The following is a 144,179-nucleotide window of genomic DNA, read 5'->3' on the forward strand; positions in this document are numbered from 1 at the left end:
AGCTTTCTCCAGTTATTGCCTCATCTCCCTCCTACCATTCCTCTCTAAACTCCTTGAGCTAGTTATCTACACCCATTCTCTCAAATTCCTCTCCTCCAATTCTCTCCTTGACCCCCTCCAGTCTGGCTTCTGTCCCCTTCACTCCACAGAAACTGCCCTCTCAAAAGTCACCAATGATCTCTTTCTTGACAAATCCAATGGCCTTTATTCCATCCTAATCCTCCTTGACCACTCAGGTGCCTTTGACACTGTGGACCACCCCCTTATCTTGGAAATGTTATCCAACCTTGGCTTCACTGACTCTGTCCTCCCCTAGTTCTCTTGTCTCTCTGGCCATTCATTCTTAGGCTCCTTCGTGGGCTCTTCCTCTGCCTCCCATGCCCTAACTGTGGGTGTCCCTCAAGGTTCATTTCTGGGTCCCCTTCCATTCTCCATCTACACCCAATCCCTTGGAGAACTCATTTGCTCCCATGGCTTCAACTACCACCTCTATGCAGATGATACCAAAATCCACATCTCTGGCCCTGATCTCTCTCCCTCTCTGTGGTCTCACATTTCCTCCTGCCTTCAAGACCTCTTTTCCTAGATGTCCTTCTGTCACCTCAAACTTAAACATGTCTAAAACTGAACTTCTTGTTTTCCCACCCAAACCCTGTCTTTCCCTTGACTTTCCCATCACTGTAGATGGCACCACTATCCTTCCTGTCTCACAAGCCCATTACCTTGGTGTTATCCTTGACTCCTCTTTCCCATTCAACACATATATTCAATCCATTACTAAATTCTGTCGATTCCACCTCCATAACATCACTAAAATCCAGTCTCTTCTCTCCATCCAAACTGCTACCACATTAATCCAATCCCTTATCCTACCCCACGTTGATTACTGTATAATAATAATAATGATGGCATTTGTTAAGTGCCTATTATGTGCCAAGCACTGTTCTAAGTGCTGGGATAGATACAAGGTAATCAGGTTGTCCCACGTGGGTCTCACAGTCTAAAGCAGCATGGCTTAGTGGAAAGAGCATGGGCTTGGGAGTCAGAGGTCATGGGTTTGAATCCCACTCTGCCACTTGTCAGCTGTGTGACTGTGGGCAAGTCACTTCACTTCTCTGTGCCTCAGTTACTTCATCTGTAAAATGGGGATTAAGACCGTGAGCCTCACGTGGGACAACCCGATTACCCTGTATCTACCCCAGCGCTTAGAATAGTGCTCTGCACATAGTAAGTGCTTAACAAATACCAACATTGTTATTATTATTAATCCCCATTTTACAGATGAGGTAACTGAGGCCCAGATAAGTTGAGTGACTTGCCCCAAACCACATAGGTGACAAGTGGCAGAGCCAGGATTAGAACCCACAACTTCTGTCTGACTTCCAAGCCCTTGCTCTTTCCACTGAGCCACGCTGCTTCTCATATCAGCCTCCTTGCTGACCTCCCTGCCTCCTGTCTCTCCCCTCTCCAAGTCCATATTTCACTCTGCTGCCTGGATCATTTTTCTACAAAAACTTTCAGGTCATGTTTCCCCTCTCCTCAAGAAACTACAGTGGTTGCTCATCTACCTCCACATCAAACAGAAACTCCTTACCATCGGCTTTAAAGCACTCAATCATCTTGCCCCTTCCTACCTCACCTTGCTACTCTCCTATTACAACTCAGCCCACACACTTTGCTCCTCTAGTGCAAATTTTCTCACTGTTCCTTAGTCTCATCTATCTCAACACTGATCACTCGCCCATGCCCTACCTCTGGCCTGCAATGCCCTCCCTCCTCAGATCTGACAGACAGTTACTTTCTTCTCCTTCAAAACCTTTTTGAAGGTAAATCTCCAAGAGGCTTTTCCTGATTAAGACCTCCTTCCCTCTGTCTCTCTTCCTTCTGCGTCTCCCTGACTTGCTCCTTTCATTCATCCCCCTCTCCCAGCTCCACAGCACTTATGTGCACATTTTTAATTTATTTATTTATATTAATGTCAGTCTCCCCCTCTAGACTGTAAGCTCACTGGGGTCAGGGATTGTGTCTATTTACCTGTTATATTGTACTCTCCCAAGGGTTTACTACCATTAGACTGTAAGATGCTTAAGGATAGGGATCATGCCTTCCATTTCTGTTGCATTGCTGACCCCCAAGAATTTAGAATAGTGCCATGCACAAAGTAAAGACTCTCTAGAAAATTCCCTTCCTTGGAAACTTCTAACTCTGCCCCTGACCACACACTGCGGTAGAGTGCAGAAAAGTACAGAACATTATAGAGTCATATAGTACAGTATGCTAATGTAGTTCAGCCACTTAATTGAAAATAATAACTTGAGCTCCACAGGGATCAATCGGGAAGGGGCAAGCTGATTCCCTAAGTCAACAGGTTGGTGAAGGTTGGCCGCCTCCTCTCCTTCATGAGGCAGGAGATGGACTCTGGCCCTTTCAATAGTATTTATTTAATAGTATTTATTAAATTTAATTTATTAAATTAAAGCGCTTGGAATGAACAAGTTGGCAGCAAATAGAGACAGTCCCTGCCATTTGACGGGCTTACAGTCTAATTGGGGGAGACGGACAGACAAGAACAATGGCAATAAATAGAGTCGAAGGGAAGAACATCTCGTAAAAACAACTAAATAGAATTGAGGCGATGTACATTTCATTAACAAAATAAATAGGGTAATGAAAATATATACAGTTGAGCGGACGAGTACAGTGCTGAGGGGATGGGAAGGGAGAGGGGGAGGAGCAGAGGAAAATGGGGGGAAAAGAGGGTTAAGCTGCGGAGAGGTGAAGGGGGGTGGTAGAGGGAGTAGAGGGAGAAGAGGAGCTCAGTCTGGCAAGGCCTCTTGGAGGAGGTGAGCTTTCAGTAGGGTTTTGAAGAGGGGAAGAGAATCAGTTTGGCAGAGGTAAGGAGGGAGGGCGTTCCAAGACCGTGGGAGGATGTGGCCCGGGGGTCGAAGGCGGGATAGGCGAGACCGAGGGACGGTGAGGAGGTGGGTGGCGGAGAAGCGGAGCGTGTGGGGTGGGCGGTAGAAAGAGAGAAGGGAGGAGAGGTAGGAAGGGGCAAGGTGATGTAGAGCCTTGAAGCCTAGAGTGAGGAGTTTTTGTTTGGAGCGGAGGTCGATAGGCAACCACTGGAGTTGTTTAAGAAGGGGAGTGACATGCCCAGATCGTTTCTGCAGGAAGATGAGCCGGGCAGCGGAGTGAAGAATAGACTGGAGCAGGGCGAGAGAGGAGGAAGGGAGGTCAGAGAGGTCAGAGAGGAGGAGGGAGGTCATCGCCTTTCTGGGCGATGAAGCGGTGTGGCTGGCGTCAGAGGGAGATAGGGATAGAAAAAAGCACAAGAAGAAGAAGGAGGAGGAGGACGAAGGAAGGGAAGGGGAAGGGGTCCTGGAAGCTGGAGAAGGAAGGGAGGAGGGCGGCATGACCCTCCCTGCCCCGGTTCTGGGAGCGCCATCCTGGTGGAGCGGGTTGAGGGTCAGGTTCTCCAGGGCAAAGGAATCCCGGCTCCACCATTTATTAGCTATGTGACTTTGGGCAAGTTGCTTAACTTCTCTGTGCCTCAGTTACCTCATCTGTAAAATGGGGATTAATAAATATAATATTAATGATGATGGTATTTGTTAAGCTCTTACTATGTGCCAAGCACTGTTCTAAGCACTGGGGTAGATACAAGATGATCAGGTGCTCCCACGTGGGGCTCACGGTCTTCATCGTCATTTTACAGATGAGGTGACTGAGGCACAGAGAAGTGAAGTGACTTGCCCAAAGTCACACAGCTGATAATTGAGACTGCGAGCCCCACATGGGACAGGGACTGTGTCCAACCCTATTTGCTTGTATCAACCAGTGCTTAGTATAGTGCCTGGAACATAGTAAAGCACCTAACAGATACCATCATCATCATCATCAAATGGTGGACCCGGGATTAGAACCCTCAACCTCTGACTCCCCACCCGAGGCTCTTTCCCTGTGAGCCCCCCGTGGGTCAACTTGATTACCTTGTATGCATCTCAGCGCTTAGAACAGTGCTTAACAGATACCATTATTATTATGTTATGATTAAAGGCTCACGCCCGTGTGCGATCCAGAGATGTGTTGGTGGTGCAGAGGGCTGTGGGCATGGGCTGGCAGCCCCTTGGTGAGCCGGTGGGGTGGCGGTGGGCGCTGTGCCCGCTGGCAGAGAGGGAGCAGGGACTCGGGGGGTCGGGGAGAGAGAGAGGAGGGATAAGGGAAGAGGCTCTCCCACTTCTCTGCTCTGGGACCTTGGAGACCTTGGACAAGTCACTTCTCTGTGCCTCCGTTCTCTCATCCCCTTCCCCCGGGACAATCTGATTACTTTGCATCTACCTCAGCGTTTAGAACAGTGCTTAGGACAGTATGCTGCACAGAGTAAACGCTCAATAAATACGACTGAATGAATAAACAGTGCTTGGCATAGAGTAAGCGCTTAACAAATACTGCTAGAGAAGCAGCGTGGCTCAGTTGAAAGAGACCGGGCTTGGGAGTCAGAGGCCATGGGTTCTAATCCCGGATCTGCCACTTCTCAGCTGTGTGGCTTTGGGCAAGTCCTTTCACTTCTCTGGGCCGCAGTTCCCTCATCTGTCAAGTGGGGATGAAGACTGTGAGCCCCCCGTGAGGCAACCTGATGACCTTGTATCTCCCCCAGTGCTTAGAACAGTTTTGGGACGTAGTAAGTGCTTAAGAAATGCCATCATTATTATTAAAAGAAAGATAAGAGGAGAGCGTTGGGAGGAGGGCGAAGGAGAGAGTAAGAAAAGAGAAGGGGAGGAAGGACGGAAGGGAGGAGGGGAGAAGAAAGAGGAGTGGGGAGGAGGGAGGGATGAGGAGGAGGAGGGGAGGAAGACAGGAGGGGAGGAGGAGAAGGGAGGGAGGAAGGAGGGAGGAGGAGAAGGGAGGGAGGAAGGAAGGAGGGAGGAGGAGGAAGAGGGCAGGAGGAGTGGGGAGGGAAGTAAGAGGAGGAGGGGGGAGGGGGAGAGGGGAGGGAGAGGAGGGAGGAGGAGAGGAGAAGGAGGAGGAGAGGAGGAGGAAGGAGGGAGGGGGAGGAGGAAGGAGGGAGGGAGGGGGAGACGAGGGGAGGGCGGTGTGTCGTGGTTGGGGCCATTATTGGGCCGATCGCTGGGCGGCCCGGAGCGATGGGTGCCCGCCACTTGGAGCCCATGTTGGAGCGAGTGGGACAGTTGGGCAGGTACCGGGACCGGGCGAGGGAGAGCTGCCGCGCCGTCTGCCTCTCCCCTCCTCGTGGGGGCCGGGGGCCGGGGGCCGGGGATCGGGGGCCGGGGGCCTGGGGCCAGGGGCCGGGGGGAGTCCGGGGGACCCCGCCTGTCCTCCCCTCCCCAGCCCTGAGCCCGCTGCCCCCTCTGCGCCCGGGCACAGGGGCCGGGCCGACCCCCAAATAGGGTGGGCGGAGGGGGGTAGGCCGGCCGAGGAGGGGACCGCCGCCTCCCTGCCTCCTGCCCCCCTCCTTAATCATTCAGGCTCATAAGGATGGCGTTTCTTAAGCGCTCACTAGGTGCCGAGCACTGTTCTAAGCGCTGAGGGAGATAGGAGCTAATCAGGTTGTCCCACGGGGGGCTCACAGTCTTGTCCCCATTTCACAGATGAGGGGGACTGAGGCCCAAAGAAGTGAAGCGGCTTGCCCCAGGTCACACAGCAGAGAAGGGGCGAAGCCGGGTTTAGAACCCAGATCAAACTAACTTCCCCTTTTCAAAGCCCTACCGACAGCTCACCTCCTCCAGGAGGCCTTCCCAGACTGAACCCCCCTTTCCCTCTTTTCCTCCTCCCCTCCCCATTTTCCCTTCTCCTCCCCACAGCACTTGTGTGTATTTGTACATATTTATTGTTCTATTTATTTTATTAATGATGTGCATTTATCTATGGTTCTATTTATTTATTTTGATGGTATTGATGCCGCCTACCTGTTTTTTGTTGTCTGTCTCCCCACTTCTAGACTGCCAGCAAGTTGTTGGGCAGGGATTGACTCTATCTGTTGCCGAATTGTACTTTCCAAGCGCTTAGTACAGTGCTCTGCACACAGTAAGCGCTCAATAAATACGATTGATGAATGAATGAATGAATGAATGTCCTCTGACTCCCAAGCCCGGGCTTTTGCCACCAAGCCAGGCTCCTTCCCGGCTGATCCTAGTCCTGGTCCTGGCCCTGACCCTGGCCCTCCGCCTTCCCACGCCCTGGAGAGGGAATCGTTTTATAGCAAACAGGGCTGGGGAGGTTGGGGCGCAGAGGAGAGAGAGAACTGGTGCTCTCCCTTCCCAGGCACTGGGGGAACACAGTAAAAGTTGGGCAGGGAACTAGCAGGGAAGCAGAGGTCACTTTGGCAAAGGAGACTTGCCCAGGAAAGGTCCAGTGGGCCTGTAATAATGAAGGTATTTGTTGAGTGCTTACAATGTGCCAAGGACTGTGCTGAGCGCAAGTTTTCAACCCCCTTCCCCTCCTCTAAACACCCTTTCCTTTCCTCCCTCTTCCCACACCGGTACCCCCTTCCCTCCAGCCCTTGCACAGTGCTTTGCACACAGTAAGTGTGCCATAAATACAGTTGAATGAAGTCGACCCCAAACCAGGAGCTTGCACGTCCACTGAAGCAGTTATCCACAGTGGGGAGGAGGAGGCTGCTGGACAGCTGTGGGCGGCAGGGACAGGCCAATCCCTATCTTTTTAGGACAGGCCACCATCCCTGGGGGTGGGAAATGAGGAAGAGCAAGAGACATTCATTCATTCAGTCATATTTAGTGAGTGCCGACTGTGTGCAGACCACTGTACTAAGCCCTTGGGAAGGTACAATGTAGCAATAAAGAGTGACGATCCCCACGAGCTCACAGTCCACATCATCTGTAGCGATATCATACTTCTAAGAGAGGAGCGTGTTGTTTAATGCCCATGCTTCTGCAGACTCCCTAGACCCAGGGCAGCTTTCTAGAGGCTGTTGAAGATGTCTTTGTAAATGGAAGATTAAAATCTTTCTCGTTATAAAAGATGCGGAATTCTGGGGAGCGTATATGCGTTGGATAGTTTTACCCAGCGGAGCTCACGTGTTGTTGAATTGAGATGTGGTGACTGTCTGATATTGGAAATAAGGGAATTCAACAAATAAACGTGTGTTGATATTGTTTGGGTTGAAATCAATTATTGGAATAAAAAGCAATTTCTTCCCACCCACTGGGGTTGCAAACTCTCATGAACTCCTTTTGTTTGGTATATTTTTGTTGCTTTGCTCCCTTTATACTTGCCCATGTTCAATCTTTCGTTCCATTACCTTCTACCTTCTGCTGTTTAATTATTTGGCCCTTTCCCTTGCAACTGAGCTGGCCATATTGGATTAAATTTGTTATACATTTTTCTCTAGGAAGGATGGGATGGGATGATAATAATAATGATAATGATGTTATTTGTTAAGTGCTTACTATGTGCCAGGCACTGTGTTAAGCTTTGGAGTGGATACAAGCACATCGGGTTGGACATAGTCCCTGTCCCTTGTGGGACTCACAGCCTCAATCCCCGTTTTACAGATGAGGTAACTGAGGCACAGAGAAGTGAAGTGACTGGCCCACAGTTAGCAGACAAGTGGTGGAGCTGGGATTAGAACGAATGAACTTTTAACTCCCAGGCCCATGCTCTATCCATTGTGCCGTAAAATAGAAAGTGGGAGATAGAAGACCTCGATACAGAAAAGTAAATCACTGCAAAGAATCTCCACATAAATATGAAGAGGTTTCAGAGGAGAACCACCAAGATGATTATAGGATCTATGAAAAATGGCTAAAGAAACCGGCAATTATCTAACCTGGAGAAGACTTCTCCAGCTGAGCGATAGCACTAAAACAAAGATCCTAAAATGGAGATTGCACGATTAGGCCTTTCCCACCCATTGTGAGCAGATTCCTAGGTGAACAGTGCAGGGCTTAAAAATGGTGTACTACTAATGATAATTGTGTTTGTTAAGCATCTACCTAATTGTTAAGTGGCTATCTATACCTAATTGTGGTATAGTGTCAAGTATTGTACTCAGCTCTGAGGTAAGTACAAATAATCAAGTCCCACATGGGGTTCACAGTCTAAGTAGGAGAGAAGCAGCGTGGCTCAGTGGAAAGAGCATGGGCTTGGGAGTCAGAGGTCATGGGTTCTAATCCCGGTTCTGCCACATGTCAGCTGTGTGACTTTGGGCAAGTCACTTAACTTCTCTGTGCCTCAGTTTCCTCATCTGCAAAATGGGGATTGAGACTGTGAGCCCCACGTGGGACAACCTGATTACCTTGTATCTCCCCCCGGTGCTTAGAACAGTGCTTAGCATATACTAAGCGCATAAATACCACAATTATTATTATTATTATTGAATCCCCATTTTACAGATGAGGGAACTGAGGTACAGAGAAGTTGTGACTTCAATCAATCAACCATTTTTATTGAGCACTTACTAAATGCAGAGCACAGTTCTTAGTGCTTGGGGAGTACAATATAAGTAGTAAACACATTCCCTGCCCATAATGAGATTATAGTCTAGCAGGGGAGACAGACATTAATATGAATAAATAAGTAATTTACAATAAATAATTTAAAGATATGTACCTAAGGGCTGTAGGGTTGGAGTAGGGCAATTATCAAATGTCAAATTACGTTAATCATTTACAATCATTTTCAATCTGCTAGATACTAACACCTGAGAGCAGGAATCATATTTACTTAATGCACTGCACTCTCCCAACTGCTTAGGATAGCAATGTATTCATGGTAAGCAGTCAAGTACCTCTACCTGATTGACAGCAGCAGGATAGCAAGGAAAAGGGATATATATAAGTATATGTATATAATGGCATTTGTTAAGGTCTTATTATGTGCCAGGTACTGTACTCTACACTGGCATGGATAGAAGCTAATCAGGTTGGCCACAGTCCACGTCCCATGCGGGTTTTATAGTCTTAATCTCCATTTTCCTCAGATGAGGTACCTGAGGTCCAGAGAAGTACAGTGACTTGCCCAAGGTCACACGGGCAGACAAGAAGGGGAGTTGGGATTAGAACCCAGGTTGTTTGACTCCCAGGCCCATGCTCTTCACACTAGGCCGTGCTTCTTGATTAGGCCACAATGCTTCTTCTTCTGAGCTCCTGAGCTCTTCACTGAGCTTTGAAAACCTTGGTTCCTCTGAAAATTTCCCTGAGTATTAGAGCATACTCAGAATCATGAGATGACATTAATCTACTGTCACCAAAGACCCAAGAGGAAACGGGGGAGTGCCAAAAGTGGGTGTGAAAGAAAGAAGCTAGGCCTTTGATATCCTATAGCATATTTGACAGGGAGAACAGAGTGTAGCCTTTGCTACTAAACTTTAGTATTGTAAAAGCCCCTTGAGCAGGGGAAAAGTGAACCCATGACTACTTTTGAAGAGCTGAAGTTCCATTCCTAGATCTCTAGCGGATATCCTGGGGATCTGGATCTTGCAGGGGGAAGCAGAGGATGATTACATCTTTGCACCCCATTACAAAGGTTGAGGGAAGAGTATCACAGTTTTCCTGGTCTAGAGGCAAAACTAGGTAGGCTCTGTTAGGAAGACACAATATGAAAAATAAATGTGAAGAGAGATTTGGACAAATCATTTATAGAAGTCTTGCAAAAAGTGTGGATGCAATTTATACTGGGTCAGCTGTAAAGAAATATTGATTTCATTATTTTACAACATTTTAGACTATTAAATAAAAGCCTAGTACTTCTTTTTTGAAATTTTTACATGGACGATCCAAGGAATAGAGAATTATCATTGTATTAGATTTTGCAGGACTAGGGAATCAAAATAAGCTTAAAATTTTGGGTATGCCAAATATTTAAAATAAAAAATTAATTTTTAGTTTTAGTAGAGCACATTCAATACTTCTATGTGTTATTTACTATTTAAAAAGTTTAAAGGAAGTGATGGTAATCTTTCCTGTGAACCTGTTATCAGTTCATGTAGGAACTGGATCCCGAAAAGCCTTGCCATTTTACTGGTTTTCCCAATTATATCCAGCTGTTCTAACATTCTTGGATTCCCACAGACCTGGCTAACATAATGATCAACTATTTTCCATCTGTAAAGTTCTGTCTTTGCCACATGTCTGCTATGTAACCTTGGGAGCCAAAATTGGAACCCAGGTCCTCTGACTCCCAGGTCCATGCTCTTTTCACTGGGCCAAACAGTTTCTCTACATCCCCAACCCTACCAGAGTTATGCCAATGACCTAAAATGCCTAAACATGGCTCAACTCTCACAGTCGTCTTTTCTCCCCTCTTCCTAGCTCATTACCATCAAATAAATTTGTTATGGTATTTATTAAGCATTTATTATGAACTGAATGTAGAGATAAATATAAGATAATTAGCCCAGAAATGGGACTCCATCCCACAAAAGGCTTGTAAACTACTATGAATACAGAAGACAGTATTTTGGCAACTTCATTAAATGATTTTTGAAAAATTTAATAAAAATAGCTTTTTTGAAAGTTTGTTCCCTATGGTAAAGACGGTGGGTTTTAGAAAATAAATATTGTCACATTCAAAAAACAAAGTTTTAAGGTGATGCATAAATGGTATTTACAGAGCAGCTATTTCCATGGTACTTGATTATATCAGAATATACCTTTATTTCATTTTCTTAAGGAGAAAGCAAAGGGAAGAGATTTATGTAACATGCTCAAAGACATACTTAAGCAAACCTAGCCCCAGGCTTCACTACAGAGCTCTTTAAATTATGTTGCCTCCCTGTTAGAAAATAGCTATAGAGTAAATTGATCTGGGGTAAATTTAATATGGGAATCTGCTGCTGGCAACAGTTTTAGTGGTGTCACATTGCTCGGTTTCGAAACACAATTTTCATAATTGGAAATGCATTGAGGTCTCACCTCCTTCAGGAGGCCTTCCCAGACTGAGGCCCCCTTTTCTTCTGCTCCTCCTCCTCTCCCCACCGCCCTACTCCCTCCCTCTGCTGTACCCCCCTCTCCGCCCCACAGCACTTGTGTTAGTATGTACATATTCATTACTCTATTTTGTTAATGATGTGTATATATCTATTATTCTATTTATTTATACTGATGCTATTGATGCCTGTCTACTTGTTTTGTTGTCTGTTTTTCCACTTCTAGACTGTGAGCCCGTTGTTGGGTAGGGTTTGTCTCTGTTGCCAAATTGTACTTTCCAAATGCTTAGTACAGTGCTCTGCACACAGTAAGCGCTCAATAAATATGATTGAATGAATGAAAGACCAGATCATCCCCTGGTATAATTCATAAAACTAAGAGTTAGATGAGTGTCTGAGTCTTCTTTTTCCTCATTAAACAAAAGGAGCATATTTCCCCAAAATTATTTCAATGTCAATCCCCCTGAAAACTAAGCTCCTTGTGGTCAGAGATCGTGTCTACCACCTCTATTGTATTGTACTCTCCCAAGTGCTCAGTACAGTGCTCTGAAATCTGTAAGCACTCAATAAGTACTATTGATTTTTGAATAATTCATCCAGGCAAGGCTAATTCTGAATCTAAATGTTTATATTTATTTGCGGTTCGTAAAAAAAAAGCCCAAAATATGGACTATTCACTAGTCCAAGTTAATAAAAGAAAGGCAATGCCCAATACAAAATATTACAGGAAAAGATCAATTTGGAAAGGCAGGAAATGAGGATACTTATCACCTGGAAAAATGTTTGCTCAAAGTGAAATGTTTTTTATCAAAAAAATACATGGATTTAATACTTTGAAACTGAGAAGATCTACAGTCAGCATGAATTTAACCTTTGGTATGTTCATGCATGCCTGCTCACTTGGGTAGCTCTCAGCATCATGTCTTTATTGTTGTTTTTTAGCTTATTTTAGCTTTTTATTGTTCTCTCTCTCTCTATCTCTGTCTCAGTCTCTGTCTCTGTTTCTCTCTTCCTTTCTCTTTTTCTACTTTCCCTCTCCTTCCTACCCTCCTTAAATTATGAGCACCAGAGGGCCAGGGATGTACCTGAAACTATCCTTCATGTGTTGCAGAGCTATGCATATTGTGAGTGTTTTAAAATGGTATTATTAGTAGTAGTATGGTGTTAAGGGCTTACTATGTGCCAGACATTGTTCTAAGCACTGAGGTAGATACAAGGCATTGAGGTAGATACAAGCAAATCTGGGGGGACACAGTCCCAGTCCCAGTCCCAAGTTGGGTTCACAGTCTCATTCTCCATTTTACGGATGAGGTAACTGAGTCATAAAGTCACACAGCTGACAAGAGGCAGAGCCAAACCCATGATTATTAATTAATAATTATTGGTTAATTATTGAATGATTGTTGACTTAGAGTGGAGGACCTAAAGTAATGCATTCCTTACTCAGAAGGATCTTACCTGCTAATGGGGGAGATAGACATAAAAGTATTTAAAAATAGAGTGAAAAAAATTTGAGTGTACAATAAATCTAGAGACGACTGATGGGTAAATATTACTTTGGGGGTTGGGAAAGGATAGTAAACATGGAGAGGAAATGAAATATTGAGAGAGAATGGTAGGATCTAGAGAAAAAATGTAGAAAGTAAATGGTAAAAAGATAGAAATTCTAGAAATTGTGGTCACGTTGACAGTGTTGAGAAAGTAAGGAAGAAGAGATGGTTTAGTTGGAAGATGTGGAGACAAATTTTCAACACTTGAGTTTGGTTATCCGCATAGAGATTCTCTTGCCTCTAGGCAGATTCCAAATTGTAAAACAGGTGAGATGACAAGATTGGCATCTCAAACTCATCCTCTTTTGCTTTATCTCTACCCTCCCCTTTTCCCAGAAACAATACTTCTCTTTCCTTATAGTGTCTAGACTGTAGGCTCAATCTGGGCAGGGAACATGTGTGCTAATTCAATTGTATTGTACTCTGTGCTTAGAACAGTGATCTGCACATAGTAAGAGCTCAAAAAATACCACTGATTGATTGATTGACTGATTTACATATTGACTCCCATGCCCATTGCCTGTACCAACTGTTTACAACTTTTACTTCTCTCCTCAAGCCCCCATCCTCTGCCCTTCCAATCTCTTTACCCTAGTGACCTTACCCCTATTACATGGATCAAATTGTAATCCTATGGCATAGTCTCCCTAAAATCTCTCCTGTACCTCTCCACTCCCACAGTCTTCCTGCCCCCTTCTGTACTATCCCATCATTTCCAGCAGTATCTCAGAGGAAGACCTCCCATCTCCTTTCAAAATCTATCCTCACCACTTGCACCTCTGACCTCATTGCTTAGCACCTTATAATAACGGCATTCATTAAGAGCTTACTATGTGTCAAGAACTGTTCTAAGGATTGGGATAGATACAAGGTAATCAGGTTGAACTTAGTCCCTGTCCCAAAGAGGGCTCACAGATGAGGAATTGGAGGCTGTTTGACTTATCCAAGGTCACACAGCAGGAAAGTGGTGTAGCTGGGATTAGAACCCAGGTTTTCTGACTCCCAGACCCATGCTTTTTCCGCTAGACCTTACTACTTTTCAGTGATGTGAATGATTCCCAGCCCCAACCTCTCTCCTTCTCAACAGTGTCACATCTTTTCCCACCTTCTCCCACTGACACCTCAAACTTAATGAGTCCAAAACAGAATTCGTCATCTTCTCACCCAATCCCTGCCCTCCCCGCTGACTTTCCCATTACTGTAGACAACCTCTGTGTCTCACATTCCAGCAACTGTCTCACATTCCAGCAACCTTGGCATTATCCTCAGCATCTTTCTCATTCAACCCACGTATTCAGTCTGTTACCAAATCCTGTTGGTCCTATTTTCACAACATTTCTAGAGTTCTCCCTTTCCTCTCTATTCAAATGGCTACCATGGTGACCCAAGCTCTTATCATATCACACCTTGACCACTGCATCAGACTCCTTACTGACCTCCCTGACTCCTATCTCTCCCTTCTACAGTCCGTACTTCACTCTACCGCCCAGATCACTTTTCTAAAAAAAAAACTTTCAGTCCACCTCTTCCCACTCCTCAGAAACCTCCAATGGTTGGTCATCCACCTCCACATCTAACAGAATCTCCTTACCATCAGTTTCAAGGCACTCAATCAGCTTTCCCCCTCCTACCTTACTTTGCTGATCTTCTGTTTATGGTATTTACAGGTTAAGTTCTTTCTATGGGTCAAGTACTGTTCTAAGGAGGAAGAACAAGGAAGATACAAGTTCATTTCTCTGATGCCAGTCTGCTCACTGTATCTGCTCTGTCTTGCCTCCCACCCCTTGCTCAGGTTTTCCCTCAGGCCTGGAACTCACTCCCCCGATTATATCTGACAGTCCACTGCTTTCCCCATCTTCAAAATCTACTAAAATCATTCTTCTAAGAGGCCTTCCCTAAGTCCTGATTTTTCGTATTCGCCCTCCCTTATCCTCCACCTATGCACTTGGATCTGTGCCCTTTAGGCCCTTGATATCCATCCCACCCCAGCCCCACAGCAAAAATATATATTCTTACATTCTTCCATTCCCCTATGAGTAATTTATTTTAATGTCTCTTTCCTGCTTCTAGACTGTGAGTTTCTTGTAGGCAGTAATGTGCTACCAATTCAACTGCATTTTTCTCTCCCAAGGGCCTAGTGCTGTGCTCATTATATGGTGGATGCTCAATAATACCTCTGATTGATTGACAGAGGTTTTACCTGAAAGAGTATGAGTATGAGTTTTCCAAGATAATAAATGTAGAGGATCCAAAATGGAATCTTGATAATAATAATAGTATTAATGTTGTTAATTGGAATTATTATTAGTGGGTAATAATAGTAATAGTAATTATTATAATTGTGGTATGTTAACCAATTAATCCGAGCCCTTATCCTATCCCTCCATGATTACTGTATCAGCCTCTTTGCTGACCTCCCTGCCTCCTGTTTCTCCCCACTCTAGTTCATACTTCACTCTCCTGCCCGCATCATTTTTCTACAAGTTTAGTCCATGTCTCCCCACTCCTCAAGAGCTTCCAGTGGTTGCCCTTCCACATCCTCATCAGACAGAAACTACTTACCATGGACTTTAAAGCACTCAACCACACTGTCCAATCCTATCTTACTTCACCACTTTCCTACCACATCCCAGCCCGCGCACTTTGACATTATAATGCCAACCCACTAACTGTATCTCAATCTCATCTATCTTGCTGCCGACCTCTCACCCACATCCCGCTTCTTGCCTAGAATGCTTTCCCTCTTCATATCCAACAATTACTATCCCCATCTTAAAAGCCTTATTGAAGGCACATCTCCTCCAAAAGGCCTTCCCTGACTAAGGTGTCTTTTCCTTTTCTTCCACTCCCTTCTGTATCCCCCTGACTTGCTCCCTTTATTCATCCCCTCTCCCAGCACCACAGCACTTATGTACATATCTGTAATTTATTTATTAATATTTATGTCTGTCTCCCCCTCTAGACAGTAAGCTCATTCTGAGCAGGGAATATGTCTGTTATATTGTTATATTGTACTCTCCCCAGCACTTAGGACAGTGCAGAGCTGTGCTCTCAATAAGGACTCAATAAATACAATGGCGTAGTGGGTGTCAGAAGGTCATGGGCTCTAATTCTGGCTCTGCCATTTAATAATAATGTTGGTATTTGTTAAGCGCTTACTATGTGCAGAGCACTGTTCTAAGCGCTGGGGTAGACACAGGGGAATCAGGTTGTCCCACGTGGGGCTCACAGTATTAATCCCTATTTTACAGATGAGGTAACTGAGGCACAGAGAAGTTGTGACTTGCCCATAGTCACACAGCTGACAAGTGGCAGAGCGGGGATTTGAACCCATGACCTCTGACTCCAAAGCCCGTGCTCTTTCCACTGAGCCACACTGCTTCTCACTTGTCTGCTGTGTGATCTGGGGCAAGTCACTTTACTTCTCTGTGCTTCAGTTACCTCATCTGTATAATAGAGATTGAAACTGTGAACTCCAAGTGGGACTGGGACTGTGTCCAATCCAATTTGGTTGTATTCACCCCAGTGCTTAATACAGTACCTTGCACATAGTAAGTGCTTAACAAATATCACAATTATTAGTATTATTACTATTACAATAGATTAATTGATCGATTTATTGTTAAGCCCTTACAGTATGCTAAGGACTGTACTAAGGGCTGGGGTAGATACCTGATAACTAGGGCAGGTACAGTCTCTGCCCCTCATGGGGCTCACAGTCTAAATAGAAGACCAGATATTAAATCCTTATTTTATACATGAGGAAATTGAGGCACAGAAAATTCAAGTGACTTACTCAAGATCTTACAGCAGGCAAGAAGTAGGATTAGAACCCAGGTTCTCGTTTCCCCGGGCTTTGTTCTTTTCCACTAGGCCATACTGCTTCTTGGGACTTTGCCTACAATTAAAGGTGAGTAGAGGAAGAAGAGCCAGAAAAGGAATTAAGAAGAGAAGTAGGAATACTGTTTTGGTAAAACTAAGGTCAGAAAGAGGAGAAGGATAGGCAGATGGTGTTTAGGAAGAGGGTTATCAGGGATCAAGGGGATTTGTCTGTCTCCCCCATTGGATTGTAAATTAATGGGGAGCTATCTTGTCATTTACTTTCATGTTACTCTCCCAAGAGCCTAGCGCAATATTCTCCCCACGGTAGGCATGCCAACATTGATGATTGACTCTATCAGTGAATCAATTAATGGTATTTATTGAGTACTTATTGTGTACAGACCACTGTACTTACAGCTTGAGAGAGTACAGTACAACATAATTGGTACACATATTCCCTGCCCACAGAGAAACAGCATGGACAAGTGGGAAGAGCATGGATCTGGGAGAAAGAGGACCTGGGTTTCAATCCTGCTGATGCCACTTGTCTGCTCTGTGACCTTGGGCAACTAACTTAACTTTTCTGTGCCTCAGTTACTTCATCTGTAAAATGGAATTAAAACTATGAGCCCCATGTGGGAAATGGACTATGTCCAACCTGATTAACTTGTATAATAATAATAATTTTGGTGTTAAGTGCTTTTATTTTATTTTTAGGGTATTTGTTAAGTGCTTAATATATGCCAGGCACTGTTACTGGGATAGATTCAAGCAAATTGGATTGGACATAATCCCTGTCCCACTTGGGGCTTAATGTCTCAATCATTTTGCAGATGAGGTAACCGAGGCACAGAAAAGTTAAGTGATTTGCTCAAAGTCACACAGCAGACAAGTGGCAGAGCTGGGATTAGAACCCATGATCTTCTGACTCCCAGTCCCATGCTCTAACCATTATGCCATGCTGCTTCCCATATCTACCCCAGTGTTTAGTAAAGTACCTGGCACATAGTAAGTACTTAACAATTACCCTAAAAATAAAATGAAAAGAGTTTACAGTCTAGAAGGGAAGACAAACACTAAAATAAATTATGGATATTGTACATAATGCTGTCAGGCTTAAGTTATCAAGTTAAGTTATTAAGTTATCAAGAATATCAAGTGCTTAAGAGTACCGTTCTAAGGGCATAGGTGAAGCAGAAGGGAAAGGGAGCACAGAAAAATGAAGGTTTAGTCAGGTAAGGACTTTTGAAGGAGATGAGATTTTAAGAAGCCTTTGAAGGTGGGGAGAGTGGTGGTCTGTGGTGTTTGAAGGGGGAGGGAGTTCCAGGTCAGAGTCAAGATGTGGGCAAGGGATCGACAGCAAGATAGAAGACACTGAAGTACAGTGAGTAGGTAGGTGTTAGAGGAGTGAAGTGAATATGCTGAGTTATTGTAGAAATCAACAAAATAGATAGTAGCAGCAAGGGGATTGAGTGCTTTAAAGCTATGGTAAGCAGGATATGCTAAATGCTCAGATCAGCATAATAGCTTTTTGGATAGAGAGGAAAGGAAGGATTTTAGCACTGTTGTGAAGGTAGAAATGATAGGCATTGAAGGTGGGGAGAGTGGTGTTGTATATAATAATAATAATAATGTTGGTATTTGTTAAGTGCTTCCTATGTACAGAGCACTGTTCTAAGTGCTGGGGTAGATACAGGATAATCAGGTTGTCCCATGTGAGGCTCACAGTCTTAATCCCCATTTTACAGATGAGGTAACTGAGGCCCAGAGAAGTGAAGTGACTTGCCCACAGTCAACAGCTGACAAGTGGTGGATGCAGGATTCGAACCCATGACCTATGCCTCCCAAGCCCGGGCTCTTTCCACTGAGCCACGCTGCTTCTCATATGAAGGGGGAGGGAGTTCCAAGCCAGAGAGAGTAGATAGATAAGATTGAGGCATTGAAATAAGTGAGATCAACAAACAGTGAGTAGATGCAGATGCAGAGGTGGGTGGGCAACCACTGGAGATTCTTAAGGAGTGGGGAGAAATGGCCTGAATTTTTTTTAGAAAAATGATGAGGGAAGCAGAGTGAAGCAAGCACTTGAGTGGGGCAAAAGGGAAGGTCAGCAAGGAGGCTGATGTGTAATCAAGGTGGGATAAAATGAGTGCTTGGATCAATATAGTTGTGAGTTTGGATGAAGAGGAAAGGGCATATTTTAGTGATGGTCTGAAGGTAGAAACGACTGGATTTGGTGAAGATTGAATATGTGGGTTGAATGAGAGAGATGAGTCGAGATTAATGCCAAGGTTAGAGGCCTTCCCAGGCTAAGCCCCCTTTTTCCTCAGCTCCCTCTCCCTTTCGCATCACCTCAACTTGCTCCCTTGGCTCTTTCCCCCCCGACCCCACAGCACTTATGAATATATGTATACATCTATAATTTTATTTATTTATATTGATGTCTGTTTACTTGTTTTGAAATCTGTCTTCCCCCTTCTAGACTTTAAGCCCAATGTGGGCAGGGGTTGTCTCTCTTTATTGCTGAACTGAACTTTCCAGTTCTCTGCACACAGTAAGCTCTCAATAAATACGATTGAATTGAATTTAACTGAATTGAAGGTTACAGTCTTGTGAGACAGTGAAGATGATGGTGCTGGTGCTGATCCTGTTTCTCTTTTTATCTCTCTGGCAGCTCATTCTCAGTCTCTTTTACAGGCTCCGCCTTTGCCTCTCCCCTTCTAAATATAGGAGTTTCTCAAGGCTCAGTTCTGGGGCCTCTTCTAGTCTCCATCTACACCTGCTCCCTTGGAGAACTCTTTCGCTCCCCTAGCTTTGACTACCATCTCAATGTGGATGTTTCCCAAATCTGTATCTCCAACTCTGATCTCTTTCCTTTTCTGCTGTTTTATATTTACTCCTGCCTTCAGTATATCTCTACTTGGATGTCCCACCAACACTTCACACATAACATGTCCAAAACAGAACTCCTTTTATTCCCTCCCAAACCCTGTCCTCCCCGATTTTCCCATCATTATGTCTTTCTCTCTAAGCTGTAAGCTTGTTTGGGCAGGGAAAGTGTCTACCAATTTCATTATATTGTATTCTCCCAAGTGCTTAGTACAGTAAGCCCTCAAAAAATACGATTGATTGACTGGTTCTGAGGAGAAAGTCATGAGGAGGTCAAGGTTTAGGTGGGAATTTAAGGAGTTCTGTTTTGGATGTGTTAAGCTTTAGCTGTTAGTGGGCATCCAAGTAGAGATGTCCTGAAGGCAGGAGGAAATATGGGACTGCAGAGAAAGAAAGCGATCAAGTTTGGAGATGTACATTTGAGGATCATCTGCATAGAAATGGTAGTTGAGCCATGGGAGCAAGTAAGTTCTCTGAGGGAGTTAGGTGTAGATGGAGAATATAAGGAGACCCAGAACTGAACCTCGAGAGACTCTCAGAGTTAGGGGGTGGGAGGCAGAGGAGGGGCCAACAAAAGACACTGAGAAGATCCACCAGAGAGGTAGGAGGTGAACCTGGAAAGAACAATGTCAGTGAAACCAAAGTTGGATAATGTTTCTAGGAGAAGGGCATGGTAGACAGTGTTGAAGGCAGATGAGAGGTTGAGGAGGATTAGGATGGAGTAGAGGACATTGAATTTGGCAAAAAGGAGACCATTAGTTTCCTTAGAGAGGGCCGATGCCATGGAATGAAGGGAACAGAAGCCAGATTGGAGGGGGCTCAAGGAGAATATTGGAGGAGAGGAAGTGGAGTTTGCAGGTGTAGACAACTTGCTCAAGAAGTTTAGAGAGGAATGATAGGAGTGAGGTGCAGCGTGGCTCAGTGGAAAGAGCCCAGGCTTGGAAGTCGGAGGTCATGGGTTCGAATCCCAGCTCTGCCACTTGTCAGCTGTGTGACTGTGGGCAAGTCACTTAACTTCTCTGTGCCTCAGTTACCTCATCTGTTAAAAAATGGGGATTAACTGTGAGCCTCATGTGGGACAACGTGATTACCCTGTATCTACCCCAGCGCTTAGAACAGTGCTCTGCACATAGTAAGCACTTAACAAATACCAACATCAATCAATCAATCCATCAATTGGAGGGAGCCATGAGGTCTAGGAAGGGTTTTTATAGGATAGAGGAGACAAGAGCATGTTTGAAAGCAGTGGGGAAGTAGCCATTGTAGAGTAAACAGTTCAAGATGGTGGTCAGGGAGGGGAATAAGGGAGAGAGCAAAAGTTTTGATTAGGTGCATAGGGTTGGGGTCACAGGTGCAGATGGAAGGGGTGGATTTTGAAAGGTATACTGCTGGGAAAGATGGAAGAGTTGAAGAAGGGGCAGGAGGAAGGAGGGACTGGATAGGAGCAGGGGAGATTTAAGGCAAGGCATGAGCTGTTGGGGACACAGGAGAATTGAGGGGAGCATTAAATGTTTGCAACATTTGGAGGAGATAATGGACATGGAAGTCAATAAGGATGGGGAAAAAATGTTGCCAGGAAACAGACAGGACAGAATTAAAGTAGGTGAGACTGAACTTGAGAAGGATGAGGTTGGCCTGATATCTGGATTCCTGCCAGTAGTGCTCCATAGTTTGTGCACAGGAAAATAGTAAGCATACTGTGGAGGTGATCCAGGGCTGCACCTTAGTGGTATAGGATCAGTGGAGGAATAAGGAAGCACAGGAGTTGAATTCAGTGGCGACCCTAGTGTTGAGAGTGTGGATCTGTGCAACAGGAGAAGGTAATTTGGAAATGGAGATTGTTCAGTGTCCAGAGATGATGATATTGAGCGTGTGAGGGTGAGGCGGGTTGTAGCAAGAGGTCACTGGAGATGAGGAGTGAGAAGAAGGGGGCAGCAGATAGGTTGTTGGGAACATCTGCAAGAATATTGAGTTCCACAAGAATCAATGTAGGAATGGAGAAAGAGAGAAAAAAATGTACAAAAGGATCAAAATAGTCCAGAAAGTTGGAGGAGGGGCCTGAGGGGGGAAGGGGTGGTACTTGACTGTGACTAATAACTGGAATGTTTGGTGGAGGTGGATGATGTGGGGCTTCAAGGGAAGAAAAAGAGAGAAATGGGGGAGGATGGTAAATGGCTCATATCTCCTGCTTACATCCCCCCACAACTGCCACTTCGGCACTTCTGTACTACCTAAGCCCTTGGATATTCATACATCTCACTGTGGCACTTACGTTTATGTCTTTATATTGCTTCCTCCTACCTTTAATTTTTATTTTATTGTCTGCCTCCCCTGCAAGACTGTAAGCTCCTGGAGTGCTAGGCTCATTATCTACTAACTCAATTGTATTCTTCCAAGCACTTGGGGAATGCTCCCTGCAGAATAACACTTAGTAAATACAATGGGGGGATTAATTGATTGATTGACCTTTATTCCCAGAGTGGTAGTCCAGGCCATGTAATGCTAGGTCTTCAAGGCTGGAGCCCAGAGTCTTGAGCTCAGTAGGGGATGGGGAAGCCTCCAGTGAAAGCCACTCATATGACTCACTGTGACTGGATTGAAGATGCTTTCCCTTAAAAGACAGGGCTGGGTTCAATACCTGTCCCAAGGCTAACTGTGATAGAGTTCATCATGGTCACAACCTCAGTTCCCCCTTTTGGCCCACCTTCAATTCCCAGCCGTGCAAATGGAGGGAGGGACAAATGCAGAATGAGGGCAGCTACTGCTGTGGGCACAGTTGTCAGTGTTGTTGCTTCGTCCTCCTCTTCCTCTTTCCAGTCCCCTTTCTGACTGGGGATTAGGGTTAGGAATAGGGTTGGGGAGGACATGGGTGCACTTCTCCTGACCCTGTGGCAGGAACTGGGAAAGGGCTTAGTCTTTCTCCCGCCGGTCAGCCGAGGACACCCACTATCCCCCTCCTGCTCCCTAATCTCCATGACCTCCCCACACCTAATAATAATAATGGTATTTGTTAAGCGCTTACTATGTGCCAAGCACTCTTCTAAGCACTGGGGTAGATGCAAGTAATCAGGTTGTCCCACGTGGGGCTCACAGTCTTAATCCCCATTTTGCAGATGAGGAAACTGAGGCACAGAGCAATTAAGTGGCTTGCCCAGGGTCATACAGCAGACAAGTGGCAAAGCCGGGATTAGAGCCCACATCCTCTGACTCCCCAAGCCTGTGCTCTTTCCACCAAGCCATGCTGCTTCTCCTCTAAGCTGTGCTGCTTCTCCTCTGAATCATGAGTTTATATGAACTCTGTGACCCTGTGTCAGTGCTGAAAACTTGGAAACTTCACACCCCACGTCTGCTCTTACTCTTCAGCCAGCCAATTGTTTCCACCTACAGTTTTGTCCCCATTCTGCTCAGCGACATAGGATGGGTTAGATGAGAGATCAGGGTTAGAAAGGGAGATCTGTGAGTTGTCTGTATAGAGGAGGTAGCTGAAATTACGTTCAACTCTACTGTACTCTCCTAAGTGCTTAATACAGTGCTTTTCTCACAGTATGTGCTCAATAAATACCATTGATTGAGTAATGGGTGTGGATGAGCTCCCTGAAAAAGTGGGTATAGAGCAAGAAGTATAGGGGACCCAGAACAGAATCTGGTGGGACACTGACAATTTAAGGGCTAAAAAGCTGAAGAGGAGTCAGTGAATGGAAGTGAAATCATGTTCTGTTAAAGTTTATTTATGAAGATGCAGAAATTGGGGCAGAGTTGATGTCCTGGGGGTGGGGTATCTGCTACTCTGCTGCCCCATGGCTACTGTAGAGCTGCTGAGTGGAGGAGAGATTTGGCTCTTTGTGGGCAGGGAATGTGTCTATTATATTGATGTGTTGTATTCTCCCAAACACTTAGTACAGTATCCTGCATACAGTGAAGGTTCAATAAACATGATCAACTGATTGACTGAGGTGAGGATAGTGGGGAAGAATGAACAACAGAGAGGTAATAGCTGAATCTGCTGGTGCCCTCATTTGTTCCCTGTGCTATAAGAAAACTGGGAAAAAACACCTTGTGTGGATTATTGTTATCTTTTGAGGCACATGAGATAAGAAGCAGCATGTCCTAATGGCTAAAAGCACAAGATCTGGAGTTAGGTGATCCATGTTGTAATTTCAACCCCACCACTTGCCTGCTGTTTGGCTTGGCGCAAGTCACTTAACTTCTCTGTGCTTCAGCTTTCTTCATCTGTAAAATAGGGATTAAATTCCTATTCTCCCACCCGCTTAGTACCTGTCCTACATGGGGTTTACAGTCTATGTGCAATCTGATTATTTTGTATCTTGGCAATATTAAGTACTTTCTTAGTACAGTTATTTTGACATGCAGTGTATTTGATATCATGGCCATTTCTGATCCTTTCTTGAACTATGGACTTAGGCCATTAGATCAAAGATTCTTTGTGCTGGGGTTAATTATTTCTATTGATGTTTCTCATACATCTCTCACTCTAGTCTATTCAAACGAGCAATGAATTACTAGCAGAGGGAGACTTACATGTAAGGCTTAGAACTCTATTTGTAATAAGATGAAAAGAATGAATTGGTGAGATATATTATCAGGGGTAAAAGTAGAAATCCAATCTTTACAGAATGCCAAGTATTTTAAAAAAACACTCCAACCACTATTTGGTGATAATTAGAACATCCAAGCACGATTGTTGAGTTCCCCTCAGGTAAGGGCTGTAAATAGCTGAAACAGTTCAGTTAGAAGAGCATGAGACTAAACATTTAAAGATCCCTGATAAAGGCATTATGGTCACGTGCTGTGTAGAGCAACGCTTAGAATAGTGCTCCATATATAGTAAGTGCTTAACGAATACCATAATTATTATTATAATACCTACTATTCACATTTTTTCAAAACTTTGCTTTCACACAGATCTGTCTCTAGTTCTCTGAGCAGAGTAAATATTGAGGCTCCTCTGCATTTAGCCTTGTTATCCTTACTTGCATATTAGGCTACTGGATGTTATAACCAATTAGTTTATCCTGGTGGAAACTTTAGGAAAGAAAGAAATACATCCCCTGCACAGAGCATGATCCAGTTTAGTAGTGGGGGAGCCTTAAACTGGAGCTGACATCTGCTCTAGACTGTAAGGTCCTAGTGGGCAGGGAACGTGTCTACCAACTTTATTGTATTGTACTTTCCGCAAAGCTTAGTCCCTCTAGGCTATAAACTCATTGTGAGCAGTGAATATATCTGTTCAGTGTTATATTGTACTCTCCCACGTGCTTAGTACAGTGCTCTGAACAGTGCTCAATAAAAATGATTGAATGAATGAATAGTATGTTGCTCTGTACACAAAGAGCCCTCAGTAAATTCCATTTGATTGATTGATTGATTGATTGATTCTTTGCACTGCTGTCTGCTGCTCAGCAGCTACAGTGGAAGATTAGGGCAGTCAAGCCCAAAGAGCAGGGAGGATAGGAGAGGGGGAAGGGTATGAGGAAAAAAGGTTGACCCAGTTCAAGAAGAGGGCTGGAGATCTAGTATCCATGGAGCTGAAAGAAGCTAACAAGTCTCAGAACTCTTGGCATGACAGAAGCAGAAGTTCAAGCCAGAACCCTGGCAGCCTCTTAACCCCAAGTGCCTCCCAGACATCTGAGGCAATTCCTATCCCTTTCCTGGATCTATTCGTACCATGTTCTTTTCTGCAGAAGGTCTGGGATCCTGGGGACAGGAGTTTCCAGCAACAAGAATCCATCCGACACAGGAGAGTTTACTAGATCCTCAGCTAAGGGCTATCTTGGTGGATCTGTTAAGGGACTGGCTGGACTTCATGGTGTGGATTTGTTTTTTCAGCCGCATTTTGTGGAACACAGTGGTGCTCTCTGAAGATGAAACACATAAGCAGAATTCCCACAGTAGTAATTGTTGTTATTTAAGTGGTAGAAGTAGTAACTAATAGCATTTATTGAGTGCTAATTCATTTTACATTCACTGAGTGGTTGGGAAATGTAAAACAGTCAAGTGAAACATTCTCAAGTGAACCATAAGGAACTTACAATCTAATAGGGAAAACAAACATAAAAGTATGTACTAACTGAGTATTCAAAATAAATAATTCAGTATACAATTGAAAAAGTGTAGATAATAGAAGAGTTGCAGATGGGTGTATGTAAGCATATAACTAGTGATGACTAATGGGTTTATATGATATAAACCTAGAATGTAAGCTCACTGTGGGTAGGGACATGTCTACCAACTCTGTTGTATTCTTCCAAGCACTTAGTACATAATAAGTACTCAGTAAATACCACTGATTGATTGATAGAGGATTCTGGGAGGGGGTGGGCTTTCAGGAGGACTTTAATATGGGGAGGGCTGTGGTGTGTCAGATTTGGGGTGGGTGGGTATTCCAAACCAGGGGAATAGCATGAATGAAAGTATAGAGATGGGAATCAAGAAGAGGTACATTTATAAGGTTTGCTTGGAAGAGCAAGGAGGGTGGGTTACAGAATAATGGGTGAAGAAAACATATAGGTAAGGTGAATGAGTTGGTGGAGAGTCTTGAAGCCAGCTGCGGGGGGTTTTTGCTTGATATGGGGGGAAACAAGCCACTGGAAAGTTTGAGGAGTTGAGAGATGTAGGCTAAGCAATGCTTCTTCCGGAAGATGATGGTGTAAAATGATAGAGTAAGATGAAGATGATAGAGTACGGGCCTGGGAGTCAAAAGGTCATGGGTTCTAATCCCAGCTCTGCCACTTGTCTGCTGTGTGACCTCTGGCGAGTCACTTCACTTCCCTGTGCCTCAGTTAGCTCATCTGTAAAGTAGGGATTGAGACTATGAGCCCCACATGGGACAGGGACTCTGTCCAACCTGATATCCACCCCAGTGTTTAGCATTGTGCCTGACACAAAGTAAGTGCTTAACAAACACCATCATTGTTATTATTATTATTGTTATTATTGCTATTATCATTATTGTCATTACTATTTTTAGTATTATTTATAATGGTGTGTAATATAGATTGGAGAGGTGAGCTGCTGGAGGCAGAGAGACCACTGAGGAGACATATTATAGACTAGCCGTGATGTGACCAGCTCTTTTACCAAAATATTAGCAATTTGGTTAGAGAGGCAGGGGAAGATCTGAGAGTGGCTGTACAGGAATTGAATGTGAGATTTGAAGGAGAATGAAGAGACAAGGTTGACACTGAGAGTGTGGGCTTCTGAAAGACGGGGGATGGTAGTGCTATTGGCTGAGATAAGAAAATTAGGAGGAATAGATTTAGTAGAAAAGATGAGTAGTTCAGTTTGACTGCCTCTCATTTTAATTGCAGCCTTGCATTTCCTCTTGTCTTCAAGTCTATCTAATAAATAAATAATTAATGATGGCATTTGTTAAGCGCTTACTATGTGCAAAGCATCGTTGTAAGTGCTGGGGGGATACAAGGTGATTAGGTTGTCCCACGTGGGGCTCACAGTCTTAATCTCCATTTTCCAGATGAGGTAACTGAGGCCCAGAGAAGTGAAGTGACTTGCCCAAAGTCACACATCTGACAAGTGGCGGAGCCGGAATTAGAACCCACGACCTCTGACTCCCAAGCCTGGGCTCTTTCCACTGAGCCACACTACCTGGATGTCCCACTGGCATGTCAAACTTAAAATGCCTCAATCAGCTGCAATACACTCATTCAACTTTCTCTCTTCTTCATCTACTTCAACCCAGACTGCACACTTAGCTCCTTTAGTGTTAATCAACTTACTTGTTTCTCTTGCTGCCGACTCCTTGCTCACATCCTCCCACCCTCATTGTCTGGAAACCCCTCCCCTTTAAAGAAGACCACTACTCTCCCCATCTTTAAAGCCCTACTAAAATCACATCTCCTCCAGGAAACCTTCCCAGGAAATGTTTTTTATGCTTCTGTCGTACTTACTCAAGTGCTTACTACAGTGTACTCCATATAGTAGATGCTCAAAAACTACTGTTATTTTTAATGTTATCTGAGTTTTTCAGTGAATATTTTAAAAACATTTTAATTAACATTTAATGAGTAATGAATATTTAAAAATAAATCTAAAAATCAAAATTCAGTCAAGGCAATAAGGAAAAATGAATTGTTTTTCATCTATACTGTATTTTATAGTTTTTTATTCTCTCTAATCAGTTTACGGCATAAACAGTGTGAAATTTGTCATACATATGTTACATATGTATATATATATATATCTATTTGATGATATTCATTACAGTCATGGACACTATCAAAATTTTTTTTAGGGGACATTCGGTTATTATTCATTCAATAGTATTTATTGAGCGCTTACTATGTGCAGAGCACTGTACTAAGTGCTGGGAATGAACAAGTCGGCAACAGATAGAGACAGTCCCTGCCGTTTGACGGGCTTACAGTCTAATCGGGGGAGACGGACAGACAAGAACAATGGCAATAAATAGAGTCAAGGGGAAGAACATCTCTTAAAAACAATGGCAACTAAATAGAATCAAGGCGATGTACATTTCATTAACAAAATAAATAGGGTAATGGAAATATATACAGTTGAGCGGACGAGTACAGTGCTGTGGGGATGGGAAGGGAGAGGTGGAGGAGCAGAGGGAAAAGGGGAAAAAGAGGGTTTAGCTGCGGAGAGGTGAAGGGGGGGTGGTAGAGGGAGTAGAGGGAGAAGAGGAGCTCAGTCTGGGAAGGCCTCTTGGAGGAGGTGAGTTTTAAGTAGGGTTTTGAAGAGGGAAAGAGAATCAGTTTGGCGGAGGTGAGGAGGGAGGGCGTTCCAGGACCGCAGGAGGACGTGGCCCAGGGGTCGACGGCGGGATCGGCGAGACCAAGGGACGGTGAGGAGGTGGGCAGCGGAGGAGCGGAGCGTGCGGGGTGGGCGGTGGAAAGAGAGAAGGGAGGTGAGGTAGGAAGGGGCAAGGTGATGTAGAGCCTTGAAGCCTAGAGTGAGGAGTTTTTGTTTGGAGCGGAGGTTGATAGGCAACCACTGGAGTTGTTTAAGAAGGGGAGTGACATGCCCAGATCGTTTCTGCAGGAAGATGAGCCGGGCAGCGGAGTGAAGAATAGACTGGAGCGGGGCGAGAGAGGAGGAAGGAAGGTCAGAGAGAAGGCTGACACGGTAGTCTAGCCGGGACTATTAGGTTATTAGGTTATTAGGGAGCTACAGATCTGCAGAACACTATAGAAATCTTTGGAATGAGTTCAGCTTACAGAGATCCTTCCAGGCTGGTGGTTCTTCTGGGGAAGGTCCAGAGAGTAGGAGTTCTTGAGAGCCAGTTCAACAAAAATCAGACTGGTCTCACACCCACTGACTTTCAGGCTCATGCTTTTTCCCCTATGGCAGCTTTCGTCTCTAATTTGAAAATTGTTTTAAGAAACTGAAAATTAGGTAAGCAATTTCAGTTGTTGGCAGAACATAAATGAAATTAATTTAAATGTTAGTGCTTTGTATTTACGCATAAATATAGCTCAGATTTCCAAAATAATTTTTGTGGATGACAGCTGTCACCTTTCCTGTAGTTAGCATATGTAGTTTAAAGTAATGTAATTTGATTTTATTGATGGAGTTATCTGGCGTGTACGCTCATAAACCTACTCAATAGGCAGCAATAATGGAATGAGCATTCGTACTATAGTGAGGCACATATTGTTAGGAGTAAATGAAGAGGGATATAACCTGCTTGATTGTACGTAAGAATCGAATAGTGAAAAGAAGCAGGATTTTATCATAAAACTGGAAGGGGTTGTGTGAGAAGCCATCAAATCCACCCCCTTCTAGGTTGGACTGTGTTCATAAACCAACATTTTCATTCTCATCAATAAACATTTATTAGGTGTCTTCTTTGACCACTCACTATACGACTACTACTATAGAAGATTTAGAGAATACAATATAATCAGTTCTCCTAGCATGTGGCAAAACCCACATTAAGGAAAACTTGCCATATGCTACTTGATCAACACCACAGAGTATTTCATGTACTTGAGGACTGAAGCTGAATTCCATCTAAGACTTCTCTCCTCAAAAAAAACCCCAACCTAGGATATCTAGAGTTGTCCTTTGTTTCAAACACTATGCTGTTGATTGAATCCATGGGAGTGTATGTCACCCTGAGAATGTCTAGCAGGCTTGCTTTTAGCCTTTCTTCACGGACACTATTTTTTTAACGTTTTGATCACTCCTCTTTGAGTTTATTGAAGGACAGAGGGCCAGAGACTTAAAAGGGAAAACTGGATTATTGGAAAGGGGATGTGAAGGAGGAAAGGAAGTGCGCTGCACCCAGTGGATGCTCAATGGTTAGAATTTTGGTTCCTTTCTTGCAATTACTTCTTGTGCTATCACTATGAAGTCACAGTTTGCTTTTGAGAGGCTTAACGTATCGTTCTATTCATTTGTAATTAAGATAGACCACTTCCTATTTGCCAGTTTTCCAAGTGTGATGAGTAGCCATCGAAAGAGTTATAAGATCTGCAAGATCAAGTATGACTTAAAGATGTTTGTAATCATAGACTCCATTAGGTGATTCAGAACCATAATTCCAGGCCCCAGATTCACTTAAGCAGGAATCCAGCCCATTAACATTTCTGGAATAGAATCATATTAGAATGAATTAGTACGAATGAACTAGTCTTGAGATGTGTGTGTGTGTGTGTGTGTGTGTGTGTATACATATATATAGTGTGTGTGTATATATATTATATTATATATATATAATTCAGACTAGTCTAGTTCTTCATTTCATTTTGCATACTTTCCTAGAAATATGGGTGGCTTTGATCCGTGAGGCAGATGTTTGATAATACAGTCATACCTGGATTATAACCATGTTTTGACCACCCCAGGGATATAACCTCTATTGTATGCTGACATTCAGATTGAATGCTCCAGTTTCCCTGTTTAGTTACTGTGAAGCCCACTCACATGCTCTTTTCATCAACCCTGGACAATAATCAACCTTCCCTGCTATTTCAGTGCTTCTGAAAAATGTAAAAGTGTCTCATTACATTAAGAGAAACTCTTCTACAGTTAGTCTTTGAGCTGCTGACATACTTATACTTGTTCTGGTAGATTTCATATGTGCTAGGCTTTATGTACAAACCAAAACATTTTAGCTCCTGTTTAAACATTTCCAGTTATTAGCTTGCAAGTTGCATGGTTCATTGGAAAGAGCACGGGCTTTGGAGTCAGGGCTCATGACTTCGAATCCCAGCTCTGCCACTTGTCAGCTGTGTGACTGTGGGCAAGTCACTTAACTTCTCTGTGCCTCAGTTACCTCATCTGTAAAATGGGGATTAAGACTGTGAGCCCCACGTGGGACAACCTGATTCCCCTGTGTCTACCCCAGCGCTTAGAACAGTGCTCGGCACATAGTAAGCGCTTAACAAATACCAACATTATTATTATTATTATTATGGTCTCATGATTGCAGGAAAAGAAACAACAAGCTATTTGGCTTTGCTGTTTCCAGTGCCATCAGGTAACTTTAGCTGAAGAGGTATGGGGTAGTTTGTGTGGGAAATGAAAAGAAAGCAGATCCCATGTTCTTGGAAATCTGTAGTTTTCCCTTTCTTCTTTCAAAGGGGAAGACAACCTTTTCTCTCGTTCTTATCAATCTTACAATTCATAAAAGTTTGCTCTAATTTAATGACCTCTCGCAGAAATTTAGATCAATTATCAAGTGAAGCTCAGACTCTATCCTCCGTCAGCATTTCGCCAACACAACAAAATCCCCTCTCCAGTCTATGCTTATTTCTGCTACTTAGATCATTTTTCTAAATTGTCATTTTGCTCAGATATCTCCTCTCAAAAGCATTGAACAGATGCTCTTGCCATTGTATTTAAGGCACTAAATCAGCTCTCTTCCTCTGTCAGATCCACCCTCTCTTTTCACTACATTCCAGCTTGCACTTTTCATTCCTCTCAAGCTAACCTACTGATTGTACCTCGTTCTTGTCTCTCCTGTTGCTGACCTCCTGCTTATGCCCTTCCCACTGCTTGAAACTCCCTTTCCTCCAAATCCAGCTCTCCTCATCTTACTACAGAGATCACATCTTCTCCAAGAGGCCTTTCCCGATTAGTGTTTCCTCTCAACAGGTCACACCCCCAACTGTGGGAAGCAGCATGGCCTAGTGTATAGAGTACAGGCCTGGGAGTCAGAAAGACCAGGTTCTAATCCTGGCTCTTCCACTTGTCTGCTGTGTGACCTTGGACAAATCACTTAACTTCTCTGTGCCTCAGTTACCTCACCTGTAAAATGGGGATTAAGGCTGTAAGTCCCATGAGGGACAGTGGACCGTTGCCCAAATTGATTAACTTGTGCCTACCCCAGTTCTTAGCACAAAACCTGGCACATAGTAATCACTTAGCAAATACCATATAATATCACATGAGCACCCTGGCACAAATTGCACACTTAAGGACTCACACTCACCCATAGCATTCCTGTACCTATCCATTTACATGTAATAATAATAGTAATAATACTACTACTAATGGCATTTGTTAAGCAATTACTATGTGCCAAGCACTGTGCTCAGTGCAGGGGTGGATACAAGCAAATCGGGTTGGACACAATCCCTGTCCCATTTGGGTCTCACAGTCTCTATCCCCATTTTATAGATTAGCTAATGGAGGCAGAGAGAAGTGAAGTCAGTTGCCCAAGGTCAAACAGCAGACAAGTGGCAGAGCTAGAATTAGAACCCATGACCTTCTGACTCCCTAGCCCAGGTTCTATCCACTATGCCATGCTGGGTCTCACTGTTATTCAAGGACTAATCTATGTTTATATCCATTTTTCCACCTTCTTCCTATCTGCAATATATTCAATGTCTGTCCTCCCTACTAGATTGTAGGGTTCTTGAGAAGAGAGATTGGGTCTTCGAACACTATTCTATAAGTCAATCGATGGTATTTACTGAGTGCTCACAGTATGCAAAGCACTGTGCAATGCACTTTGGAGAGTACAGTGCAAAGGAGTAGGTAGACACATTCCCTGCACACAATGACTAAGCATTTAGTTTACTGCTCTGCACACAGCAGACCCTCAGTAAATGGTATTGGTTTATTAATTGACTGAAATTAATTATTTTACATGTGTATATGTTACCTTTTAAAATGGATGAATCTTCTTTTGTTCCTGGACATATGTTCATTTGTGTATTAAATGAGAAGATATTCATTCATTCATTCATTCATTCATTCATTCAATAGTATTTATTGACCACTTACTATGTGCAGAGCACTGTACTAAGCACGAGATATATTATTTTGTAAACCTTTTGGAACTTTGATGGCATTTAGCAAAATGTCATTATTATCAGGTGCCCATACAAAGAAAAAACATTCTTTTACACTACTCTGGAGTATTTCAAAGGTAGACCACAGGCAGGGACAGGACAATAGTGATAAAATTATTTCATCATTTTCAGCTGCATGTTTTTTATTTTTTTAAATGTTTCATTCTATTGGTTCTTGACCCCTTTTCACCTATCACCAGAAAGTCTTCAGGGACACATAGAATGGATAATTAAATAATAATAATAATTGTGTTATTTGTTAAGTACTTATTATGTGTCAGGTACTATACTAAGCTATATTGCATCAATATAACAGAGCTGGTAGATATGTTCCCCGCCCACAATGAGCTTACAGTCTGGGGGGCAGACAGGCATTAATATAAGCAATAAATTATAGATATGTACACAAGTGTTGTGGGACTGAGGGAGGGGTGAATAAGGGTGCAAATCCAAGTGCAACGGTGATCCAGAAGGGAGTGCAAGAGGAAATGAGGGCTTAGTCAGAGAAGGCCTTTTGGAGATGTACTATTAATAAGTTTTTGAAGGTGGGAAGAGGGATAGTTTGTCAGCTATGAAGAGGGAGGGTGTCCAAGCCAGAGGCAGGACGTGGGCGAGAGGTCAGCAGAAAGATAGATGAAACTGAGGTAGAGTGAGTAAATTGGCATTACAGGAGAGAAGTGTTTGGGCTGGGTTGTAGTAGGAAAGGGGTGAGGTAAGATAGGAAGGGGCAATGTGATTGAGTGCTTTAAAGCCTCTGGTAAGGAGCTTCTTGTTGATGCAGAGTTGGAAGAGCAACCACTGGAGGTTCTTGAAGAGTGGGGAAACATGGACTGAATGGTTTTGTAGAAAAATGATCTGGGCAGAAGAATGAAGTATTGACTGAAATGGGGAGAGAGGATACAGGAGATCAGCAAAGAGGCTGAAGCAGTAGTCAAGGCAGGGTAGGATAAGTACTTGGATGAATATGGTAGCAGTTTGGATGTAGAGGAAAAGGTAGATGTTAGCGATGTTGTGAAGGTTGAACCAACAATATTAGGTGACAGATTGAATATGTAGGTTGAATGAGATTACTGGCCTGTGAGACAGGGAGGGTTGTAGTACTGTCTCCAGTGAAGGGAAAGTCACAGGGAGTACATGGTTTGGGTGGGAAAATTAGTTCTGTTTTGGACATGATAAATTTGAGGTGTCAGCGGGACATCCAAATAGAGATGTCCTGAAGGCAGAAGGAAATGCAAGACTGCAGAGAAAGAGAGAGGTTAGGGCTAGCTGAAAATTTGGGAATCATCCGCATAAAGAAGGTAGTTGAAGCTTGGGAGTGAATGAGTTCTCCAAGGGAGTGAGTGTAGATGGAGAATAGAAAGAGACCAAGAACTGAGCACTGAGACACTCCCACAATTAGGGGATGGGAGACAAAGGAAGAGCCTATGGAAGAGACTGAGAAGGAGTAGCCAGAAAGATAGGAAAGGAACCAGGAGAGAAGCAGCATGGCCTAGTGGATAGAGCACAGTCCCGGAAGTCAAAAGGACCTGGGTTTTAATCTCAGGCTCTGCCATTTGTCTGCTGGGTGACCTTGCAAGTCACTTAAATTTTCTGTGCTTCCGTTACCTCATCTGTAAAATGGGGATTAAGACTGTGAGCACCATGTGGGACCCTATTACCTTCTGTCTACTCTAGCATGTAGAACAGTGCCTGACACATAGTAAATGCTTAACAAATACTAAAGAAAGGACTAGGGTTCTAATCCTGGCTCTGCCACTTGCCTGTTGTGGGACATTAGGCAAATCATTTCACTTCTCCATGACTCAGTTATCTAATCTGTAAAATGGTGATTAAGACTGTGAGCCCCATGTGGGACTTGGACTGTGTCCAACCTGATTAATTCATATCTACCCCCAGTTCTCATTATAGTGACTGGTACATAGTAAACGCTTAACAAAACCATTAAAAAAAAATAGCATCTAAATATTCACTGAAATTAGAGTCAATTCCTTCCTAGTTGTCTAATCAAAATTAGCAGAGATCAAGAAGTAGAAGGGTGAGCGTATGCTCGAAGAAGAATGTGCTCTATTTATTTAGAACTCTTTAGATAATATTTTGTGTTTACACTTTCATCTCAAAAGAAAAATTAGCCACCCAAGGAGATAACAAATAGGAACCATATACCAGTTCAACTATTACATCAGTTCAAATATATTCCCTTCTTTAGTTATGTTTTCTTTGGTTTGATTTTCTTCTAAACCCAGCACTTTCTCTACTGAACTTAAATTCCTGAGCAAATAAGTGTTTGGCTTCATATCAAACCTGGATAAATGTTTGTGGTTTTCCAGGGGAGGAATTAGACACAGCCCTTGGAAATCTGGGCCCTGACCCAAGCCGATTTGTAGCTGTCCCAGCTTAGGTCTGGAACCTATCTTTACCGGATCAGCCCATATCCAGTGCAGTTAATAGGCTGGCATTAGAGGAGCAAAGTGTGTGGGTTGGGTTGTAGAAGGAGATCAGTGAGGTAAGGTAGAAGGGGGGAAGCTGATTGAGTGCCTTAAAGCTGGTGACAAGAAGTTTTTGTTTGATGTGGAGGTAGATGGGCAACCATTTGATGTTTTTGAGATGTGGGGAATCATGGATTGAACATTTTTTAGGAAAATGATCTGGGTAACAGAGTTAAATATGGACTGGAATGCTGAGACACAGGAGACAGGAAGCAGGCTATGCAGTAGTGAAGGCAGAAGTCATTCATTCATTCATTCATTCATTCATTCATTCAACTGTATTTATTAAGCACTTTTGTGTGCAGAGCATTGTACTAAGCTCTTGAGAAAGTACATTATAACAATAAAGAGTGACAATCCCTGCCCACAGTGAGCTCACAGTCTAGATGAGGAGGAGATAGATATTAATATAAATAAATAAAATTACAGATATATGCGTAGCTGTTGCGGGGCTGGGAGAGAGGGGAAGAGCAAAGGGAGCAAGTCAGGGTGATGCAGAAAGGAGTGGGAGATGAGGAAAAGTGGGGCTTAGTCTGGGAAGGCCATTTGGAGGAGATATGCCTTCAATATAGCTTTGAAGTGGGGGAGAGTAATTGTCTGGGGGATTTGAGGAGGGAGGGTGTTCCAGGCTAGAGGCAGGACGCGGACCAGGGGTTGGTGGTGAGACAGACAAGATCAAGGCACAGTAAGAAAGTTAGCACTAGAGGAGTGAAGTGTGCGGTCTGGGTTGTAGAGGAGAGAAGAGAGGTGAGATAGGAGGGGGCAAGGTGATGGAGTGCTTTCAAGCCAATGCTGAGGAGTTTTTGTTTAATACCGAGGTGGATAGGCATCCACTGGAGATTTTTGAGGAGGGGAATGACATGTCCTGAACGTTTCTGTAGAAAGATGCTCTGGGCAGCAGAGTAAAGTATGGACTGGAGTGGGGAGAGTCAGGAGATTGGGAGGTCAGCAAGGAGGCTAATGCAGTAATCTAGACGGGATAGGATGAGTCACTGTATTAACATGGTTGCAGTTCGGATAAAGAGGAGAGGGCAGATTTTTGCAATGTTGAGAAGGTGGGACCAACTGGATTTGATAACGGATTGAATATGTGGGTTGAATGCGAGAGAAGCGTGATGTGATAAGTGCTTGGATCAATAGATCAATCGTATTGAGTGCGTACTATGTGCAGAGCACTGAACTAAGCACTTGGTAGAGTTGGTAGATATGTTCCCTGCCCAAAATGAGCAGCATGACCTAGTGGATAGAGCATCAGCCTGGGAATCAGAAGGGCCACAGTGTCACAGGCAGTTGAGAGGTCGAGGAGGATTGGGATAGAGTAGAGGCCACTGGATTTGTCAAGGAGGAGATCACTGGTGACCTTTGAGAGGGGAGTTTCTGTGGAGTGAAGGGGATGGAAGCCAGATTGGAGGGTCAAGGAGAGAATAGGAGGAGAGGAATTTCCTTGGCTTGTCCCTATTTTGAGGTCCCATTCAAGAGACAGTTCCAACTTTGGGATTTTCTCTTTCCCTCCACTCACTGTAGTTGTGGGAAAAGAAAATAGTTAATCTCCTTTTCCTCATATTATGGAAAGAAGAGCGTCTTTTGTGAAACGTCTTTTAGTGAGCATCTTTTAGTTAAGTGTTGTGTAAGTTAACACCTGTCAAAAATCTTGAAACTTCTCCACTCTCCTTTTCTTCTAATATATATTCCTTATCAATCCTCAATTCCCCAACTTCAGTGTCAACATTATGCTCACAAATTAAGCTACTCACATTTTAACAGTAAAAAACAGTTGGGTGTATACATGAATGTTCCCCAGTTGTTGGCCCAAACCCACAGCCAGCTGTCCTTTCTCAGGAGTTGATCTGGCCTCCATAATCATGTGTTCATTTACCCAGTCCTTGCTATTTTCTTATGTTTGTTGGGATCACTCAGGTTAATTGCACCATCTTTTCCTCTTTTGCAGATTCCAGGCATTTGTCTATTTCACTTCAGTCTTCCAAGCCATCTCTTGTGGTATCCATTACTTGGCCTCCGTGTTCATGGCAGTTACTCCTAAATTTTTCTGTGGCATCATGGGGAATGTAAGCCAGATTGTTTTCCACAATTCTTCTAGTTTGAAGATGGAAGATAGCTGGGCACTATTGACATCAGGCAAAGATTATATTGTGGTCCAGATGCAGAATGGAGACGTCTGGGAATTGGCCCAGTGCAGCAGGTCACGGAGGGAGGACACATCTAATCTTGAGTATGAATATGATGGTAATAAGTCTGACTTCCCTTGCTTGGATGGCTACATTTTTGATCAGACCAAGTGGCAGAGCACTGTGGTGACGGAATGGGATCTGGTCTGTCATCGTGAATGGCTCGCAAAGTTAATTCAGCCTACATTTATGTTTGGAGTACTGCTGGGAGCAGTAATATTTGGTGATCTTGCCGACAGGTATGACATTCAGGCATGGAACTGTGAAACCGCCTGGCTTTGGATAATCTAATTTCAATGTTTGAAAGAGAGTTCAAAAATTTTTACATTTTAAAAATGTCAGTTTAAAATAGTTGATTTGTTTAAACGACTTGCAATATCAAGATAATTATGAGGCCTGGGTCAGAAACTGGAAGCTGAAGCAGAGATTCAGCTTCTGAAATTGTGACCATCTCAAGAAAGCTGATGGAAGAACGAACAAGTAGGTAAAAATGAGGCTGCAGATTGATTTGGATCCATGGGCCTTGTGTTCAGTGACAATCAGGTTGTAGGTTTTACTAGTTTGACATAGACAGTAACCTCTGTAGGAGAGAGAATTGAGAGGATGTGTTAGGACGTGGCCCAGCTTCATCATTCCCAAGCCCACTTTCACCCCCACGGACCCCACTACTGCCATGTCTCTTTCCTGGGGATAGTAGTGAAGATATGCAAGTGGCCTCTTAATAATGTTAATAATAATGTTGGTATTTGTTAAGCGCTTACTATGTGCCAAGCACTGTTCTAAGCGCTGGGGTAGACATAGGGGAATCAGGTTGTCCCACATGGGGCTTACAGTCTTAATCCCCATTTTACAGATGAGGGAACTGAGGCATAGAGAAGTTAAGTGACTTGCCCACAGTCACACAGCTGACAAGTGGCAGAGCTGGGATTTGAACTCATGACCTCTGACTCCAAAGCCCACGCTCTTTCCACTGAGCCACACTGCTTCTGAATACCTCATAGCATTGATCCATGGTGGTGGTGGCCAGGTAGGAGAGAAATATATGCATGAGGTTGGGGTACATGTCACTCTTGTGAGTTGTATTTCCTTCATTCCCCTAAGTCTGGACCATCCCTTCTCCTAGAAACACTATATAACCTTGACTTCACTGACACTGCCCTCAATCAATTGTATTTACTTATTGAGAGCTTACTGTGCGCACAGTGTGAACTAAACACTAGGGAGAGTACAAAATAATGGAGTTGGTAGACATGTTCCCTACCCACAAGAAGCTTATAGTCTAGTGCGGGAGACAGATATTAAAATAAATTACAAATTTGCATATAAGTGTTGTGGGGCTGTGGGTAGGGTGAATAAAGGATACATATCCAAGTGTAAGGGCTACACAGAAGGGAGAGGAAGTAAGGGAAATCCCGGGGAAATGACTAAATACTTAGTGGGGGAAGGTCTACTGGAAGAAATGTGATTGTAATAAAACTTTGAAGATGGGGAGAGTAATGATCTGTTGGATATGAAGGGAATGGGAGTTCCATGCCAGAGGCAGGATGTGGGTGAGGGGGCAGCAGCAAAATAGATAAGATTGATATACAAGTAGGCTGGCATTAGAGGAAGGAAGTGAGCATCCTGGATTGTAGTAGGAAATCAGTAATGTAAGATGGGGAAGGGGGGCAAGGTGCTTAAGTGCTTTAAAACCAGTGTCTAGGAGAATCTCTCCTCCTATCTAGCTGACTGCTCCTTCTCAGTATCTTTCATGGGCTCCTCCTCTGTTTCCCTCCCTTTAACAGTGGGAGGAGTCCCCCAAGGCTCTGCTCTGGGTCCCCTTCCATTCTCCATATATACCCACTCCTCAGTAAAACTTATTTGTACCATGGCTGCAACTATCATCTCTACATGAATGATTCCCAAATCTACCTATCCAGCCCTACCCTCTTTCCTTCTCCACAGTCTCACATTTCCTCCCGCCTTCAAGACATCAGTATTTGGATATCCCACCACCTCAAAATAAACATGTTCAAACAGAACTCCTCATTTTCCCATCTTCCCTCACCTTCCAACACCTCAAAATAAATACGTTCTAAACAGAACTCCTCATCTTCCCACCCAAACCCTGTCCTCCTACTGTCTTTTGCATCCCATCACTGAAGATGACACCACATGCTTTCCCTAGAGTGAAAATCCACCTCAAAAAAGCCAAAGAGTCAGGAGACTACCCACCCAATCTTTTAGATCATTGGAAAGGTTGTGACTATTGGACTAGACAAAACTTGGTGGGAGAGGCAAGGGGCTTTGAAACCCCCTTTTAGCAAGAATAAATCCCAGCTTTTCTTGTTGTTATTCTTGACTGATTGCCCTTGCTGAACTTATCCTATTATTTCTTGCCATGAGGATCCTCCCCTGTCCCTTTAAAAGTGTCTTCTGAGTGTCAGGATCCAGGTCTGAATTGTTATCCTTATACCATTCCTCAGTGCACAGTACAGTGGTTGGTCCAAACTAAGCAGATAAAAAATAGAAAAAATGTAAAGAAATGTAGTGGTTGGCCAGGCTTCTGGGTCCACTGTATCTCTTCCATTGTGGAGCAGTGTTTCTTGCCATTCCCAGCCTCCCTAACCTGTGTATGATTTTTTCCTCTGGTGGCAAGAGAAACAAGGCGAATTGTGGACCACCAGAGCTCCCAAGGCTCTGAGGACCAGAAACTGGCAGTCAGAGGCAATTTTATACATTCAGAGTCCTTATGCTACCCCAGAGCACATTCATTTGCACTTGTGAAACCCCTAGTCACCTCGCAGGGCCATCACTGATCAGTGGGACCAATGCCAAGCACAGTTTTGGGGGAGGGAGTTTAAAGAGGGGAATGAGTTGCCAGTGTAGTAGTTCCTCTCCTCAAACACTTTCCTGTCCTTTAAGGCATTGGACTTAGGGGCCCCTTAAAATTGGGACTTAGCTGAATGATTGCATGCCAATTGCCTCCAGTATTCCCTGCAAAACACTGCAGCAGCTTGTCGTTCTGCCAATCCCTACTTTAGGTCACACAAGAAAAAATGTACAGGATTTCATATTCTGTCTGATTTAATTCCTAAAAACACACACACAAAAAAAAACCCCTGAATCAATTGGGCAATCTCAATTTTCTGGATTTTTTAAAATGGAATTTGTTAAGTACTTACTATATGCCAGGTATTGTACTAAGCACTATGGTAGATAAAAGCAAATGTGGTTGGCCACAGTCCATGTCTCACATGGGGCTTATAATCTTAATCTCCATTTTACAGATGAGGTGATTGAGGCACAGAGAAGTTAAGTGACTTGTCCAAGGTTAGCCAGCAGAAAAGTGGCAGAACCGGGATTAGAACCCAGGTCCTCTGACTCCCAGCCCCATGCTCTTTCAACTAGACCACACTGCTTCTCTTTTCATAATCTCTTTCACAGGGATTGTGAATGACACCAATTCCATACTGAAATTATTTAGTGTGCTCTTTTTGACAATATTCTTCATAATTCCCAAAATCCTCAAAGATTGTTCTTATGAGTGGCCACACACATTTGTAGATCCTCCATAGAATAGGGATCTGAAAACTTTTTGTGAGGAAGAGATGTAATATATGAAGAGCCAATCATAAAATTTAAATAGTTGAGAAGCAGCATGGCCCAGTGGGCCATGGGAGTCAGAAGGACCTGACTCTGCCACTTGTCTGCTCTTAATTTGGCCAAGTCACTTAACTTCTCAAAATGGGGATTAAGACTGTGAGCCTCATATGAGACAGGAACTGTGTCCAACCTGATTAACTTGTGTCTAGCCCAGTGCTTAGTATAGTGACTGGCACATAGTAAGTGCTTAATAAATGCCATCATCATTAAAAAAACCCCAGAAGAGTGGAAGAAAGAAAAAAATCATGGCGGGGAGGGGGAGGGAAATAGTAGTAGTAGCATTTATTGAGTGCCCACTTGTTGTGGTGCATGGTATTAGATGTTTTGAAAATACAAAAATAAAAGTAGTATGTTCCATACCCACAAGAAGCTTACATTCTAATAGGGCAGTTATACATGAAAGCATTTTCAACACTATCAAAATAAATGAGTGGCTATATATACATGAGTGCTAAGGAGAGTGTAAGTAAGTTCATAAGTACTAGAGATGGGAAGCGGTGAGGCCTAGTAGCTGCTCATTCTCGGTCTCTTTTGCTTGGTCCTCCTTTGCCTCCCTCCCCCTAACTGTGGGGGTCCCTCAAGGTTCAGTTCTGGGTCCCTTTCTATTCTCCATCTTCATCCACTCCCTTGGAGAACTCATTCGCTTCTATGGCTTCAACTCTCACCTCTATGCAGATGATACCCGAATCCACATCTCCAGCCCTGATCTCTCTCCTGTTCTGCAACCTTGCATTTCCTCCTGCCTTCAAGACATCTCTACTACTTTGTCCTCCTGACACCTCAAGCTTAACATGTCTAAAACAGAACTTCTTATCTTCCCACCCAAACGCTGTCCTCTCCCTGACATTCTCATCACTGTAGAAGGCACCACCATCTTTCCTGTCTCATAAGCCCATAACCTTGGCATTATCCTTGACTCCTCTCTCTCATCCAGCCAACATATTCAATCCATCATAAATCTTGTCTGTTTGACCTTCACAATTTCACTAAAATTTGCCCTTTCCTCTCCATCCAAACTGCTATTACGTTAATCCAATCACTTGTTCTATCCCACCTTGATTACTATATCAGCCTCCTTGCTGACCTCCCTGCCTCCTGTCTCTCCCCACTCCAGTCCATACTTTACTGTGCTGCCCGGATCATTTTTCTAGGTAGTCATTCAGTCCATGCTTCCCAACACCTCAAGAACCTCCCGTAGTTGCCCATCCACCTCCACATCAAATAGAAACTACTTGCTTTTGGCTTTAAAATGGGGATAAAGAGTTTGAGCCCCAAGTGGGACAGGGACTGTGTTCAACTCAAATGTCTTGTCTCTATCCCAGGGCTTAGAACATGCTTGGCACATAGTAAGTGCTTAACAAATACCCTTAAAGCACTCAATCACCTTGCCCCCTCCTATCTCACCTTGCTACTCTCCTACTATAACCCTGCTCGAATCCTTCGCTCCACTAATGCCAACCTTCTCACTGTACCTTGATCTTGTCTATCTCACTCCTGACCTCTCTCCCATGTCCTGCCTCTGGCCTGGAATGCCCTCCCTCCTAATATCTGACAGATGATTACTGTCCCCTACTTCAAAGCCTTATTGAAGGCCAATTTCCTCAAAGAGGCTTTCCCTGACTAAGTCCTCCTTTCCTCTTCTCCGACTCCTTCTGCATCACCCTGACTTATTCCCTTTATTCATCTCCCCTCCCAGTCCCACAGCACTTATGTACATATTTGTAATTTAATTATTTAAATTAAATTGAATGTCTGTCTTCCCCTCTAGACTGGAAGCTCACTATGGGCAAGGAATGTGTTTATTGTTATATTGTACTCTCCCAAGCACTAGTACAGTGCTCTGCACACAGTTAGTACAATAAATAATAATAATAATAATGTTGGTATTTGTTAAGCGCTTACTACGTGCCGAGCACTGTTCTAAGCACTGGGGTAGACACAGGGGAATCAGGATGTCCCACGTGGAGCTCACAGTTTTAATCCCCATTTTACAGATGAGGTAACTGAGGCACAGAGAAGTTAAGTGACTTGCCCACAGTCACACAGCTGACAAGTGGCAGAGCTCATGACCTCTGACTCCAAAGCCCATGCTCTTTCCACTGAGCCACACTGCTTCTCAAACAGCAGATTCCCTACTGTCTCTGCCCACCCAGCCCCAAGCAGAGGAGGGCAGCATTGTGTCCCAGGGAAATCAGGCTCCCTTTCCTTCCACTTCCATACTTTGTTCTCGCATTCTCCACCCCCTGAGAGCAAAGCAGAAGATGGATGGGGAGTGGGACTGGAAGAAGGGCTGTAGAGGAATCGAGAGACAGGAAAAGGAGCTAAGGCCCTAATGGTCTCACACTGCCAGCTTCTGACCAAGTAGATTCCCCAATAAACTGCCAGGAGAATGTCCATGGACCTGACACTACCGACTGACTGATTGTCTAGTGGATAAAGCATGGGCCTGAGAGCCAGAGGATCTGGGTTCTAATCCTGGCTCCCAACGTGCCTGCTGTGTGAGCTTGGGCAACTCACGTCACTTCTCTGTTCTTCCTCCTACTTAGACTGTGAACCCCATATGAAACAGGGCCTATGTCTGATCTGATTAACTCGTAACTAGCCCCAGCACTTAAAACAGTGCATGACACATAGTAAATGCTTAACAAATAGCATGAGAAAAGATAGCTGAAGAGATAATGTGGCTGGAAAAACCAGAAATGAGAGTGAGAGAAGGAGCGATCGACAGAAAGAACAAACTTATTCAAGGTTCATTTGGGAAAAGGGAAGGCAGTTTGCAAGGTTATCAAGGTCTGCTGTTGTCACATGTTCTCCACAACCCCAACCTTCCTCCTCCTGCCATGCTGGACCTGGTTTGCATGGGTGTTAAATCTTTTCTTCACACATGGAGTTCCTGAAGCCTGCTGTGGGGATTTTGTCTCCCCTTGGCCAAAGTGCAACTCACCCTGCCACAGAGCACAGAACAGAAGCATTTCTTGCCCTCTACTCAACGTGTAGCTCACTGCAACCATGTCAACTTGTGGCGGGGGCGGGGGTGGGGACAGTGGCAGAATCTGGCACAGAGGCTCTTTTCTTCCCCTAAGTGGAGCACATCATGGTGTGGTGGATATAAAGGGGGAGGAGGTTCCAGGCATGGGAAAGAAAGAGTAAGAGGTGGGTGGCAGGAGAGATGGGAATGAGCCACAGTGAATAAGTTAGCTAGGTTAGCTTGGGAAGAATGAAGAGTGTGAGTTGGGGTGGGCTGGGAGGAGAGAGTAAATAATCAGGAGAAGGACAGCCAATTAAGTGCTCTAAAGTCAATGACCAGACTGCTTGATGTGGGGAGGAATAGGTAAAATTGGAGGGTTTTGAGAAGTGGGAAGAAGAGTGCATAATGAAGTTTTAGCCAATGATCTGGGCAGCAGAGTGGAGAGGGGTGAGAACTAAAGGAGGGAGGCCAGTGAAGAGGCCAGTCAATCAATCAATCAATCAATCAGAGCACTGAACATTTGGGGGAATATAATAGAGTTAATTGACATATCCCTTCCCTCAAGGAACTAACAATCTTCCAGAAAGCTGGGTGCAGGCTAATGCAGAAGTCAAGTTGGGAACTGACAAGTGCTTCGACAAGCATGGAGGCCACTGGGTGTAGAGGAAGGGGCCTAGCCTCAAAGTGTTGTGGATGGAAACACTAGCAGGATTTAGCACCCGAGTGATAATGGTGGTTGAAAGAAAAGTCAAGGATGATTCCAAAGTTACAGCATTCAGTGATGGGGAAGTTGGTGATGTTGTCAGCTGCACTGGGAAAGTTAGGTGAAGGAGAGGATTTGAGGGGGGTGGTGAGGAAGATCTCAGTTTTAGACATATTGAGCTTGAAGTGATGGTGGGATATTCATGTAAAGGTGTCTTGGAGGGAGGAAAAAATGAGAGATTGTAAAGGAAGTGAGATGACTGGTCTAGTGAAGCAGATTTGGGTATCATCCAGATAGAGGTAACAGTTGAAATCATGGGAGTTGATGAGCTCCCCAAGAGAATGTCAGTAAATTAAGAAGAAAAGGGGACCCTGAATAGAGTCTTGAGGGACATATAGTTAGGGGAGGATGATGATGAAGGATGAATCAGTGAAAGACAGGAGTAGCCAGGGAGAGAGAGAGAGAGCCAAGAGAAAATTTTATCAGTAAAGCCAAAGTTAGATTGTGTTTCCAGGAGAAAGGGATGGTCCATGGTGTCAAAGGCAGCTGAGAGGATCAAGATGATTAGGATAAGGTACATTCAGTTCATGCAGTTTGTCCACTTCATGCAAAAGTGGAATAGAATTTCAATAAGGAATTTCCAGTTTTCATGCACTTACTGGCATTTCCTACCCCACTTTCTGGATCATTTTGGGATACTAGTGTATTTACATAGGTATTTAAATAATTACAGTGAAGACATCAATTAGGGACTTATTTTTTCTTCTTTCTGCATCCTCCTCATCCTTCTAAATTTCAAGGACAAACCAGACAAGAATCTGATAAGATAATCACTTCTCCTCTTGCATGCTTCAGATGTTAAAATCCGTATTTGATAGTTCCTCATTATAACTAAACTTGAAATACGAGTCTATCTTTATTTTCACAACCCTCTCAAAAAATATGACCATTCCCAGATTCTCGAAGTACCTCCTATTTTCTCTTAGTATAAGAACTAGATATTGATCACAAGAAACTGAACTCAGGGGAAGAGGGCATACAAACAGTTGTAGTGGGCATATAATGGGATACATGATTCAAAGTGGGCTCCAGTTTTGGAACCTTAACTGGACTGTAGAAATTTAAGTTCAAGGAAATAAAATTTAAACTTTATGTGTTTTTGGAATGTTTGGAACTAATGGAATTAAATATTGGTAAATCTGGGATCTTAAAGGTGAAATGGGTAATTTTGGAATCACTGGATGTTTTGTGGTTGCCTTCTAGAATCTGGGGATAGGCTGCTTTAATGCCTTTACTATTTATTGTTCAGTGTGCTATGGGATGCTGTAACAGATTGGCGAATTGCATGCCTGTTGCATTTCTCCACCTTTTAATGTGAATATTTGTGACTTTAGTTTTTTATTTAGGGATTGTTTACATTGTTTTTTTAGTTACCTATGGGGCTATAGGGCTACCATTCCAAAACTGCCAAATGAGTAATTCAAATATTTTTTTTAGCAGTAATTTACCAATAGCAGTAGTGGCTCTGATAGTCTCCCGTCATAAATAGTGGATGAGTCTTGACACAGTCACAAAGACTAAAAACTTGTGATTATAATGCCAGTGGTTTATGCAGCACCATGAGCCCCATGGATGCAGTGAGTTGACAGGTAGGTGAGCAGCATATTGCAAAGTGCTGCAAGAGTTTTGTATACAAAAGCAATTTATATCCAAAGTGACCATAGTATAGTCCTGATACTGTACCACAAACCTAAAGGCTAGCAGGCAGTTATCAGGGTAGATACCATAGTCCTTGCCATCCACATTAGTGAGCTATTTTCAGGATAAACAGGTCATGGCCGTGGTGTTAAAACTTTAAATTAGTGGAGTAATCTTGCCACTCTATGGCCAGTAGGAAAATTAATTGAATTTTAACTGAGAGGGCAAGGTAAAATAAATAGATTTTGAGGAATTCTGAATAGGGGTAGCAGATTCTCTCTGCTTAAATGGTGATGTCCTGGAAATTAGAAATTGGGCCTATTTGAAAGCCAAAGTGCTAACCCATCTCTGGTCTTAATCTCAAATTTTCAATGCATAATATCCCTATTTCACTTGAGTGGATTTTTTAAATGTTACTGTTATAGTAATGATTTTTTTCTCGCTGTGTAATCTTCAGGGTAGGAAGACGCCTTATAATGTGGTCGACAAGCACTGGCCAGTTTTTATTTGGAATTGCAGTGGCATTCACATTTGATTATTATAGCTTCATGGCTGCTCGTTTTCTCCTTGCCATGGTGAGTACTTTAAGTATAAGTAAACAAAGTTTATCACTGAGTGGGGGAGAATAGAAGTGTCACATAATCTTAAAACAAGCAGTGTGGCTTAGTGGAAAGAGCATGGGCTGGGAGTCAGAGGACATGGGTTCTAATACCCTTGTCTAATCCCCTCCCTTCCCTCCCACCCTCTATTCCTCCCCCTTCCCCTCCCCTCAGCACTGTGCTAATTTGTATATATTATTTATTACCCTATTTATTTTGTTAATGAGGTCTACATCCCCTTGATTCTATTTATCTTAATAATGTTGTCTTGTTTTTGTTTTGTACTGTTTTGCTTTGCTGTCTATCTCCCTCCGTTAGACCGTGAGCCCATCATTGGGCAGGGATTGTCTCTATCTGTTGCCGAATTGTACATTCCAAGCGCTTAGTACAGTGCTCTGCACATAGTAAGCACTCAATAAATACTATTGAATGAATGAATAATCCTGGCTCCGCCACTTGTCTGCTGTGTGACCTTGGGCATGCCACTTAACTTCTCTGTGCCTCAGTTACCTCAGCTGTAAAATGGGAATTAAGACTGTGAGCCCCACGTGGGACAACCTGTTTACCTTGTATCTATCCTAGCATTTAGAACAGTGCTTGGCATATAGTAAGTGCTTAACAAATACCATTATTATGGAAGCAGCATGGCATAGTGGATAGAGCATGGGCCTGGGAGTCAGAAGGTCATGGGTTCTAATCCCAGCTCTGCCACTTATCTGTTGTGTGACCTTGGACAAGTCACTTCACTTCTCTGGGCCTCACTTACCTCATCTGTAAAATGGGGGTTGAGACTGTTAGGCCCCCCATGGGACAGGGACTGTGTCCATCCCGATTTGCTTGTATTCATCCCAGCTCTTAGTACAGTGCCTGGCACATAGTAAGTATTTAACAAATACCACAATTATTATTATGTAGTGAGCACTTAACAAATATTACCATTATTAATAATGGTAGAATCACATATTTAGAGAAGCAGTGTAGCTTAGTGTAAAGAGCATGGGCTTGGGAATCAGAGGATGTGAGTTCTAATTCTGCCTCTGCCACTTGTCTGCTGTGTGACCTTGGGCAAGCCACTTAACTTCTCTGTGCCTGTTATCTGTTGAAATGGGGAATAAGACTGCGAGCCCCATGTGGAACAACCAGATTACCTTGTATCTACCAGCACTTAGAATAGTGCTTGGCACATAGTAAGTACTTAACAAATACCATAATTATCATTATTGTTATTATTGTTATTATTATTAAAACACTTTACATTTTTCCCTCTGCTTCAGTTGTCCTCTATCTCAAAATTTCTATTTGCACAGAAACGTCTGGCAGAGATATAAATGATAGCTAGTTTAAGAGAAGCAGCACTGCCTAGTGGAAAGAGCACAGGCCTAGGAATCAGAGGAGTTGAGTTGTAATCCTGGCTCTGCCATTTGACTGCTGTGTGACCTGTGGCAAATCACTTAACTTCTCTGCGTCTCAGTTACCTCACCTGTAAAGTGAGGATTAAGACTATGGGACAGGAATTGTGACCAACCTATTTGTATCTACCCCAGTGCTTAGTACAATGTCTGGCACATAGTAAGTGCTGAACAAACACTAATGGAAAAAAAAGTTATTTCATGTGGTGAGGATTAGTGGTTTTATCTTCCTTGGATTTCATATGTATTATCTTTGAGAAGTATTATATGTAAGTATTGGAGTTCCCAGAGTTATTGTAGGATGGGAGGTATGAAAAGGACAGGAAAGACACATGGACCTATTTTTGTGACTGCTTATGTAGAAGCTGGTATTGGAAATAAAATACTAATCTTAAGGTATGTCAATTTTATTATTACATGGCACTGCCATATATGCTACTGCTTATTTTACGGAAATGGAGTTCATAAAAATGGAGTCCACTTAATAGATTTTTTTTGGTATGATGACTATTAAGGATTTTTTCCCAAACTTATTATTTGCATTGAATTAAATTAATAAAGGTGGATGAACCTAATAAATATATTTCACTAATTAGGCCATATTTTAAGCCTATAAAAATCACAGGTCAATAAAAGCAGTAGCTGATTAGTTAGCTTTTTTCTGTACTAGATAAAGCTTCCTGACAATATTCACAGAGGGTACTAAAAGGACTACAATCTACTTTTTTACCTGAGTTAGCACTTTTAATTAGTTCCTTTAAAATAGGGTCATAAGTGAAAGAGCCCTAACCAAAGTATACTTTTCCTTTGGAAATCAGTGGGAAACTATGAAGAAGCACAAAAAGTAATAGATATGATGTCAAGATGGAATAACAGAAAATCTTGTAAAATATCTGAGCTGTGTTCATTTGAACAGGATGGCATCATTAGTAATGATTTTTCTGCAACGAACAATCCAGAAATTTGACTTAAACATTGTAAAATATATTAAAAATAGTGAGCTAGATATTTTAAAATATGTAAATATATAAATATTTAATATTATCTTTCCAATCCTAAAAAGGTACCCTGTATTTAAAAACAGCGCTGTCATTTTCTAATGCTAAACTGAAATGGCCTTTATTCACTCTATTCAAGTCAGTCAAGAGTGGAGGACCTATGTAGGATGCCACCCCCATACTTGGGCTCTGATAACCAGAGAAACATTGTGCCCTAGTGAGTGGCAAAAACACAGGCCTGGGAGTCAGGGGACCTAGGTTTAAATCCCGGCTCCACCACTTGCCTGCGTGTGATCTTGGGAAAGTCACTTAACTTCCTTGTGCCTCAATTTCCTCATCTGCAAAATGGCTATTCAATGCTGTGAGCCATCTGTCAGACAAGGGGTGTATCCAATTTGATTTTCATGTATCTACCATACTTGTACCATACCGTACTATGTGCTTGGCACATAGTAAGTTCTTCTTCTTCTGTTTATTATTATGATTATTATTAGTAATAATATTTGTTAAGCTCTTGCAGTGTACCAAGTACTGTAATGAGCTCTGGAGTAGGTACAAGATAGTCAGATCCCAAATGAGAGTCATAGTCTAAATAGGAGGGAGAACAGGTATTGAATCCTAACTAACTCGAACTCTCTTCTCCTCTTCAAACTCTCTTCCCCTCTTCAAAGCAATACTGAGGGTTCACCTCCTCCAGGAGGTCTTCCCAGATTGAGCCCTCCTTTTCCCTCTGCCCCTCCTTCCCTTCCCATTGCCCCTACTCCCTCTCTTCTCTACCCGCTTCTCCTCCCCACAGCACTTCTGTATATTTGTACATATTTATTACTCTATTTTATTAATGATGTGTATATATCTATGATTCTATTTATCTATTTTGATGGTCTTGATGCCTGTCTGCTTGCTTTGTTTTGTTGTCTGTCTCCCCCATTTAGACTGTGAGCCCATAGGGATTATCTCTATCTGTTGCCGAATTAACTGAGCTCCTTGTCTTCCCTCCCAAACCCTGTCCTCTCCCTGACTTCCCTTTCACTGTGAACGGCACTACCATCCTTCCTGTATCACAGGTCCGCAACCTTGGTGTCATCCTTGACTCTGCTCTCTCGTTCACCCCACGCATCCAATCTGTCACCAACACCTGGCAGTCTCACCTTCACAATATCGCCAAGATCCGCCCTTTCCTCTCCATCCAAACTGCTACCGGGCTGATACAAGCTCTCATAATATCCCAACTGGATTATTGTGTCAGCCTCCTTTCTGATCTCCTTCCTCCTGTCTCTCCCCACTCCAGTCTAATCTTCATTACGCTGCCCGGATCATCTTCCTACAAAAACGCTCTGGGCATGTTACTCCCCTCCTCAAAAACCTCCAGTGTTTGCCTATCAACCTTCGCACAAAACAAAAACTCCTCACTCTTAACTTCAAAGCTCTCCATCACCTTGCCCCCTCCTCTCTCACCTCCCTTCTCTCTTTCTACTGCCCACCCCATACACTCCGCTCCTCTGCCGCTCATCTCCTCATGGTCCCCCATTCGTGTCTGTCCCACCGTCGACCCCTGGACCATGTCCTACCGCTGCCCTGGAATGCCCTCCCTCCTCACATCCACCAAACTAACTCTCTTCCCCTCTTCAAAGCCGTACTGAGAGCTCATCTCCTCCAGGAGCCCTTCCTAGACTGAGCCCTCTGCTCCTCCTCCCCTCCCCATTGCCCCCTCTCCCACCCTCTGCTCTTCCCCCTTCCCCTCCCCTCAGCACTGTGCATATTTGTATACATTATTTATTACTCTATTTATTTTGTTAATGATGTGTATATATCTGTGATTCTATTTATCTTGAGGATATTGACGCCAGACTACTTTTTTTGTTTTGTTCTGTTTTGCTTTCCTGTGTGTCTCCCCTGTTTAGACTGTGAGCCCATTATTGGGCGGGAATTGTCTCTGTTGCCGAATTGTACATTCCAAGCACTTAGTACAGTGCTCTGCACATAGTAAGCACTTAATAAATACTACTGAATGAATGAATGATTCACTGATTGATTGAGAGGCAGAGAAGTGGTGAAGCTAAAGTAAATTTTGTAGCATTAACTCAAAACCAGAGAGCACTCTAAGAAATACTAGCATTAAAGTTTACTAGCACTAAAAGGGTTAAATGGGACTAAAAGAAGAATATTATAATGGGAGATGGCTAAGGTCTGCACAGCATCAAAACCCTGAGTGAAATTCCATTCATATGAGAAAAGGCTTGTAATTATGCCAGGCTGGGAGGGCGAGAAAGATGCTCCTAACTGGTGCTTCAACTATAAGACTATCTGTGGATCCAATAGGAATAACAAAACCTCAGTTCCAGATACAAATGCTATCAACCTGTCAATCCATGGAATTTATTGAGTATTTACTGATTGCAGAGCACAGTACTAAGCACTTGGGATTGTACAATGTAATAGGGTTGGTATACACTATTCCTGCCTGCAAGGAGTTCCTGTTACACTTACCAGTGATTCTTCTTTTAGCATTTAAGTCATGGAAATTGGTGACTGTGAGAGAACTCTGAGGCTCTCCTTCCATTCCTTTCCAAAATATTTGAGCGAGTTGTCTACACCCGCTGTCTCAAAATTCGTCTCCTCCAATTCTCTCCTTGGCCTCTCCAATCTGGCTTCTGTCCCCTTCACTCCACAGAAACCACCCTCTCAAATGTCACCAATGATCTCATTCTTGCCAGATTCAGGGGCCTCTACTCTATCCTAATCCTTCTCAGCTTCTCAGCTGCCTTCAACACTGTTGACCACCCCCTTCTCCTGGAAATGTTATCTGACCTTGGCTTCAGTTGACACTGTCCTCTCCTGATTCTCCTCTTATCTCTCTGGCAGCTCATTCTCAGTCCCTTACGCAGGATCCTCCTCTGCCTATCACCCTATAACTGTGGTATCCTTCAAGGTTCAATTTTGGGTCCCCTTCTATTGTCCATCTACACTCACTCCCTTAGAGAACTCATTCACTCATGAAGCTTCAACTACCACCTCTATGAGGATGATACCCAAATCTGCATCTCCATCCTTGATCTCTCTCTCTCTCTCCAGTCTCACATTTCCTCCTGCTTTCAAGACATCTCTACTTGGATATCCTCCCATCACCTCAAGCTTAACATGTTCAAAACAGAACTCCTTGTCTTGCCATTCAAACCTTATCCTCCCCTTGACTTTCCCATCACTGTAGACGGCATCACCATCTTCCTGCCTCACAAATCCATAACCTTGGCATTATCTTTGACTCTCTTATTGAACCCACATATCCATCCATCACTAAATCCTGTCATTCTCACCTTCACATTATCACTAAAATCTGCCCTTTCCTCTCCATCCAAACTGCTACAATGTTAATACACTCATCCTATCCAGCTGGGATTACTGCATCAGCCTCCTTGCTGCCTTTCCAGCATCCTGTCTCTCCAGTCCATACTTCATTCTGCTGCCCAGATCATTTTTCTACAAAATCGTTCAGGACATGTCACCCCACTTCTGAAAAACTCCAGTGGTTGCCCATCCACCTCTGTTTCAAACAAAAACTCCTCTCCATTGGCTTTAAAACAACACCTTGCTCCCTCATAACTCACCTCACTTCTCTCCTTCTACAGTCCAGCCTGCATATTTCGCTCCCCTAGTGCTCACCTCCTCACTGTGCCTCAACTTTGCCTATCTTGCCGCTGACACATAGCCCATGGCCTCTGTCCTGGAATACCCTCCCTCCTCTAATCTGACAGACAACCACTATCCCCCACTTCAAAGCCTTATGAGGGCACATGTCCTCCAAGAGGTCTTCCCAGACTAAGCCCCACTTTTCCTCATCTCCCACTCCCTTCTGCATCACCCTGACTTGCTCCCTTTGCTCTTCCCCCCTCCCAGGCCCAAAGCACTTATGTACATATCTGTAATTTTATTTATTTGTATTGTTGTCTGTTCCCCCTCTCTAGACTGTTAGCTCATTTTTAGCAAGGAAAGTCACTGTTTATTGTTGTATTATACTTTACCAAATGCTTAATACAGTGCTATATACACAGTAAGCACAATAAATGCAATTGAATGAATGAATGAAAGCTTTAGGTTTGCACATTCTCAATGCTACAGTGACATTCTCACATACTAAAAACAGTAGGAAATTAGTGTTAAGTGGGGGAAGGAGAGGCATTTGGGGTTTGGCAAATAAGGGTGGAATTAATTCAGATTTATGGCAGAAGAAAATATTTGTGAGTCCACTGAATTTTCAGTTCTATTAAAAACTTTTTTAAACATCAGTGATCCATTATCAAGTATTTCTTTGGTCTTGGCCATACACATTAAACTCAACTAGGCAATGTGGATTAGTGAAAAAGTGCCAGTCTGGCAGCCAGAGAAACTGGGTTCGAGTCTGAGCTTCACCACCAGCCTGCTCTGTGACCTTGAGCAAGTTACTTAACCTCTCCGTACTTCAATTTCCTCACGGCGAAAATAATACTGCCTTTCTCACTACCTCTCAGGATTGTTTTGAAGACAAAAATGAGATAAATGTGAAAGCACATTGGGAATAAAAATCCTATACAAAAATGAAGGCATTAATAATCATTTAAAATGGTATTTGTTAAGCGTTTAATATGTGCCAGGCACTGTACTAAATGCTGGGGTGGATACAAGCTAATCAAGTTGGACACATTCCCTGTCCCACATGGGGCTCACTGTCTTAATCCCCATTTTACAGATGAGCTGAGGACAGAGGAGTTAAGTGACTTTCCTTAAGTGACTTTGCTTGTCCCACAGCAGACAAGTGGTGAAGCCGGGATTAGACCCCAAAGGCTTCTGACTCCCAGGCCTGTGTTCTATCCACTAGGACATGATGTTTCTCATTAATTTCCATTAGAGGCATTTTGTTCATAAGCTTTGATATCATTGAATGGATTTTGAACTTTATTAACAGTCTAGACCGTAAACTCATTGTGGGCAGGGAATGTGTCTACCAACTCTGTTATACTGTTATATGTTATATGTTTTACTGCCCACAGTAAGCCCTTAATAAATATGATTGATTATTATCTTTATTGACTGTTCTCTATTAAAGTTAGGGAACTGTGACTACTAGTATTGCTTGATTTGAGGGCAGGTGACTGGAGGTCTCTCTTAGATATTACAACAGACATGAACTTGTCCACCAACTTGCTATAAGTGGTCTAAGTAGAGCTGAATTTTTAACTTTATTTTTCAGGTTTCAAGTGGCTACCTGGTTGTGGTATTTGTGTACGTGACAGAATTCATTGGTATTAAAGCTCGGACTTGGGCATCCATGCATGTTCATGCCTTTTTCGCTGTTGGAATTATGGTTGTGGCTCTGATGGGATATTTGGTCCGAACCTGGTGGCTCTATCAGATATTTCTTTCCATAACAACACTTCCCTTTCTCTTGTGCTGCTGGATATTGCCCGAGACACCCTTTTGGCTTCTATCAGTGGGAAAATATGAAGAAGCACAAAAAGTAATAGATATGATGGCAAGATGGAATAATAGAAGATCTTGTAAAATATCTGAGCTGTGTTCATTTGAACAGGATGGCATCACCAATAATGATTTTTCTGCAACGAAGAAGCACAGTGTAATAGATCTGTTTTTTAACTGGAATATTGCAAGAAGGACACTCACAGTGTGGCTGATTTGGTTCACTGGGAGTTTGGGATACTATGTATTCTCTTTGACTTCTGTTAATCTCGGCGGCAATGAGTACTTAAACCTATTTCTCATAGGTAAATACTGAAATATTTCACTGTATTTGTTACAACACACAGTAATCTTTTTGGAATGTCTACAAATGAATTTTAGTTTGTGGTCAATGACCTTTCCCCACTCATGATCACTAATATTTACAGCTCATAATGACATAATCTTTACTGAGAAATGCTGGTTCATGTTTGTGATCAATTTAGTTAATGAAATATGTTATTTAATATTTGCAGTACATTTAATGTAATCATTGGTTAAACCCTCAACTGGATTAATCTTCTATTGGCATGAAAGATAATGAGATTCAGACATATACATAGGATGCTTTCATTAATTTTCATAGCATTTAAAAGTGCTAACTTTATAGCTGTTCTGCAATAATCTAAATGTAAACCCAAACACTGTCAACACTTACATAGTTATTGCAAGTTCTAGCTATTTTGGAAAACACTATTTCTCTGTGCTAACTGCCAACTTGACAGATATCCCCATTCTAAATATACATACTTGTGATGTAAACAAAATGGGCTTAGGTACTGTCCTCCCTAGAGGGAGGAAGATAAATTAGGTCATTTCAGAGAGAAGGGACAAGAAAAAATAGCAGGAAAAGAGGGGCAATATGTCAACATTCAGATGCTGTTCAGAAGTAGCTACAGCTTTGGATTCCATAGTGTGTCTCTATCTGTTGCCAAATTGTACTTTCCAAGTGCTTAGTACAGTGCTCTGCACACAGTAAGCACTCAATAAATATCATTGAATGAATGAATAATAACCACTTAACAGTGGTTAACCAGTTAACCAGTTAACCACTTAACTATGGATAGCGGATTCCATAGTTCCACATTGCTCTATTGAATTTGGGGCATAGCTCTGAGGCTCTGTGCCTCTACCATGTAACCAGAAAACACAGGGGTGAAAGGCAGAGGCTATCCCATGATGGTGACATGGGGGGGGCACTAGTCTGTTGAAAAACCTTGAAGGTGTTGTTCAAGTTACTAACATGCTTTTTGTACCAGCTTCCACGTCTGTAAAGTGGAGACTCGATACCCCATTCTCCCACCTATGTTTAGACTGTGAAGCCCAGGTGGGACAAGGACTGAATCTGACCTGATTATCTTGTGTCTACCCCAGCAGTTAGCACAGTGCTTGACACAGAGTAAGCACTGAAAAATACCATAATGAGTTTTATTACCCATGGTGTTTTATTGTGATTTTTTGATGGTATTTGTTTTGTCCCTACTTTGTGTCAAGCGCTGGGCAAAATGCTGGGGTGGACAAGTTAATCAGGTCACAGTCTCAATAGGAGGGAGAACAAGTATTTCAACCCCACTTTATAGGTGAGGAAACTGAGGCACTTGCCCAAGGTCATACGTAGCAGGCAAGTGGTGGAGCCGGGATTAGAACCCACGTCCTCTGACTTCCCGGACCATGCCACGTTACTTCCCATTACAGTGTTTTGCTTAGAGATGAGATACAGATTTTTTCCTGAAAAGTCCTATATCCTAAATGGACAAACAAGACCAGCCTAGTGTATAATTAAGGTTTTTCTGCTTTTGCTTCTGTTTTTCGGCTACTTCTTATGTTTATGTTCCAAAAAATCATGAAGGTTGCTGGCACAAACTTAAATAAGTCTAGATAGACTTGGTTGAAATATAGGCAGGGTTTGGTAGAATTCTACAAAAGAGTGAAATATGGGTGATGAGTCATTCACTCAATGATATTTATTGAACACTTACTAGATGCAGAGTACTGTAGGAAGCGCTTGGGAGAGTACAATATAATAGAATTTGTAGACACTTTCCCATCCCACAAATAATTCATAGTCTAGAGGGGATTGATGACATTTTTCCAATGGTTATTAATTATTTTGCCCAATGTAGCTAAGGTTAGGAATTTTTATGGTATTATGTGGTTATTATTCATTCATTCAATGGTATCTATTGAGCGCTTACTGTGTGCAGAGCACTGTACTAAGTGCTTGGAAAGTACAGTTTGGCAACAGATAGAGACAATCCCTGCCCAACAGTGGGCTCACAGTCTAGAAACAGGCTCACAGGCACTGTACTAAGCACTAGGGTAGATACAAGCTAATCAGGTTGGACATAATTCATGTTTTACATGGGGCTCACAGTCTTAATTTCTCTGTGCTTCAGTTACCTCATCTGTAAAATGGGGATTAAGTGAGTTATCCAAGGTCACACAGCAGACAAGTGGAGGAGCTGGGACTAGAACCCAGGTCCTTCTGATTCCCAGGTCCATCAAGGATTTTGTTTATTTCTTTCTGCTTCTTGGTGGACATGTCAGAGAACTTCTTCCTTCAAGGCAAGCCCTGAAAATTTTCTTTTGACCTTTTAGAAGTGTTGAGCTCTTTGGCTAAAATTATTTTGGTTGGCTCTTCCTTAGAAATACATCTCTTCATTTAGCTTTCACTAATGAGGTATTAATTGTTCATTTGATCCTGTGGCAGCACTTATCATTTGTTTGAATTAGCATAACCAAGATATTTTCCCCAAATCTGCCCCTTAAATTTTGGGCAACTCCTTGGTAGCTTTAGTTGTTAAATGATCAGAATGGATTCAAAAAATAAGAATTATCCACACTGTTTTACTGTTAGCACCAGCCTATTTTTTAAAACAAGCATATCAATTTAGAATATTTAAACAAAATATTCTAGTTATATTCGGTCATCCCATAAGAATATTGCTGTGTTTATAGTTAGCCTCCTACACACTGAAAGGGCCAATCCTAAAGTTGCTTTTCTGATACAGTTATATAGAAAATGCAAGTATGTATAAAATCTGTAAATGGCTAGAGAATTTTTCAGCTAAATATTCTGTCAGTATCTTCACCATAGTCAGTAAACTTCTTTCTGCCTCCTCTAGATAGATCACTGAATGCCCCAGAAGGTTCAGAGTAAATAGTCCTTGTCCTCATCTCACTTCAATCTAATGGGACAAACAGGACAAAACACATTATACAACTAGACACAAGTAACAAGGGAACATAAAATAAATTGAGGCTACAAATAAATAAATACTGGTTTCGGTGGAACACATGGATATTTGGAATAATCAATGTGAGGGCTATATTAGGTCAAGTTTTTCTTGGGCCTTATTTTATATCATATCTGTTATTTTATAAATGTTATCATGACTTACAGTGTTCAAAATTGCATATGGCAGGTGCTGTGGAGCTTCCTGCTTATATCATTGCTTGCATTGGGATGGACAAACTGGGAAGAAGAAATACTCTTATTCCATTCCTTATTCTGAGCGCACTAATCTGTTTTCTCATTATGCTGATTCCACAGGTTAGTTTTCACTACTGAATTTTATATTTCAATAGTTACTACTTAATGCATTTAATTTTGTACAATTTTTTTATGAATATATTTAAAAGGAGACATTTCTTTTTGAGGACACTGTTAATGACAAGCGATGAATATGAGTGTGAGAGTTAGGACATTTGGGATCTAGACTAAGCTGTACCACTAGCTTTCCAAAAACCTCTGTTCTTCAGATTCCTCATCAGCAAAACAGAGATAATAATACCTGCCTCTTCCTACATTACGTGATGTGTTGAGGAAAAAATGAGAATGAAAAATGTAAGTGTGTGCATTTAAAAAAGTACTGTTCAAATTTCAAATGTTATAAATTAATTAGAATTGTATATATAAAAAGACTTGACAGGTATTTTATTAGAAGTCAATTGCACGTATCATGAAATCAAAATTACTTTTTAAGCACTCACTATGTGTCAAGCACTATTCTAAGTGCTGGGGTAGATACAGGTTAATCAGGTTGGAAACACTCCTGTCCCACATAGGGCTCACAATCTTAATCTCCATTTTATAGATGAGGTAACTGAGGTGCAAAGAAATGAAGTGACTTGCCCAAAGTCACATAGCAGACATGTGGCGGAGCTGGGATCAGAACCCAGGTCCTTCTGACTCCCAGGCTTGTGTTCTATCCACTAAGACACGCTGCTTCTCCTATTGTGTGTACATCAATTAAAAGCTAACTGCATAGCTGAATTAATTATCAATTTATGGAAAATGGCTATGTAAAAACCAAATTGCTTAATATTGAATCTGTGGTATGCATATTTGGTTTATATTCTCATATATGAATTTCTCTCAATACTTAGTACAGTGCCCTGCAAACAATAAGGTCTCAATATATATCATTGATTAGAACTTTTATATATATTTCAATTTATAGATTTGTAAATATATTTCAATATTTTTATTTTGCAACACATTTTGCAACAATGGTAAGCCACAGATATTTTTATAAATTTCAAAAGTCTACTATATATAATTTAATGTTAATTATACAAATTAAATTAATTTAAGTTAAGGTGAGTTAAACTTAATTCCCTGAGGTCAGTTAGGCATTTTTGGAGGTGTATTAACTTTTTACATTCCTGGATGAGGTTCAGAGCTTTGGGGTGGGGTTCAGATGCCTTGGCCTATTCATCTCGAGTCTACACTGGCTCTAGGCCCTTAGGACTGGGTTCTGGGGAGGGAATAGGAAAAGGAACAGGTAAGAGTCTTCCACAGGGTGAAAAATTGGGGCCTGCTTCAGCTAAGCCCCAAAAATCAATCAATCAATCAATCAATGGTATATAAGTGATAGGGGGCTGAGAGTGGAGTGACTATCAAGTGCTTAAAGGGTACAGATCCCAGTGCATAGGTAAAGTAAAAGGGAGAGCAAATATGGGAAATGAGGGATTAGTCAAGGAAGGCCTCATGGAGAAGATATGCTTTTAGTAGGGCTTTGAAGATGGGGAGAGTGGTAGTGTGTCAAATATAAAGTGGGGAGAGAGTTCCAGACTACAGAGAGGATGTGCTCTCCCTGACTTTCCTATCACTGTACAAGACACCACCACCCTTCCTGTCTCACAAGCACATAACCTTGGCATTATCCTTGACTCCTCTCTCTCATTCAGCTCACATTTTCAATCCATCACTAAATCCTGTCAGTCCCACTTTTACAACATCGCTAAAATCCACCCTTTCCCCTCCACCCAAACTGCTACCATTTTAATCCAATCACTCATTTTATCCTGCCTGAATTACTCCATCAGCCTCCTTGCTGACCTCCCAGCCTCCTGTCTCTCCCCATTCCAGCCCATACTTCATTCTGCTGTCCGGATCATTTTTCTACAGAAATGCTCAGGACATGTCACCCCTCTCCTCAAAAAACTCTAGTGGTTGCCACTTCAAACAAACAAAAATTCCACATCAAACAAAAACTCCTCACCATTGGCTTTAAAGCACTCCACCACCTAGTCCCTTCCTACCTCACCTCGCTACTCTCCTACTACAACCCAGTCCAAACACTTTGATCCTCAAATGCTGACCTTCTCACTGTGCCTCGATCTTGTCTATCTTGCCACTGACCCCTTGCCCACATCCTGTCTCTGGCCTGCAACACTCTCTTTCTTCAAATCCGATAGGCAGTTACTCTGCCACCACCCCCTTCAAAACCTTATTGAAGGCACATCTCCTCAAGAAGGCCTTCCCTGACTAAGCCCCCCATCCTCTTCTCCCACTCCCTTCTTCATCCCCCTGATTTGCTCCCTCTGGTCTTCCCCATTCCCAGCCACACAGCACATATTATTGCTCAGTGGAAAGAGCCTAGGCTTTGGAGTCAGAGGTCATGAGTTCGACTCCCGGCTCTGCCACTTGTCAGCTGTGTGACTGTGGGCAAGTCACTTCACTTCTCTGTGCCTCAGTTACCTCATCTGTAAAATGGGGATTAACTGTGAGCCTCATGTGGGACGACCTGATTACCCTGTATCTCCCCCAGCGCTTAGAACAGTGTTCTGCACATAGTAAGTGCTTAACAAATACCAACATTATTATTATGTATGTAATTTTTTTTTATATTAAGACTGTAAGCCTGTCAAAGGGCAGGGACTGTCTCTATCTGTTGCCGACTTGTTCATTCCAAGTGCTTAGTACAGTGCTCTGCACATAGTAAGCGCTCAATAAATACTATTGAATGAATCTGTCTCTCCTCCTCTAGACTGTAAGCTCGTGGTGGGCAGGGAATGTGTCGGTTTATTGTTGTACTGTGCTCTCCCAAGCATTTAGTACAGTGCTCTGCCCACAGTAAGTGGTCAATAAATTCGATTGAATAAATGAATGAATGTGGGCAAGGGGTTGGTGGAAGACAGATGAAATCAAGGGATTAGCGGAGTAAAATGTATGGGTAGGAGATCAGTGAGGTAAGGTAGGAGGGGTAAAGTTAACTGAGTGCCTTAAAACCAATGGTAAGGCATTTCTCTTTGATGTGAAGGGGAATGGGAAACCATTGGATGTTTCTGAGGTGTGGGAACAACTGAACATTGTTTTAGAAAAGTGATCTGGGCAACAGACTGAAGTATGGACTGAAGAGGGAAGAGACAGGAAGCTGGAACATCAGCAAGAAGGCTGATGTACTAATCAAGGCAGGATATGATAAGTGCTTGTGTCATAATGATAGCAGTGTGAAGGAGAGGAAGGGGAGAATTCTAGAAATGATGTGATGGTAGAACCAACAGAATTTGGTGACAGACTGAATATATGAGTTGAATATATTCAGGCCCGACAGTTGGCTTGATCCAGTCTGACTTCCAAGTGACCATGCACACAGTGATTTTTCTGTTTATGATTGCTCCTGAGTATTGTTGAGATTTATAGTCCCAAGTGGTGAACAGACTCTTTTGCACAATTGAAGAAATTCAGGGGTGCCACAGCTACCTCACTTGAGCCAGGGACCTTAGTCACCCTGAGCCAGGAATAACCAACCATGAGGTGGAAAGCAACAGGGACAAGGGTCATCTCAACCCAAACTTGATTTGAATTTCTGTGTCCTGGTCTGAGCTGATACTATGTTACAGCCTCCAAATGGGATGTGCCTTGGAAGGCTGATGGAGTCTTGAGCTAGGGATGCCTCAACTTAGTTCAAGTTCCCCAGCTTCCACCTCTTTAGAAGTTCAGATTCAGTTGGAGGACTTTAGACAAAATGATGATTGTGATCCTGAATAGATATAAATAACTACTGTTCCAGAACCAGAGGTGGGAATAGCCACATTTTACCCAAATCAATTCACAAGACCACACATCTGTGGGTTGGACTGGATAATTGTTTTAGGATTTGGGTGTAAGCCAAATGTGGCCCAGGGTGACTGGAACTATGTTGAAAGAATGTATCAGTCAATCAATTAATAATATTTATTGAGCACTCACTGTGTGCAGAGCACTATACTAAGCATTTGGGACAATACAACAAAACAGAGTTGGTAGACACGTTCCCTGCTCCCTACTTACAGTCTAGAGGGTGAGACAGACACTAATTTAAATAAATTACGGAGTAGTCCAAAAGTGCTGTGGAGTTGAGGGAAGGGTGAAAAGAGGGAACAAATGACACAGAGGGAGTGGGATGACACAGAGGGAGTGGGAGAAAAGGAAACGAGGGTTTAGCTAGGGAACGCCCCTTGGAGATGTGTCTTCAATAAGGCTTTGAAGGTGGGGAGAGTAATTGTCTGTCAGCTATGAGGGGGAGGGTGTTCCAGGTCAGAGGCAGGGATGTGGGGGAATAGTCATTGGTGAGATAGATGAGATCAAGGTACAGTGAGTAGGTTGCATTAGAGGAGTGAAGTCTTTGGGCTGGGTTATAATAGGAAAGTGATGAGGTAAGGAAGGGACGATGAAATTGAGTGCTTCTAAACCTATGGTAAGGAGCTTGGTATGATGTGGAGGTAGATGGGTAACCACTGTAGGTTCTTGAGAAGTGGGGAAAACTGGACTGAACTTTTCGTAGAAAATTATTTGGGCAGCAGAGTGAAGTATGGACTGGAGTGGGGAGAGACAAGAGACATAGAGGTCAGCAAGAAGGCTGATACAGCAATCAAGGAGAGATAGGATAAGTGCTTGGATTAACATGGTAGCAGTTTGGATAGAGAAGAAAGGGCAGATTTTAGTGATGGTGTGAAGGTTGAACCAACAGGATTTAGAGACAGATTGAATATGTCAGTTGAATGAGAGAGATGAGTCGAGGATAACACGAAGGTTATGGGCTTTTGAGACAGGAAGGATGGTGGTGCTGTCTACAGTGATGGGAAAGTCACCAGGAGGACAGGGTTTGGGTGGGAAGATAAGGAGTTCTGTTTGGGACATGTTAAGTTTGAGGTGCTGGTGGAAGATTGAAGGAGAGATGTCCTAAAGGCAGGAGGGAATACAAGACCGCAGAGAAGGAGAGAGATCAGAGCTGGAGATGTAGATTTGGGAATCATCGGCAGTTGGTAGGTGAAGCCACGGGAGTGAATGAGTTCTCCAAAGGAGTGGTGTAGGTAGAGAATATAAGGGGATCCAGTTAAGGAGTGGGAGGCAGAGGAGGAGTCTGCAAAAGAGATTGAGAATCATCTGCCAGGAGAACCAGGAGTGGACAGTGTCCCTGAAGCCAAGGTTGAATAATATATCCAGGAGAAGGGGGTGGTCAAGTGTCGAAGGCAGCTGCAAGGTTGAGGAGGATTAAGATGGGGTGGAGGCCATTGTATCTGGCAAGAAGGAGATCATTTGTGACCTTTGAGAGGGCAGTTTCTGTGGAGTGAAGGGGATGGAGTAAGATAAAAAGGGGTCAAAGAGAATTGGAGGAGAGGCAGTGGAGACAGTGGGTGTAGGAAATTCACTCAAGGAGTTTGGAGTGAAATGGTAGGTGGGAGATGGGGCAATAACTGGAGGGAGCCATAAGGTCATGGGAGGGTTTTAGTTAAGATAGGGGAGACATGACCATGTTTGAAAGCAGTGGGAGAAAAGCCACTGGAGAGTGAACAGTTGAAGATGGTGATGAGGGCAGGAAGAAGGGAGAGGGTAAGTGCTTTGATAAGCTGTGAAGTGATAGGTTCGGAGGTGCAGGTGGAGAGGGTGGATTGTGACAGAAACCAGGAGATGTCCTCTTGAGATACTGCTGCAAAAGATGGAGGAGTTAAAGAAGGGGCAGGAGGAGGGAGGAACTGGAGAGGAGCAGGGGAGATTTTAGGGAATTCATGCCTAGTGGTTTCAATTTTCTCAATAAAGTACAAGCCTATGTCATTAGGGGCAAGAGATAGGGGAGTTGTAGAGACAGGCGGTTTGAGGAGGGAATTAAATGTCTGAAACAACTGGTGAGGGTAATGGCATGGGAGTCCATAGGGATGAATAAATACATTTACCTGTCAGAGAAGAGGGGAAAATTTATAGCATACGAGGATGAACTTGAGGTGGACGAGGTTGTCCATGTATGTAAGAATAGTTACCACTGCCACTGTCAGGATACCTGTGATAAGTAATTGCTAAGACAATACCTCACTCTTTTCTGAAGCTTCCCTGCACCCAGCCACCCCTGCCTGCCTTATCCCTAGCTTGCACCCTCTGTTCAAAGGGGCTAGGCACACAGACAGCCATCCTTCTGTTTTCCCCCTTCAACCTTCAACCACCCTTCATCCTTCACCCTTCACTTACACTTTATGTGGCTTGGCCTGATCCGAAGGTAGTAGAGACAAAGTTGTGGGTGGGCCAGGTAAATGGATTTTTTTTTTTAGGGCTCAATAAGTACCTGTGCAGGACTCCTGGAATTGACTGCTTTTTAATCTTCTAGTCTTTCTAGTCTTCTGCTCAGGGGTTAACTCTTGACTGGAAAGGGCCTTCCTGGACTCAGTCTGCTCTGTTCCCTCTCGCTGTGGGCCCTGAAGCAGTTCAGAAGAAAGGGACTTGAGTACTCCATGATCTGGCAAACAACTGTCTTTATGCTGTTTAGTGGACATATCTTCTGGATTGGCAATTTTATTCTATCATTTTACAATACAGTGTATGAGAAATTAAAATCATATAGAACATTTTAGTGATAGCTTAATGAATATCAGTTTTTCCACACTTTTAAGTGATTAATTTTTTCAGAACAATTATCAAAATGAAAGTTAACCAACAACAACGGGGTATTTTTCATCATTGTAATAATTGGTAATCTTATAGAGTTTATTGTTCCAGTTTTCTTCCAAAGAGTAGTTAATCTACCAGGCATATTTTGGCTCAATAGAGTTTTCTTAATGCATATGAAAGGGCAAAAGAGACTACATGTTAAACAAAAAAGTGAAATAACAAACTACTAATAATAAAATAATAAAATTAAAGTTAACATTTAGAATTTTGACATTTGTATTGTTTTGCAGGATTACAGTATTTTGAGCATTTTAGCAAATATGGCTGGAAAGTTTGCCATAGGGGTTGCATTCGGCCTTATTTACTTGTACACAGCTGAACTATACCCAACGATCATAAGGTAAGAGTTTTCTGGTAACTGTTCCATTTTCAAATTGTATCATTTATTTGGATTTTCACTAAATGTATTTTCTTTTCACACAGAAGTTGACGAGACATTCTAAGACAATTTAGTTCCATATCCTAAATCTGTGGTTGTGTTTACACCTTATCAAAAAAAAGATTCACTTAAAAAAAGTGTAAAAGCATTAACAAAATGTTAAGCAGTCCAAAGAACACTTTAAAATAGGCTACTGTCTGTGACTTTTGGAGCTCTGCAATTTTTCCATTATGAATCACTGCTACTGAATAAATGTAAAGTACGGTACTTCAACTTCCTGTGATCTGAATTCCTTTCTTGTACTTCTTCTAGACTTTATATATTTATTCTTACATGAGATGGACATGGACATGGAAAGGGAAGAAGGGTGCTGAACTAGATAGGTACTTCTCAGGAGTGCTGGAGACTGACCTCAATTTTCTGCTTGTTCTGCAAATGGACATTTGTGTGCTTCTTTAAACAATATAATAATAATAACTGGAGTATTTTTTTAAGTGCTTAATATGAGCCAGGCACTGTACTGGATACAAGCAAATTGGGTTGGACGCAGTCCCCATCCCCCGTGGGGCTCACAGTCTCAATCCCCGTTTTACAGATGAGGTAACTGAGGCAAAGGGAAGTAAAATGATTTGACCAAGGTAACACAGCAGACAAGTGGCAGAGCTGGGATCAGAACCCATGACCTTCTGATTGCCAGTTCTGTGCTCTGTTCACTTCTTTGGGGGAAGGGAAAATGGCTACCAACTCTGTTGTACTGTTGCTCTCCCAAGTGCTTAGTACAGTGATCTGCACACAGTAAGCACTCAATAAATTCAATTGATTGATTCATAGTCACTCTGAATATACTCAATAGCTTTATAACCTCATTGCCTATAAACTAAGATATTTCCTTTTTGAATAGACAGGCCACATTCTTCGCTACCCAATAAGTGGTTAAAAGTAAAGAGTTTGTCCTTATTGAACATGTGGTAGAATTAAGTTTTACATGAAAGTAGAGAGAATTTCTAAAGAGTAAAGTTGTAACTTAAAAATACAATTCAGTAATTTGAGCTTGAATTACCATAATTACCATAGAATATTAGAAAGAATGATTTATACTATTTGTTCCTTTTCTAGTTCACAGCTCTTAGTCACTGGTAAAACACAAAACTGATAATTCACCAGTCACTAATAAACATAGGTCCCTGCTTTTCATTTTCATTCATTCAGTCGTATTTATTGAGCACTTACTGTGTGCAGAGCACTGTACTAAGCACTTGGGAGAGTACAATATAACAACAAACAGACATTCCCTGCCCACAACAAGCTTGCAGTCTAGAGGAGGAGACAGACAATATAAATAAATGACAGATATGTACATAAGTGCTGTGGGGCTGGAAGAGGTGATGAATGTAAGGAGCAAGTCAGGGTGACGCAGAAGGGAGTGGGTGAAGAGGAAAGGAATTCTTAGGCAGGGAAGGCCTCTTGGAGGGGATGTGCCTTCAATAAAGCTTTGAAGCAGAGAAGAGTAATTGTCTGTTTGCTATGAGAAGGGAGGGCATTCCAGGCCAGAGGAAGGACATGAGTGAGAGGTCAGTGGTGAGATAGATGAAATTGAGGTACAGTGAGAAGGTTAGCATTATAGAAGTGAAGTGTGCAGGCTGGTATGTAGTAGGAGAGTAGTGAAGTGAGGTAGAAGAGGGCAAGGTAATCAAGTGCTTTAAAGCCAGTGGTGAGGAGTTTTTGTTTGATGTGGAGGTGGATTGGCAATGACTGAAGGTTCTTGAGGAGTGGGGAAACATGGCCTGGATGTTTTTGTAGAAAAATGATCCTGGAAACAGAGTGAAGTATAATAATGTTGGTATTTGTTAAGCGCTTACTATGTGCAGAGCACTGTTCTAAGTGCTGGGGTAGATACAGGGTCATCAGGTTGTCCCACGTGAGGTTCACGGTCGTTATCCCCATTTTACAGATGAGATAATTGAGGCCCAGAGAAGTGAAGTGACTTGCCCACAGTCACACAGCTGACAAGTGGCAGAGGCGGTATTCGAACCCATGACCTCTGACTCCCAAGCCGGTGCTCTTTCCACTGAGCCACGTTGCTTCTCTAATAATAATAATAATAATCATTATGGTACTTGTTAAGCACTTACTATGTGCCAAGCACTGTTCTTAGTGCTGGGTCCTGACTCCCAGACCTGTGCTCTATCCGCTAAACCATGCTGCTTCTTGAATGGAGTATGGAGTGGAGTGGGGAGAGACAGGAGGTAGGAAGTTCAGCAAGGAGGTTGACACAGTAATCAAGGTGGGATAGGATAAGTGATTGGATTAAAGTGATAGTTTGGATGGAGAAGAAAGGGTGGATTTTGGTGATGGATTGAATATGTGGGTTGAATGAGAGGGAGGAATCAAGGATATTGCCAAGATTATAGGCTTTTGGGCAGGAAGGATGTTGGTGCCGTTTACAGTGATGGGAAAGTTACAGGGAGGACAGGGATTGGGTGGGAAAATAAGAAGTTCCGTTTTAGACATATTAAATTGAGGTGACAGGATATCCAAGTAGAGATGTCTTCAAGGCAGGAGGAAATGAAAGACTGCATAGAGGGAGAGAGATCAGACTGGAGATATAAATTGCGGTATCACCTGCATAGAGGTGGTAATTAAAGCCGTGTGAATGAATGAATTCTTCAAGAGAGTGGGTGTAGATGGAGAAGCGCTTAGTACAGTGCTCTGCACATAGTAAGCACTCAATAAATATGATTGAATGAATGAGAATAGAATGGGACCCAGATCTGAACCTGGAAGACAAAGTAAGCACTCAATAAATACGAATGAATGAATGAATGAATGACACCCACAGTTAAGGGGTGGAAGGGAGAGGAGGAGCCCACAAAAGAGACTCAGAACAAGTGGCCAAAGAGATAGGAGTAGAACCAGGAAAGGACAGTGTCAGTGAAGCTGAGGTTGGATAATGTTTCCAGGAGAAGGGGGTGGTTGACATTGTCAAAGGCAGCTATCAGGTTGAGGAGGAGTAGGATGGAGTAGAGGCCATTGGAGTTGGTAAGAAGGAGATCATTGGTGACATTCAAAGGGCGGTTTCTGTGGAGTGAAGAAGACAGAAGACAGATTGATGGGGATCAAGGAGACAATTGGAACAGAGGAACTTGAGACAGCGAGTGTAGACAACTCACTCAAGGAGTTTGGAGAGGAATGGTAGGAGGGAGGAGGGGCAATAACTGAAGGGAGCCTTGGGGTCAAAGGAGGGTTTTTTTAGGATAGGGGAGACATGGGCAGGTTTGAAAGCAATGGGGAAGAAGCCATTGGAGAGTGAACAGTTGGCAATGTTAGTAAGGAAGGGAAGGAAGAACGCAAGTGTTTTGATAAAGTGTGAAGGAATGGGGTTGGATGTGCAGGAGGAGGGGGTTGATTTTGAGAGAAGGCAGGGGATCTCCTGAAGAGATACTGCTTGGGAAAGATGGGAGAGTTGAAGAAGGGGTAGGAGATGGGAGGGACTAGGGAAAGACAGGGGAGATTCTAGGGACATCATGCCTGATAGTGTCAATTTTCTCAATAAATAGATGACCAGGTCATTAGGGACAAGGGATGGAGGGAGTCGGGGGACTTGGGTTTGAGTTGGGAGTTAAATATCTGGTGAGGGCAATGGGCATGGGTGTCAGTGAGGATGGAGAAATCATCGAGAAGCAGCATGACTCAGTGGAAAGAGCCCAGGCTTGGGAGTCAGAGGTCATGGGTTCGAATCTTGGCTCTGCCACAGCTGTGTGACTGTGGGCAAGTCATTTCACTTCTTTGTGCCTCAGTTCCCTCATCTGTAAAATGGGGATTAACTGTGAGCCTCATGTGTATCTACCCCAGCGCTTAGAACAGTGCTCTGCACATAGTAAGCACTTAACAAATACCAACATTATTATTATTTTGCTGGACAGAAGAGAGGGCAGAATTAAAGCATGCAAAAATAAACTTTAAGTGGATGAAGTCAGCCTGACATCTATATTTCCTCCATCAGCACTCTGCAGCTCGTGCATAAGAGTGAAGAAGGCGACTGTGGAGGTGATCGAGGGTTGTGGGTTACTGGTACGAGATTGACAAAGGGATAGGGGAGTGAATGAATTGAGTTCAGTAATAATAATAATAATGTTGGTATTTGTTAAGCACTTACTATGTGCAGAGCACTGTTCTAAGCGCTGGGGTAGACACAGGGGAATCAGGCTGTCCCACGTGGGGCTCACAGTCTTAATCCCCATTTTACAGATGAGGGAACTGAGGCGCAGAGAAGTGAAGTGACTTGCCCACAGTCACACAGCTGACAAGTGGCAGAGCCAAGATTCGAACCCATGACCTCTGACTCCAAAGCCCGTGCTTTTTCCACTGAGCCACACTGCTTCTCCGAGAGAGAGTGGTGTTGAGAGCATCAATTTGGTCATCAAGAGAGTTTACGTATGGAGGCTAAATGGGACAGGAAGAGTTGAGAAAATTGGATGGGGTCAAAGATAGGAGGTCCCTGTTGGGGAATAGCACAGATTTGTGGGGAGGAGATTCTGTGGGAGATAAGGCAGGTGAGGAGGTTGTGGTCAGATTTCAAAAGTTGATGAGGGTAGAGATTGTGCAGTGGCTAGAGATGATGAGGTTGAGTGTGTGTCCAAGTTGGTGAGTGGGTAAGGTGTGGTGGAGCAGAAGGTCAATAGAGTTGAGGAGTGATATTTGGCAGGCAGTGAAAATGTCATCAGGAACATCTATTTGGATGTTGAGGTCCCCAAGGATAAATGTAGGAATGGAGAGAGAGAGAGAAGGAATATGAGAAACAGTGGTTAAAAAGGTTGGAGGTTGGATGGACCTGGGGGTCAGTAGATGACTGTTACTTGAATCTGGAGTGGGTGGTAGAGGCAGAAGATATGGGTTTCGAAGGAAGGGAAAGAAAGGGAGGGGGGGAGGGGAAATGTCATGAAAGTGACTTTGGGATGCGATAAGGAAGCCAACACCTCTTCCTTTCCCAGTGAGTCCAGGGTAGTGGAAGAAGATGAGGCCCCTCTGGAGAGAGCAGCAGGGGAGACTGTGTCATTTGGGGAGAGCCAGGTTTCACTGATGGCAATGTGGAGTATTAACTGGGTCAGGAACAGATCAAGCATGAAGGGAAGCTTCTCCATGATGGAGAAGGGGTTCCAAGGGCTGCACCTGGTTGAGGCTGTGGGGGAGGGGAGAGGCGGGCTTTGAGGAAGGGGATGGCACGAGGGGTGGGGAAGGGTTGGACGGGAATGAGTTGATGGGCGCCGATGGAGGGGGAGGGAGACGAGGTGTGGTGCTGGGATAGGATTACAGGGATAGGGAGGGAGAGAAGAGTGGGGATGGTGCAAGAGATGAGGAGGATTTGGGTAGCGGGTGGTGTGGTGGGAGGGGAGGACAGGAATTGGCTGACTGGAGGGGAGGGTTTGAAGGTTTATGGTGAGGTCAGTGAAGTTTAAGCGTTGTAGGTAAGGTAAAAGAAATAACTACTTCATCTGGTGATATTCTGAGGGGATGGTTGAATTGTCCTTGGATCCTGAAAATGAACATGGTGCTTTTAGTGTTATGGGGTTTTAGAAGAGTGAGCAGATTTTGATGATTTAGTAGGTCAGAAGGATCCAGTTTAGGTTTTTTTTCAATAAGCTCAGAAGCTCATAGATCCTGTTGGAGTTGTGGTATGAGTGAGGTTGGGTAGTAGTGTTTTTCTACTATCGAAGACTGGATCCAGGAATAAATGTCTCTGAGGGAGAATAGCAATAGATTAAATGTTGGGTTGAATGAGAAAGATGGGTCAAGGATAATGAACAGTGCTCCAGTGTTTAGCACAGTGCTTGGCACATAGTAAGTGCTTAACAAATACCACCATTATTATAATGTCAAGATCATGGGCTTGTGAGTTAAAAATAATTCATGCTTATGGTATTTGTTAAATGCTTTCTATGTGCCAGACACTGTAGTAAGAGCTGGGGTGATATAAGCAAATCAGGTTGGACATAGTGCCTTGTCCGACCGTGGAGCTCACAGTTTCAATCCCCATTGTATAGATGAGGTAACTGAGGCACAGAGAAGTTGTGACTTGCCCAAGGTCACACTGTAGACAAGTAGCAAACCCAGGATTAGAACCCACGACCTTCTGACTCCCACACCCATGCTCTATCCACTATGCCATGCTGCTTTTGTTGGGGAGGATGGTGGTGTTGTCTACGGTATGGAGAATGTCAAGTGGAGGATAAGGTTTGGGTGGGAAGATTAGCAGTTCTGTTTTGAACAAGTTACGTTTGAGGCATTGGCAGTTCATCCAAGTAGAAATATCCTGAAGGCAGAGGGACATGTGAGACTTCAGAGAAAAAAGAGTTCAGGGCTAGAGAGGTAGATTTGGGAACCATCGGCAAAGAGAAAATAGTTGAAGCCATCGGGAACATTCACGTGGATGTTGAAGTCCCTGAGGATTAGTGTAGGGATATAGAAAGAGAGAAGGAAAGTGAGAAAGGTGTCAAAATTGTTCATAAAATTGGACGTGGGGCATCGGGGGCTGTAAATAATGGTGACAAGTAAATAATAATAATAATAATGATGGTATTTATTAAGCACTTACTATGTGCCAAGCTCTGTTCAAGCACTTACTATGTGCCAAGCTCTGTTCTAAGTTCTGGGGTAGATAGAGGTAATCATGTTGTGCCATGTGGGGCTCACAGTCTTAATCCCCATTTTACAGATGAGGTTACTGAGGCCTAGAAAATAATAATAATGGTGATATTTGTTAAGCGCTTACTATGTGCCAAGCACTGTTCTAAGCACTGGGGTAGATACAAGGTAATCAGGTTGTCCCACATGGGGCTCACAGTCTTAATCCACATTTAACAGATGAGGGAATTGAGGCATAGAGAAGTTAAGTGACTTGCCCAAAGTCACACAGCTAAGTGGCAGATCTGGATTAGAACCCATGACCTCTGGTTCCCAAGCCCATGCTCTTGCCACTAAGCCACCCTGATTCAAGTAATTGGAGTGGGTGGGTGGTAGAGCAGATGGTTTAGGCTTCAAAGGAAGGCAAAGAGAAAAAGGGGGGCTGGGATTGTATAAAAGCACCACTGGGGAGCAAGAAGGAGGCCAACTCCTCCCCCTTTCCCAGTGAGTCTTGGGGAGTGGGATACGATGAGGTCTCCCCATCACCTTGCCCCCTCCTACCTCACCTCCCTTCTCTCTTTCTACTGCCCACCCCATACACTCAGCTCCTCTACCACTCACCTCCTCACAGTCCCCCATTTGCGCCTGTCCCGCCATCAACCCCTGGCCCACGTCCTACCACTGTCCGGGAATGCCCTCCCTCCTCACATCCACCAGACTCTCTTCCCCTCTTCAAAGCCCTACTGAGAGCTCACCTCCTCCAGGAGGCCTTCCCAGACTGAGCTCCCTTTTCCCTCTGCTCCTCCTCCCCTCTCCCCCCCGACCCTTTGCTCCCCCCGCCAGCACTGTGCATTTTTGTATATATTATTTAGATGTGTGGGGTGAATGAGAGAGCAGAGTCAAGGATGACACCAAGGTTGCGGGCCTGTGAAACGGGAAGGATGGTAATGCCGTCCACAGTGACGGGAAGTCAGGGAGAGGACAGGGTTTGGGAGGAAAGATAAGGAGCTCAGTTTTAGACATGTTGAGTTTTAGGTGTCAAGCAGACATCCAGGTGGAGGTGTCCTGGAGGCCCAGAGGAAGGAGAGAACAGGGGAGGAGATGTGGATTTGGGTGTCATCTGCGCAGAGATGATAGTTGAAGCCGTGGGAGCGAATGTGTTCACCAAGGGAGTGAGTACAGATGGAGAACAGAAGAGGAGAACACAAGAACTGACCCATATCCACCCCATTGCTTAGTTAGTACACTGCCTGTCACATAGTAAGCACTTAACAAATACTATTATTATTATTATCATGAATAAATATCATCATTTACCTCAGCAGCCCCAGAAAAGTAGACCAGACCAGAGTCAAGCAACACCACCCTATCCAGTTAGAGAGAAACTAAACTTCAAATCAGAGCCAGAGAATTTCCTCCCACTCGTTAGGCCCAGGCTCAATCCCAAGAACTGCCCCATTCATGACTTCCATGGGGCCAGGCTGCTCCCCTCTCTCTCCCCAGTCTCAAGCAACTGCCAACTGTATTCCAAATGACTTGGGGTTCAGCAGCCTCTCTCCAGTGTGGCAAGCCTCAGTGGTGATCTGGTACTAGGCGATCCACTGTGGGCTCACTTTGCAGGAGTTTCCTCTTCCTTCCTTGTCTGGAGCAGGTACTGACAGCATTTGGTAAGAGAGAGAAGCAGTGTGGCCTCATGGAAAGAGCATAGGCCTGGGAGTCGAAGGGGACAAAGGTGCTATTTCAGCTCCAACACATGTCTGTTTGATTATGGGCAAATCACTTAACTTCTCTGTGCCTCAGTTTTCTCAGTTTATACAGATATATAATGGGGATTTTAAATACCTTTTCTCCCTCCTACTTAGACTGTGAGCCTCATATTTCACAAGGTACCATGTCAGACCTGATTATCTGGTATCTACCCATGACCCATCAAGAGAGCATTGGAGTTGGCAGCCCCCTACTCCACTAAGTTTGGGGAGGAAGTAGATGGAATTATCTTCTTACCTCACGACAGCCAAGTATCTGGCCCTCTCCAGCTTAGCCTACCTTGGCATGTTCTGTGTCCTAGAGCTGAACCATATCTTGACTTTTCTTTTTCTTTCATTTTCTTGGATATAAATTCCTTCATATTTAGCAGGGAATGTATCTACCAACTCTGTTATATTGTACTCTCTCAAGTGCTCAGTACAGTGCTCTGCACACAATAAGTGCTCAATAAATACAATTGATTGATTGATCCTTAGGTCCCTGGCTGTGGGAAGTGGCAGCATGATGTGTCGTCTAGGCAGCGTGGTGGCTCCTTTCTGTGTTTACTTGACAAGTATTTGGATCTTCATGCCACAGGTAACAGCAATAGAATTTCATGATTACTGCATCAGTTTATTGTTACTAAGATAATATTTGGAGTGAGAAATCAACACTTCTCAACTCTTTCAGAATGTTGAAGTGTGGTGAAAAGCATTAGCAAGAAAAAAAGGCCACTTCCCTCTCCCTTTTCCAGAGAAAGGGCCTGTTCCTATCTCTTCTCTTCCATGTCCGTCGCCTTCCTCCCCCTGAAACTTGATTCTTACTCCATCTCCCCACAGGGGTAGAATAATTATGGTACTTAATATATGGTACTTGTTATTTGCTAAGCACTTACTATGTACCCAGCATTGTTGTAAGCACTGAGGTAGATGCAAGTTAGTTAGATTGGACATAGTCCCTGTCCCACATGGGACTCACACTCTTAATAATCTGACATGGTGTCTATTTTTCTGCTCCCACATTCTTGTGCCCTGAATCACCTCCACAGTCCACCTCTTTCACTCTTGGTGCACAAGTCACAGAGCGCTGCTGGCAGAAATATAGATATCAGGCCAACTTTGTCCACTTCAAGTTTATCTTTGCATGCTTTAACTTTGCCCTCTTCTCTGCCTGGCAAAATCTTTTTCTCCATCCTTATTGACACCCATGCCCGTTGCCCTCACCAGTTATTCTAGATGTTTCAGAGGTCCCAGAAGACAGGGACAAACTCCTTGTCCCCCCACCTCTCCCATCCCTTGCCTCTAATGACCTGACCAGCTACTTTATTGAGAAAATTGACACTATCAGGCTTGAGCTCCCTCAAATCTCCCCTGCCGCTGTCTCAGTCCTTCCTGCCACTTCTTGGAAAGTAATTTAACTACTCTGGGCCTCAGGATTCTCATCTGCAGAATGAGGATTAATATCTGTTCTCCCCGCCTAGTTAGACTGCTAGTCCCATGAAGGCCCTGATTATCTTGTATCTACCCCAAGGCTTAGTACAATGTTGGCACATAATAAGTGCTTAACAAATACCACAATTATTATTAATAATTATAATTGTGGTATTTGTTATTATCATTATTAACAGTATAACCAAATAGTTGCTGTAAGGTGAGCTGAAATTCAGGAACTTAAAACTGAAATTCAGGAACTGAAAACAAGGAGGACAGATGATGGATTTTAATGGTAAAAAATAGCAAAGGCTTAGACAATGTTGTATCCCAAGTGAAAAGTGGCAGACGATTGCCTTGGATAGAACAGCAAGGCATATGGCAGTCAAAAAAGGGGCAACTCTTTTTGAGCAGAAGATTTGTAAGCATTGAGACACAAAGGCAAAAGTGAAAACAATGCCAGGCCCTGTAGACATCAAACATTAAAACTCAGCCTGATTTAGGAGAGAGGCTTCTCCACTTCTATGCCACCAGGGCTCCCATTGGCCTCTGCTCCAGCTCAGACGGACTCAAAGACCAGGACAGCATGAGGACTTCTCAACATTTAGGACATAGAAAGCCACCACTACTGTGTACTACTGTATCTTCTGTAACTATTGGTCCATTTGTGGAGGAGCCTGAATTCCTGAGTCCAGTGAGGGGACTGGCTCAGGCACTCAACCAAACCTGGCTTGACCACTGTGTCAATGTACTGCCCATGTGAATAAAAAGGGGGGCAGATCCCTGAGTATTCTGAAGATAGTACTAACATTTAGTGACAGAGTGAATATGGGGTTTTAAACAGAGGGAGGAGTTAAGAATAATGCCAAGGTTACAGGCTTAAGAGAAAAGGAAGAGGGTTGATTTTTTAAAACTGTGTTGGGAAAGTCAGGTGGAGGAGAGAATTTGGGAGAGGAGATGAGGAATTCAGTTTTGGACATATTGAGCTTGAGGTACTAGTTGAGCATCCATGTAGAGATGACCTGGAGGAAATACAAAATTGTGGAGAAGGAGAAAGGATAGTGCCTGTAAGGCGAATTTGGGAGCCATCCACATTAGAAGTGACAGTTGAAGTTGTTGGAGTGGATGAGGTCCCAAAGAAACTTAGTAATTATTGTGGTATTTGTTCTAAACCCTGGGATTGATATAAAATAAGCAGATTGGTCAGAGTCCCTGTACTGCATGGGGTTCACAGTCTAAGAGGGAGGTAGAATATGTATTTCTCTAGACTATAAATTTCTTGTGGGGAGGGAACATGTCTGGCAATGCTCCCAAGCTCTTAGTACAGTGCTTTACACACAAGAACTTAATAAATACCATTGATTGATTAATGTATTTTATCACCATTTTACAGATTAGGCAACTGAGGTACAAAGCAATTAAGTGACATCCAAGATAACACAGCAGGCAAGTGGCAGAACTAGGATCAGAACCCAGTTACTATAAACTGAAAAAGAGAAGGGGATCCAGAAGAGAGCTTTGAAGGACCTGTACAATTAGGAAGTAGAAGGCAGGGAATTTGCCAACCACCTTTGTTGTATTTGATTCTCCCAAATGCTTAGTATGGTGCTCTGTACACAGGAAAAACTAAAAATATCAGTCGATCAGTCAGTGCTATTTACTGAGCACTTACTGTGCAGAGCACAAGACAGACAATTGCTCTCCCCTCTTTCAAAGTCTTATTGAAGCTACATCTCCTCCAAGAAGCCTTGTCTGACTAGACCCTCGTCTCTTCTTCTCCCACTCCCTCCTGCATCACCCTGAATAGTTCCCTTCATTCATTCCCCCCATTCCCTTGTCTATGGCACTTATGTATATATCTATGATTTACTTTATTTATTTATTTATTTATTTATTTAATTTATTTATTTATTTATTTATATTAATGTCTGTGTACCCCTCTATACTGAGCTCACTGTGGGCAGGGAATATGTCTGTTTATTGTTAAACTGTACTCTCCCAAGCATTTAGTACAGAAGTTTGCACATAGTAAGTGCTCAATAAATATGACTGAATTAATGAATCTAAGTGCATGGGAGAGTACACTTTTGATTGACTGATTGATGAGGAAGAGCTGGCATAACAAGTGGAGAGGGATTGGCCAGAGATATGAGGATAATTTTGAGAGAACTGTGTCAGAAAAACCTAGGTTAGATAGGAGTAGTAATAGTAGCAATAATATTATTTATTAAGCATTTCCTATATACAAAGCACTGTACTAAGCACTGGAAGAGACTATACAGGTGGGAATTGGATACAGGCCCTGTCCTGCAGGGGGGCTCAAAATTTAAGAATTTAAGTTCGGGGAGAGGGGACTGGAGACCGACATAGCAGGAGGGATGAAACAGTAAAATTCTAGAACAGCAAAAGCACAAGAAGAATACAAGATAGAAACGAAAGTGAGTAGGGTGCTGTGCCTAGAGGAGAAGAATTTCTGGCTACTCATGGCTGAGTCCAAGGCATAGCTGTAGCCACAGCAACCATTACAGCAGCCACCAATATTCCCAAGGTTTGTGGAGGTCTCGTGCAAAGGGTGCAAAGAGTGGTAGAAGGCAGGATGGGATGCAACCTCCTCGAAGGTACAGAGGAGAGTTGGTGCTGGTTGTCTGGTATGGGGGAACTGAGAACATATGGCAGCAGCTTTTACCCCTGTGGCCCAGCATGTATAGAACATGTCCAGAACTGAGGCCCTTGGTCGTGGAAGGGAGACCTCAGATACTACTTGCTTCACTAATGTTGGAAGACAAAATCCTTGCCCTCAAGGACCTTAAAGCCCATCTAGATTTTGGGATCCAAACCCTTTGAGATTCCATCTTCTCTCTGCCAATCCAGGTGCCCTTCACTGTTTGACTATCCACTGCACTGTCCCTTGGTTTTACCACACCTACTGTTGACGCCTTGCTATGCCCTCCCTCCTACATGGAACACCCTCCGCTTACATGTACAACAATCAGCACCTTCCCCTTATATGCATATCTTTATACTTGGTTGCTTCCCTTACCATAATTAATTTTACTGTCTCCCATATTGTGTCTACCAACTGTATTGTACTCTCCCAAATATTTAGTACAGTGCTCTGCACAAAAAGTAGCCACTCAATACCATTCATTCATTCATTCGTATTTATTGAGCGCTTACTATGTGCAGAGCACTGTACTAAGCGCTTGGATTGTATAAATCGGCAACAATTAGAGACAGTCCCTGCCCATTGACAGGCTTACAGTCTAATCAGGGGAGACAGACAGACAAAAACAGTAGTAATAAATAGAGTCAAGGGGATGAACATCTCATAACAATAGCAATAAATAGAATCAAGGTGATGTACATCTCATTAAGAAAATAAATAGGGTAATAAAAATATATACAATTGAGTGGACGAGCACAATACTGAGGGGAGGGGAAGGGAGAGGGGGAGGAGCGCAGGGAAAGCAGGGGAAATGGGGCTTAGCTGAGGGGAGGCGAAGGGGGGGGCAGAGAGGGAGCAGAGGGAAAAGGGGAAGCTCAGTCTGGGAAGGCCTCTTGGAGGAGGTGAGCTCTAAGTAGGGCTTTGAAGAGGGGAAGAGAATTAGTTTGGCGGAGGTGAGGAAGGAGGGCATTCCAGGACAGCGGGAGGACGTGGCCCAGGGGTCGACGGCGGGATAGGCGAGAACAGGGGACGGTGAGGAGGTGGGCGGCAAAGGAGCGGAGCATGCGGGGTGGGCAGTAGAAAGAGAGAAGGGAGGAGAGGTAGGAGGGAGCAAGGTGATGGAGAACCTTGAAGCCTAGAGTGAGAAGTTTTTGTTTCGTGCGGAGGTCGATAGGCAATCACTGGAGGTTTTTAAGAAGGGGAGTGACATGTCCAGAGCGTTTCTGCAGGAAGATGAGCCGAGCAGCGGAATGAAGAATAGACTGGACGGGGAGAGACAGGAGGAAGGGAGATCAGAGAGAAGGCTGACATAATAATCCAGCCGGGATATTATGAGAGCCTGTACCAGTAAGATAGCCGTTTGGGTGGAGAGGAAAGGGCGGATCTTGGCGATATTATAAAGGTGAGACTGGCAGGTTTTGGTGACCATTAATTGAATGAGTGAGTGATTGAGAGGGGAGAGGTCCACAGTATTGAAGACAGCTGAGAGGTTGAGAATTAAGACAAAAGAGAATTAAGACAAAGAATTGGATTTGACAAGAAGGAGGTCATTAGTGACCTTGGAGAGAGCAATATCAGTAAGTGGTAAGAGGTGGAAAAGGGATTATAAAGGGTCAAGAAGGCAGTTGGAATAGAAGAACAGGAGGCAGCATCTGAGGAGTTTGAACAATAATGGGTGGCGGGAAAAAGGTGATAATTGGATGGTACAAAAGGGTCCAAAAACTTTTTTTTCAGGGTGGGGAGATGGGGGCATGTTTAAAGGAAGAGGGAAAGGGTCATCATAGGGTGAGTAGCTGAAGATGGTGGTCAGAGAGGGAACTGTGGGCCAAGTGGCTTTAATAATAATAATGATAATAATAATAATAATAGTATTTGTTAAATGCTTACTATGTGACAGGTACTGTACTAAGTGTTGGGGTGGATACTAGCAAGTAGGGTTGAACACAATTTCAGTCGCACAATTTCAATTTCAAGCCCCATTTTACAGATGAGGTAACTGAGGCACAGAGAGGTGAAGTGTCTTGCCCAAGGTCACACAGCAGAAAAGTAGTGTCAGAATTAGAACTCAGGTTTTTCTGCCTCCCAGGACCCTATCTACTAGGCCTTGCTGCTTCTCAATAGGCCACAGTGTTTTAGAACGTAAGAAGAGATGGGGTCAGAGGTGCAGTTGGAGGAGGTAGATTTTGAAAGTAGGTGGGTTCTTTAGACAGAATGCAGAGGAAGATGAGAGAGAGTGGATGTGGAGGTGAGAGGGATCTGGGAGCTGATGGGGAAGTTTTGGAGAGCTCATGCCTGTTGCTTTTGATTTTTTTTTAACGAAGTATCTGGTAAGGTAATCAGGAATGGTAGGGAAGGAGTGGGAGAGGGTTTCATTAGGGGTTTCAGGAGGGTAGTAACAGTCTGAAATAGTTTGGCAATGGGCATGGGGAATTATGAGGGAGAAGAATTGGGATGCTGAAAAGAGGACAGAGCTATAGTAAGTGAAAGTGAATTTTAAGTAGCTAGAATCAGCCTGGTGCCTGGTAAGCCCATCTCTAGACTATAAGCTCGTCGTGGGCCGTAAATGTATTTGTTTATTGTTATAGTGTACTCTCCCAAGCGCTTAGTACAGTGCTCCACACACAGTAAGCATTCAATAAATACGATTGAATGAACGAATGAATGATTTTCAACAAGAATGCTCTCTAGAGAAATATAAAATGGAAGAAGCATGCTATGAGGCATCTAGGTCTGCGGGTTGGAGTCAAGCAAGGGCGTTAAGTTTGGCAGAGATGATGGAGTTGACAATTGGATTTGTACATCAATCAGTGGTATTCCTCAGCACTGTGCATATTTGTATATATTCTTTATTACTCTATTTATTTTGTTGATGATGTGTATATATCTATGATTCTATTTATCTTGATGATGTCTGCGCCAGACTACTTGTTTTGTTTTGTTCTGTTTTGCTTTGCTGTCTGTTTCCCCCGTTTAGACTGTGAGCCGGTTATTGGGCAGGGATTGTCTCTGTCTGTTGCCGAATTGTACATTCCAAGTGCTTAGTACAGTGCTCTGCACATAGTAAGTGCTCAATAAATACGATTGAATGAATGAATTTACTGACTGTTTACTGTGTACAGAGCACTGTAGTAAATGCTTGGGAGAGTACAATATCAGACTTGGTAGACAGGTTTCTTGCCCACAACATTCCCTGCTGAACCCTTTGTGGGCAGGGAAAGTGTCGAGCTTGTCTTAATTAGGGAATGTCTCTGCTAATTCTGTTTTGTTGTATTCTTCTAAGCAGTTAGTATAGTGCTCTACACATAGCAATCACTCAATAAATATCTTTGACTGAATGAGCTTTCAATCTAGAGGACTGTACAGCAAGTTAGGTTGAGAAGTGAATCCAAATGGGGCCTGATGACCTGGGATAAGAAAGTGGAGGTTTCCGTGTGGAAAGAAAGAATCATTTTGCAAGGTGTGGGAGTGTGGGAGAGAGCAAGAAAAGGTAGGTCAAGGAAGAGGAAGGACTTTTATATTTTTATTTATTTATTGTGCATTGAGAGATTTCATTCCTATGTAACTTTTGTCCGGACAAAACACTTCCACTCTAAAGCTGGTAGGGAACCTTTTCTAGAACCTGCGTAAGGAAGATGAACATGTACATAAATAGGATTACTGAAGTACTAAAGATTCTGCATCTTGGGGCAATTGAGACACCAATATTGGGCTGTCATCTTAGGTAGATATTTAGTTTAGGGTTGTGGAAAGGGAGGGAAAGGAAGAATAGTGCTATAAAATAAGCAAGGAATGTTTCTGAATAATTTTTCAGTAGTAGTAATAGATGATTTTGAGCTTTCGGTATACTCTCTTCCTGACCCTGTGCAACCAGAACCACTTATTTCAAAATGACTGCCACAAGTAATAAACAGAATCTATTAGTGAATAGAAACATTGTTCTTTTATTGCCATTGTTCTTGTCTATCTGTCTCCCCTGATTAGACTGTAAGCCCATCAAACGGCAGGGACTGTCTCTATCTGTTGCCAACTTGTTCATTCCAAGCGCTTAGTACAGTGCTCTGCACATAGTAAGTGCTCAATAAATACTATTGAATGAATGAATGAATGAAAACTCCTATCAGTCTTCTCAAGAAAGAAACACCTTAGTGCTTTTTTCAGTTTCATAAGCCAGTGTTGTGTATAGCCCTAAATTTATCTATACTAATGGTTGAAGAATTTGCTTCTTGTGGAACCAATAGCATGAGTGAAATCTGTTGAGAAATATGCAGATACTTTACCAAGATGTACTTCAAATTAATTAATTAATTCAATTTCTAACTGTGTACAAAGCACTGTTCTAAGTACTTGGGAGAGTACACTACAACAAGAAACAGACACAGTCCCTGCCCACAACAAACTCATTTAATATTCATTCAATAGTATTTATTGAGCGCTTACTATGTGCAGAGCACTGTACTAAGCGCTTGGGATGAACAAGTTGGCAACAGATAGAGACAGTCCCTGCCGTTTGACGGGCTTACAGTCTAATATCTTTGGACAATGTGAAGGCAGGGAGAACAGGATGGGGGAAACTAGGAGAAAATGGGAAGAAACAATATCTATTGAATGTAATTACTTATTCCACATGTAACAAGTTCTCACTTCTCACAAAAATTGACAAATGGGTGAAATACCTTCATGCTTTTTTGTCCTCTTTCTCACTCTGGAGTGAGAAGGTGTGCGTGAGTTCTCCTATTTGGGATTCAGAGTTGATGCTGCTCTACTCATTTCTGTCCCTCTTCAGCTCTCTTCTGTATTCAATAGGCAGTTGATGGGCAAGAGTCCCGATGGAGGTGAAGCACAGTAAAGGTTTTTTTGCAGATATGTCAGTGAAGGGATAAAAAGTGAGGAATACAGGGTGGATAATACCAGAAGGATTTTTGAAAAGAGTGAATGCAAAAAGTCACAGTGTGATGGGAAATAGAGTCCAGGAAATTGCTGTATTAGACTTCGTCTACTACCTTATTTTTTTTCCCCTAGAAGCAAGATGATTCAGCTGCACCAAAATTTTTGCTGTAAAAAAACCTTGGATTAGTCAATCTTTTTAAGTAATGATTTTATATTATCTTTTGTAATGGTATTCTTTTTTTTTCCCTTCAGTTGCTTGTAGGAATCATGGCCTTTCTGACTGGAATGTTAACTCTAATGCTTCCAGAAACTCTTGGGAAGCCCTTAGCTAATACGTGGGAGGAAACCATGGAACTGAGAACAATGAAAGACAACTATTCAATCAAATCACCTCCCACAAAGAGCGATGTAAGCTCAGAAAAAATAGAGATGATTAATCTGAAGGCACTTGATATTGATGAATAAATGTGTTAGAAATGCTGTCTATTGTTTAAATGGTCATTTATTGTTCATACAAGCAGTCTTTGACTTACATTCCAAGTTATGATGAATGGCACTCTCAGAGTTTCTAAATTTTTACCCTGATTCAGGTTGACAACATAATGACTTTTGACTTTTTGATACTAGTCTTCTTTATACAATTAGCTCGGTTTACTGCCTACTATCCAAAACTTCACTGGAGCTGGGAAAAGAGAAACTATTTTAATAGCCACAGTAGGAGTCAGTGGAGGGGGACACTGGAAGAGATTGGGGGTGGGTGGAGAAGGAGAAGCTGGGTGTAGGGAAGGAGTTCTGGAGTTAAGGAGTTTCTGTTTGTTGTGGAGGTGTTGTGCAACCACTGGAGATTCTTGAGTGGGGAAATATGGGCTGAATAGTTTTGTAGAAAAATGTTCTGGGAAGCAGAGGGAAGTATGGACTGGAGTGGGGAGAGACAGAAGGCAGGAAGGTTGGCAAGGAGGTTGATGAAGTAATCAAGGTGGGACATAATGAGTGTTTGGATTAACGTGGTAGCAGTTTGGATGGAGAAGAAAGGGCAGATTTTAGCAATATCGTGAAGGTTGAACCAACAGGATTTTGTGACAGATTGAATATGTGGGTTGAGTCAAGGATAACTTCAAAGTTGCACGCTTGTGAGACAAGGAGGAAGGTGGTGCTGTTTTCCTCAAAATGTCTTTCCAAAAAATCTTCCCAAAATAGCATTTTGAGAGAGCAAGAGAGAGACTATGTGAGTGTATATCTTTCTCAGATATTTATGTAGAAATATGTACATATATGCACATATATTATGGGAAATTTGTGACTTGCAATGAACATTAATTTTTAAAATAGGCAATAATATTAATAGTATTTTTCATGCACACAGATAATTATTGTTCCTCTGTCATATTATATTTTGAAATAAAGTATGTTGATTTGAACAATACTTATCTTCACCTGAGTCAATTTTATGCTCTACTTGGTTCTTTTATATTTATTACATTAGAAAATTTCCTTGAGAAAAATAACATTACCTGAATTTCCTTAGATAAAAGTGTTGGTGCCTAAATATAATTTTATTATTAGTTTAGCTGAAATACAGTGCTCTGCACACAGTAAGTGCTCAATAAATACAATTGAAATAATGAACCTGATTTGGTCTATAAGAGACTCCTTGGGAGTCTGAAATGCTTGCAGGAACTTGTTGATTTTCTGTTCTTGATAAACTTGTTAAGCATTTTCTGCTTAACTGGTTTGAAAGACATAAGCACTCAGTAAAAACCACTGCTTGATTGATTGCCATCTAGTCAGAGACAATTACCCTTATTTTCACTGATGCCTTTAATAGTTGTATTTGTGTTGAAATTAGTCACTCTTCTTCAAAGGTAATCTCTTTTGCTTAGATTTGAGATCTATGCATATCAATTTTTCACTCCATGAAAATTGCCCAAGAGTAATTTTAAAATATGGACAGACAATATTATTTTCCCAATCAGAAATTAATTTAATTTTAGTAATACATTGTTCCTCTTGAGACCACATACTTAGCCAGAGTGCATTTCTTGTTCCTTTTACCCTATGAAATCCCATTTGTGAAACTATTTCAAGGTAGTTGTTACTTGCCTGAGTGCCAGTATTTGTTTCTCTATCTAGGATGCAATGTATTTTGGCTTCTTTCCCTATTGGTAAAAGGGTGAAATTCTAATTAAAGCATATATAGCTCAGAAGTTGCAAGTCAGTTTCACTTAACTGGCTACAATTCAAGGACATGATGACCTGTAGAAAGTATGTCAATCTTTCTTGCTATACCCTTTATGGTGTGTTTAGTTTTGGAATACCAGAGAATCATCATTTTGAAGGTTTTTTTATGGTATTTGTTAAGTGACAAGAGAGGGAAAGATTAGTTTATAATAAACGGGCTAAAATGAGCAATGAAACATCAGTGCAGTGAAAATAATCCTGCCTCTAAAATTGAGGGAAAACGGGCCAATTCCTAAATCATTGTCCTTTCTGTCTTTATCATTCAATCACTCAGTTGTATTTCCTGAGTACTTTGTGCAGAGTAGTGTACTAAGCACTTGGGAGGGTCAAAATAAGAGTTGGTAGCCACATTCCCTGCCTAAAGGCTTTGTGACTGGCCTAGTCAACTGAACTGCATTTATACCTGCCCTGGGCCTCTCAGTCCTATCAGACCTGCTATGTATCCCTGAATATTTCTTAAATATCTCAAATCCTCAAGATTATCCAAGTTCTTTTTACATCATCCACAAAGTGGCTTCAGCTGCCTGAGTCTATCCATATAGTCAGAGACCCCCAGACATCTTTCCTCCTGTTCTAAGTCCTGCAACATTGGCCCAGATACATAAACTTTGACAGCCCATTTCTTACTTCCCAGAGCTCATTAATATTACACATTCATTCATTCAACCATATTTATTGAGCACTTACTATGTGCAGAGCACTGTACTAAGCACTTCTTATCCCACCCACCAAAGCTACCTTAAGAACACCAAACTGAATATCCAGGTTCTAGATATCTGAAGAATCTTCAGACCAACTGTCTACCCAACATTACGCTTGACAGCTCTGGAGCCCCCTTCTCACATAATTGCTTCTCAGACTCAGTCATGTGCTCCCCTCTTTCTAATCACCATAATCATCATTATCCATACATGTTAGCCACTTATTATGTGCTAAGCACTGTACCACGCACTAGGATAGATACAAAATAATCAGACAGACACAGGCCCTGTCTCACATGGGGGCTTTCTATGTAGGAAGGAGAACAATTATTTAATCCCCATTTTACAAATGAGGAAACCAAGGCAGGGAGGTTAAGTCACTTACCCAAGGTCTCTTGGCAGGCAAGTGGCAGAGGCAGGATTTGAACTTGGGTCTTCTGACTCCTTAGGTTTGTGCCTAAGCCACTTATACCCCCAAACTTTCTACAGCTGTTTCAGACAACTTTGATGTCATAAATCTGGATTTTTTTTTAATCCTGCTTCACCTCTCAGCTGTCTTTGATGCCAAATGGATTCACTTTCACCAATATACATGAGTCTATTCTTCATTCCTCTCCTATTAATTGACACTTAATCATGTCAGGAAAGTTTGCATATGCTGATGAAGCTTAGAGCAATGTCATGCAGGACTACTCACAGTAGAAATGTCTGAGCCTAAGTGTCAAAGTTGATTCACTTGTGCTGGCCACCAGCCTCATGGGAAAGAGTCAAAGACGGATGATCAATTAATCAAAATGCTGATCAAAGACAACAGCAGAGACTCAAGTTTTTAGTATGCAGAAAAAGGCAATGGTAAACCGTTTCCATATCCTTACCAAGAAAACTCTATGGATATGCATACCAGAACGACCTTAGGACAGAAGATAGGACTTTCTAAAGAGGATGTACCCATGGAATCGCTATGGGTCAGAAATGACTATGGCATTTGAAGAAGATTCTTCATTCAGAAAGTTACGTTTTACTGAGACCTAAGAAAAATTTTGCCTGAGCACAAAGAACAATCTGCCTTTTGGGGAACCATATTTAAAAGAGACTTAGCCACTTTCTGGCATCTGGCAAATTCAGATAAAGTAGTTTCTCTTACCTCTCCCCTAAATAGCCACTTTCTGGCATCTGGCAAATTCAGATAAAGTAGTTTCTCTTATCTCTCCACTCAACTTTACATTGTTAGCCTACTTGTATTTGTAATAATTCTACTCCCAACTAAGCTTTCCCTCTCTTTTTAAATTCCTCCTCCATAACTCACATTTCCCAAGGGAAGCAGCCTGTCCTAGCAGAAAAATAGCAAAAGCCTAGGAAGCATAGGACCTGGGTTCTAATTCTGACTATGCCACTTGTCTGCTCTATGACCTTGAAAAGTCACTTAACTTCTTTGTGCCACAGTTCCCGCCCCCTAAAATGGGGATTAAATATTACTCCAACCTATTTGGACTATGAGCCCCATGTGGGACAGGGACTATATCCATTCTGATTTTCTTTTATATACTCTAACACTTAGTACAGTGCTTGTTACATTCACTCAATTGTATTTATTGAGTGCTTACTGTATGCAGAGCACTTCACTAAGCATTTGGGAGAGTACAATACAACAATAAACAGACACATTCCCTGCCCACAATGAGTTTACAGTCTAGAGAAGCAGTGTGGCTCAGTGGAAAGAGCCCGGGCTTGGGAGTCAGAGGTCATGGGTTCTAATCCTGGCTCCACCGCTTGCCAGCTGTGTGACTTTGGGCAAGTCACTTAACTTCTTTGTTGCCTCAGTGACCTTCAAAATGGGGATTAAAACTGTGAGCCCCACATGGGACAACCTGATCTCCTTGTATCCCCCCCAGTGCTTAGAACAGTGCTTTGCACATAATAAGCACTTAACAAATACCTCCATTATTATACAGCAGGGGAGACAGACATCAATACAAATAAATAAAATTACAGATTCATACCTGAGTGCTGTGGAGGTGGGAGGGGGAAAGAGCAAAGGGAGTTAGGGTAACACAGAAGGGAGTGGGAGATTAGGAAAGGTGGGATTTTGGGAAGGCCTCTTGGAGATGTGCCTTCAACAAGGCTTTGAACTGGGGGGTGGATAATTGACAGGTTTGAGGAGGGAGGGTGTTCCATGCCAGAGGCAGGATGTGGGCGAGGGGCTGTCAGCAAGGCAAAAAAGATCGAGATAGTCAAGAGTGAGAAGGTTAGTACTAGAGGAGCAAAATATGCAGACTGGGTTGTAGAAGAGAAGCAAGGTAAGGGAGAAGGGGGCAAGGTAGCAGAGTGCTCTAAAGCCAGTGGTGAGTTCTTGTTTGATGCAGAGGTGGTTTGGCAACCACTGGAGTTTTCTGAGGAATGGGATGATGTCCTGAACATTTTTGTAGAAAAATGATCCAGCCAGCAAAGTGCAGTATGGACTAGAGTGGGGATAGACAGGAGGCCAGGTGGTCAGCAAGGAGGCTGATGCAGTAATCCAGGTGGGATAGGATGAGTGAATTTGCTAATGCTGTAGCAATATGGATGGAGAGGAAAGGGCAGATTTTACCTATGTTGTAAAGGAGGAACCGATAGGATTTAGTGATGAATTGAGTATGTGGGTTGAATGACAGAGAGGGGTCATAGATAATGCCAAGGTTATGGGTGTGACTAACATAGTGACTAGCAAGTACAATAATATGTCCAAGCTCCTTATCTTTTCTCCCAAGCCCTGTCCTCTCCCTGACTTCCCCATCACTGTGGAAGGCCCTACCATCCTCCCGTCTCACAGGCCCGCAACCTTGGTGTCATACTTGACTCTGCTCTCTCATTCACCCCACACATCTAATCCGTCACTAATATCTGCCGGTCTCACCTTCACAATATTGCCAAAATCCAACTTTTCTTCTCCATTCAAACTGCTACCATGCTGGTACAAGCTCTCATAATATCCTGGCTGGATTACCGTCAGCCTCCTCTCTGATCTCCCATCCTCCTGTCTCTCCCCACTCCAGTCTATTCTTCATTCTACTGCCCGGATCATCTTCTTACAGAAACGCTCTGGGCATGTCACTTCCCTCCTCAAAAACCTCCAGTGGTTGCCTATCAACCTTTGCATGAAACAAAAACTCCTCACTCTTGACTTTAAAGCTCTCCATCACCTTGCCCCCTTCTAACTCACCTCCCTTTACTCCTTCTACAGCCCACCCCGTAAACTCCACGTCTCTGCCACTAACCTCCTCACAGTGCCTCGTTCTCGCCTGTCCCGCCGTTGACCCCTGGCCTATGTCCTACCTCTGGCCTGGAATGCCCTCCCTCCTCACATCCGCTAAACTAACTCTCTTCACCTCTTCAAAGTCCTACTGAGAGTGCACCTCCTCCAAGAGGCCTTCCCAGACTGAGCCACCCCTTTCCCTCTGCTCCTCCTCCCCTCCTCCTTCCCCCTTCTCCTGCCCTCTGCTCTTCCCCCTTCCCCTCAGCACTGTGCATATTTGTATATATTATTTATTACTCTATTTTGTTAATGATGTGTATATATCTATGATTCTATTTATCTGGATGATATCTACGCCAGGTTTTGTTTTGTTCTGTTTTGTTTTGTTGTTTGTCTCCCCCGTTTAGCCTGTGAGCCTGTTGTTGGACAGAGATTGTCTCTCTCTTTTGCCAAATTGTATATTCCAAGCGCTTAGTATAGTACTCTGCACATAGTAAGCGCTCAATAAATACAATTGAATGAATAAATGAATAATAATGTGGTTCTGCAGGAAAATGTCTGGGTAAAGTGTATTTATTTTAGAAAACAAAGAGTTCACATTAAGTTCTATTTACCACTCAACTGCTAAGTAATAACTCTTCAAGTACTTGAAAACAGATAAAATGAAAATTACAAAATACTCCAACCTCATAAATGCCTTGAAAATATGCATCAGTGGATCCAGTTCCCCAGTAGTTACTACTACATTCTTTGGGGGTAGGGTGGAGAGGGCAGGGGTCATCCTCAAAGTACCGAGATGTTAGGCTCAATCCCAAAACAGGCTAGGAAGGAGGTTGGAGGGGTCCTGCAACGGCTGCAACAGTTATGCCATTGTTTAAGCGCTTACTATGTGTCAAGCACTATTCTAAGTGCTGGGGTTGATTCAAGGTCATCCGGTTGCGCCATCTGAGGCTCACAGTCTTAATCCCCATTTTACAGATGAGTTCACCTAAGCCCAGAGAAGTTGAGTGACTTGCCCAAGGTCACACAGCTGACAAGTAGCAGTACCGGGATTAGGGCCCATGTCCTCTGACTCCCAAACCCAGGCTCTTGTCACTACGCCACGCTGCTTCACCAAAGTAGAAGTAACTCGGGGCTTATCTCTCTGTCATGGAGCCCCAGCCTGAAGAGGGCAAGTGTAAGCGGGTACTAGCAGAGGTGTCAAATTACTTAGAAGCAAATATTACTGGTTCTGGCTGAGTAACGGTTTGCAAGACTGAATATTCAGCTCATCAGAGCTGTGCCCAATGCTGTCCAACTTACAACTAGACCATGGGTAATAGCTGGAAGTTCATTCTTTGTATTCATTGTATTCACTTACAGTACTAAGTGCTTGGGAGAGTACAATTGTTATAAATAATTTTTATATAAATATAAACAATAAAGGTAATATATTAATATTATATATTAATATAATTTAATGCAAACAAATATATTGATATAAATGTAAGTAATATTTATTGTTATAAATAGACATATTTCCTGCCCACAATGTTATACCTCAATGAAGTAAATTTTGCTGAATTGTCAGGTGGAAAAAAAACAAAACACAACCTCTTTCCTATCAAGGTAGGTAACGGTAGCCTGGCTTCCACCTCCTTCCCCAGATTTCTGCAGCTTTCTTGTCTCCCTTCCCCATCTCCTGGTCTCAGAACACCCCTCCCTTTCATTGTTTCTATTCTCTAGATTTTCACATATAGAAAGTTTTAATTCTATTTTCTAGATTTTCATATATCCCTGATGTCATGGCCACTTCCTTATCCCCTTCTATTCTCCGCCCTTCCCATTTTGGTGTACTCTGGGCTGTCTGATTTTGTGGTGCCAGAAGGAGAGGGCTTCAGCTGTGGAATCTGCCAGGGTGGCAGGGGAGTAGTGGATGGAACAGCCTTTCTTCATCTATTTGCACATCCCTTCCCCCCACTTAAATCTTAATTAATCAACTTTAATCTTAATCAATCCGTGGTATTTATTGAACACTTGGTGTGTTCAGAGTGCTGTACTAAGCTCTTCGGAGAGTACAATACAACACAATTGGTAGACTTGTTTCCAGCCCACCAGGAGCTTACAGGGCACACAGTACAGGTGTGAACTGATTAAAATACTTTTAATTGGATTATGGCCATCTCTGATCTTCCTTCACTTAGTTGAAGGGATTAATTTATGGCACGGTTATGAGCCACATCTTCTTATTGATCTTTGCCAGCAAGATGTAATTGATTGGAAGATGGTAAATTGACTGGAAGAGAGAAACAGCATGGCATAGTGGAAGAGCACGGGCCTGGGAATCAAAAAGTCATGGGTTCTAATCCAACCTCTGCCACTTGTCTGCTGTGTGACCTTGGGCAAGTTACTTGACTTCTCTGGGCCTCAGTTACCTCATCTGTAAAATGGTGATTGAGACTGTGAGCCCCACGTGGGGCAGGGACTGTGTCCAACCTGACCTGCTTGTATCCAACACAGTGTTTATTACAGTTTCTGTCACAAAGTTAAGTTCTTAACAAATACAATAGTGATCTGAAGCAGTGAGGCCTAATGGCCAGAGCATGGGCTTGGGAGTCAGAGGACATGGGCTCTAAGCCCAGCTCCACCTCTTGTCTGCTGTGTGACCTTGGGGAAGTCACTTCACTTCTCTGGACCTCAGTTTCCTCAATTCTCTCATCTGTAAAATAGAGATTAAGACTGTGAGCCCCACGTGGAGACAACCTGATTATCTTGTAACTACCCCAGTGCTTAGAACTGTGCTTGGCATATAGTAAGCACTTAATAAATGCCACTATTATTATTATTATGTTAGTGGGGGGTACTGAAGCTTTATTACAATCCCTCTATTTTAACAGTATTCATTCAGGACATACTATTTGCCAGACACTGTACTAAGTGCTGGGATAGATTTAAGGTGATCAGGTAAAACACCGTCTGTGACCCACATGAGGTTCACAGCCCTAATCCCCATTTTACAGATGAAGTAACTGAGGCACAGAGAAGTTAAGTGACCTGCCTAAGTTCACATAGAAGATAAATGGTAAACCTGGGATTAGAATCCAGGCTCATGCACCTATCCACTAAGCTTCCCAGGAAATAGTGAAGTCATAGTGGGATAGAGAGAGAGACAGAATGTTTCTGAAAAATAATCATATCAAGGAGCATACATGCAATTCCAACAGTGAATGAATTATGTCTCTAAGGCAACTAACAATCCTAAGTGTCATGTTCTGGCCCCTAAAATTAAAACAGCAAGGCTAGCTGAAAGTTTGTGGGAGGTTTCATGTGCTCAGTAATTGAGCACAAACTGTTTGTTCTCTTTTTGTATTTTTGCCAGTTGAAAAAGAAGTACCACATTCTTCTAATCAGAGAGCACGTGATCAGATTATTAGCTTTGAGCTAAGGCTACTAGGTATCAAGAATTCACATGCACCTTAAAAAAGCACTTCCATTGGAGAAGTCGACCCAGACATTTAACTCCTTACATTAAAATTAGAGAAGCAGTGTGACTTAGTGGAAAAAGCAAGGGCTTGGGAGACAGAGGTCGTGGGTTCTAATCCTGGCTCCGCCACTTGTCAGCTATGTGATTTTGGGCAAGTCACTTAACTTCTCTGGGCCTCAGTTACCTCATCTGTAAAATGGGGATTAAGACTGTGAGCCCCATGTGGGACAACCTGATAACCATGTATCTACCCCAGCGCTTAGAACAGTGCTTGGTATATAGGTATGTATAGCACTTAACAAATACCAACATTATTATTAAAATGTAAAAAAAAGGAGGGATTAAAGGAAGAAAGGAGTAGCAATAGAATTTTGCTTTAATTTCTTCTGGGATTTTAGGTGTTAACTTGACAACAACTGCACTGGATATGTTAGCCAAATGCCTGAATGACTTGAACAACTGAAGATTAGCTGGGGTGTGGGCCAATAGGAAGTGGTGGGGATGTTGGCATAACTCCTCCAATGAGAAATTGTTTTTCTTTCTGCTTCAGCACTCTGAGTTCACCAGGACACTCTCTGGGACTTTGTGTCAGCTTGCCGTTCTGCCCTTCTGCTCTTCCCTTCTTTGTAAAGGTATCATTCGTTTTGTATTTCTCCTCCAATGCTCTGAGTTTACTGGAACACTCTCTGGAACACTGTATCAGCCTGCCATTCTGGTCCTCCCTCCTTTTTAAAGGTATTCTTCACAGTGTAGTTTTCTTTACTGACTAAATGTCATTTCCTTAAACAGTGGCCTTAGAGGAGGTTTTTGACTTGCTTAAAAGTGATTATTTGGTTTGGATTCATTATTCTCAGCATTCTTGGAATGGGCATTCCCTCACTTTGGGCTTCTTTTTAATGTAGTTTTGGCAGAAAGTCCTTGCCCTAGCTTACCGTATGCAGAATGCTATACTAAGTGCCCAGGAGAGTACAGTACAAAAGTGTAGGTATAGATGATCCCTGCACACAAGGATCTTAGAGATTAGAGGGTGAGACAGACATTAAAATAAGCTATAGATGGCTATATGCATAAGTGCTGTGGGGCTGGAGGGAAGGATCATAGGAGAAATCCATAAATTGCCTTTGTCTAGGATATGAATTTCTCCCTTACTCCCTTTCCCCCAAGTGCCCTCACCACACTCTTGCAGAAACTCCTTATGCTTCTACCCCTGAGACCTTCCCTATTTCTTGCTTCTCCCATTCTCCTGTCCCCCACCCCAACTCTTCTCCTCTGGGGTCTTTGTTCCCCTTTCTTCTTTCCTTCTCCTCTTAGAGTGACCATTTATTTTATTTTATATTGGCCTGTTTCTTACCTGATATTGATTTGGAAGCAGACACTTTTTTATGTCTGGATTTTAAATTCAGTGGCAAGGGTCCTATTAATGATAATGGCATTTGTTAAGCACTTCCTATGTGGAAAGCACTGTTCTAAGCTCCGGGGAGGATACAAGGTGATCAGGTTGTCCCATGTGGGGCTCACAGTCAATCTCCATTTTCCAGGTGAGATAGGTGAGGCACAGAGAAGTTAAATGACTTGCCCAAAGTCACACAGCTGACAAGCGATGGAGTCAGGATTTGAACCCATGATCTCTGACTCCCCTGCCTGTGGTCTTTCTACTAAGCCATGCTGCTATTACCATTGCTCCTGCCACCAAGTGCTGTGATTTTGTTGTGGCACTACAGTTTATTCATTCATTCAGTCGTATTTATGGAGCACTTACTGTGTGCAGAGTACTATACTAAGCACTTGGAAAATGCAATACAGCAATAAAAAGAGACCGATCCCTGCCCACAGTGGGCTTACAGTTTAGAGGGGGGAGACAGGCATCGACACAAGTAAACAGGCATCAATATAAATAAATGGAATTATAGATATATACGTAAGTGCTGTGGGACGGGGGGAGAACAAAAGGAGTGAGTTGAGGTGATGTAGAAGGGAGGGGGAGCTGAGGAAAAGGGGGCTTAGTCTGGGAAGGCCTCTTGGAGGAGGTGCACATTCAGGAGGGCTTTGAATGGGGGGAGAGTGATTGGCAGATTTGAGGAGGGAGGGCGTTCCAGGTCAAAGGTAGGATGTGGGCCACATGCGCCCGCATGTGGACCAACTCACAGCCGGAAAGGCAGAGAGGTAGGTAGCAGGGAGCAAAGTTCAGAACATTTCCTTATCTGGAGATCTGGTTTCATTTTGGGAGAACAGTCCAAACTCCCAGGTCTGTGACAACCTCTCTGTTCCCCAAGGCTTTCATGTCAGAATCAAAAGCATTGTTTGCTTATCTTCATTGAGATTGTCTCCGCTTTCCTTTCATGTTTGCTTTCTCACAATGAAGAGGAAACACTACCATTGCATTGTGAGTTGCATGGTATTTGCCCCTGTAAAGTGAGCTGCACAAGTTGTAATAGCTGTTGCACTGAGCAGTGTTTTTAAAAATAATGGAATATAGCAGAAGGGCAAAGAGATGGAGTAGGGAGCTAGGTTTGGGGCACAGGGGTGAAGAAACAGAACCTCATAAAGTTAATGTAAAATTATGGAAAACCATATCCCACAGTACAGTCATTCATGTCACAACTACATTTATGAAGAAGGTATATCAGGTGAATCATAGTGTATGTTGCCTGTTCACTTGTTTTGGTGTCTTTCTCCCCCCTTCTAGACTATAAGCCCAGTGTGAGCAGGGATTGTCTCTCTTTACTGTTGAATTGTACTTTCCAAGTGCTTAGTACAGTGCTCTGCACACAGTAAGTGCTCAGTAAATATGATTGAATGAATGAATAAATAAGCACTATAGCTCATATGGCAAAGATGTCTTTATCCTATAGAAGGCTACTTACTATAGTTACTTGTTCAGATAAAATGTAACCTTCCCCAAGCAGTGTTGTCTAATGGAAAGAGTGTGGGTCTGAGAGGCAGAGGACCTGGATTCTAATCCCAGCTCTGCTACTTTCCTGCTGTTTTCTCCCCTGTTCTCCCTCATGTTTAGACTGTGAGCTCCTTGTGGGATAGGGATTATGTCCAACCTGGTTAACTTGTATCTACCCCAATGCTTAGAATAGTGCATGACACATAGTAAGCACTTAACAAATACCATAAAAATTTCACCTGACTCAATTATGCAGCTTACCTGGCATATCACCTATGAGACATCATATCATATCCTTTCCCCAAATTCATGAACTCCGTCAGTTGCCAATCTACCTCCTCTTTCTTCTCCCTGTTTCTTCCTCCCCCATTCTCTCTCAATCCATTTATGGCATTTACTGAGCACTTACCCTGTGGAGAGCAGTGTAACAAGTGCTTGGGAGCATACAGGAAAGGTGGTATGCACGCGTCCTGCCCTCAAGCAGTTTATATTCTAATGGAGGAGACATATTAAATTACATTACAGGTGTTAGTAGAGGAGGGGTAATAGGGTGAGGAAATGAGAGCTTAGTCAGGGATGGCTTTCTGAAGGAGATATGATTTAGTAGGGATTTGAAGATGGGGAGAATGCCAATCTGTCAGACGTGAAGGGAGAGGGAATTTCAGGAAGGAGGAAAGCTTAAATAAGGTGTCAGGTGACAGAAAGAGACAGAGAATAGAAGAGACAGCTAAAGTAATGGTAAGGGAACTGATTGATTGCCTTGAATCCAGTGATGAGTTTCTATTTGATATGGAGAAGGATGGGCAACCTCTGCCTCCCTTCAAAACATTATTGAAGGCACATCTCCTCCAAGAGGCCTTTCCTGACTAAGCCTTTCTTTCTTATTCTCCCACCCCCTTTTGCGTCACCCTGACTTACTCCCTTTGTTCTTCCTCCCTTCCAGTCCCACAGCATTTATGTACATATCTGTAATTTATTTATTAAAATTAATATCTGCCCCCCAGCTTCTAGACTGTAAGCTACATGTGGGCAGGGAATGTGTCTATTATTGGTGTACTGTACTCTTGCAAGCTCTTAGTATGGTGCTGTGCACACAGTAAGCACTCAATAAATACAATTGAATGAATGAGTGAATGAATGAATTTGAGGCACTACAGGAATGGGGAGATGAGCGCAGAACAATTTTTGGGAAAAGTGATCCAGGAAGCAGAATGAAGTTTGGAATGGAGAGGAAAAGGGCTGGAACCAGGTTGGTCAGCAACGAGGCTGTTGCAATATGTGAGACAGGATATGATAAATGCTTGAAACCATGTGATAGTTTCGAAGGAGTGAATCCGGAGATACTGTAGAGATAGAATTGACAGAATTTGGTTACTGACTATGTGGGTTGAAGGAGATAGATTAGTCAAGGATAATGCCACACTTGCAGGCTTGCGAGACAGGGAGGTTAGTGCTGTTGTCAACTGAGATGGAGAAGTCGTGGGGCAGAGAGATTTTTGGAAGGAAGATGAGAAGTTTAGTTTTGAACATATTAAGTTTGAGGAGATAGCAGTTCATTCCAGTAAAGGTTTTCTAAAAGAAGGCGGAAGTGTGAGATTGCAGAGAGGGGAGAAGTTGAGGTTGGAGATCTACATTTGGAAATTATAATAATAATGATGGTATTTGTTAAGCACTTACTATCTGCCAAGCACTGTTCTAAGCATCTGCGTAGAAATGATAGTTGAAGACATGGGTGGAGATAAGCTCCCCTCTCCTCTGTCTTCCTTCCCCTCCTTTCTTTTCCATCTCACTCTTTCATCCTGCTTCTGCTCTTTCACCTTCCCCCATATACTTATACTGAAAAGTTTCAGTGGCCTCTGACATCTAGCAGACAAGGAAATGTATTTGGCATCCCACCCATTACTCTATTAATTAAATAATTAATTCATTATGGCATTTGTTAAGTGCTTACTATGTGCACTGTTCTAAGCGCTGGGGAGGATACAAGGTGATCAGGTTGTCCCACGTGGGGCTCACAGTCTTCACCGCCATTTTACAGATGAGGTAACTGAGGCACAGAGAAGTTAAGTGACTTGCCCAAAGTCACATAGCTGGCAAGCGGCTGAACTGGGATTTGAACCCATGACCTCTGACTCCCAAGCCCATGCCCTTTCCACTGAACCACGCTGCTTCTCTAGCAGCGTGGCTTGGAGCAGAGTAATTTACTAATGTCACAGGTGTCATTTTTCTATAAGTGGGCAGAATTTGTATAATTCTAGAACATTCTTCTGGAGGGCCCCGGAACCTTCAGTGGGCTCCGTTGTCTTTGCATTTCCCTCCCAGTTCAATGTGAAATCTGGTACAACATTTAGGCTGTGCCACTTGGGGTAGGAGCCATGGCAGAGGGCTGTGGCCTGAAAATAAAGAACTGGACAAAATAACATGGCTTAGTGGAAAGAGCATGGGCCTGGGAGTCAGAGGACCTGGATTCTAATCCTAGTCGTCACTTACCTGCTGTGTGTCTTTGGGCAAGTCATTTAACTTTTCTGTGTTTCAATTACCTCATCTGTAAAATGGGGATGAAGACTGTGATCCTCATGTGGGAGGGACATGGACTGTGTCCAATCTGGTGAGTTTGTACCAACCCCATGCTTAGTAAAGTGCCTGATCCATAGTGAGTGCTTAATAAATGTCATTAAATGTCTATCCTGTATAAAACCAGATGACACACAGAGTCCCAAAAATAGTCTGAGATTCACTCACATATACAGAAATATCCACAGAGTAGCCCAGAGCATCCCTGGGGAAAGGAGAAGATGTCAGGGAGTGGCCACTGTGGCTACTGCTGTTGGCTGAGTTGAAATCCTGGGCTGAAATCCTGGCTCTCTGGCCAATTATTATTGTCTGACTCTATAATCTCATCCTCATGCAAAGATTTCATCCTAACTAGTATTAAAGACTGCAGAAGCTGCATCCATTTGATTTCATGTTTTCTATCATTGCTAGGTTGCTTCTGCCCTTGGTAGAGTACATAAAAATACCAATATTAGTGGTATTTGTTTTATACGCCAAGCACTACACAAAATGCTGGGGAGATAGAAGCTTCTCAGTTTGGAACTGTCCTGCAAGGGGCTCACAGTTTGAATATTTCTGTAGGTATTTCTGTGGTTATTTCGGGCTCTGCCATTGGGCATGCATATTTAGCAAGGAGGGTACAAGGAAGTTGCAGGGGACTAATTTTGGTTCTCCAGAATTAGTGGAATATAGTCTGTCCAACTCCATCAGGGGTGGCCAGTATCACATATCCCAGAGAGCCTGGTATCCTTCACTGAAAGTCATTCAACTTTCAGACATGGAAAGGAGTATAGTTCCAGCAATTGCCTCCTGGGAACCATCTTCCAGCCAATCCCTGATCTTGCTGGGTACACCCCAGATGGTGACAAATTGTTTTTATAGCAATCAATCATATTTTATTGAGTGCTTGAACAGAGCACTGTACTGAGCAGTTGGGAAAATATGATAAAAACAGGGTTGGTAAACACATTTCCTACTCACAATGAGTTTACAGTCTAGAGGGGGAGACAAACATTAATATAAATGAATTAAGTTATAGATATGTAAATAAGTGCTGTGGGGCTGAGAGTATAAATCCAAATGCAAGGTTGACACATAAAGGAGTAGGAGTAAAGGAAATGGGGGTTTAGTCAGGGAAGGCCTCTTGGAGAAAATGCACTTTTAATAAGACTATGAAGGTGGGAAGAGTGATCATGTGTCAGATTTTGAGGGAGGGGTTTACAGGCCAGGAGCAGGACATAAGCTAGAGGCCAGCAGTGAGAAAGAGGAGATCCAGGTAAAGTGAGTAGGTTGACATTAGAGGAGCCAAGTAAGTGGGCTGGACTGTAGTAGGAAATCAGGGAGGTAAGGTAGGAGGGGCCCGTTCAGGATTACCCCAGGAGAGTTTCCAGTACTCTACCAGTATTCGCTACAGGAGGAAGAATCAAGCAAAGGCATACCCATTCCATTCCTAGCTTGGGCAGTGGCTAGTGAGAGGAAAACCAGCACTGCAAGTCAAAACTCACCTGGGCTGGGCAGCAGAGTCATGACAAAGGGTTGAGGGCTGAGACTCAAGTGTATTGTGTGGAAGAAAATAATGACAAATCACTTCCGTACTTTTACCAAGAAAACTCTATGGATACACTCCCAAAATGATCGCAGGTGGAGGTGGACCATTCTGGGAGAGATTCATTCATTCATTCATTCAATAGTATTTAACTGAGCGCTTACTATGTGCAGAGCACTGTACTAAGGACTTGGGATGAACAAGTCGGCAACAGATAGAGACAGTCCCTGCCGTTTGACGGGCTTACAGTCTAATAGGGGGAGACGGACAGACAAGAACAATGGCAATAAATAGAGTCAAGGGGAAGAACATCTCTTAAAAACAATGGCAACTAAATAGAATCAAGGCGATGTACAATTCATTAACAAAATAAATAGGGTAATGGAAATATATACAGTTGAGCGGACGAGTACAGTGCTGTGGGGATGGGAAGGGAGAGGTGGAGGAGCAGAGGGAAAAGGGGAAAAAGAGGGTTTAGCTGCGGAGAGCTAAAGGGGGGGTGGCAGAGGGAGTAGAGGGAGAAGAGGAGCTCAGTCTGTGAAGGCCTCTTGGAGGAGGTGAGTTTTAAGTAGGGTTTTGAAGAGGGGAAGAGAATCAGTTTGGCGGAGGTGAGGAGGAAGGGCGTTCCAGGACCGCGGGAGGAAGTGGCCCAGGGGTCGACGGCGGGATAGGCGAGACCGAAGGACGGTGAGGAGGTGGGCGGCAGAGGAGCGGAGCGTGAGGGGTGGGTGGTAGAAAGAGAGAAGGGAGGAGAGGTAGGAAGGGGCAAGGTGATGTAGAGCCTTGAAGCCTAGAGTGAGGAGTTTTTGTTTGGAGCAGAGGTTGATAGGCAACCACTGGAGTTGTTTAAGAAGGGGAGTGACATGCCCAGATCGTTTCTGCAGGAAGATGAGCCGGGCAGCGGAGTGAAGAATAGACTGGAGCTGGGCGAGAGAGGAGGAAGGGAGGTCAGAGAGAAGGCTGACACAGTAGTCTAGCCGGGATTTAACGAGAGCCCGTAGCAGTAAGGTAGCCGTTTGGGTGGAGAGGAAAGGGCGGATCTTGGCGATATTGTAGAGGTGAAACCGGCAGGTCTCGGTAACGGATAGGATGTGTGGGGTGAACGAGAGAGACGAGTCAAGGATGACACCGAGATTGCGGGCCCGAGAGACGGGAAGGATGGTCGTGCCATCCACGGTGATAGAGAAGTCTGGGAGCGGACCGGGTTTGGGAGGGAAGATGAGGAGCTCAGTCTTGCTCATGTTGAGTTTTAGGTGGCGGGCTGACATCCAGGTGGAGACGTCCTGGAGGCAGGAGGAGATGCGAGCCTGAAGGGAGGGGGAGAGGACAGGGGCGGAGATGTAGATCTGCGTGTCATCTGTGTAGAGATGGTAGTCAAAGCCATGAGAGCGAATGAGTTCACCGAGGCAGTGAGTGTAAATGGAGAACAGAAGAGGGCCAAGAACTGACCCTTGAGGAACTCCAACAGTTAAAGGATGGGAGGGGGAGGAGGCTCCAGCGTAGGAGACCGAGAATGACCGGCCAGAGAGGTAAGAGGAGAACCAGGAGAGGACGGAGTCCGTGAAGCCAAGGTGAGATAAGGTATGGAGGAGGAGGGGATGGTCGACAGTGTCAAAGGCAGCAGAGAGGTCAAGGAGGATTAGAATGGAGTAGGAGCCATTGGATTTGGCAAGAAGGAGGTCATGGGTGACCTTAGAGAGAGCAGTCTCGGTAGAGTGGAGGGGACGGAAGCCAGATTGGAGGGGGTCCAGGAGAGAATGGGAGTTAAGGAATTCTAAGCATCGATTGTAGACGACTCGTTCTAGGATTTTGGAAAGGAAGGGTAGTAGGGAGATAGGGCGATAACTGGAGGGGGAAGTGGGGTCAAGAGCGGGTTTTTTTAGGATGGGGGAGACGTGGGCATGTTTGAAGTCAGCAGGGAAGGAGCCCTTGGAGATTGAGTGGTTAAAAATAGAAGTTAAGGAAGGGAGGAGGGCAGGGGCGATGGTTTTAATAAGGTGAGAGGTGAGAGATGTGTCCATGGGGTCGCGCCGGGTCAGAAACAACTCAACAGCATAAGATAAAACCAGGTAGGAGGGAACAAGGTGATTATATGCTTTAAAGCATATGATAAAGAGTTTCAGTTTGAAGTGATAGTGGATGGACAACCACTGGAGGTTCTTGAGTGGGGAAACATGAACTAAATGGTTTTGTAGAAAAATTATCCAGGCAGCAGAGTGAAGTAGGTACCGAAGTGGGAAGAGAGTATAACATAACAGAGTTGGTAGACATGTTCTCTGCCCAGAGTGAGCTTTCAGTCTAGAGTGGGAGACAGACATTAATTTAAATAAATTATTGAGATGCATATAAGTGCTATGGTGCTGAGGGAAGAGTGGATAAATGGTGTAAATCCTAGTGCAAGGGTGATGCAGAAGGGAGTGAAAGAGGAAATGAGGACTTATTTGGGGAAGGCCTCTTGGAAGAGATGTGTTTTTAATAAATCTTTGAAGGTGGGGAGAGTGAATATTTGTCTATAGAAAGAGAGAGATGGACTGTTAAGCCTGCAAGAATCAAGCTACAGGGATAATTCTACAGGGAAACAGCATGGCCTAGTAGGGAAGCACTGGGCTTAGTAGAGAAGCAGCGTGGCTTAGTTGGGAATCAGCATGGCCTTATGGAAAGAGCACAGGCCTGGGAGTCAGAGAACCTGTGCTCTAATCCCGGCTCTGCCTCCACCTGCTGGGTGACCCTGGGCAAGTCACTTAACCTCTCTGTGTCTCAGTTCCCTCATCTGCAAAATGGGGATTCATGTGGGACCAGATTATTTTATATCTACCCCAGCACTTAGTACAGCACTTGGCACACGGTAATTGATGTTATTTGTTTTTGTTAAACTCTTACTATGTGCCAGGCACTATTTGCCAAAACTGGGGTGGATGCAAGCAAATCGGGTGGGACACAGTCCCTGTCCCACATGGACCTCCCAATCTTAATCCCATTTTACAGATAAAATAACTGAGGCATGAAAAAGTGAAGTGACTTGTCCAAGGTCACACAACAGACAAGTGGCAAAGCCAGGATTAGAATCCAGGTCCTTCTGACTCCCAGGCCCATGCTCTATCCACTAGGCCATGCTGCTTCTTAGTAAGGTCGTAACATATCATTACTATTATTGTTATCATTTATTATTATTATCATCAGGTCTACGTCCCACTCTTGTCTGTAAACTTCTTGAGGGCAGGGATTGTGTCTACCAACTTTGTTGTATTGTTCTCTCCCAAGTGCTTAGTACAATACACAGCAAACTTCAATAAATACCATTGATGGATTGATTGATAATGCTCTTTCCAACCCTTTCCCTGGGCCCTCTTTTCCCTCCTCCTCTCACAACCCCCTCTTACACCCTCCAGCTGGTTGCTGTCCTTGGATCACTTATGATTGGTGTTTATTATGTTTTCTTAACAGAATAGGGGGAAATGTAGTTGCTCTAGTAATCACAGTTTTGTTTAGTCACTTTCCTGTAAAAGATGTAGATAAATAGGATAAATAAAAATCCCTCTCCTTCCCTATATATTACTATATATGAATAGTAGCATTCATATGTACGCATATAGGGAAGGAGAGAATTTTGCTCTCCCAAGGGCTTGGGAAGTAAGTGCTCAATAAATACTATTGATGGCTTAATTGATTAGTAAAAATAATCAAACAATACTGTTAAAAAGTATCTGCACTCTGCCTTAGTTAATAACTCAGTTTTTCAGGCTTTTTTGACAATCAGTGTTATTTATTGAGCACTTATTTAGTGTAGAGCACTGTACGAAACACTTGGGAGAGTATGTAGTCTAGTGAAAAACTGAGCTCCTTATCTTCCCTCCCAAACCTTGTCCTCTCCTTGACTTTCCCGTCACTGTGGATGGTACTACCATCCTTCCTGTCTTACAGGCCCGCAACCTTGGTATCATCCTTGACTTTGCTCTCTCATTCACCCTACACATACAATCCGTTACCAACACCACCTTCACAATATTGCCAAGATCTGCCCTTTCCTCTCCATCCAAACTGCTATGGTGCTGGTACAAGCTCTCATAATATCCTGACTGGATTATTGTGTCAGCCTCCTCTCTGATCTCCCTTCCTCCTGTCTCTCCCCACTCCAGTCTACTCTTCATTCTGCTGCCCGGATCATCTTTCTACAGAAACACTCTGGGCATGTCACCTCCCTCCTCAAAAACCTCCAGTCATTGCCTATCAACCTTCACATGAAACAAAAACTCCTCACTCTTGGCTTCAAAGCTCTCCATCACCTTGCCCCCTCCTACCTCACCTCCCTTCTCTCTTTCTACTGCCCACCCCATACACTCCGCTCCTGTACCACTCACCTCCCCATGGTCCCCCATTCCCGCTTGTCCCGCCATCGACCCCTGGCCCACGTCCTACTGCTGTCCTGGAATGCCCTCCCTCCTCACATCCACTAGACTAACTCTCTTCCCCTCTTCAAAGCCCTACTGAGAGCCCAACTCCTCCAGGAGGCCTTCCCAGACTGCCCCTTTCCCTCTACTCCTCCTCCCCTCCCCTTCCCCCCACCGGCCCTCTGCTCTCCCCCTTCCCCTCCCCTCAGCACTGTGCTTTTTTGTATATATTATTTATTACCCTATTTATTTTGTTAATGATGTATATATTGCCTTGATTCTATTTATCTTGATGATGTTGTTTTGTTCTGTTTTACTTTGCTATCTGTCTCCCCCATTTAAACTGTGAGCCCTTTATTGGGCTGGGATTGTCTCTATCTGTTGTCAAATTGTACATTCCAAGCGCTTAGTTCAGTGCTCTGCACATAGTAAGAGCTAAATAAATACTACTGAATGAATGCATGAATGTGATAGTCAGAGCCTACCACAACTTCAGAAGGGCTGAGTAAACGTTAAGGCCACATACTTTGGGAAAGGGATATTGTTTCAACTGTAAAAATATTTTATGGTTCATTTTGCTTAGCATTACAGTGTCTCTACTAGAATTTTTATCACTTTGCTACAAAATATGTTAACTCACATTAAGTTTTTATTTAGAAAGATTTATATAAAATGAAATATTTTATATGCAATGTGCTCGGGGTATCCAAGTCCTCCTTTACAACCTCTCTATCAAGCCAAAATACAAAGTCCTTTGACACAATTCTAGAATTCTGGGCTAGACAAATTCCAACTGCCTCCAGCTGAAGCTTAAGGGTAATTTTAAGTTATTGGAGAGTAGGAGGGAATGTCATGTAAACTTGGGGTGCCTCAGATGCGAAGTATACCCTGAAAGTGTAGATGGAGCAAAATCCTGAGATGTGGCTGCTGAAGTCAGACATGGAACAGATCCCAGTGATCATAAGGGGAAGGAACAGGGCACAGTCCAAACAAGAAAATCTGCAAAGGCCAGCTGAACTGTTAGTTACAAGGCTGAATAACTTCTAAATTAATCACTAATGATCTATAAAAAATGGTGTTGGTGTAATTTTCATGTTCCCCCAAGGCTTAGTCAGGGAAGCCTTTTTGGAGGAGATGTGTTTCTAATAAGACTTTGAAGTTGGAAAGAGTGAATGTCTGTCTCTGTAGATAGCGATGAACTGTTAAACTTGATAGAATCAAGCTACAGAGATTAACCCTACAGGGAAGCTACATGGCCTAATGCAAATAGCATTGGTCAGAGAATCAGAGGGCCTGGATTCTAATCCTGTCCATGCCACATACCTGGAGTGTTATCTTATGTAAGTAACTTCTTCTACAAGTGAGAATTAAATACCTGTTCTTCCTCCTGTTTAAAGTGTGAGCCCTGTGCAAGACAGGCAGTGTATAGAATATGTATATATTCTGTCTACTCCAGGGTTTGGCACATGGTAAATGCATAATAAATACCACAGTTTTATTAGTACAATTCAATAGAGTTGATAGACATTCTTTTCTAGTATGTCTGGGCATAGCAAATGAGAGGAACTTTTGCATAATGCAGATTTTGTGCATTATGTTGAAGTAGAAGAAGTTATAGTAGTAGAAATAGTAATAATAATAAATAATGTTTGCATTTGTTAAGTGCTTTCTATGTGCAAAGCACTGTTCTAAGCACTGGGGAGGATACAAGGTGATCAGGTAGTCCTATGTGGGGCTAACAGTCTTAATGCCCATTTTACATATAAGGTAACTGAGGCACAGAGATGTTAAGTGACTTGCCCAAAGTCACACAGCTGACAAGTGGCAGGGCCGGGATTTGAACCCATGACCTCTGACTTCCAAGCCCATGCTCTTTCCACGGAACCACGCTGCTAGTATTTAGAGTAGTAGAATCGTGACAGTGGTGTGATAAGCTTGTAGTGAGCAGGGAATGCGTCTACAAACTCTGTTATATTGTACTCTCCCAAGTGCTTAAAACAGTGCTCTGCTCACAGTAAGTGTTCATTAAATATTACTGATTGATTAGTAGTAGTAATGGTATTTACTGAGCACCCACTGAGTACAATGCACTGTGGTAAGTGCTTGAGAAAATACCTGGAAACACAGCCCATAACAACAAGAAGCTAACCAGGGAGACCAACATAAAAATATTTACAAAGCATTGAAACCGTAAATACTCCATGAGATAAGAAGTACTGCAGTGTAAAGAAGAGCATAACGCAAACTGGAGTCAGGGCCGATGCTATGTTTTGGGGTACTGATTTGGGTAGAGTGGAAGGTTTAAGGCATCAGGGTAGCCCTGCAGTTGGAGAACTTTTTCTTGAACCTTTGCCTTCCCCGAATTGAGCCTGGAGGCATTTGCTTCTCTGCCCTGGGATTCCATTCCAGGCTTAGTCTGGGGAGAGAAATCAATCCGTCAGTCAATCAATAGTATATTTTAAGCATCTACTCTATGCAGAGCACAGTACTACATGCTTGGGAGAGTACATGCCACTAGGCCATGGCCTAATGGCAAGATTACGAGCTTGGGAGTCAGAGGATGTGGGTTCTAATGCCAGCTCCACCATTTGTCTTCTATAACACTGGGGAAATCACTTAACTTCTTTGTGCCTCAGTTACCTTCACCTGTAAAATGGGGTTAAGATTGTGAGTCCCATGTGGGACAGGGACTGTGTTCAACCTGATTACCTTATATCTCCCCCAGCTCTTCGAACAGTGCTTGGCAACAGTAAATGCCTAACAAATCCCCTGATTATTATTATTACAGTGGAATTAATATACATGATTGCTGCCCTCAAGGAACATATAATCTAACCAGGGAGACCGACACTAAAACAAATTTGATATAGGGAAGTAATAGAGCATAAAGATCTACACATTAGTACTATGGAGGTTGTGAATCCTTATTTGTATAGATTGGTATCGTAGTGCTGAAGTGGCAACAACTGGGGGATATAAGGTGGGAAGATGAGAGATTAATTAGGGTAGGCTTCTTAGAGGAAACGTGATGTCAGAAGGGCTTTGAAGATGTGAAGAGCAATGTAGGATGTGAAAAAGGGAGTTGCTTACAAGGGAGTGGAAGGAGTAACTTTAGGGGAAGAACTTCAGCAAAGCCTGAAACTTTCTCATTTTTAACCACAACCCCTCCCTCCAGCATGGAGCTGGAAGGGGAGGAGGCTGAGTCCACACCCCAAAGATCCCTCCTTCTGTCCAAGGAAGATGAGGAACTGTCTTCTCAGATGTCATTCAGTTATGTTTATTGAGTGCTTACTGTGTGAAGAGCACTGTAAAAAGCATCTGGGAGAGTACAATACAGCAATAAGCCATCGCATTCCCTGCCCACAATGAATTTACAATCTAGAGTTGGGGAGACAGACATCAAGCAGTACAGTTTCCTGACCTGTGCATGAATGCATGTGTGGTTGAATGGATGAGTCAAGTAAAACCTTTTAGATGTTGTTTCTGATGGTGGAGAAGCACAAGAGCCATGTAAAAAATTAAACTAGGATAGTCACCACACTTAAACGAGGGAGATGGGGTGGTGACTCTAAGACTTGGCATCTATTTTGGTAAGGCGGTCCGATAAGACCCATCTTTGAAGGGTCAGAGCCTTGACATATGCTGCCCTAAGGTGACCACTGACCTTGTTTACCAGCTGAATCAGCTGCCAAGATGAAACTTTTTGCCTTCTATCTCTCCCTACTTGGAATTCCCAGTTCCTCCAGGTCTTGAAACTGAAATATGTACCTTATTCTCTTCTCCAGCAAATATACAAAAAGGGGTATTTAGGAAATCATCTTGACTTGTAAAAGTAAATGGATCACTTTTCAGGACAAAAATCCTGTTGCTCAGAGAGAGCTGTAAAGGTTGGCACTAATCCACCTTTCTTACCCTCTCAGGGCAGATGGCTACCATAAAGATTGGTGTTGTTGGTGCAGGCTTGATTGGGCTGTCCACAGCTGTCTGCATTTCAGAATCCATTCCAAAATGCTCAGTTGCTGTTATTGCGGATAGATTTACCCCTGATACCACTAGTGATGTGGCAGCTGGAATGCTTATTCCTCATGCCTATCCAGGTGAGTGATGGAGCTGTCTTAATGATTACAAAAAAAAAAATAACAGTAGGATTGCAAGTGGGCTGATCTTTGGGAGCTTAATGTATCAGTAGGAATTCCACCATTTACTGAAGACCGCAGGAATATCCACAGGGGTAAGATTTTTTTTTTTTACATGGGCTTCAAATATGTTCTTAATGAATAATCCTTTATATCTGAGATAATGGTGCCAGGAAACCCAGCCAAAAGACATTTCTCACACTAAGGTTTGAAATGAAACTTAAAATAGCATGAAATGACAAACATTTGGTCATATAAAGCATGGCTCAGTGGAAACAGTCCGAGCTTGGGAGTCAGAGGTCATGGGTTTGAATCCTGGCTCCGCCACTTGTCAGCTGTGTGACTGTGGGCAAGTCACTTAACTTCTCTGGGCCTAAATTCCCTCATCTGCAAATGGAGATTAACTGTGAGCCTCACGTGGGACAACTTGGTTACCCTGTATCTACCTCTGCGCTTAAAACAGTGCTCTGCACATAGTAAGCGCTTAACAAATACCAGCATTATTATTATATAAATTGATAAATTTAATCCACATTAAAGAATACAAAAGTGCCAGTGATTTTTAGTTTGTGCTGGTGTATGTATTATATGATACACTATATCTTTGAGAGTTAATTCCCAAATTTGGGGATGGGGTTAAATCTATGTCAATTAATATGGGCTTTAGCCGAAGCTGTTTCTTTCTACATTCTGAAATTAACTATGTACTACTTATTGTCTCCAAGGCAAAGATGACTCTCCCAGTAAATACTTGAGACCTATTTCAAATGTTTTCAGTTTCCAATCATGATTAAAGGGAGTTGGTTTTGCAATTGCCTGACTTCAAATACAGCAGGGCTACCACAGGATCAAAATAAGTGGTTTATGGTTTTTAGTAATAATAATGTATTTTTAAGTGCTTTCAATGTGTCAAACTCTGTACTAAGCACTGAGGTAGATACAAGGTAGCAGGTCAGACACAATCCCTGTCCCATATGGGGCTCACAGTCTAAGGGTGAGGGAGAACAATAATTAAATCCCCATTTTATAAATGCTGAAATTGAGACTCAGAGAAGTCAAATGAATTAGCCAATGTCAAATAGGAAAGAGGGAGAACTGGGATTAGACCCCCTGACACAGGCCCATGCTCTTTCCTCTATTCCACAATCATAAAAATATTAACAACTAGAGTGGTCAAAATTATATAATTGTTTAAGCATATGAATAGAAATACTAAGGATGGGTTAGTTGATTTGTTTATATGGCTTAGGTTGCTGGGAAATTAATCAGGGAAAGCTTTTTGGAGGAGATAGGATTCTAGAATGGATTGAAATATGGGTGAACTGTTATTATGGCAATGTGAAGAGATGAGTGAGTCCCAGTTTAAAGGCAAAGGTCCACCTGCTCCTCATTAGACCTACTCTAGTACAAAGTGGTGCACAACATTTTATTTTAGGGAAAGTAAAGTGCTTCCTTTTCCATTTTCTGATTGTCTTCTTAGATGCCTAGTTTGTTCTAATTGTGTGCACTTTTTCCTTTGTTTCTCCCTCATTTCCTCCATAATTACAGGCATTCCAATTTCCCGACAGAAGCAATGGTTTAGAGAGACTTTTAACTACCTGTTGGCAATCAGTAATTCATCAGAAGCTGCAGATGCTGGCATTCGTTTGATATCTGGGTGAGAGGAATTTGAAATGTTACTGTTTAAGGCTTAAATTAAAAAAGACAAGATTGAGGGCTTGAGAGACAAGGATACTGGTGTTTTCAGCTGTGATGGGAAAGTTAGGTGGAGGAGAGCATATGGAGGGGAAGATGATTTAATTTTAAATATACTGAGTTTTGCCAGCAAGACATCTAAGTGGAGATGTTCTGAAGCAGGGGAGAACTGGGAGAGAACTGGGTTAGAAAAACTGAAGTTAACATTTCCACATGAAGAGAATGGTCCCTCATAATGAAAGCAGCCTAGAGCTTGAGGAATATTAGGACAAAATAGGAAGTCATTAGTGACCATGGAAAGGGTAGTCTCAGTGGAGCGAAGGGTGGAAACTGGTTTGTAGGCCAAGAAGGAAATTGGGGGAGGGAAAGTGGAGGCAGCAGATGTTCAGATCCACTTTGGATCTACCCAAAGTCTCAGGAACACAAGTTTTGAAGCAGCGTGGCTCAGTGGAAAGAGCCCGGGCTTGGGAGTCAGAGGTCATGGGTTTGAATCCTGGCTCTGCCGCTTGTCAGCTGTGTGACTGTGGGCAAGTCACTTCACATCTCTGGGCCTCAGTTACCTCATCTGTCAAATGGGGATGAAGACTGTGAACCTCACGTGAAACACCCTATATCTACCCCAGTGCTTAGAACAGTGCTCTGCACATAGAAAGCACTTAACAAATACCAACATTATTATTGAAGACTGTCTTGTCCTGTCTTATGCCATCGAGTCATGTCCAACCCATAGTGATGTCATGGATACATCTCTCCCAGAACACCCCACCTCCATCTGTAATTGTTCTGGTAGTGGATCCATAGAGTTTTCTTGGTAAAAATAAAGAAGTGGTTTACCATTGCCTCCTTCCACACAGAAAACTTGAGTCTCTGCCCTTGACTCTCTCCCATACTCACCTAGTACAGTGCTCTGCACATAGTAAACTCTCGATAAATAAATACAAGTGAATGAATGAGTTTTGACTCAAAGCAGATTGCCTTCCACTTGCTAGCCCCTGCCTCAGCTACGAATGGAATGGATATGCCTCTGCTTGACTCTTCCTCCTGTAGTCGAGACTGGTAGAGTATTGGAAACTCTTCAGTTGTGACCCTAAGAGGGGATTGAGGAGTGTAGGTGACAGGGAAGAAACTGGGAAGGCCAAGTGAGTAAAGGAAAAAGGGTTACCTGATAAATAGCAGGAACAGGAAGATTTCTGGGCTTTTTGCAAGTAGCATTTAGCCTGAGGAGTACTTGCATTCTGCATTAAGCAATTTAGTTAACTCTTTTTAAATTTTCTGTAACTTGAGGCTCTTGGGAAGTGTTATAACAAAAATTATTTGAAAAAGTCAAAATGCAATTAAAGCAAATTTCTTCCATGAACATGTAATGTCTTTAAGGTGGCAGATATTTAGAAGTCTTCCCACTGAAGAGACGCCGTTCTGGGCAGATATTGTTTTGGGATTTCACAAGATGACCCAAGCTGAGCTGACAAAATTTCCACAGCATGTATTTGGTCAGGGTTTCACGACCCTGAAGTGTGATAGCCTCTTCTATCTGCCTTGGCTGATGAAAAGGTTGGTTCTTTGCTGATTTCTTCCCTTTCAATCTCTATTATCTTCTAGAGCTAATGGTACCTTTTATTTCTCTTCCTGATTGAACTGAAATTTGTTGTGTGGCTGTAATTTACAAATCCCATAGAGAAAGACAATAGTTCCCTATAAAGCTAGCATTTTAAAGCTTCTTGGAGCAGCGGGACCTTTCTAATGTACTTCCACAGTAATCCATTCCCTAGCATAATATCTCTTGCAATTTAAATGCCTATACCATTATTTGTTTGTTTTTGTTTTAAATAAGCCACCAGAGATTCCTGGTGGAATCCTGGGGTTTATTGAACAGAGTTGAAACCCATCCATTACTCTTCCAGAGAATCTTATTTTTGATTGGCCATATTTTCTTTCTTAATTTCAGAATATCCAAGGGTATAGATTTCGTCCACAAAATGGCTTGGCTCCAGCGAGTGTGAATTATGAAAGTCTTTTTAGTCTTAGTGAGTGTTCTGCACCCAAGGTTTTTCAATAAATACTATTGATTGTTTTATTTTGGATTTTGTGGGGGAGAATGCATTGGAGAAATTATTGATTTTGATTAATGTACTATATTCCTTTGGGCTAGTGATTCCTTTGATTATTGTCGTTTTTATATATTGTGATTGGATAATTTTCTTTTCTCTGAATAAGATACAGTTCCAATTTATGAGATCATCTGGGCTTGGCTAAATAGAGTCCAAAATATCTTGAGCATACTTTCTAGCCTAATTTTAAGAATTTTTTTATAAATAAAAAATGTGATATATATTTCCTCCTGCTTTTTCATGGAATCTTCCTCTAGCTCAGTTTGGGAAATGTAAGGCTGGTAAAGTTGAAAATATTAATCAACCTTTTCTGAACTTAAAGAGTTGCGGTGAGTTCACTTCCATTATGAGCAGATTCAGGCACATTAGCTTCAATTATAGGTAGCACTCCAGGAGGCAAGAGGGATTATTATTATGCATCCAAGAAGCAGTGTAGCTTAATGGAAAGAGCATGGGCTTGGGAGTCAGAAGACGTGGGTTCTAATCCTGGCTCCACCACTTGTCTGCTGTGTGACCTTGGCTTTGGGCAAGTCACTTAACTTCTCTGTCCCTCAGTTACCTTATCTATAAAATGGGGATTAAAAGTGTGAGCCCCACGTGGGACAACCTGATTACCTTGTATCTACCCCAGTACTTAGAGCAGTGCTTACCAAATACCATTATTATTACTATTATTTATTAAGGACTTAACTAAGTGTTCTAAGCACTGGAGTAGATACAAGTTAATCAGGTTTGACAGTTCCCCAGGGGCTTACAGTCCAAGTAGGAAGGAGAGCACATATTTAATCCCCATTCTCTACAGTTGAGAAAATTGAGGCACCGAGAAGTTGTGATGTTTCCAAGGTCACACCGGGATTAGAATCCAGGTCCTCTGACTTCCAGGCTTGTGATCTTTCCCTTAGGCAATACTGCTTCTCTGCCATTGTTTCCCATGTTGGATTTATCTGATGGGGGGCCAAGCCATTAAGCTTTTCAGGTGACCCTTTCTAGACTGTAAAGCTCAATGTGGGCAAGGAATGTATCTACCAACAGTTATATTGTACTCTTCCAAGAGCTTAGACCAATGCTCTGCACACTATAAGCATGTAGTACATTTGATTGATGTTTTGATTGACTACAACCAAAATGAGGATGGCTCCATCTTTTGCCACTTAGTGACGAGTCACAGTCCCTACCATAGGATTTTCTTTGCTCTTATTGGGCAATAGGGTTTAACCAAAGGCTCTCTCCCCATTCTTAGGGCTCTATGGGGTAAGCCATCCACCCTGCTAACTCTTGATCTATTCTGGGAGGTTCCCCAGAGTTGAGATGAGGGTAGAGGGTAGAGGCAGTTTAAAGACCACCAAGGTGCAGTTCCAGGCCACTTCCCAGCTAGGTGCTTTCCCCTCACTCAATTTAGTAGCATCATTAGACACCCAAGTGGATCAGAGGTAAGGTGGGTGGATGGTTCACCCTCCTGGGGTGCCAGCCCTGTGAGGCAAAAATATCACCACAACAACAACAGTGGGTCCCTTGCCTCCATCCCCTTTTCCTCCTCTTTTCCTTTCCTCCTTTCCCCTACTGGCTTCTCTTTTACCCTTCCTCCCTCTCTTCCCCTTCCTCTTCTCCTCATCTCTCCTTCCCTCTCCTGCCTCCAACTCCCTTTCTCCAGCACTTTGAACTCCCCTTTGTCCCCCACCTCCATTCCCCTTTTGACCCTTTAATAATAATGACAATTGTGGTACTTTTTAAGAATTTGAGAAGCAGCATTGCCTAGTGGTTAGAGTAAGGGCCTGGGAGTTAGAAGGATTTAGGTTCTAATCCTAGTCCTGCCTCATGTCTGCTGTATGACCTTGGCCAAATCACTTCACTTCTCTATCCCTTAGTTACCTCATCTGTTAAATGGGGATTAAGAGTGTGAGCTCCACAGGGATTGTATCCAATTTGATTAGCTGTTATCTACCTAAGCACTTAGTACAGTGCCTGGCCGATAATAAGTGCTTAACGAATAACATTTTTTTAAAAAAAGGATTTACTATATGCCAAGCATGGTACTAAGCACTGGAAAAGTTATATTGTAATCAAGTTGGGCCCAATGCCCATCCCACAGAGGACTCAAAGTGAAAGTGTAAGAGAGAACAGGTATGGAATCCCTATTTTACAGAGGAGGAAACTGAGGCAGAGAGAAGTGAAATGACTTATTTCAGGTCACACAGCTGGCTAGTGGCAGAACTGGGATTAGAACCCAGGTCCTCTGACCCCAGGTTCGGGCTCTTTCCAATAGGCCATACTGCATCTTCATCTTTATTTCCCTCTTCTTTTCTGCCTTTTTCTCTAAGCCCCCTAAGTGCCTCCACCCCATGATACCTCATACCAAGTTTGTCGCTGTGCTCGAGAAGAAAAGTTGGCATGTTTGCCTTCAATCATCCCTAACCTTTAGCAGAAAAATTCATTTTCTACATTGTAAGTAAATGATATTCTGTTGACTCCTTAGAACTACAGGCAGTTCGTTATATAAGCAGACATCTTGAAATATGTAGAAGTATGCCCTGCTTCATAGTAATTGTACCCACCTCTTTCAGCAGCCAGTCATTAATATTAATTAACCACCCACAGAGTAGATAGAATACTTGGGCATTTAAAGGTTTATTTGAAAGAATATATATGGTCCTTGCTCACATTTGGACAATCAGTGGTATTTATTGAGAGCTTACTGTGTGCAGAGCTCTGTACTAACTTATTGAAAGAGTACAGCAGAGTTGGGAGACACTTTCCCTGACCACAACGAGTTCACATTTCCTGTTTCTTTCAAGACATCTCTTTTTGGATGTCCTCCCCTCACCTCAAACTTAATATATCTGAAACAGAACTTATTATCTTCCCACCCAAACCCTGTCCTCTCCCTGACTTTCCCCTCACTGTAGATGACTTTCCCTTCACCATCCTTCCTGTCTTACAAACCCATAACTTTGGCATTATCCTTTAGTCCTCTCTCTAATTCAACCCACAAATTCAATCCATCACTAAATCCTGTTGGTTAGACCTTCACAACATTGCTAAAATCTTCCCTTTCCTCTTCATCCAAACTGCTATCGTGTTAATCCAATCATTTATCTGATCCTGCCTTGATAATTGTATCAGCCTACTTGCTGACCTCCCTGCCTCCTGTCTCTCCCTACTCTAGTCTTTTCTTCACTCTGCTGCCAGGATCATTTTTCTACAAAAATGTTCAGGCCATGTTTCCCCGCTCCTCAAGAAACTCCAGTGGTTGCCCATCCACCTCCATATCAAACAGCAACTTCTCACCGTTGTCTTCAAAGCACTCATTCACTTAACCTCCTCCTACTTCACCTCACTACTCTCTTATTACAACCCAGCCCATGCAATTCTATCCTCTAATTCTAACCTTCTCACTGTACCTTAATCTTATCTATCTCAACACTGATTTCTCACCCATATCCTGCCTCTGGCCTGGAATCCCCTCCCTCCTCATATCTAACAGACAATTACTTTCCCCTCCTTCAAAGCCCTTATTGAAGGCACATTTCCTCCAAGAAGCCTTCCCTGACTAAGCCCTCCTTTCTTCTTTTCCCATTCCTTTCTGTGTTGCCCTGACTTGCTTCCTTTATTCTTCCCCTCCTCCCAGCCCAACTGCACTTATGTGCATATCTGTAAATTATTTATATTAAAGTCTGTCTTCCCCTCTAGACTGTAAGCTTGTTGTGGGTAGAGAATGTGTCTGTTTATTGTTACATTGTACTCTCCCAAGCACTTTGTACAGTGTTCTGCAAAGAGTAAGTGCTAAATAAATAGGATTGACTGACTGACTTCACAGTCTAAGTTGAGATGAGGGACTGTCAGTCTAGAATGGGTCTCTCCAGGAATTTACCATCATTCTTGCTAGACTGTGATCAGTTTTAAAAATATGGGGTTTTAGAAAGTCCTATTGCATTCCCAATGCAGTACTCCAGAAACAAATTCCAGTGGTAGCAGAGAAAAGATGAGCTATTCAACCACTAGTTGTTTGTTGTGCTCAGAAGCAAACTACAGAAATTTCCTCTAACCTTTCTTTCACACAGCCTAAATCAAAAACTTTATAGCTATAAAACAATCATTGCACACAGAAAGAACTAAACCCCAAGAAGACACCTTTTCCAAGAAGTGTGCATTGTTTCTGCACAAATTAGGGTCTTATGTTCATAAGCCCTTATTTTAGGACATTACCTTGATGAAATAAACATAGATAATCTTGTTTAATACTTTCTTAAATATTGATGCATTTGAATATTATACAAGGACACAATCAAGTTCTAGTATTCATTAAATAATATTGACCCCTGCTTTCCATTTTATGCTTATTCTCATATTTATTAAGCTCATACCCTCTTGTGTTTTTTTTAAATATGTAGGATAATTTAAAACTAAAACCAATGGTGCATTCTATAATGATTCTAATTTATTCTTAATGGTAGCTTCAATAAGAACATCTTCTTTGATGAGCTTTTTGCCCTAGCTCAAGTAAGATTAATTTCTTGTTACACTACCCCACAGTACTTCAGGACTGAGCATATGAACAGTGTTCCATTTTCCCTCATTTTGTGCTCCCCATGAAATAAATTGTAATTAATTGAGCATGTATCAGATTAATATGCTGTAGGATTTCTCTGGCATTCAAAATGTCTTGTGCACTATAGAACATTTAACAAGCCATAATGAAAATGATTTCCGTAGCTCTTTGCTTTGAAAATGTGTTTGTCTTATTTGTTCAAAGTTCATGAAAACACATGTGAAATATTTATTCACAGGGATTATAGTTAAAGTTGGACTTGAATCTAAGATTTTTTTAAATGGTATTCGTTAAGTGCTTCCTATCTGCCAGGTACTGTACTAAGTGCTGGAGTGGATACAAGTAACTCAATTTGGGCACAGTCCCTGTCCCTCATGAGGCTCATAGTCTTATTCCCTATTTTATAGAAGAGGTAAATGAGGCACAGAGAAGTGAAGTGGCTTGCCCAAGGCACACAACATACAAGTTGTCGAGCCAAGATTAGAACCCATGACATTCTGACTCCCAGTGCCATGCTCTAGCCACTATGCCATGCTGCTTCCTCATATATATTGGAAAAATGAGAAGTATCATATTTCCCAGTATCTTGCCTCTGATAGGGGATCAAAGATTGTCCTGGGGTATGACTACCTCACTTGACATCATCAAGGCTTTGGCTATACCATTTATTATCATTAATTTTTTCCTTAATAAATCAATCAGTGACATTTATTGACTTGTCTTCTGAGTGCTAGACACTGTACTAAGCTCTTGGGGGAGTACAGTTAAATTAAAGCACATATTCACTTCCCTTGAGGGACTAACAATCTGACAGAGAAAATAGACAAAGATCATTGCAGAGGGTGAAAACTGGAGGAAGACCACATATAAAGCAGGAAGCAGTGCACACATATCAGGACAAAAGAGCTGAACAAATAATTGAATGTAAAGATTAATGTATAAATAATATAAAAGTAAAAGTATCAGTACATGATGTACATTTTTTGTGTCTAATAACCCATTATGAACCTTTCAGTCATTAATTTATATAAATACTTTTTGAAACAATGATACTCTTGATTAGAAAACCTTCAGGTGATTCAAATTCCATATGTTTACTCACAGGCTTGGAAAAATGTTTTCCTTTTTGTTGGTTTTAAATTTACCATGTTTCAATGGGTACCCTGATCCTAGTAAGGGAGTTGGTTACCAACAATTTTATGCACATTCTGTTCATATTCTTCATGATTTTGTAACCTAAAAATATGTCTTTAATTTTGCATACTGGACTCCTAATCTATTTTCATATAGCAGCTGCTTCATCCCACTGATCATCATCTGTAGTTCTTCATTTCATAAGTCCTTTCTAAGAGGAAGAGACCAGATCTGCATACATTCTTTGAGGTGCAGTCATACCTTGTTTCATAAAGTGGAAAAATTTCGGGAAGTGTAGGGACTTAGGTTGTTTTTAAACTATTCCTCTATTTTTTTCAATAATGTAGATTCAAAAAATCTTCATGTTCAAAAGATCTTTCTGTACTTTTCTTTGCTTGAATCTGCAGGAGCACCTTTAGGTAAATTCTTTTCTTTTTAGGTCACTGCCTTATTTTTGTGCTCCTATTATTTTTCACTTGGAATGTATTGTATTTGAAGATATGTTACAAGCTGACTAACATGATTTGTCATCTTTCATTCTTTGTAGGTTGAAAGGAAATGGAGGCCAAGTACACATCAAGCGAATAGAAAATCTGTGGGAATTATGTGACACATATGATATTGTGGTCAACTGTTCAGGCATTGGAAGCAGAGAACTCATGAGTGATTTAACAGTATTCCCTATTAGAGGTCAAGTACTCAAAGTGCAGGCCCCCTGGATAAGTCATTTTATTCGAGATGGGAATGGGCTGACCTATATCTATCCAGGAATGCATGATGTAACACTAGGGGGAACCCGGCAGAAAGATGACTGGAGGCTACACCCAGATCCTGAAAATAGCAAAGATATTCTTGCCAGATGTTGTGTTCTTGAACCCTCACTTTGTAGAGTCTGGGGCATAAAGGAGAGAGTTGGTTTGAGGCCAGGAAGGCCAGAACTGCGACTGCAGAGAGAGATTCTGTCCCAAGATGGACAGCAGCTGCCTGTGGTCCATAATTATGGTCACAGTGGGGGTGGTTTTTCAGTGCACTGGGGCACCGCTATTGAGGCTGCTCAGCTAGTGAGAGACTGCATTGCTGAACTGAATGGCCCCTCCAGCAAGGCCAAGCTCTAGAATAAATCAATTTACCAATAATATTTATTGAGTGCTTATTGTGTGCAGAGAACAAAGATAAGCATTTGGGAAGGAGCAACTGAAACAGAGGTGCAATGGAAATGATTGTCAGCAACATAGATGGAAAATGAGACTTGCAAATAGACATCAGAAGCAAAACATTTTAGCCAGGATATAAAATACCCCAACTTTATTAATATCACAGTGATCGATAAGTCAAATAACAGGACAACAGTACCTTGAGAAAGTGCAATATTAAGTTTTTCAGCAATAAATCCCTCTAGACTGTAAGTTCTTTGGGTCAATGTCTGCCAACTCTGTTACACTGTACCCTCCTAAGTGCTTAGTACAGTGCTCTATTCACAGTAAGTGCTCAATAAATGCAAATGATTGATAAACTTGATTTTAAAAATAAAATTCCAGTTTTTCTGGGCCAGTGTTTGCAGTAGCTTCCCACTGTAGTGACTGTCATAATTCTGCTGGATTTGAAATCAATGAAAACCACTGAGTAAGTTATATTTGCTTGGCTCTGTCTTGCTTGCTTGCTGTCCCCCTCCTTGCCATTCACCAGCCTGGGCACTCTCTCAGGGTTCATCTACGGGGCTGCACGGCTCTTTGTCTGGAGAAGCAAAGGGTCAGGAAGGAGAGAGCAAGGATTCTGGTGCCTGTGTGTGTGGGCACAGGTGTGTTCGCAGGTGGACAAGGGCACGAGTATTCGTGTAAATTTATGGTTCACGGATGTGTGTGTATAAGTGGGTTCATACATGTTAGTATGTACTAATGGATGTGTGTTTTTGCCAACCTAGTAGCTGGTTGGCAAAGGAAGAGTGTGTCCCTGTCCCATGTCTTTCAGATTGCCTGTTGTACTGTACTCTCCCAAGCACTTAATACAGTGCTTTGCACACCAAAAAAGTGCTCAATAAATACCATGGACTTATTGATGTGGACTGATTCCAGGTCCTTTTCCCACAGATAGTAAACTTTATTGAATCCCCAATGAGTCCTGAGGTCTTCATGCATGGGGAGGGGAAGCTAAAATTTATTCCAGGCCTCTTGATCTCCTGAAGCTAGCTCTTTTCCTGTTTTGGGAATAGTCAGAGGAAGCACCATGTTCCTGATGTATCAAAGTTTCCCAAGTCATGGTCATCTCTATTCTGACCTAGAAAAACACTCAGTTTTACTGGAATCCTTAATTGGACTGAACAGTCATAGTTTGAGGGTTTTAATCTCACTTCCTGAAAGGTCTCAGGTGGAATCCATTAACAGAGGGTCGAATCCATTAACAGAAAGTTGAAAACATCAGGCATGAACTCCCCAAAATGTTCCCCTCACCTTTCCAGGTACTTTGTGCCTCACATCAACTCTTTTTTTCCTTTCTGGATACCTCTCAAGAGGAGATCTACCACCTGCTTTCAAAATTTACCCCTTCCACCTGAACCTCCAACCCTATTCTTCACACCTAATGAAACACATGCACCCACTCTTCTTTCCTCTCTGACCACCATCTTCAACTCTTCACTTTCTGGTGGCTCCTTCCCCTTTGCTTTCAAATATTCTTATATCTCCACTATTATTAAAAACACCCTTTTCACCCAGCAACCACCCCATTTCCCTTACTCACTGAATGATCATTGAATGGATCCTACTTCCTCTCCTCCAACTCCCTTTTTGACCCTCTAAAATCTGGTTTCTATCCTCTTCACTCCACTGTATCCACTCTCCTCAAGGTTATCAAAGGCCTCCAAATTTACTACCCTATTCCATCATAATCCTTCTAGACCCCTCAGTTGCCTCTCTCACTGTAGACCACCCTTTTCTGCTGAAAACATTACCTAGACTTGGCTTCTTTGATATACTCCTCTCCTGGTTCTGCTTCTGGCTTTCTGGACACTCTTTTGTTGAATCTTCCTCTGACTCCAATTTCCTAATTGTGGGTGTCTCTGAAGATTTAATCTCTCCTGAGGTGAGTCCTTGTGCTTCAGTTACCATTTCTTCATTGATTATTTGTAAATCTACCCCACTAACCTCGACATTTCCCCTCTGCAATCTCACTTGTGGGCAGGAGATGTGTATACCAAGTCTGTTGTATTATACTTTCTTAAGTGTTTAGTGCAGTCCTCTGCAAAGAGTAAAGGTTCAATAAAACCACTGATTCTCCTTCTGCCTCCTGGACATCTGTACATGGCTATCTCAGGGTCAACTCAATCTCATCATGTCTAAAACTGAACTCATATTCAAATCCTCTCTTCCACCTAATTTTCTCTTCATTTTTGACAACGTCATTCCCTTATTCTCTCAAGTCCTGAACCTTGGAATTACCCTTAACTCTTTCTCTTTTTCAACCCCCATATTTAGTCTGTCAAAAATCTAGTCAGCTCTTCCTTTCCAGAATCCACCATTTACTCTCTTTCCAAACTGCCATCACACAGGTCTAAGCACTCAGCATATCCCAAAATGATTATTGCATCAGCCTCCTCAACAGCCTCCCTGCCTCCAGTCTTTTACCTCTTGTGTCCATACTTTTTTAATGGTATTTGATAAGCACTTACTATGTGCTAGGCACTGTTCTAAGTGCTGGGGTAGATACAAGATTAGTAGGTTGAACACATTCCATTGTCTCACATGTGGCTTCACAGCTTTAACCCCCATTTTATAGATGAGGTAACTGGAGCACGAAGAAGTTAAACGACTTGCCCAGGGTCATACAGCAGTCATGTGGTGGACCTGGGATCAGAACCCAGGTCCTTCTTACTCCCCACGCCCATACTCTTTCCACAAGTCCATGCTGTTTCTCCATACTTCACTTCTGCTGCCTCGATCATTTTTCTAAAATGTGTTTTACAAATGCTTTGCACACTTTTCCTTACTCCTGCAAAACTCAATGGTTATCCATTCTTCTCTACATCAAGCAGAAGCTTCTGGCCATTAGCTTTAAATCACTCAGTCAGTTCTCTCGCCTTTACTTAGCTCAAATCCTCTCCCATTATTCTTTAGCTGGCATGTTTCACCTTTCTTAAGCCAATCTAACTCTCTGTGCTTCATTCTCACCTTTCTTCCTCATGACCTCTTACTCACATCTCCCTTCTGCCTGAAACTCCCTTTCCCTTTACATCTGCCGGACCACTACTCTCCCCATTTTTAAGAGCCTCTGAAATTACCCATCACTCAGGAGGTTTTGCCTGAGTAATAATCTTTCATCTCCCCTTCCTATTACCCTCCTTCAACATTTTTGCCCACAAATCGCATTGCACTTATGTGTATACATTTATAGTCTTTTGAATCCCACTGCTTGTAATTTTAGTTAGACAGTCAATCATATTTATTGAGTGCTTACTGTGTGCAAAGCACTGTACTAAGCATTTGGGAGAGTACAACACAGCAATATAACAGTTACATTCCCTGCCCACAATGAGCTTACATTCTAGAGTGGGAGACAGGCATTAATATAAATAAGTGAATTACAGATATGTGGATAAGTGCTTTGGGGATGGGAGGAGAGATGAATAAAGGGAGAGAGTCAAGGTGATGCAGAAGGGAGTGGGAGAAGAGGAAAGGAGGGCTTAGTCAGGGAAGCCCTCTTGAAGGAGTTGTGCCTTCAATAAGGCTTTGAAGGAGGGTAAAGTAATTGTCAGATATGAGGGGGGAGGGCATTCCCGGACAAAAGCAGGATGTAGGCCAGAAGTCAGTGTTGAAATGGATGAGATGGAGGCACAGTGAGAAGGTTGGCATTAGAAGAGCAAAGTCTGCAGGCTGGGTTGTAGTAGAAGATTTGTAAGGTGAGGTAGGAGAAGACAAGGTGATTGAGTGCTTTAAAGCCTATGGTGAGGAGTTTCTGTTTGATATAGAGGTAGATGGGCAACCACTGCTCTGAACACTTTTGTAGAAAAAGGATTGGGGCAGCAGAGTGAAATATGGACTGAAGTGGGGAGAGATAGGAGGCAGGAGGCAGCAAGGAGGCTGATATAATAATCAGTGCAGGATAGGATAGGGCTTGAATTAACATAGTAGCAATTTGGATGGAGAGAAAAGGGCAGATTTTAGTGATGTTCTGAAGGTCAAACCAAAAGGATTTAGCGATGAATTGAATATGTTGATCGAATGACAGAGAGGAGTCAAAGGTAATGCCAAGGTTACAGGCTTGTGAGACAGGAAGGATGGTGGTGCCATCTACAGTGATGGGAATGTCAAAGGAAAGACAGAGTTTGGTGGGAAGATAAGGAGTTCTGTTTTGGACATGTTTAAGGTTGAGGTGACAGTAGGACATCCAAGTAGAGATGTCTTGAAGGCACGAGGAAATGCGTGACTGCAGAGAGGGAGAGAGATCAGGACTGGCGATGTAGATTTGGGTATCATCCATATAGAGGTAGTAGTAGACGCTACTTGAGCAAATGAGTGCTCCAAGGGAGAGGGTGTAGATGGAGAATAGAAGGGGACCCAGAACTGAAACTTAAGAGACTCCCACAGTTAGGGAGTGGGATGCAAAGAGGATCCTGTGAAAGAGAATGAGAATGAGTGGCCAGAGGGTTAGGAAGAGAACCAGGAGAGGACAGGGTCAGTGAAGCCAAGTTTGGATAATATTTCCAGGAGAAGTGGATGGTCGGCAGTGTCAAAGGCAGCCGAGAGGTTGAGGAAGATTAGGATGGAGGAGAGACCATTGGATTTGTCAAGAAGGAGATCATTGGTGACCTTTGAGAGGGTAGTTTCTGTGGAGTGAAGGGGATGGAAGCCAGACTGGAAGGGGTCAAGGAGAAAATTGGAGAAGAATTTGAGACAGCAGGTATAGACAGCTTGCTCAAGGAGTTTGGAGAGGAATGGTAGGAGGGAGATGGAGTGATAACTGGAGGAAACTGTGGGGTCAAGGGTGGGTTTTTTTAGGATAAGGCAGACTTGGGCATGTTTGAAAGCAGTGGGGAAGAAGTCATTGGAGAGCAAATGGTTAAAGATGGCATTTAGGGAGGGGAAAAATGGAGGGGAAAGTGTTTTGATTAAGTGTGAATGGATGGGGTCCCATGCATCAGTGGAGGGGGTGAATTTTGAAAGAAGGCAGGAGATCTTCCCTTGAGATACTGCTGGGAAAGTTGAGAGAATTGAAGTAGGGGCAGGTTGGGAGAGAGACTGGGGAGGGGCAAGGGAGATTTTATGGAAATAATGCCTGATTGTTTCAATTTTCTCAACAAAGTAGGTGGCCAGGACATTAGGGGCAAGGGACTGGGGGACAGGGGCAGTAGGGGTTTGAGGAGGGAGTTAAACAACTGGAATAACTGGTGAGGGCAATGGTCATGGGTGTCATTAAGGATGGAGAAATAATCTTGGCGGGCAGAGGAGAGGGCAGAGTTAAACATGAAAGGATAAACTTGAAGTTCACAAGTTTACCCTGATAGCTAGATTTCTGTCAGTAGTGGAAATCTATCTGTCTCCCCCTCCACTTTGTCAGCTTGTTGAAGGCAGGGATCATGTCTGATCCCCTAAACCCTTATTAGGGTGCTCTGCTTTATTGCTGTATTGTACTTTCCAAGCACTTAGTATGCTGCTCTGCACAAAGTAATCCAAGCGCTTAGTACAGTGCTCTGCACATAGTAAGCGCTCAATAAATACTATTGAATGAATGAATGAAAGTGCTCAATAAATATGACTGACTGAATGAATGAATAAGCACTGGGTAAATGGATTGAGTTCTTCGACTATGGTGGCGGTGGTTAATGTTTATAATACAGGACCTGAATTGGCCCTTCCAGGCTGCTGAGTTGAGCAGTGTATCTGTCTTCCTGTAGTACTGGAAACTCATATCAGTGGTGTTGAAGGACCAGTTTTGGAGAGGTGTGGAAATTGAGGTTGTTGTTGATCTCCAGCAACCATCACCCTCTGTCACTCAGGAGCAGTGATTGTCTAGTTCTGTAGCCCAGGCAGACCAATGGGGATTTGCGTGGCCACAACCTGGCTCCAGCAAAGGATGACTGCACAAAAGCAACAGGAGAGGACATGGAGACAAACCACCCATCCAAACTACTAGCCTCTAGTTTGTCTTCTTTTTCCTTCAGTCCCTTCTTCCCTCTTTTCCCCTCTCCTTCCTTCTTCCTCTCTTTTCCTTTATGCTTTTCTCTTTTCCAGCTCCCATTTTCTCTTCTTTTCTTTCCTTTTCCTCCTCTTTCTTCCTCTCACCTCTCTTTCCTCCCTTCTCCATTTTCTCTCCCTCTTCCTTCCTTCTTTTTCTCATCTCCACATCTATTTTCTTTTTCTCCCTCTCTTCCACTCCCCCACCTTTTCTGCCTTTACTCCTTTTATAGTCCCTACCTTGGAGGTTCTGCTCTTGTCCTGCCCAAGATGACCCAAAATATTATTCTGCATTCTTGAGTCTCTAAAGTCTCACCCAGGTCCTTTTAAAGATTTTCATGGACTATGGAGTTTTAAATACTGGCTGGCATAAGAGCACATTCTTCTTTCTGTGAAATGGCAGTCATGGGCTTTGAGCCAATAAGGTGCTATTCACAAGCATTCACTAACACAACACAAAGTCCTAATCACATGCAAAACAATTACTTTTTAGTTCTGTGAAATGTGACAAAAAATAATAAAATAGCAACCCCCCCCCCCTTATTGTTAGCTGGGCAACTGGACAGATTTTGTTTGGGACATTTAGAAACAGGTGAATTCTACAATATTTTTCTAAGATAATGTTAGTTTTATGTCACCCCCTGGACTTTCCAGATTTTTACCTTTCCCCCTGAGGTGTTTCAAATGAAGACAAACAGCATTTATGGCATGTATAAATTTACATCCTGTTTCAACTTTACAGAATATTGGTTTCAATGTTATATTCCTAGTCTCCCTTAGGGCTTTGCAGAGTGGGTGGAGGGGGCACAGAATTCATGGATTGATGGGAGAAACTGTTTTAAAATAATAATTTGGTATTTGTTAAGCGCTTACTATGTGCAGAGCTCTGTTCTAAGCGCTGGGGTAGATACAGGGTAATCAGGTTGTCCCACGTGAGGCTCAAATCCCCGTTTGACAGATGAGGTAACTGAGGCACAGAGAAGTTAAGTGACTTGCCCACAGTCACTCAGCTGACAAGTGGCAGAGCTGGGATTTGAAAGCCATAATGGGGAGGAAAATGAGGGGAAACTTTAAAAGAGGACAGATGGAGTGAAAAGGAGAGCCACCTGTTCACCAAGGTGGGTTGATACATTTACTTTACCTCAAATAAAATAAAAAGTTGCTCTCTTGTCATGGAACTTCTCTGATTCAGTGTAAATAACTTCCCTTTTTTATTGTATCTGTTATACAATTACTCTTTACAGGGCACTATAGTAAGCTCTTGGGTAGATTCAAGCTGGACACAGTCCCTGCCCCCCATGTGGAATACAGTCTTAATCCCCATTTTACAGATGAGGTAACTGAGGCACAAAGAAGTTAAGTGACTTGCCCAAGGTCACACAGCAGACCCTCCCTCTCCTTCCCCTCCTTCGAAGCCCATATCATTCGCCTCTACCACCCACTCCAGTTACTTGTCGCCGTCATCTACCGCCCTCCCGGTCCCACCTCCGACTTCTTCAACCACCTTGACCCCTTTCTCACCTTCCTTCTCTCCTTCTCTCTGCCCACGCTGATCCTTGGAGACTTCAACATCCATACGGATGTACCCGACGACTCCTCTGCCGCCCGCCTGCTATCCCTCCTCGACTCTGCCGACCTCCTCCTCCACCATACCGCGCCCACTCACCGACTCGGTCACACCCTCGATCTCGTCATCTCCTACCGCTGCACTATCTCCTCCCTCACCGACTCTGAAATCCCTCTCTCTGACCATAACCTTCTCACCTGCCTCATCTCTCACACTCCCTCCCCCTGCAAATCTTCGCTACTGCCCCACAGAGACCTCCGCTCTCTCGATCCCATCTGTCTTTCCAATAGCATCTCTCCTCACCTTGCCGCCCTGTCCTCTCTTCCCACTCTCGACGAGCGGGTCTCCGCTCTCAACTCCACCCTCTCTACTCATCTCGACTCTCTCGCCCCCCTTTCCCTCCGCCGCTCTCGCTCCACTAACCCACAGGCCTGGATCACCTCCTCCGTCCGCCTCCTACGCTCCTATGCTCGAGCTGCTGAGCGCTGCTGGCGAAAGTCCAAGCACCAAGCCGACCTCACACACTTCAAATTTATCCTTTTCTGCCTTAACTCTGCCCTCTCCTCCGCCAGGCAAAGCTTCTTCTCCTCCCTCATCGACACCCATGCCCGTCACCCCCGCCGATTGTTCCGGACCTTTAACTCTCTCCTTAGGCCCCCTGTTCCTCCCCCTCCCCCATCTCTCACCCCCAATGATCTGGCCACCTATTTCCTCACGAAAATCAACACGATCAGGTCTGAGCTCCCCAAAGTCACCCCTCCGCCTCTCCCCTCCCCCCCCACCAACCCCCTCCCCTACTTTCCCATCCTTCCCTGCAGTATCCTCAGAGGAGATCTCCTCCCTCCTTGCAAGTGCCACCCCCTCCACCTGCGCCTCGGACCCCATTCCCTCTCACCTTCTTAAAACCATCGCCCCTGCCTTCCTCCCTTCCCTAACTTCTATTTTTAACCACTCAATCTCCAAGGGCTCCTTCCCTCTGCCTTCAAACATGCCCACGTCTCCCCCATCCTAAAAAAACCCGCTCTTGAGCCCACTTCCCCCTCCAGTTATCGTCCTATCTCCCTACTACCCTTCCTTTCCAAAATCCTAGAACGAGTCGTCTACAATCGATGCCTAGAATTCCTTAACTCCCATTCTCTCCTAGACCCCCTCCAATCTGGCTTCCGTCCCCTCCACTCTACCGAGACTGCTCTCTCTAAGGTCACCCATGACCTCCTTCTTGCCAAATCCAATGGCTCCTACTCCATTCTGATCCTCCTTGACCTCTCTGCTGCCTTTGACACTGTCGACCATCTCCTCCTCCTCCATACCTTATCTCACCTTGGCTTCACGGACTCTGTCCTCTCCTGGTTCTCCTCTTACCTCTCTGGCCGATCATTCTCGGTCTCCTACGCTGGAGCCTCCTCCCCCTCCCATCCTTTAACTGTTGGAGTTCCTCAAGGGTCAGTTCTTGGCCCTCTTCTGTTCTCCATTTACACTCACTCCCTCGGTGAACTCATTCGCTCTCACGGCTTTGACTACCATCTCTACGCAGATGACACGCAGATCTACATCTCTGCCCCTGTCCTCTCCCCCTCCCTTCAGGCTCGCATCTCCTCCTGCCTCCGGGACATCTCCACCTGGATGTCGGCCCGCCACCTAAAACTCAACATGAGCAAGACTGAGCTCCTCATCTTCCCTCCCAAACCCGGTCCGCTCCCAGACTTCTCTATCACCGTGGATGGCACGACCATCCTTCCCGTCCCGCAGGCCCGCAATCTCGGTGTCATCCTTGACTCGTCCCTCTCGTTCACCCCACACATCCTATCCGTTACCAAGACCTGCCGGTTTCACCTCTACAATATCGCCAAGATCCGCCCTTTCCTCTCCATCCAAACGGCTACCTTACTATTACGGGCTCTCGTTATATCCCGGCTAGACTACTGTGTCAGCCTTCTCTCCGACCTCCCTTCCTCCTCTCTCGCCCCGCTCCGGTCTATTCTTCACTCCGCTGCCCGGCTCATCTTCCTGCAGAAACGATCTGGGCATGTCACTCCCCTTCTTAAACAACTCCAGTGGTTGCCTATCGACCTCCGCTCCAAACAAAAACTCCTCACTCTAGGCTTCAAGGCTCTCCATCACCTTGCCCCTTCCTACCTCTCCTCCCTTCTCTCTTTCTACCACCCACCCCGCACGCTCCGCTCCTCTGCCGCCCACCTCCTCACCGTCCCTCGGTCTCGCCTATCCCGCCGTCGACCCCCGGGTCACGTCCTCCCGCGGTCCCGGAACGCCCTCCCTCCTCACCTCCGCCAAACTGATTCTCTTTCCCTCTTCAAAACCTTACTTAAAAATCACCTCCTCCAAGAGGCGTTCCCAGACTGAGCTCCTCTTCCCCCTCTACTCCCTCTGCCATCCCCCCTTTACCTCTCCACAGCTAAAGCCTCATTTTCCCCTTTTCCCTCTGCTCCTCCACCTCTCCCTTCCCATCCCCACAGCACTGTACTTGTCCGCTCAACTGTATATATTTTCATTACCCTATTTATTTTGTTAATGAATTGTACATCGCCTTGATTCTATTTAGTTGCCATTGTTTTTATGAGATGTTCTTCCCCTTGACGCTGTTTAGTGCCATTGTTCTTGTCTGTCCGTCTCCCCCGATTAGACTGTAAGCCCATCAAACGGCAGGGACTGTCTCTATCTGTTGCCGACTTGTTCATCCCAAGCGCTTAGTACCGTGCTCTGCACATAGTAAGCGCTCAATAAATACTATTGAATGAATGAATGAATGAATGAAGTGGCAGAGCTGAGGTTAGAATCCATCTCCTGACTCCCAGGCCCATGACCTTGGGCAAGTCACTAGGCAACACTGCTAGTAAATGTAAATGACAATGTAAATACATTAATATAGCTATATTATTTATGATTAATTGAGGACCAGGGTGGCTCTATATCTCATTATAGAATATAATCCATTTCTGTGTTGTCTTTTCCCTGGAAGTGCTCCATTAATTTTTCCAGTGCATTTCCTTTTGAAACAAGGAAATGGAAGATGGAAAGCAGCATGGTCTAGTGAATAATACACTACAGTTAGAGGCTTTGGGTTCTAATTCCTGCTCTGCCATTTGCCTGCAGTGTGACCTTGGGCAAGTTATTCAACTTCTTTGTGCCTCAGTTTACTTATCTGTAAAATAGGGATTCAATACCTGTTTTCCCTCCTTCTTAGACTTTGAGCCCCATGAGGGACAAGGACTGTGCCTGGCCTTATTAGCAGAATCTACCCTAGCACTTAGAACAGCGCTTGACAAATAGCAAACACTTAACAAATACAATAATAACAATGTTAACTGAGAACACAATTCTTGGTAGTTTGGGTAGAAACAGAGTATTTAGCCTTGGTCAGGAACCAACCTCCCATTTATAATATTTTTTCTACTGCAAAATTGATTAAGACTTTCAAGATAAGCAGCCTGGCTTAATGAAAAGAGCATGGACCTGGAATCAAGTCATGGGTTCTAATTCTGGCTCCACCATATGTCTGCTGTGTGACCTTGGGCAAGTCACTTAACTTCTCTGTGCCGCAGTTACCACATCTGTAAAATGGGGATTAAGACTGTGAGACCCATGTGGACAGGACTGCGTTTGATCTGATTACCTTGGATCTACCCCAGCACTTAGAACAATGCTTGGCACATAGTAAGTCCTGAAAAAATGCTTCAGCTGTTATTATTATCTACCCTAACACTTAGAACAGTGTTTGGAACATAGTAAGTGCTTAACAAATACCACAATAATAATAATTATATTTATTTTGAGCCATTTGCACTGTAAGTCCCAGAACTTTCTGCAACTCCCTTCAAGGAAGTAGTTTATCACAGGAAAAAAATGATGTACTATTAGGATGAATTAATTATCTAGCAACTACAGTGCTCAAAAGATAATGAACATGTTTTATTTGCAAAAATGAGAAAATGTCCAATTCTTTAGTAGCATAGATTTTTTTTCCAAGCATTTTGCGCAGAACATTTTTGCTAGAAAAAACTCTTTGTAAGTATCATTCTTCCAGCAATGTGTGCATATCAGGATAGAATACAGCAGTGCTTTTGAAAGAAACAGTCGTATGTATGCTACAGTTCTGATCAAAGGCACTCCTGCTATACTAAGTGGTTCATCAAGGATTTAATTACAGCATTTAAAGTGAGTGGAATTTAAATTGGGCAGCCCAATTCCACCACAGATAGAAAGCCCAAAGTTGGTCCATTATGAGACTATTCATTGTCAGTTGTATCAAGAATAGAAAGTGGTACTATAATGCACACTTTGTTCTCAAAACGAAATAGCTTAACATGAAAACCTAACTCTTTAATAGTCTTCAGAAGAAGCATTTTACAGTTAATTTTCATCTATTTGTTCTCTGCTGCTAAAAGAGCAAATTGATTTTTGGATAAAGCATTTCAGATTTAATTCCACGTTTTCTAATGTCAAACTTATTTGGAAAGGTTTGCATAAGTGACAGAATGAGAGCATTATAAAATAAATGCAAAGTTTCTGTGTTCAAACTTCCTGGCAAGGCAACTTTAAACAAAGAGTAAATTATGACAATGGTAACTAAATTGAAGTGACTTCTTAGAAGGTGGGACTTTGGGGAAGAAGCAAGGAAGAAGGAGGAGAAAAGGGAAGAAATGGTTGCCCATCCACCTCTGCAACAAACAGAAGCTCCTTACCATCAGCTTTAAAGTATTCAAACAGCTCGCTTCCTTATAGCTTATCCCACTGATTTCCTACTACAATCAAGCCCTAGCACTTCACTTCTCTAATGCCACAGTTCACTCCTCTAATGCCATCCTTGATCCCAATATACCTTAATCTCATCTATCTCACCGCTGACTCTTTGTCCACTCTCTCCCTTTGGCTTTGAACCAAAGCCATATATTGCAGACCACCATTCTCCCCACCTTCAAAGCCTTATTAAAATCACATCTCCTCCTTGAGGCTTGCCCCAAAGAAAACTACTGGGGAATAGTGGGTGAAGAGAGTAAGTATGTAAAGTGGGGCTAGTTGGTAGAGACCCTTGGCTGGTTTTGAGAAGTTTCTTGGTGCCAGCAAACTAGATGAATATTGTCTGAGTCTGGGAGCAGGATTCCTGGCTTTTCTTCTGGGCACAGAAGTAGGTTCCCACTTTACTTGCCAATACCCTGATTTCTGTCAGGAAAAACTATTTCTGAAGACCAGGACTAGAGTTGGGGAGTTCAAATGCAAATTGCAATGGGAGAAGGGAAGGCTGGCCAATGAATACTGTCTTCCACCAGAGGCAATATGGAAAGAGAAGACTTGTGGGAGATATGTCAACATGGTTGCAGGGACAGGAGGGTATGCGTTAATCCTGTACTGGCCAGTTACTGATTTCCTGACATTTCTTCTAGGGGTGAGATATATCCAGGGACCTCCATTTGTGACGGCAAACACTATCTGGGGGCCAGGATTGTAGGGATGTAATTTAAATATGAATTTCAGGCTGGAATTTTCCGCTACAGGATATTAGAGAGTGAAAATACTCATTCTGGACAGTGGGGAGGTGCTACTTGAATGCAGCCCTGTCTGGGCAATTGTTTTCTGGTCCTAACCTATGTGCTGGATACTCCTTGCTATACTAAGATGAAATAACACCTACTGAAAGCCTGGAGGATGCATAAGTAACTCAGAGATCTGGAGAAGAAACATGAGGGCTATTCAGGTACTGGGCTCCTGGCCTTGATCTTTGGGATAGGTTACCTGCCCCAAGACCTCCATTTTTGTAAGAAGGAACTATTTTTGTGAGCCTGGTGTAAGGTAGGAGACCCTGGAGCTATAGAAACAAAAACAGAAATAACTAAATGACACCAAGGAACAACATATAATCTAAAACACCAGAATGGGTTGTCTAACCAGCTGCCTCGCCTCTGCTTGGATCTGTATTGGGTTCTGCAGAAAAAGGCCCCTAGGCCCCTCTGTATCCAGGTCCTCCTCAAAATTCATAACCTATACTTTGGAAAGAACCAGTAAACTGGCTGGGTGCTGACACTTGGGAAATTTAAAGCCACCTTCCTGGCAAAAGTCCTTCACCACTCCTAAACCAAAGTAAGTTTTGAATTCAGTTCAGTGTTCTAAAGCTGGATTTCCCAGGAACCATCGGGTGGTCCTGGATGAGGAGTCGTCCATGAGTTAACCCTTTAGGGCATATTCTCAAGGGACTGCCACAGACAGTTGAAAAGAATTCATTCATTCATTCATTCAATAGTATTTATTGAGCGCTTACTTTGTGCAGAGCACTGTACTAAGCGCTTGGGATGAACAAGTCGGCAACAGATAGAGACAGTCCCTGCCATTTGATGGGCTTACAGTCTAATCGGGGGAGACGGACAGACAAGAACAATGGCAATAAACAGAGTCAAGGGGAAGAACATCTCGTAAAAACAATGACAACTAAATAGAATCAAGGCGATGTACAATTCATTAACAAAATAAATAGGGTAACGAAAATATATACAGTTGAGCGGATGAGTACAGTGCTGTGGGGATGGGAAGGGAGAGGTGGAGGAGCAGAGGGAAAAGGGGAAAAAGAGGGTTAAGCTGCGGAGAGGTAAAGGGGGGATGGCAGAGGGAGTAGAGGGAGAAGAGGAGCTCAGTCTGGGAACGCCTCTTGGAGGAGGTGAGTTTTAAGTAGGGTTTTGAAGAGGGAAAGAGAATCAGTTTGGTGGAGGTGAGGAGGGAGGGCGTTCCAGGACCGCGGGAGGACGTGACCCAGGGGTCGATGGCGGGATAGGCGAGACCGAGGGATGGTGAGGAGGTGGGCGGCAGAGGAGCGGAGCGTGCGGGGTGGGCAGTAGAAAGAGAGAAGGGAGGAGAGGTAGGAAGGGGCAAGGTGATGGAGAGCCTTGAAGCCTAGAGTGAGGAGTTTTTGTTTGGAGCGGAGGTTGATAGGCAACCACTGGAGTTGTTTAAGAAGGGGAGTGACATGCCCAGATCGTTTCTGCAGGAAGATGAGCCGGGCAGCGGAGTGAAGAATAGACCGGAGCGGGGCGAGAGAGGAGGAAGGGAGGAAAGAAGTATTGTCTACTGGTTAGAGCATGGGCCTAAGAATCAGAGGACCTGGGTAATAATCCCAGCTCTGCCAAGTGTCTGCTGAATGTCCTTGGGTAAGTCACTTCACTTCTCTGTGCCTCAGTTATCTGTAAAATGGAGATTATAGGCTCCACCCTCCTACTTAGAGTGTGAGCTCCATGTGGGACAGAGACTGTGTTCAAACTGATAACTTCATATCTTCCCCTGCGCATACATGAGTGCTTGGCACATGGTAAGCACTTCACAAGTACAAGAAACAAAGCCTGAAAAAACACCAAGAAATAAACTAATCAATGGTATTTACTGAGCACTTACTGTATGCGGAGTACAGTACATTTGGGTAAGTACAGCACAGCAGGCACATTCTCTATCCACAGTGAGTTTACAGTCTAGAGAAAAGAATAACCCAATATTCTAAAAGAAATAGCTTCTTTCTGTGCTTGTTATTCTAGTCTTGACTGGCCACGGCATCCAATCCCAGGACCTGAATAAAGCACTTTAATCAGTCAATCAACAAATCATATTTATTGAGCCCTCACTAAGTTTTTGGGAGAGTATAATACAACAGAATAAATAGAAATGATCCATGCCCTTGAGGAGTTTATAGTTAAGCAGGTTTTACAGTCCCTGGTCCCGAGTGCCTGCTATTTCCAGTCCTTAGTTGATTGATCAATCAATCAGTAGTATTTATGGAGCACTTACCGTGTGCGGAGCATTGTACTAAACACTTAGGAGAGTACTATACAGTAGAATTGGTAGAAATGATTCCTGCCCACAGGCATCTTCCAGACTAGAGGGAGTCTTCGGACTATATGTCCTGGAGTGACCAAGCTTCCAGGCTGTGTCTCTAATTCCCTGGACCTGGGATAGGGAGGTGTCCTTACCCCAGTCCTGTTTGGCCACAGCTTCCATTTCCCAGTCCTGATACTGAGCTGCTTCTAGTCCCTGGGTTTGAGAGTGAGTGGCTTCATGTCCCCAGCCCTGGGTAGCTTCAGCTATCAGTCTTGAATTCTGTGAAATAAATCAATGAATCAATTGTATTTATTGAGTACTTACTATGTGCAGGGCACTGTACTAAGCGCTTGAAAGAGTACAATGCAACAGAGTTGGTACACATGTTCTCTGCCCACAACGAACATACATTCTCGAGGGTGAGGCAGACATTATAAAAATAAATAAAATTACAGATATATACATAAGTGCTGTGGGATAGATACCCAATGCCCAAAGGCCACAGATCCAAAAGCATAGATGATGCAGTAGAGAGAGGGAGCCAGGGAAAAGAGGGCTTAAATCGGGAAGGCCTCTTGGAGGAGACCTTAACAAGATAACTATTAGTTGAAAGAGCAACTCCTAGCACCAGATCCACTTCAGTTTCAGCCTATGGTCCAGAGTAATCACAGCTTCCTTCCCTTTGTCCCTGGACTGAAGTGACTTGCTCTTCCAATCCCCTGTATTGCGTGACTATAGTTTCCAGACTGGATCCTGAGTGACTGCTGTTTCTAATCCATTGTCCTGAGTGATTGCAGCTTACAGACCCTGGCTCGGAGTGACTGCAGTCCCAGTCCCTGTAAGGAAGTGGCCACAGCTTCTGGTCCCTTGTCCTGAGAGACATGAGTGCTGCTATTGTTTCTGCCACCCCAGCAGGCCACCAGGGGAAGAAGAGAACAGAAACCAATCCCAAGTCACAGCTAGCTGATTTTGGCTGTGGGGGACACTTCTTTTCATCATGGATTCTTCATCATTCCAGACAGAACTACACCATTACAACATGCCTACTGATTACAGGTGGCTCCTGCCCACCCATCACTACTGTGGGGGCCAAGACTTCCCTCCCATGGGGTTGGGCACATTTTGTCACACCTGACTCCTATTTGGTGACTACAGGGTGGACTTGCAAAGACTCTCAGTTATAGGGTAGAGGTGACTACAGGGTAGCTTCCTTTCTTTCTTGGACCTCCCAAAGATGATCTTGTCGGCACAAACTACAACTACCACTGGTGAATTTCCCAGATGACTAATAGTGAGATAGATGCCAAAGAGGATGGGCAAATATCCATAGCACATGCTGAGAACAGTGGGTAGATAATGCTGGGACCTATTTCCCCACAAAATATTTGCAAAGGAGTGCTCTCACTCTCTCTCTCTTTCTGGTAAGATCACAGAGGTCTTTGAAAACTTGAGACTGCACTAGAGGCAGGATTGTGTTAATGGTGTGACCACTGGAACAGCTGTCCTAAAGGCCTGTTTGGTGGAAATCAATCAGTAACACATTGGAATTATTTGAGTGCTCACTATGTCCAGAACATTGCTTGGAAGAATGCAATAGAGCTCCTTGAGCAGCTTTCAATCTAGTGGAGGAGACAGACAGACTTCATTCTGCTGCCTGGCTCATCTTCCTGCAGAAACACTCTGGGCATGTCACTCCTCTTCTTAAAAACCTCCAGTGGTTGCCTAACAACCTCTGCACAAAACAAAAACTTCTCACTCTAGGCTTCAAGGCTCTCCATCACCTTGTCTCCTCCTACCTCTCCTCCCTTCTCTCTACTGCCAACCCCATAGGCTCCGCTCCTCTAACACCCACCTCCTCACCATCCCCTGTTCTCGCCTATTCCGCCATCGACCCCTGGCCCACGTCCTCCTGCTGTCCTGGAATGCCCTCCCTCCTCACCTCCACCAAACTAACTCTCTTACCCTCTTCAAAGCCTTACTGAGAGCTCACCTCCTCCAAGAGGCCTTCCCAGACTGAGCTTCCCCTTTTCCCTCTGCACCCTCTGCTGCCTCTCTGCCTCCCTCCTTCACCTCCCCTCAGCTAAGTCTCTTTTCCCTCGCTTTCCCTCTGCTCCTCCCCCCTCCCTCCCCCTCCCCTCAGCACTGTGCTCATCTGCTCATTAGTATATATTTTTATTACCCTATTTATTTTGTTAATGAGATGTACATCTCCTTGATTCTATTTACTACTATTGTTTTTGTCTATCTGTATCCCCTGATTAGACTGTAAGCATATCAATGGGCAGGGATTGTCTCTATCTGTTGCTGAATTATACATTCCAAGCACTTAGTACAGTGCTCTGCACATAGTAAGCGCTCAATAAATACTATTGAATGAATGAATGAATGAATGAATAAAAAGAGCACACATCCTTCTTGGATGCTCCCCTGGTTATGCAGCAGCAGGAAGGAGCTTGAGTTTGAAATGAAGACCATATGATCATAATTCAATTTAATTCAATCATATTTATTGAGTGCTTACTGTTTCCAAAGCATAGTACTAAGCGCTTGGAAGAGTACAATAGAACAATAAACAGACACATTTCCTGCCCATGATGAGCTTACAGTCAACGGGGGAGGCAGCCATTATTATAAATAAATAAGTAAATAAAATTACAGATATGCACTTTAGTGCTGCAGGCCTGAGAAGGGGGATGAATAGAGAGCAAGTCAGGGCAATGCAGAAGGGAGTAGGAGAAAATGAAAGGAGAGCTTAGTCAAGGAAGCCTTCAAATGACCACGAAATGATGGAGAGTAATTGTATGTCAGATATGAGGAGGGAGGTCATTCCAGGCCAAAGGCAGGACTTAGGCAAGAGGACTGTGGCAAGAGGTAGAGGCACAGTGAGAAGGGTAGCAGTGTGTGTAATAGGAGAGTAGGGAGGTGAGGTAGGAGGGGGCAAGATGATTGAGGGCTTTAAAGTCAATGATGAGGAGTTTTTGTTTAATGCGGATGTGGATGGGCAACCATTAGAGTTTCTTGAGGAGTGGGGAAACATGGTCTGAGCATTTTTGTAGAAAGAAGATCTGGGCAGCGAGTGAAGCATGGACTGGAATAAGGAGAGACATGTGGCAGGGAGGTCAGCAAGATAAAGTAATCCAGTCAGGATAGGATAAATGCTTGGATGAACATGGTAGTGGTTTGGATGGAGGAGTGGTGGATTTTAGTGATGTTGTGAATGTGGAACTGACGGTATTTAGTGATGGATTGAATATGTGGGTTGAACGAAAGCGAAGAGTCAAGGATAATACCAAGGTTATGGGCTTGTGAGATAGGAAGGATGGTGGTGCTGTCTACAGTGATGGGAAAGTCAGAGGGAGGACAGGGTTTGGGTAGGAAGTTTAGAAAAAGATAAGGTGGAAAGATTAGAAGACCACACCTTGTCCATCAGCAGTCTGCCAGTCCCAGAGCTATGCCCACAGTCCTTTTATCTGTGGTTCATGTGAGCGCTGCCCAGGTAGCAGAGTGATGTGGTCACTTTCCTTCCTACTTAAACAGCCACTGCTCAGAAATAGTGTGTGTTTGTATGACCATTCCCAGAGAGGTGTGGTGTAGAGAACACAGAGACAACAGCTCACTGCAAGTCAGGCACCTTTAGTCCTATACCTTCCTAGGAGGTCTCAGAACACTGGGTCTAGGTACTGAGTATGGGCCTTTTATAACGGTAGAGTTTTAATACATCTGTACATTTGCATAAATCCACCCCAAGCTGACTTCTTGGCCCTCCCAAAGGTTATCTCGCTGGCACAAACCATCATTAATCCCAGTGCTGTCAGTCAGATTCCATAACTTCTTGTTGGTAGTTGATCAGGAAATTGCCAGCCCTTGGCCTCCACTGGTACCTGCTGCCAACAACTGCCTCCCCTCAGCAACATGCTTTCCTTGGCTGTCTTTCTCATGATCCTGATATGAAGTTCCTCTGGTAACACTTACCCGAGCAGGTAGGGAGGTACAGTGGATTGATTGATTTTAGGCACCTCATTTTTAAACGGATATGGAGAAAGTGGAGAAAGTCCAGGCAAGGGTTACGCAAATGATGAGAGGGTGGGAACTATGTATTGTGCAGTGCACACAAGGAAAGAAAGGTGAAGGGAATGGGTTTGTCCAGTCTTCAATTCTATACACTTGTTCTCTGAGCCATAGAGGAATTAAAAAAAAAGGAAATGGGATTTTTAGGGCCTGTTGGAAGAAATAAAATGCAAATACATCTAGCAACACTTTGGTTGGGCTCCTACACTTGATGCTCAGAGTCCTGCAGACCCAAGAGACTACAGTCTTCCCATCCTACAGTCCCAAGAGAACTGTGGTTCTCTTTGGCTTAGTGGAAAGAGCACAGGCTTGGGAGTTAGAGGTCATGGGTTCGAATCCCACCTCCACCACCTGTCAGCTGTGTGATTTTGGGCAAGTCACTTTACTTCTCTGTGCCTCAGTTCCCTCATCTGTAAAATGGGGATCAAGATTGTGAGCCCCAAGAGGGACAACCTAATAACCTTGTAACTATCCCAGTGCTTAGAATAGTTCTTGGCACATAGTAAGCGCCCAACAAATACCAAAATTATTATTCCCTCCTACAGTCCCAAAGAGTTTCTTCTCCCTCCCATCCTACAGTTCCAAAAGATCTCCACCTCCCTCCCCTCCTACAGTACTAGGAGAGCTGTAATAATAATAATAACAATGGCATTTAAGTGCTTATTATGTGCTGATCACTGATCTAAGCGCTAGGGTAGATACAAGGTCATCAGGTTGTCCCACATGGGGCTCACAGTCTTCATCCCCACTTTACAGATGAGAGAACTGAGGCACAGAGAAGTCGAGTCACTTGCTCAAAGTCACACAGCAGACAAGTGGGAGAGTCGGGATTAGAACCCATGACCTCTGACTCCCAAGCACGGGCTCTTTCCACTATGCCAAGCTGCTTCTCTGTAGTTCCTTTCCTTCCTAAAGTCCTGGGGTATATAAGCCATTTCCATTCTTACTGTCCCAGGAGTGCTGGTGTTCCCTCCCCTCCTACATTCCCAGGAGATCTGTGGTTCCCTCCAACCAATAGAGCTCCAATCCTTCCCCTCCTACAGTCCCACGAGAAATGCAATTCCCTTCCCCCACTACTGACCTAAGGTGATGATGATGGCAACAAGTCTGTTGCCGACTTGTTCATCCCAAGCGCTTAGTACAGTGCTCTGCACATAGTAAGTGCTCAATAAATACTATTGAATGATGGTATTTGTTAAGTGCTTACTATGTGTCAGGCACTGTACTAAGTGCTGTGGTGGATACAAGAAAATTGGGTTGGACACAGTCCCAGTCCCTCGTGGGGCTCACAGTCTCGATTCCCATTTTATAGATGATGGAACTGAGGCCCAGAGAAGTGAAGTGACTTGCCCAAGGTCACACAGCAGAAAAGCAGCGGAGCTGGGATTAGAACCCATGATCTTCTGACTCCCAGGCCCTTGCTCTACCCATTACATCATGCTTCTCAGGACAGCTGTGGCTCCCTCCCCTCCTACAGTCCTAGGAGAACCTCGCCTCCCTCCCACCACTACTGTCCTAGGAGAGCTATGGCTCTGTCCCCTGCTACTGTTCCAGGAGAGTTATGGTCCCTCCCTTCATACAGTCCCAGAAGAGGTGGCTCCCTCCCATTCCATGCCATGAGACATTGGCAGCAGCAGCAGCTTTCCACAGTCAGCTAGATACCCATGGCTGCAGTCCACCTGCCTCAAGGTTAGCTCTAGGTTCACCCACTCACGTTCAGGCATCAAGAACCTTCCAGAGGAGTTGGGAGAACTTCAGGTGCAGCAGCCCGGAATGGGCCTTTCCTGCTGCCAGGGTCAGCTCCAGATTCACTCACACACACTTCTGTTTCTGAGGAAATTATATGCACACACATGGTCACTCTGTGTGCCTTCCTCCTGTCCCTCTCCCTCTTCCCTGGTGCCAGTCCCTGCTCTGAAGATCAGCATACTTAGTAATTATGAGAAGAGCAATGTCAGTTATTTTTTAACTTTTTTAATTTTTTAGCATGCATCTGTCATATCATCTTGAAGGATTTCACCTGAATAACGTTTAGTAGTGCGAATTGCACCACCCTATCATGGAACCATCCAAAACCACCTCCTCCAACATGCTTTTCCAGAAACACTCCCAGTACCCCAAATTGTATAAAGTCATCATTTAACACTTATGTTCCTTATACCCATTCTCATCACTTATGTAGGCAATTATTGAATTGAACATCCAACTATTTATTGTGATTACTATGTAAATATTTTTTATGTCTACCTCCTCCACTAGAGTGGAAGCTTTGTGTGGGCAGGGATTCTTCACTTGCTTGTCTGTTTCTTTCCAGGCATTACTACTATTACTACTAACAATAATTGTGGTATTGGTTAAGCACTTACTAGGTGCCAAGAACCGTACTAAGCACTGGGGTGCATAGAAGCGAATCAGGTTGGATGCAATTCCTATCCCACATGGGTCTCACAGTCTCAATCCCCACTTTATAGATGAGGTAACAGGCATAGAGAAGTGAAGTTACTTGCCCAAGGCCACACAACTGACAAGCGGTGGATTAGAACCGATGACCTTCTGACTCACTGGCCCATGCTCTACATCATGCTACATCATGCTGCTACTACACCTAGTGAATGCTCCTTAAATGCCACCACTCCTACTGCCAAGTGATTCCATCTTTGCAGACAGGACTCTGATGGGGCCAGGATGTCAGGAATTGCTTATGAAGTTGCTTGGAATACAAAGGGATGACGCATCACCTGTGTTTCCCAGTCAAAAGCCACCATGTGTTGTTACCATTTCCCCCAGCACAAACAGCCCTCATCAATTTTCTACTCTGAAAGAAGTTTTATTGCAGAGGAAGTAAAGGAGAGCCCACTCCATGGGTCAGGGTGCCAACTCTGGGGAGGAAAGGAGGGTTGTTAGTTTCTCCAATCCCCAGTGCATGGGCCCCAGTTCCCATTTGCAATTTCCTGTTGAGAGCACAGCTGCTCACATCCAGGGGTCTTCTCCTCACGGTGGTGCAGGCAGGAGCAGGGTCTAGGAATGGTCCCTTAGCCCTTCTACCCCCCTACTGAGATTCCCCATCATCCAGGGAAGCCAGTGTGGGGTGATGGGGTGGCATAGGAAGACACTTTGAAATGATAGTAGTGGGGGGGGTGGCAGTGCTATGCCAACACACACACACACACACACACACACACACACACAAAACCACCAAAAACCCTGAAAGTGGGGCTCCATCCATCCCACTCATAAAAATGATTTTCTTTCCATTTCAGGATGGAGTGGGGAGGTTGGTACATTACCACTTTCTCTTGGGTGGGCATTTCCCCTGGCAGCAGGGAGGAGGGGCTTGCACTGATAGGCATTTTGGCTGGCAAGGAGGCAGGCACAGAGGTGGGCATTTTGGCTGCCAGGGTGGTGGGCACTGAACTGGCCCAAGCTACTCCATTGTGGGTAAGGAATGTCTGTTATGTTGTCATATTTTACTCTCCCAAGTGCTTAGTACAGTGCTCTGCACACAATATCACTCAATAAATATGACAGACTGAATGACAGACTGATGACTGAGCAGGGACCTGATTCCGGACAGGATATTCAAGGAGCCCAAGTTCAGGCCAATACTGGGCAACCCTACCTCAAGGGCTTGAGAGGGTAGAGGTTCCCTCAGGGGCCCGAGCTGAGGGCTGAGCTTGACCGAGTAACGCCAGAGGCTTGAGCCGGGGACTAAACCGGGATGCTCTACTCAGGGGGCCTGAGCCAGGATGATAATTCACCCCAGAGGCCCAAGCCAGGGCCTGAGCTATCCCAGGGACCTGAACTGGGGCAAGCCACCCCAGGAGCCTGAACTGGGGTTAGCAGGACCGAGCTACCTCGAGATCCTGAGCTGGGGCCTGTGCGGGATCGTGCTATCGTAGCAGCTGGAGCTGGGACCTCAACTAGGCTGAGCTACCCCGGGGCCTGAGCCGTGGTTCGAGCTAACCCAGGGGTGGAGTTTTGGGTTTGGAGGCGATGCATTTTCCTCCACCCTGCCACCCGTCCCCCTGACAGGGGTGCATTCTTGCAACGCAATCGTTCGGGGAGGGCTCGTGGGGGCTGAGGAGGGGGCCGAGCCGGCCCAGGGGTCTGCAGGAGGGGCCTCTAGGTGCCGCGGAGTGGCTGCGCCCCTTTGATGCTTAGCTGGCTCCCCACTCATTCATTCATTCAATCGTATTTATTGAGCGCTTACTGTGTGCAGAACACTGTACTAAGCGCTTGGAATGTACAATTCGGCAACAGATAGAGACATTCCCTGCCCAACGATGGGCTCACAGTTTAAAATGGGGAGACAGACCGCAAAACAAAACAAGTAGACAGGCATCAATACTATCAAAATAGATAAATAGAATCATAGATAGATACACATCATTAATAAAATAGAGTAACAAATACTATCTACAAATATACACTCACGTCCCGCCCCCCTCCCCCCACCGGTCCAAAGGCGGAGCCCCTGTCCCTCATTAACCCCGGCTCCATCCACCGGTCGAAAGCTTCACCGCCCTCCCTCCTTTCCCTGGGCCCCCACGGCCCGGCCCTCAGATGGAACCAGCCCCTCCTCGCAACCGGCGGCCTGAGGTCCCGGATGCTCCCGCTGGAAAGCGCCCCCTCGTGGTTTCCTCAGACCGGCGGACGGACCCTTCTCGGCTCCGGGCCCCTTTCGCCTGGAACTCCGGCCCCGCGCCGAAACGCCTTCCCCTCAGCTGCGCGGGCGCCCTCTACCGATTGCCTCCTGGAAACAACACTCTCCCTTACTTCCCCCCGCCGCCTCACCCCGCCACACATACACCCCACTCCTCCCCACACCACACGCACACACGCACACACACTCTCTCTCTCTTTCTCTTTCTCTCTCTCTCTCTCTCTCCACCCCCCTCCCCTCGCCGCCCCCGGCCCGAAGGCTCGCAGCTCCGCCAGTTTCTTTTTTTTCTCCACCTCAACGAGAGGTGCCTCGTTGTCACCTGTCCCGCCGTCGACCCCTGGCCCACGTCCTACCTCTGTCCTGGAATGCCCTCCCTCCTCACATTCGCCAAACTAACTTTCTTCCCCTCTTCAAAGCCCTACTGAGAGCTCACCTCCTCCAGGAGGCCTTCCCAGACTGAGCCCTCCCTTTCCCTCTGCCCCTCCTCCCCCTCATTCATTCATTCATTTATTCATTCATATTTATTGAGGGCTTACTGTGTGCCGAGCACTGTACTAAATGCTTGGAATGTACAATAGAGACAATCCCTGCCCAGCAATGGGCTCACAGTCTAAAAAGGGAAGACAGACAACAAAACAAGTAGACAGGCATCAATAACATCAAAATAGATAAATAGAATTATAGATATAGAGACATTATTAATAAAATGAATAGAATAATAAATATGTACATATATACACAGGTGCTGAGGGGCAGGCAAGGGGGTAGAGCAGAGGAAGAGAGTAGGGGCGATGGGGAGGGGAAGAGGAGCAGAGGGAAAGGGGGTTCAGTCTGGGAAGGCTCCAGGAGGAGGTGAGCTCTCAGTAGGGCTTTGAAGGGGGGAAGAGAGTAAGTTTGGCGGATGTGAGGAGGGAGGGCATTCCAGCCAAAAGGTAGGATGAAGGGCCAGGGGTCGGCGGCGGGACAGGCGAGATCGAGGCACAGTGAGGAGGTGAGCGGCAGAGGAGCGGAGTGTGCGGGGTGGGCAGTAGAAAGAGAGAAGGGAGGAGAGGTAGGAGGTAGGAGGGGGCCAGGTGATGGAGAGCTTAACTTGGCTTGTAGCAAGGCTTGTAGCCTGCGGAGGGTGGACGAATCACTTAAAGATGCCAAATGCCCTGTAGCCACCAGAGGGCAGCACAGAAACGCGATGGGATATTAGGGACGATGGCACCAAGAGGAAATCACACAAAGTGTCACATATCCTGTAGCCACTGGAGGGCAGCAAAGAAGCTTCAAACTGTCCTATAGCAGCAGACCACAAAGGGCGACAGAGAAATAATTTAAACTCATTAACTATGGTCTCCAACTTACATAGTTTATGGCCCCACGAGGACAGCAGAGCGACAATTCGAGGGATCAAAAAGCCTATAGCAACAAGAGAAAAGCAGACTATTTTGGGTGGCAGTAGAGAAGCACTGTAAACTGGTCGATACCTGTGACTCCCAGAGGGTGACAGAGGGAACATTTAAACGCGTAGCCTGTGGCCACCAGAAGGTGGCAGAGAGTTTAAATTGTCATATACCCTATGGCCACCCGAGGGTGCCAGAGAAACCCTTTACTCAATCAATCAGTCATAATTATTGAGTGCTCACTTTGTGCAGAACACTATACTAAGCGCTTGGGAAAGTGTTAAACGAAGGCAGCGGGGCAAC

At 43.6% G+C, this 144,179-nt stretch overlaps 2 protein-coding genes across 7 annotated transcripts; both read left to right on the top strand.

The window, feature by feature from the left end:
• Positions 1–5,080: 5,080 nt before the first annotated feature.
• Positions 5,081–83,064, top strand: SLC22A16 (solute carrier family 22 member 16). 2 transcript variants are annotated; one of them, XM_029046917.2, is made up of 8 exons: positions 5,082–5,197; positions 36,897–37,373; positions 46,606–46,723; positions 54,379–54,910; positions 58,070–58,197; positions 65,085–65,194; positions 74,098–74,197; positions 82,835–83,064. In XM_029046917.2, the coding sequence occupies exons 1-8, from the start codon at positions 5,145–5,147 to the stop codon at positions 83,045–83,047; spliced, it is 1,731 nt and encodes a 576-aa protein (XP_028902750.1). In that variant the 5' UTR covers positions 5,082–5,144; the 3' UTR covers positions 83,048–83,064. The 2 variants fall into 2 exon arrangements, with proteins under 2 accessions (XP_028902751.1, XP_028902750.1); XM_029046918.2 differs by lacking the exon at positions 74,098–74,197 and having other exon boundaries at positions 5,081–5,197; positions 82,835–83,048.
• A 9,704-nt stretch (positions 83,065–92,768) lies between these two features.
• DDO (D-aspartate oxidase) lies at positions 92,769–119,327 on the top strand. 5 transcript variants are annotated; one of them, XM_029046891.1, is made up of 6 exons: positions 92,774–92,848; positions 107,517–107,693; positions 109,281–109,389; positions 110,802–110,978; positions 111,373–111,451; positions 117,763–117,842. In XM_029046891.1, exons 2-5 carry the CDS (start codon positions 107,522–107,524, stop codon positions 111,425–111,427), a joined length of 513 nt encoding a protein of 170 aa, XP_028902724.1. In that variant the 5' UTR covers positions 92,774–92,848; positions 107,517–107,521; the 3' UTR covers positions 111,428–111,451; positions 117,763–117,842. The 5 variants fall into 5 exon arrangements, with proteins under 5 accessions (XP_028902727.1, XP_028902725.1, XP_028902724.1 ...); XM_029046892.2 differs by lacking the exon at positions 111,373–111,451 and having other exon boundaries at positions 92,773–92,848; positions 117,763–119,327; XM_029046890.2 differs by lacking the exons at positions 92,774–92,848; positions 111,373–111,451 and adding an exon at positions 92,868–92,951 and having other exon boundaries at positions 117,763–119,327.
• The last annotated feature ends 24,852 nt before the right edge of the window (positions 119,328–144,179 follow it).

This window comes from Ornithorhynchus anatinus, chromosome 19 (genome assembly GCF_004115215.2).
Source record: "Ornithorhynchus anatinus isolate Pmale09 chromosome 19, mOrnAna1.pri.v4, whole genome shotgun sequence".
Lineage (NCBI taxonomy): Eukaryota > Metazoa > Chordata > Mammalia > Monotremata > Ornithorhynchidae > Ornithorhynchus > Ornithorhynchus anatinus.

What these genes read in the sequence shown, in the direction of transcription:
- SLC22A16 (XM_029046917.2), top strand. Translation starts at nt 5,145, where the DNA reads ATGGGTGCCCGCCACTTGGAGCCCATGTTGGAGCGAGTGGGACAGTTG. An exon ending in CGAGTGGGACAGTTGGGCAG is followed by an intron (nt 5,198 to 36,896) that starts GTACCGGGACCG and finishes CCTCTTTTGCAG; the next exon opens with ATTCCAGGCATTTGTCTATT. An exon ending in CTCGTTTTCTCCTTGCCATG is followed by an intron (nt 46,724 to 54,378) that starts GTGAGTACTTTA and finishes TTTATTTTTCAG; the next exon opens with GTTTCAAGTGGCTACCTGGT.
- DDO (XM_029046892.2), top strand. Translation starts at nt 107,522, where the DNA reads ATGGCTACCATAAAGATTGGTGTTGTTGGTGCAGGCTTGATTGGGCTG. An exon ending in TATTCCTCATGCCTATCCAG is followed by an intron (nt 107,694 to 109,280) that starts GTGAGTGATGGA and finishes CCATAATTACAG; the next exon opens with GCATTCCAATTTCCCGACAG. An exon ending in CTGCCTTGGCTGATGAAAAG is followed by an intron (nt 110,979 to 117,762) that starts GTTGGTTCTTTG and finishes CATTCTTTGTAG; the next exon opens with GTTGAAAGGAAATGGAGGCC.